This window comes from Corythoichthys intestinalis, chromosome 2 (assembly GCF_030265065.1).
Source record: "Corythoichthys intestinalis isolate RoL2023-P3 chromosome 2, ASM3026506v1, whole genome shotgun sequence".
Taxonomy (NCBI): domain Eukaryota; kingdom Metazoa; phylum Chordata; class Actinopteri; order Syngnathiformes; family Syngnathidae; genus Corythoichthys; species Corythoichthys intestinalis.
This window is the reverse complement of record NC_080396.1, coordinates 57,684,587-57,828,765: the sequence shown is the minus strand read 5'-3', so window position 1 is coordinate 57,828,765 and position 144,179 is coordinate 57,684,587. Positions and strand designations below refer to the sequence as shown.

Sequence of the window (144,179 nt, the reverse complement as noted above, 5' to 3'; positions counted from 1 at the left end):
CATCGGATTTTGGAGTTGGATAACATCAGGATATCGGTTGTCGGTTAAAAAGTCATTATCAGACAACTCCATTTACGATCATAGCAATGTGCACTTTGAAACACCATTCTTTTAGTTAGACTAGGGGTGGCCAACCCTGGTCCTCGAGAGCCGCAATCCAGCTTGTTTTCCATGTCTCCCTCCTTTAACACACAGGGAGACAGGGAAAACAAGCTGGATTGCGGCTCTCGAGGACCAGGGGTGTGTTACAGGAGGGAGACATGGAAAACAAGCTGAATTGCGGCTCTCGAGGACCAGGGTTGGCCACCCCTGAGTTAGACTGAAGGTGTTGAATGTTCCTAACCTTTTAAACAAAGTCCGAGGGCAAATAAGACAAGCCTACCTTTGATCCATTTTGAAAATCCAGCTCAAAATATATTTTTTTAATTGCTTGGTTTCTAACACATCTAAATATTTTGCTGTTATTCAAAAGTATATTTTAATCATTAAAACTTTGCTGATCCTGAATTATGTTATGTTGAATTATTCTTTTACATTATAATTGCCCCACCATTGGAATGTTTATACATTGTATCATGTAACCACCAGAGGTGGTTAGATTAGTCAAAAGATGTACTTAACTAAGAGAAGCGTTACTTCAAAATAATACTACTCATGTTAAACGTAGTCATCCAAAAAATGTACTCAAGTACAAGTAAAAAAGCATTCGTTGAAAAGAATACTCAAGTAATGAGTAACATTGTGAGTGGCTGCTTACACTGTTTGATTTGTTTTTTTGTTTTTTTTTTAAAAATGATTTTTCTTACTTCATCATAAAAATAGCTGAATAATATTGCCTGCTCAAATGCATGTGAAGCACAGCTACAAAAGTCACGTTGAGTCTCTACCATGATGCTTCAACAGTCAACGCACACATCCATTTAGGCAGGCTACCGATAATATAAATTTTATCACAGACACAGTATGAAAGCAACTAAAAGTGCATTGTGGAGTCTGGTTTGTATGGTGCCAACACGAATATTCTCTTTGTTTTGTTAAACAGTGTGAAATTGAGGCAACTGGAAGGTTTGAAAGCAGGGCATTGTTTCAAATAAGGTCAAAATTGAAATATAGGCTTATCTTCTTTTTTACGTTAATATTTTTTATATCTGGTGAGGCACTGACTACGGAGTCAATCATAAATCTTACTGCACGTCATTGGAAATTTGATTTGTACACAGCACCTTGTTTCAGCTACAGTTCTTAAAGTGCAATATGAAGTTGACTTGAATGTGAGGAGAGAATCATCACACCAGTGGGCCTAGTCCATTTGTATAATATGCTTTTATCATAAACAGATTCACTGTAAATATTGCTGGTACTCCTCCAAGAATGAACCAAAAACCCTTGATTTTTATTAAGGTAACTTCAAATTTGATACAAGTCCATTCATCCATTATCAACATCGCTTATCCATGTCAGGGTCGCAACGTGCTGGACCCAAAGACAACTGACCTCAGGCAAAAGGTGGACTACACCCTTAAACCGATCGCCAGTCAGTTGTAGAGGGCACACAAACAGATAATCATTCGCAACCACAATCACACCGCGACTGAGTGGGAATTGATCATATGTCAGGCGAATGCACCACTACACTGTCAGTGACTCAGTTCAACACAAGTAATAACAACAACAACAAAAAATGACTGAAAATTATTCATTGAAAATCATCCATTGTTCTTTTGTGGTCTACCCTATTTATTTTGGAGGAAAAAAACAAAGTTCCTCAGTGGCAACGCCTTGGGGGTGGATGAGATCCGCCCGGAGTTCCTAAAGGCTCTGGATGTTGTGGTCTGTCGTGGCTGACATGTCTCTACAACATCGCATGGACATCGGGGACAGTGCCTCTGGATTGGCAGACTGGAGTGGTGGTCCCCCTTTTTAACAAGGGTGATTGGAGGGTGTGTTCCAATTATAGAGGGATCACACTCCTCACCCTCCCCGGTAAAGTCTATTCTGGGGTGCTGGAGAGGAGGGCCCGTCGGGAAGTCCAATCTCGGATTCAGGAGGAGCAGTGTGGTTATTGTCCTTGCCGTGGAACAGTGGACCAGCTCTGCACACTCGGCAAGGTCCTCGAGGGTGCATGGGAGTTCGCCCAACCAGTCTACATGTGTTTTGTTAGATTTGGAGAAGGCGTTTGATCGTGTGCCTCAGGGACACCTGTGGGGGGTTGCTCTGGGAGTACGAGGTACCAATCACCTTGGTAAGGGCTGTTCGGCCCCTGTACGACAAGTGTCAAGAGTTTGGTCCGCATTGCCTGCAGTAAGTTGAATTCGTTCCCAGTAAGGGATGGACTCACCGATTTTCTTTATAATTTTTATGGACATAATTTCTTGGTGCAGCCAATGCGTTGAGGGAGTCCGGTTTGGTGGCCTCAGCATTGCATGTCTGCTTTTTGCAGATGATGTGGTGCTGTTGGCGTCATCAAGCTGTGTCGTCCAACTCTCACTGGAGAGGTTCTCAGCCGAGTGTGAAGCGGTTGGGATGAAGATCAGCACCTCCAAATCCGAGTATCATTGTCTTCAGCCAGAAAAGGGTGGCATGCCTTCTCCGGGTTGTGGATGGGATCCTGCCCCAAGTGGAGGAGTTCAAGTATCTTGGTGTCTTGTTCATGAGTGAGGGTAGGAGGGAGCGGGAGATAGGCGACAGCCGGATTGCTGTAGCGTCTGCAGTGATGCGGACTCTGCAACGGTCCGTAGTGGTGAAGAAGGAGCTAAATCAAAAGGCTATGTTCCTACCCTCACCTACGGTCACGAGCTATGGGTCGTGACCGAAAGAACACGATCCCGGATACAAGAGGCCGAAATGAGTTTCCTCGGCAGGGTGTCCGGGCTCTCCCTTAGAAATAGGGTGAGAAGCTCGGTCATCCGGGAGGGACTCGGTGTCGAGCCGCTACTCCTCCGCGTTGGGAAGAGCCAGTTGAGGTGGCTTGGGCATCTGATTCGGATGTCTCCTGGACGCCTCCCTGGAGAGGTGTTCCAGGCATGTCCCACCAGCGGGAGGCTCCAGGGACAACCCAGGACATGCTTGAGAGACTATGTCTTGGCCTGGGAACACCTTGGGATCCCGCCGGAGGAGCTAATTGAAGTGGCTGGGGAAAGGGAAGTCTGGGCTTCCCTGCTAAAGCTGCTGCCTCCGCGACCCAACCCGGGACTAAGCGGTAGATGATGAATGAAAATGACCAACATTTTATTGCGCAAAATCACTACAATTAAATGATTTCTGTCACATAAAGTCTGAACATAATAAAAATAATTCACTTAATAATGGTAGGGTCAATTCTATCCTTACAACATATGGGAAGGCAATCTACAGTAAATTACCTAAATAGTAACTGAAGTCATTATACTGTATACAGTAATGCAAATAAGGTTGCCTAAAAGTTGATGGGGACAATCTGAGCATCCTAAAAAGTTGGTAGTGTTATCACTCAACTGTCCCTATGCAAACCTACGCCCTTAACCACAACGTATTTGCCATGAAGTCGACAACATCAACCAGTTCTTTTAAGGCCACGAAATTGAAATGTCATCCCTCTCTGAACCTGTTGCGACATTGCTGCTGTCCCTGTTTTTCCCATCTAAACATCATCTCAATCAAGAGCCCAAATTTGACTTGACCTCTGACTTTTAACATCTAATTTCTGCTATTTCATCAGTGGAAAAGCCTGGTTTTATAAGATATTGACAAGAAAGAACAGATTTTTTTTCAGATATGGGTAATTGCAAAAAGTCATCATAAAAAATTGTAGCCTCAGCTATAATGACCTCATATGTAACATGTTGCAAGATTCCCATTTTCAACACAGCATGACACAAAGCTCATACTCAGACACCACAGTAAAGAAAAGGCTTTGTTTGTGCTGCTGAATGAATCTGAGGTTGTCTCATTGATGTTTGTGAACACCTATTGTCCAATGTTCAAACTTGTTCATAAGAGAGTTGCGATGGATTTTGTGTTTTTGCTATTGTCGATGAGCCTTAAATGGTAAATGAATGGGCTTTCACTTGTGTAGCGCTTTTCTACCTTCAAGGTGCTCAAATGCTTTGAGACGGTCTTCTCATTCACCTAGTGATGACGCAGGAGCAAAGGGGATTTCAGTTTCGTGCTGAAGAATAATTGGGTGTAGTCCCAAGGGCGGACGATCAAATCCACAACCTCAGCTGTGCCGCTCCCTAAATTTCATAACTGCATGATCATCAGTGTGCACTATTTGAACCAAACAACAGAGGGAATGCTTGTTGCTTTGCAAGGGGATAATAATGGCAGATTTCCCGCCAAGTTGCCTCTCTCCTTCTTCTGTTACACACATACAACTAAAGCAGCCCAATGCTGTCCACGTCTGAGTGATTAATGGTTGTTCTCTGCGCCTCCCACTCACCTGCACTCAGCTGTTTGATTGATAGGCCTGGGGGATTTACAGATGGACAGATGTGGCATGGTGGAAAACCCAGGCAGGGAGCAGAATGTCAGTCCCGCCGGCATCAACATCCTATTCCTACACAGTGGGGATTGGGGTATTTTATTCCCGCATTTTAATTGCATGGAAATGAAAATGTGGAAAGGAACGTCTTAAAAGTTGAGGCACACGTTACACTGGTATAATGCGAATCACAAGATAACATCATCTGACATTTTGCACGAGGTAAAAGATAATAATGATGATTCCATAATTGCTTTTGGTGAAATTCTGATTTTGTCTTATAATGACCCTGCTGTCTATCATTTATCAGGATTAATTGGGGTCGAGTAAAATGATTAAACTAATTAACGGCTTCAAACTAAATCACAATCGCAATATATTATACTGTGTGCAAACCTGCATAAGTTGTAGGTTTTTTTTTCCCATAATAAATTCACATTGATACTAGCCAAGTATGAGGGAGATTTCGTCAGAGAAATAAATTTGTGATATATACCAATACGGACTGTCTTTATCTCCATCCATCATTTAGTCTATTTATAACATCGTGACTTTGTGGTTTTGACAGGGTTCTTCGTTTTCTGTGGGTGGTGCTCACAGGGCAATTTTTGAGTAACAAGATAGAGGGAGCAAGATAGAGGGTAGCTCTCTTTCCCACATCTTTCTTCTAAAGTAAAGTAAGAACTGCAGTTTGTGGCGTAGCTGCAGACAGAGCCATAAATCATACGTCTTACTAATGGCAGTTCCAAATGAGGCCTCTCATCAGACAAGACAAGTGCCGCTCTGTACGCTACTTCGAGCTCCGCTACAACATCTGTGCGCTCCCAAGCAACTTTGTCTGTTATGTGTGTGTCACCCTTGAATTTATTAGGAACACTCGACTGAGCCAGTTCAATTTGGTGTCATCTGCCTTTCATCTGAAAAGTTACAACTCCTGTTGTTTTTACTGGGTTCTTGCACTGTTTTAAACGTCAAATTTAATGCTTTTAAAGACATTTTTAGGATCTTACAAATATAATTTCAGACCAAAACGTCACAATAATTTCTGATAAAAAAAAAAAAAAACATATACATATAAAGCGGAAAACACAGACAAGACTGAAAAAGCAGTTTCTGCTCTTGCACCCCTCTTTAAAATAAACTGCTGTATTTTAAGCCAAAACAACTGTTGTGTTTGATAGAACAATATGTCTATATGCTGCAATAACAGATTCATGGCGAAATAAGCCCCCAAACTATTTTTAATTTGTCTCTTTTACCCTGGAAACCCCTGTTTACAGACGTCGCGGAACCGCTTTTGTTTCAACCTAGCCATTAAAAGAAGGTAAATAATCGTATTTATCATTCGAAATGTCTGTCATTTTTAGCTTAGAATCATTAATTGATGTCTACTATATAGTTAAAAAAAAAAAAAAAAAAAAAAACGACTTTAAAAACTTATTCACCCGCATATTTTAACCTTTAACAAATTACACCAAAATGAAAAAATTGGCATCTGTAAAAATGTCACGGATATCTACCTCATAACTATCGCTTAATTGTATTTTTTTCGTTCCTGTCCCATTTTCCCCAATATTTTAGATGATAAATATTCGATGCAAACAAAGAAAAATTGAAAAACAAAAAAAAACGTTTTAAAGGGTAAATATATAAAAAAGAAAATCTCGACCACTCCTTGCTGTCTGCGATTTCTGCATCGCGACCCTTATTATATCACCATGTTACACCCATAAAATCCCCCAAAAATCCGGCTATGGCCATTCACAACTGTGTCTTGACACTCGGTGATACATGCTACATGGAGTTTTTGGAACGAAGCAAGGTAAGTACGCGATAATATCTCGTTGAAATCGTGCCGTCTTTAATTCTGCTGTCGCGTGCTTTAGCCTCCAGTTAGGGTTTTGCTGTTTTGTTTTGTTTTTTTTAAATGCCCTCCTGTTCAAAATGTTTCTTCCTCCGGAAAATTGAGATTTTAAGCTTCCCAATGACGTATACCACATGCATATCGGACAATTTTGAAAGTTGGCCAAATTGGGGCTCTCAGAGCGGAACTTCAAGTCACCCGAGTGCTTTCCGTCATATTTATTTCACTGCAACTGGTGTTTTTCTTCTTTTATGTGCAATTATTGATACATGGTTCAGGTCAGGAAATCGTTCTACAAAATGACTAATAAACAGAAAAAACAAACTTTTTTAATCCTTCTTATGTGAATTGGAATGAGTTTATAACTAGAAAATGTCCAATCCAGTTGAAGTGGGTGGTTGGCCATCCCTCCCACTTCAAATGGATTGGACATCCATGGTCGTCAGCTGCAGCCAATGCCAGGCAACTAGCTCATTCTTAGGGCATTTGTCGTCATTTCCTGTTGATTTTCAGTCAATTCCTTTTCTTGATGAGACACTTAAGGGTCACTTGCTGTTGATTTTGGGGCTTTTACGTACAAGTCACTTCCTGTTGATTTTGGGTTACTGAACAGGAAGTGACTCGAGAATGTCCCCAGTTGAATAGGAAGTGACTTAAAATCAACAGGAAGTAAATGCCCCAAAATGAACAGGAGGTGACCTGTAAATGCACACAAAAAGACTGCCTCTGAATGCTGTTGTTTCAGTGTCTTTGCAGCGCTAGATGTCCAGTCCAGTCAAAATGAATTGGATCTCTAATGCTGTCCAGTGTTGTTAATAACGGTGTTGGTGTACAATGGCGTTATTTTTTTCAGTAATGAGTAATCTAATTAATTACTTCTCTCATCTTCGCAATGCCGGTACTGTTACTGAGGCCGTAAAGGCGTGCGTTACTATGCATTACTACCTTGGTTGAATGACGCGAGAAAAGAGACACGGACTCACGGAGACGAGAGAGCAGAGGGGGAGTGGGGAGGAGGGAAGGGAGTTGTGACGCCGTTGCTAGGTGGTTCCAATAATACCTGACTATAGCCGATAACACACAAGAATATAGAACTAGATGCAAAATGACAGACACAGCGGTGTTAGCACATGTATAGAGAACTAGATGCGAAAAGATAGACTCGCCGGCATTAGTAAACAGATACCATCTTATAGCAGTAGACTTTTCAGGAAGGCGCTGTTGTAGAGAACATTCCTAGCAAACGTAACTCTTTGTCTAAAATACTCCTAAATCAGCAAACGCTCAACTTGAATATTTCTTTAAATGATAAAACAGTTTTAAAACTTTCACAGGTCGAAAGTAGACCTGAACTAATGCAATAACGGAAGCAGTTTCAACAACTTTAACGGTTGATTCACAAAATTAAATGACTTCCAAACATAGCAAAGGTTATCGCGATATCCGCAATACCCCTGTGTCTAGTTAAGTTTAGGGGAAAGAATTGGGCTAGGGCCAATTGTCCCAAAAAGCCTTTGAACTTCATATAGTGTGACTTATGTTGTATTTTTTGTTGTGTTTTTTTAAAACAAAAACAAACAAAAAAACGCAAGTTACTTTGCCAAGTAACTAATTACTCTTACATTCAGGTAACTGAGTTACTAACTGAATTACTTTTTGAGAGAAGTAATTTGTAACTATAGTTAAAGGGCAACTGAAGACCTGTCCGGATTTTGGTGTAATTTTACGAATATAAACTTTGGACGAGTTTGTCAAAACAACCATGACATTATCAACACGTAATTGCAAGGATAATTTGCGTTTTTTTAGTTTTTTTGCACTCCGTTAATGGTCCCTTCGCAAACCCGGAAGTGTGACGTAGGCAACAGAAGACTACCCACAGCTAGCATAGCAGCAACAACGATGTCAGTGATATTTCCGCCAAAGGTAACCATTCAGGATTGCTCTTTCGTGACGCTACCGATGGCAAAGGCTCCCAGGAAAGATGAACTACAATTAATCCCTACATGTTTTAAGCTGAGGCGTCAGATGACAGCGATTTAGTTGACACAGCAAATGGCGTCATGATGCCAATTGACAGCTCGACACTTCACGAAGGGGAGAGTGAGTGGTAAGCCTAAGTCCAGCATCGTGATTTTTTTTATTAGAGAGAATGCGATTACATGGTTGTATATTTTTCCATGCTCTCCACATAGCTAAAACTGGATATTAGGTAATGGGACAGCTCCTACCGATCTAAATATGATAAAGCTAGCCCAAATGTGGCTAAATGAATGATATATTATTGATTTTTCAAAATAAATGACAAAACGATTTTATTTTCCAGGTGTTGCTGTAAACCGTCAAGTAATTACCCAGATCCCAGACGTGAGAGCCAAACTTGAGGAGGCTGAAGCACTGACAGGGGCATGAATTACATTAAAAAAATAAAACCATAAATTGTAAACAACATTGACACATTTTGTTGACTGTTTAAAGTATTCTATTGGTATATAATATATTATAATTATATTACATTCTGAAAAAATATTCAATAGGCCACAATAATAAATTATACCAGATTGATGTTGAATCAGCATGTCGCTGTCAGATTGTGACACAACCTATAGGCTAAGTTATACCAAGCACACAGTGGCACACATCAAAGAACATAAATTTAGTAAGCAACACAAAGTTAGGATAGCAACGAACTAGCGCAACATTGAAAAATGATAATGGCAGTGGGAAATATGTATTTACTCTTTTCTGTAGCATTAAGTGTTCTCTATACAAAGACAAATCATTATCATTAAAATATGAAGGTAACTAGATTTTTCTTTTAAAAAATGTGTACTGTATATATTATTTTTTTTAGATTATTCTTTGCTGCTTCGCTACTGTGCAGACATCTCTCTGCTTTGCTCCTGCTTCTCAAGCTTCAATCATCTTTTTAATCATTTTTAATCACCTCTAAATTACTCAGTAAGTCTTGGAATTTTCTTTTAATCTTGTTTATATTCAAGCAAAGGCTTTTTGAGCATTTTTGAGCCTTTTAAAGTGCTTTTTTTGTCGTTACTGGAACACAAGTCTGCCTTATCGGAGCTGAGGAATTCGGCTAACGAAAGCTAAGTAGCAGCAACATGCCTCCCCTGTCAATGGATGATTACCACAAACTGCTCCAGAAGATAGCAGCACTGGAAACAAAAATCTACCGGCTTGAAGTGAATATGGAGGTAAATGGACAGCTCGGGAATGAAACCACTCTGCCGATCTCCCAAAACAGCGAGTGGGAGCGGACCCACAGAATGCAAACAAACACCATCGAGACTCAACGGGACCCTGGCAGAACCCAGCACTGGCAGATTTACGATGAAAAGGAATGGCCACCTCTGCAGAAGACAGCGTCATCTACTCCGGCACCAGAAAGAAAATAATCACAGATCAAGGCAACAACAAAGGCTCAAAGCAAAGTGTCTCAAGCTGCTGGAATTCTACTGGAAAATAGATTTACGCCACTCTCCGAGACTCCTGACCCAGGGAAAGTTGGAACACCCAGCTCGAAAGAGAGGTACGATGCTAATGCATGTGCTAGCAGGCTACAGAGAAATCGACCCAATGGGCCCCGCACTCTGATAGTGGGCGACTTTGCTGTGAATGGGATGAAACACTTTTGTAGCAACAATACCAGAGTATGTTGTTTTAACAAAGCTACGGTGTCTGTTATCTCTGAAAATATCCTGAGCATTGCTGCTCAGCATCCAACAGCCACTACTCTGATAATACACACAGGAGCCCTCGATATTGCGAAGCAAAAATCAGAGCTTTTAAAGCAAGACTTCACTGAACTGATAAACAAAGTCGGAACTTTGAATACTGAGGTGTTTTTCAGTGGACCCATACCCGCGCCCAGGCTGGGGGATGAAAGTTTCAGCAGAGCGATGATGCTCAACAAATGGCTCAAAGCAACATGCGCTGGACAATCGATGTACTTCATTGACAATTTCAACATATTTTCAGGGCGCAGGCATCTCTTTAAGAACGATGGCCTTCACCTAAATAAGTCAGGAGTGCGGTTACTAAGTAGCAGCATGTTTTATCTCTTGAGGCACAGACAGTCTGCTTATCTCGAGGAAAGGAGGCAAGCTGTCCCAAAACATCGGATAAACATGGTGGCTGGGATGAGTGCTGAATCAGACAGTGTGCATGCAGGATCAATTTCCCCTCCAAAAATGGAGCCGATAGTCGCTGAAGTGGAAGTGACTAAGCCAGCCCTGCCAGGCTGTGACCAACCCTCCTCTGCTGAGGCTCCACTGCCTCAACGGGAGGAGACCCTGGTAGCAGGTGATCGACCCCCTTCAGACGAGACTCAAGAAGTGGCTCCATCAGCTCAACAGGAGGAGAACGACCCGACCGCGCAATCCTCTGCTGTCGAGGCCCCATCCAGCCCCAAATACTCGCACTCCAAGTGATGGGATAAATATACCCGGAATATATGCCCCGGATTGAATTAGCATTATTGCATTGTTTCTCTTAGTTCCCTTAGTGACCGTACCGTATTAGAGCTTTGCCACTTTGGCGCCTCTGTGATATGTGACTTTGCTTCCTCGCCACTTTGACGTATCTGTGATGCGTGAGTACAAAGACATGTGTAACAAGGGGCAAGTAGCGCGTCCTCTTTTGAGATAGGGGACGGACATCTCTTGTAACAAGGGGCGAGTGGCTCGTCATAACGGAATGACATCTGTGACCTCATTCCTGACGTCATGCATCCCTATATAAGCCGAGGACATTTTCCTCTCAGGTAGGAGTTTTTGTAGCTGCAAGACGCTGAACACTGTTTTAGCATTTCTGGAGACCCAAGAGTCAACTACGCCTGTATTCCTCTGCAACTCTACTGAGCGTAGGCTTTCTGCCCGATTATCAATCGGTAAGAGTTTTGACTGTTCTTGTGTGCTTTAACAGTAGCGCGGGGATTTTAGAAGCAAACTAGCGCTGGCGTCATTGTTCTTGTTTTCTTCCTTTTTCTATATTAAACATTGTATTATTTGCAAAAGTGTGCCTGTTACTGACTCGCTGCGAACCCGGAAATTTCGTAAAACATTTTGGCGTTGTCGGCAGGATAGTATTACTAGGATAGTATTACTAGGACAGTATTACTAGGATAGTATTACTGGGATTTTGTTAATACTAAGTGAGCCGTAACAGAATAACGATGTTTAAGAAACTGCGAAGAACGATGTTTAAGAAGCTGCGAAAATTTATTGTGGAAGAATCCGAGGAGTGTATCGATGGAACGGTAGTAACTCCTGGTTGGGAAAAAGAACCGTGGAACGGAATCGCGTCGTGTTTGCGCGAATGCGGTGGTCGTCTCGAATCATGGAAGGATTCGCTAGGGGACGGTACTGCGCACGATGTTAAAAAGGTATTGTCGTCCGTAGGGATCCCGGCTAAAGCGTTGTTGGGTGGGGTCCAACGACGCATGTGGGTCTGTGCTATGGCGTGGAGGATTCAAACGGAGAAATTAGAGGACGCTGAACGAGAGGCGTCACAACTAAAAGTACAATTGGATAACTGTCAAAGTGAAAAAGGCATTTTAGAGGAAAAAATTAAATTGCTAGAATGCCAACGAGATCGGTTACACCGTATGTGTGAACAAGCGGTTGAGTGCGTGGGGCGTTTACCAGCTCGAGAGCGCAAACTCTCTCGAAGGCGCGCTGATCCCGTTAAAGTACGGGCATTTGTGGCGTCCTCGTTAGAGAAAACCAGTTCGTGGGATCCCGAAACGTGGGATGGGGATATTTGGAATGCGCAAAGCCATGGGAATTATCAGGAACGTCCCATATCCCGACGACGACAGGTGGAACATATTCTCCCACCGATTCGCGAGCAAATGGTTGATCAGGATGGCGTTCCGCTGCTAGACAGGGATGGTCAACCTATTTATCAGGAAAGACAACGTGAACAGCCTGCTCCTGAGGTATATAAGTCTATAGAAGATTATACTTCTGAAGAGGTGATTCATCTGAGTTCCAAATTTCGTCAAAAACCTGACGAACCTTTGGACTTGTGGATTGTTAGATTATTGGAAGAAGGAGCATGGCAGGCTGAGATTGACACGCAAGACGGACATCGATTTTCTGGAATGTCCCGCGATCCCGTGGTGAATTCCGAATTTCGGTTGTATGTTCGTGCACTGGGAGACGAGGTTCGTACTGTGGGAAACGTGTATGCTCAAGCCGTGTCGACGCGCTATCCCTCTCCGTCGGATTGGCCCCCTCTTGACCGGGAGTGGCAGACCATAAGGGAAGGGAAACAGCGCATGTTGCGCATGTGCATTCGCGAGGCTTTGAGGAATGGGGAGGTGGAGATAGTTCAAGATATCCCGGTCCCGAAGTCGGTGCGTGATGCTATGATCAAAACTGCGCCACCGGCTTATAAGTCACTGGTTTTAACCCTGATGGTAGGAAATCCGAATCAAACGCTTGGTGAAGTGTCAAGTATGATGTCCGAATTAGGGAGTTTAGGGAACTGGGAGGTCATCCGGAAGGAGGCTCCTCGCCAGTCAACTAGTCCTCCTCCTCCTCCCAGGCGAGACTATCGAGGCTCTTCAGCGGCCGGAGGGCCGTCTAGGAGAGACTTGTGGAACGCTCTTTTGAAGGCGGGAGTGCCGTTTAGAGAGATAGACGATCTCCCCACTCCGGAACTGAGAAAACGGTGCAAGAAAAAGGGGATTAAGGTCAGTTGTTTAGAAGCATCCTTCGGAACATCACTGAAGAAAATGGAGGAGGTGCTGCGGTCGGTTTTAAGAGAGGAGGGGCGAGCAGTTCCGACAGCGCCACCCCCTCCACCCCTAGAGTCAGAAGACTCCTCCTCTACTTCTGAGGAGGACGAATCAACAAGGGTGTGGTCAGTGAAAAAGAGCAAGCGAACCAAGGACAAACAACATCGACAGAAGAGGAAGGAACAAAGGGGGGAGAAGGCTTCTTCCCTCTATCCTAGCCTCTTGGATTTGGAATAGGAGGCCAAGCCCCACCTTTTTCCATCAGAGCTCATCATTCTAATTGGTCCAAGCTCTGGTGGACACAGGGGCGGAGGCCACACTAACCGCCGAATTTCCTGTTCGAGCTACTCCAGGTTCGGCTGGTCTTGATTTACGAGCCCTTGAAACGAGCACTTTAATTCCCGCGATACCTAAAGTAGTTTCAACTGGACTAGGAGATTTTACCTAGGTCTGGATTGTCACGTAAAGGGGTAACCATACTTGCGGGAGTCATCGATGCCGATTATCAGGGAGAATTGGGGGTTTTAATATACAACTTAACCCCTGAACAGTTCATTGTGAAATCCAGTGATAAAATCGCACAACCTTTAGCAAGGGAATGTGAATTGGGTGTAGGTTCAACTCCCACTTTCAATTGGACAATTGCTAAAAGCTATCTATTTGGTGGAATGGATCATTGGAATGGACAAACTTTAGAGTACCCAATCTTTGTCCATTCCGAAGCATTTTATTCTGTTTTCTTTTTCAGCATGGTGATTGATGTGTGATGTGGAGGCGGTTGATGGGAACGTCTGCGGGAAGATCGCAGAAGATCGCACCGCATCGATGGTGTCGGATCATGGGCTACCATCCATTGCGTCCTTTCTGCATGGTGGATGATGTGCGCTGACTCCATCGCAGTTCCTGGCGCAACCGTTCCTTGCTTTATCATGGACGTGCCCTACCAGGAGGAAGCTACAGGGTTGCCTCACTTCCAACATCACTTGATATCTAACACGTGACGGAGAAGTCACTAGAACGATGTTGTCCAACACCGGAAGAGACGTGGCTCATTGTCTCTCGACTGTGGGACTATGGTTGCCCGCATCTGTCGTGCCCCATGAAGAAGCAACATCCTTCCCAACCGTCGTGGGACAAGACAATGTGGGGGGAGACCGAAGAAGTTTTAACCAATATTTCTTATGCACTGAATATGAACAAGTGTAACTTGCTGGTCTTAGACATGAAACTACAACAAGAAAGATTTCTAAGGGTGGTAACATCGCCATCGGTAGATCAGTGGCGTAAAGTGTGGAATATTTCTACTGAGTCCTGGGTAAAGAAATATCCTGAGAAAACCATATGTAATGAATCTGCATGTCAAGGAATGTGGTTACAGATGGATGTAGCTAAACCCCTTGTAGTTTGTAGATATCATGTGTTTCCTGTGATTACGACCTATGCATATTATTTCGTTAGACCTCAAGGAGAATGGTTTGGCCCACAAACCAATCTTATGACTTAAAAGCGGCTGCGACACATCGGACGAAGTTATTGCATGTATGAAAGAAGTAATGTATCATGAAGCATGTTTTAACACGACACAGGCATTATGCAATTGGCATGTGGAAAACCACTATGAAACCACATCCACAGTTGCCTAAAACACCATTTTCGGGTTGTACACTTTTCACTTGGAATAATCAGACCTACAAGTTGATTGACTACGGCTCAGTGGGAAGCCTTAAAACTCTTTGGGCAGTAAAGCTGGAGCGCTTTAGAGGCGCCCTAAACCGTTCCACGTTGCTGCAAAAGATGATTGAGGAACACAGGTCTACCATTTCCAAGCTTAAAGTGTCCACATTTATATCCCGAAATGAGGTGGTATATCGCCAGCAGATTGTATAATTAAGGGAATGATGGATTCAATCCGGGTCAAGGGGTGGAATGATGGGATAAATATACCCGGAATATATGCCCCGGATTGAATTAGCATTATTGCATTGTTTCTCTTAGTTCCCTTAGTGACCGTACCGTATTAGAGCTTTGCCACTTTGGCGCCTCTGTGATGTATGACTTTGCTTCCTCGCCACTTTGACGTATCTGTGATGCGTGAGTACAAAGACATGTGTAACAAGGGGCAAGTAGCGCGTCCTCTTTTGAGATAGGGGACGGACATCTCTTGTAACAAGGGGCGAGTGGCTCGTCATAAGGGAATGACATCTGTGACCTCATTCCTGACGTCATGCATCCCTATATAAGCCGAGGACATTTTCCTCTCAGGAGTTTTTGTAGCTGCAAGACGCTGAACACTGTTTTAGCATTTCTGGAGACCCAAGAGTCAACTACGCCTGTATTCCTCTGCAACTCTACTGAGCGTAGGCTTTCTGCCCGATTATCAATCGGTAAGAGTTTTGACTGTTCTTGTGTGCTTTAACAGTAGCGCGGGGATTTTAGAAGCAATCTAGCGCTGGCGTCATTGTTCTTGTTTTCTTCCTTTTTCTATATTAAACATTGTATTATTTGCAAAAGTGTGCCTGTTACTGACTCGCTGCGAACCCGGAAATTTCGTAAAACAAGACGCCACCACGCCGCCGACTCCAGGCTAAGCGCCCATCCAGCCCCAAATCCTCGCACTCCAAGACACCACCACGCCGCCGACTCCAGGATAAGGCCCCATCCAGCCCCAAATCCTCACACTCCAAGATGCCACCACGCCGCCGACTCCAGGATAAGGCCCCATCCAGCACCAAATCCTCACACTCCAAGACGCCACCACTCCGCCGACTCAGTCAGGCTAAGGCCTCATCAAGGCCTAAATCCCCACAGTCCCGGAAGCCACCCCGCCGACGACTTAGTTTGGATGGAATAATGAGTCAACCTGATTGGGACTCCATGGATCTAGATAGCAAGGTTAACCAGTCTCTTGATCTCCTCAAGTTCATGTCTTCGCTTCCACCCTGTACCTGTCACACCCGACAGGTGCCAGGGGAAGATGGCAACAAACCAACCAGCCTCCCCTGGAATTCTCTCGGGGCAAAGCCAAAGCACTACAACTCTGGAACTACACGGTATTATCCTTCTATGGAGGAAGCCATGTTTGCGACACCAATATGATGTGCACCGGGTCCAGGCTGTGACAACATTACAAAGACTGTTCTGTCCCAGCAAAAGCCGGGGCCTTATGGAGTACAGTATGTATGCTCAACAATCCCAGTGGTGATAAACAACAAAAGAAGGGCTAGGCTGGTGAGAAATAAAAAACGTTCAATCAACTCTGCCAACCTGTTAAGCATAGTATGTCATTCCCAAAACTCACCAGTGAATCCAGTCTGGCATCTCCAATTGGGTCTGCTAAATATTAGATCTTTATTTTATTAAATCTTTCTTAATTAATGATTTTATCAGCAAACATAACCTTGACATGTTGTTCCTAACAGAAACTTGGTTAGATCAAGATAAGAGTTCGACAGTTCTGATTGAGGCAACCCCCACAAACTTCAATTTCTTTAGTGCGCCAAGAACCCATAAGAAAGGAGGTGGGGTTGCCAGTCTGATCAGGGACAGTTTTCAATGCACGAATATTTCATGTGGTCAGTTTGATTCCTTTGAATATATTGTCATTCAGCTAAAAAGCCCTTGCAGAGCTGCCTTGGTAACAATTTACAGACCACCGAAGTATAACACAATGTTTTTTGATGAGCTTACCAAAATACTGTCTTCCGTCTGCATGGACTTTGATTGTGTTGTTTTAGTGGGTGACTTTAACATTCATGTTGATAATCCTGAAGAAGGATGTGCTAGAGAGCTTTTAAATATTTTGGATACATTTGGTTTATCTCAGCATGTCACAGTTCCAACACATAACAGAGGGCACATACTGGACTTAATAATATCCAAAGGTCTTAACATCTCTGAGGTCACAGTGAATGATGTTGCTCTGTCTGATCACTACTGCATTATGTTTAAAATGACCACCCCTGTCCATCCTCTGAAAAGGGAAACAGAGGTGATTAGGAAGCGTTACATAAGTGATAACACATGTGCGTTATTCACACAGGCCTATGCCTCATCATTAACCCCTACAATAGCTCCAGTGGAAGAACTTGTAAATAGTTTCAGTTCCAGTGTGATGACTGTAATGGACACTATTGCCCCGATTAAGACAAAAACTTTGTCAAGAAAGAAGAGGTCACCCTGGAGAAATGCCATACTAGCTATAAAACAAAAGCAAGTTTGTAGATGAGCAGAACGCAGATGGCGAAAAAACAAACTCCTAGTTTTTTATGATATCTACAAAGAGAGTCTTCGCAAATACAACCAGGAACTGAAAAATGCTAGACAATCATATTTTTCAGAGATCATTAGTAGAAACACCAACAATACTCGCACACTATTTTCTGTTGTTGACAAACTGACAAACCCACAAGCATCAATACCTCAGGAATTGGCATCTGAGGTGTCCTGTAATAATTTCGCAGCATTCTTTACACACAAAGTACTAAAGATTAGACAGACTGTGTGCAACTCCGGATTAACAAATGTTACACTAAACGCCTCCCAAAATGTCCCCCACGTCAGTCTTAGACAGTTTTGCCTCCTGGACTATGCCACTTTAACAGAAATTGTGTCGAAATTAAAGCCCACAACATGCTGCCTTGACATCCTTCCTTCAAACTTTTTCAAAACTGTTTTTCATTGCATAGCCCCAGACATACTTCAGATTATAAATACTTCCCTCCAAACAGGAGAGTTTCCTCAGACTTTAAAAACTGCAGTAATAAAACCTCCTAAAAAAAACGAATATGGATGCCTCAACCATTAGTAATTACAGGCCAATATCAAATCTGACATTCCTGGGGAAAATTATCGAAAGGGTTGTGTTTGAACAGATCCAGACTTTTATAATGCAAAACAATCTTTTTAACTCATTTCAGTCTGGATTTCGGCCACAACACAGCACCGAGACCGTGCTTATCAAAGTCCTAAATGATATTCGTCGGAATACTGATGCAGGCAAATCATCTGTTCTGCTACTATTGGATCTCAGCGCCGCATTTGACACGGTTGATCACAACATACTACTCAGCAGATTGGAACAGTGGGTAGGACTTACTGACACTATTCTTCAGTGGTTCACATCCTATTTACATGATAGAGATTTCTTTGTGTCAATTGGAAACTATCAGTCAGAACGAACCAAATTCACGTGTGGAGTCCCTCAAGGGTCAATTCTTGGACCACTCTTATTTAACATCTATATGCTTCCGTTAGCTCAGATAATGGAACAGTATGACATCTCCTATCACGCCTATGCAGATGACACACAACTGTACATTTCTGTGTCCCCACATGATTATAGTCCCTTAGTCTCCCTGAGTAAATGCATTCGTCAAATCAATGAATGGATGTGCCAGAATTTTCTCCAGTTAAATGTGGAGAAGACAGAGGTGATCATTTTTGGGCCAAAAAAGGAAAGGTCAAACATAAGCAGCCAACTTAGCACAATGTCACTTACAGCTACAAATCAAGTCAGAAACCTTGGCGTAATTATTGACTCTGACCTAAAATTTGATAGCCATCTAAAGTCCGTCACTAAATCCGCTTATTACCACCTAAAAAATATAACCAGAATTAAGGGGCTTCTGACTCAACAAGACATGGAAAAACTTATGCATGCATTCATTTTCAGCAGATTGGACTACTGCAACGGTATATTTACAGGTCTTGATAAAAAATCAGTCAGGAAGCTGCAGCTAGTACAGAATGCTGCAGCCAGAGTCCTCACAAATACAAGGAAGCTGGACCACATTACACCGGTTTTGAAATCGCTACACTGGCTTCCAGTGAGTCAAAGGATAGACTATAAAATACTACTGCTCGTCTACAAAACACTTAATGGCCTTGGACCAAAATACATGCTTGACTTGTTAGATTCCTATGAGACATCTAGACCCCTAAGGTCATCTGGAACAGGTCTTCTGCATGTTCCAAGAACAAGAACCAAGCAGGGTGAGGCAGCATTTAGTTATTATGCTCCTCACCTCTGGAACAAGTTACCCGAACGTCTGAAGTATGCTCAAACTGTTAGCTCCTTTAAATCAGGGCTAAAAACACTTTTGTTTGGCACTGCATATCCATAACTGTCTATATATTTCAACCTACCTGCCTTCTATTCCTCTTGTGCTTATCTCCATTGCTGATTTCAATGATTATTATTAGTAGTAGTTTTTGCTTTATTTTTATTTTTGTTTTATTTGTATTTATTTATTTTTATTCTGTGATTAAATGCGATCATTTGTCTTGGTTTTTACGTTGTGTTGATTTAAATGTGATTTTTATGGTCTTCATGTGATGTAAAGCACTTTGAATTGCCTTGTGTTGAATTGTGCTATATAAATAAATTTGCCTTGCCTTGCCTTGCCTATATGACTAGTTTATGATTTCATGTCATCAAAATTTGCTACATTTATTTCTCCTAAGTCATCGTCATCTGATGTCGCAGACGGAAGAAATTCAGCATCTGGCAGGCCTCATAGGATCTCTTCAGTCGTCATCCCTGGACGCCGCATCACATGGGTCATCATATGACTCGACCCACTCTCTCTTGATTTTGGGAAACTGGGTGGCGACTGACATGCAACGCTTTTTTCATCGTGTTGAGGGTTTCCGCCGCTTAATTTTTTATGTTTGGCTTCCTGGAGAAAAAAAAAAACACAGCAGCATGAAAATATTGGATGAATCCTAATTTTAATTTAATAATTTCTTGGTGATCAAATAATAACGCCCCAGTCAAAGCAGCATCTATTTGATGCTATTGTTCTCTCTTCAGATAGGCAGACCTTGATGTTGATGTGTAGTACAATAGTTATTGTTTTATTGAGATGTATTTGATACATTAGGGCCTGGCAGGTGGATTGTTATATAAATAGGCTTTATATTTACCCTGTGACAGGCCAAAAACAACAAGCCAAGGACCTATTTGGTGCTGGGGACATTTGAATTTACATAATATCAATTGATATAGTTATAAAATCACGAGTAGACCTGTCAGCAAACCTATCTACTTATGACAGGGCAACAGCAAAAAAAAAAAAAAATGTCGAGCTTCAACAAACAGGCAGTAGGAGTCCCCCTCGTTTATCAACGAGTGCATCAAATTTTAGAATCATAGAGGCCATTAAGGGTCTCTACTGACGTCTTTGTAGAACCAAGGTTGCATTGTTGTAGGTTTTCAAAGCTGTCGTGGCTGAAATGATGAAAACAATGAGCCGATTGGGGACCTGTATGCATGCTCACAAAAACGGTCCAAACCTTTGCAGGAGAAGTTTTTTGGGACCACTCCGAGAGTATCGAGTCTTCCTGTGAGCAATTCATCGCTACACATCGAGATGGCATGATGAATCCCGCGAGTAAAACCCAGAAAATTTTTGCAATTTAAGGCGAGGATAGCGTGGTGCTATATTTCCGTGTTCAAAGTGGTGGCGAGGCTTCCTGGAAGTTACGTCATGAAGTAGCGGTCGGCAGGACGGCACGTCCCTCGTTGCTATGGTGTTGCTATGGCCATAACTCAAAAACTACGCGGTCAATTATTTATTTATTTTTTTATGTGACTTTTTGAGACAGCAAATGATGCATTTAATACAATTCAACTGAGTAAAACACTCAAGAGCGAAATCCGAAAAGCTCTTCAGTTGCCCTTTAATTAGTTTTTTAAAGTAAGATTAACAACAATGGTGCTGTCTGTGGCATCCAGTGAGCTAACACTATTCTCACGGAAGATTTTGGTCGCAACCCTGGCATTAAACACGTCTTCTAGTAATGTAATACCTACTGCAATTTTACATTCAATTTAATACAATTTAAGACCTTAATCATCCAGATTTAAAATTTAAGAAATTTTAAGACTTTTAAGGACCCATGGGAACACTGATTTGTGGAGTGTTGAAGTTATTGTACTGGTAATACTTAGCTTTGACTTCAGAGCAAAAAAAAGAAATCATATGAGTGCTATACAGTAGTGTTTGAAGCTTAACTCACTTCACAACAAGTTTCAAATATGCGGTATGTAGATTTGAGTGTCTTTTAAATGCTGGAAGTGTTATTGTTCCACGTGTGAGTTAAAAATACTCCCTCTGTGGATTTCTACACTGAAGTGTTTACTGAAATATGCAGCTGGACAGAAAATAATTTGAGGAGCGGGGTCTAAAGCGCAAATATGGAGAATAGGAAATAAATTGCATATACACGCTACTTGGTTGTAAGTAGCGTTACAAATCATGACAGTTTTATTTACCGAGAAGACATACTTTGAGGAAGGGCTACACCATCTACCCAATAGGATTGACTTGGTGCCCAAATATGGCAACTGCTGAAGTGTTGGCGCCAGTGCTTCTGGTCTAAAACACCTGTATTTGACAGATAGATAACATTTTGAAGAACGAGTCTTTTGAGCATGGGAATGGTATACATGGAAAATGAATTAATGAATGGTATACATGCACTTCTTTGTTGTAACAATGATTACTTATGTCCTCGTGGCCTAAAAGGAATAGCGTCTGTTTTTAATGTTTAAAAGACCCTTTTAGACTGGAAGCATTGGCGCCAACACTTGTGAGCGGTTGCCATATTTGAACACCTAGACACCCTGATGTACCTGCCCAAATACAACCTATGTGGGCTTTTTCAATGAGGGCAAGAAACACGGTGGCTTTTTTGTGTGGAGGTCGGGGCAGGGTGAGGGGTGACAAATACACATGTTTAGATTTAAATACAGCACTATTTATATACTATATGCTTGATGCTCAGTTAAGAACCAGGAAGGGGCCAACTTGAGTCGAGACGAGCTTACCCGGCTAATCAGTGCTCCCAATATTAGTGGGCGTGGAGAAAGAATGCATACGGTGTGACATCGCACTAGTATCAATTTCAAAACCGTTAGCAGAATGAATTGACTTGCAAACACCATTGAAATCAAATTTTTAAAACTACACAGATAACACACTTCAACCAGAGCACACTCACATTTGGACTTATGCATGAAAGAGTAAAAAAGGAAAATAACTTTAGTGCCTCTTTTAAGAGAATGAAAAGGCTTTGTGTCACTGGTACAACTGTTATACCTGACAATGTTTGTCTTTTTCACTTGCCGAATGATGCAATGTTGCAAGAAACTATGTAATTTGTGCTGAGCTACGAAGTGGTTGCTGTTATGCCCAGCAAACTTCATGGCTGACTGTTGTGAGAAAATCTACAGTGTAGCAAGAAAGACTTGATACAACGAAAGACTAAAGGCCTTAGGGGTACCGAAGATGAAACAAACAAACAAAAAAAAAAAACAAACAAACAAAAACCACAAAACATCTAAAGCAAGAAAATCTTCCTAACATGGCCAGAAGACCTTACTGACTGATGTCATTGTGTTGCATTCCAGTCAGAATGCAGTTGGAAAGTGCAATGGATTGAGTGTGTGTTTTGCAAGGTTTTTAACTCTCACACACGTCAGGCCATTCTCATACCCTACATCCTACCTTACATTTTTTTATGCAAAAAAGTCTACGGTAATCACTGTCTTAAAGTGAACCTCAGACTTTAAGACTTGTAGGCTCTAATTAGCTAAACATTTTCTCTTTCACTAAAATATATTTATTAGAAAAACTTAAAATATTGCTTTGATTGCTTTGATGCATTGATGCATTGATTTAAAAATCTATAATATTCAGTACATATTTTGACCTACGGAGGGGGCCATGTTTTGCAATGGACGCTCGAGGTGATGACGTAGTTTGTCACTGTCACTACACGAACAATACTGGTGTTCTGTGATTCCTTCCAATTTGGCGAGACGTCCAACACATGCGCACATCAGTTAAAAGCGACGAGTACTTACTATTTGTGTTTTAATTGAGTCTTTTATTACCTTTTCATTGCCTCAAAATACTTTTAAGCATTGTGTTTTCTTGTGGTAGCTTTAAAGCAGATTGTTGATCTGTTGACCACATTAGTCACATAGTGTATTTAAACCACCCTTATTTGATATCACTAAGTTTAAGTATTTTCTTAAGGCATCTTTAGTATGTTCTGTCTGTATGCATCCAAACAAAACAAACTGAAAGCACTCGGTAGTACTTTGGGTGTCAAACTCGCCTGTAAGACATTTTGCCATTGTAGCACATTCCCGTCTTGTCTCATCCAGTGTTTCCTGTTCATTTTGCTTTTGCTGCTCGATAGTGCTGTCATGCACAACAATGTTCCTCTCTGGTTCAGATTGAAAGTGCTGAACAGATGACGTTTATGTCGCTAGAGTCATACTCTGGAAGCCCGGCAGCGTAACCCAGTGACATCACCACCCTGCAACGTCAACAACAATGGTGACCTACTAGTTAAACTAATTTTACAAATTTTATAAAAAGGAAAACATCAAGGGGGGCTTAATATCAAATTATTTTAACTCATAAGAAAATGTATCTTTTAAGAACTACAAGTTGTTCTATCTGTGGTTCCCATTAATAATAAAAAAATGTTTTAAGTCATCTTAAAACCATTCCTTTTAATTTTTCCCACAGCCATCTCATAATTGATCAGAATAAGGCACCCTTTAGGTCTATGGCAGCCACACACAGAGACATGTATACGTAGACACCTCGTTGAATAGGACTGCCTATTGAAGCCAACTTACCAGACAGTCACAATCTTGGGTGGGGCTCTGATTCGGTTGCATTTATTTGTCCACTTTATCAGGCATACCCGTGCAATTGTTTGATAACGCAAATTTCTAATCAGCAAATCAAATACCAGAAAACACAGTGCATTTAGGCATGTAGACATGTTGAAGACAGTCTGCTGCTGTTCAACATGAGCATCAGAATGGGGAAGAAAAGTGTTTTAAGTGCCTTTGAACGTGGTATGGCTGTTGGTGCCGGATGAGCTGGTCTAATAAATTAAGAAATGTTATGAACGGCAAGCCGTTAATGTGGATCCAAAACACAGACCAGGAGATCAGTAGAGTAAATGTTTGTATTTAATAAGTACAACAAAGGGAGCACGCTAACAAACGCGAGTTTAACAAGAACAACTAAGAGAGCACGCTAACAAACGCGAGTTTAACAAGAACAACTAAGAGAGCACGCTAACAAACGCGAGTTTAACAAGAACAACTAAGAGAGCACGTTAACAAACGCGAGTTTAACAAGTGCAACCAAGAGAGCACGCTAGAATGCATGAATATAACAGAGTACAAGAATCTAACTACAATGCCCAAAAGAGCACTAACGTAAAGATGACCAAACCAAAATACAACCGTAGAACGTCGGGAAACTCGAAGGCTGACGATGAACACACAGGCGGTAAGCAAGGCAAGTAGCAAGCAATAATCCGACACTTGCAGATGGTGACAGGCTTCCTTAAATATTGAGCCTTCCTAATGCAGCACAGGTGTGTCACGTTACCCCGCCCAGCTGGCTCAATCAGGTGCTGAATACAGGAAAATGAACTGAGAATACAAACAATCATGACAGAACCCCCCCCTCAACGGACGCCCCCTGGCGGACCACCTGGTTTCGTGGGGTGAAGGGAGTGGAAATCCCGCAGCAGCGACGGATCGAGGATCCAGGAGCGGGGGACCCATTGGCGTTCCTCTGGGCCATAACCTTCCCAATCGACCAGGTACTGCACCCCTCTACCCCGCCTCCTAGAATCAAGAATTGTACGCACCGTATACACCGGCCCACCGTCGACAACACGAGGAGCAGGAGGAGGCACTGGCGGAGGGTTCAAGGGACAGGTGGAGACCGGTTTCAGCAGGGAGACATGGAAAACAGGGTGGATCTTCATGGAGCATGGAAGTTTCAGTCTGACAGAGACCGGATTCACCACAGCGTCCACAGCGAACGGACCGACGTATCTAGGGCTCAGCTTCCTAGAAGTTCCAGCAAGGTGTAAATCCCGCGCTGATAGCCAGACCATCTGGCCCGGACGATAGACCGGAGCAGGCCTTCGGCGGCGGTCAGCAATCCGACGGTTGCGGGCTGCTGTGCGGACCAGTGCTGCCCTTGCGTCCCTCCAGACTTTATGGGCCCTCCGCAAGTGGACCTGGACAGACGGCACAACCACCTCGGCTTCCTGCGACGGGAACAACGGAGGCTGGAACCCGTATGCGGTCATGAATGGTGACCTCCCAGTTGCCGAGCAAACCAGGGTGTTGTGGGCATACTCCACCCAAGGTAGGTGTGATGACCAGGAGGCCGGATGCAGTTGGCACACACAGCGAAGGGCCGCCTCCAGTTCTTGATTGACGCGTTCCGTCTGCCCATTTGACTGCGGGTGGTAACCAGAAGACCGGCTGGATGTGGCCCCCAAGGCCTTGCAGAATGCCCCCCAAACACGTGAGATGAATTGTGGCCCTCTATCTGACACAAGGTCACTTGGAATGCCGTGAGTCCGAAATACATGAGTCACTAACAGGTCAGCAGTCTCTAGAGCTGAGGGCAATTTGGGGAGCGCGACAAAGTGCGCCATCTTGGAGAACCGATCCACCACAGTCAAGATGACAGAATGGCCCCTGGATCGTGGGAGACCAGTGATGAAGTCCAGCGCAACATGGGACCAGGGGCGAGACGGAACAGGCAGTGGGTGCAGCAATCCCGCAGGTGGACGATGAACTGCCTTGCCTCGAGCGCAGACGTTGCAAGCAGAGACATAGTCCGTGACGTCCTTGCGCATGCCCGGCCACCAAAACCTCTGTGAAACTAGAAAAAACGTGCGGGACACGCCCGGGTGGCAGGCAAACTTTGAAGCGTGGCCCCACTTTAGCACTCCTGCGCGCTGTGCATCTGGGACAAACAATTTGCCAGCGGGGCAGCCTCCCGGCACCCTTACACCCCGCAAAGCCTCCTCCACAAGACGTTCGACCTCCCACCGCAGTGCACCAACAATCAGGTTGTCTGGTACCACCGGCTCCTCCGAAGGTCCCTCCTCCAATGGTTCATAGAGTCTCGACAGGGCGTCGGGCTTCCCGTTCTTCGACCCTGGACGGTAAGTAATCACAAAATTAAAGCGGGTCAGGAACAACGCCCAACGGGCCTGGCGGGAGTTGAGGCGCTTGGCAGCTCGAAGGTACTCTAAGTTTTTGTGGTCAGTGAGAATCTGGAACGGCTCTTCAGTTCCCTCCAACCAGTGCCTCCATTCTTGCAATGCCTGCACGATAGCGAGCAGCTCCCGGTTGCCGACATCATAATTCGCTTCCGCCGGACTGAGGCGGCGGGAGTAGTATGCGCACGGGTGCAGTCTCTGGTCGACCGTAGACCTCTGGGACAGGATGGCCCCCACTCCGGAACTCGATGCGTCAACCTCGACCACAAAAGGAAGAGCAGAATCAGCGTGGACTAGGACAGGCGAACTTGTAAATGCCCGTTTTAAGCCTAAAAATGCAGCCTCTGCCGTCGGAGACCATGCAAAGGGCCGTTTGTTAGAAGTCAATCTAGTGAGTGGCTCGGCTCTCATACTGTAATTGCGAATAAAACGTCTGTAAAAGTTGGCGAACCCGAGAAACCTTTGTAAATGCTTACGTGACGTGGGAGTCGGCCACTCTGCCACCGCCTGGATCTTAGCAGGATCAGGCCTGAGCTTTCCTTTTTCCACAATAAAACCCAGGAACTGTATCGACCCACGGTGAAACTCGCACTTCTCGGCCTTGACAAATAATCTGTTCTCGAGAAGTCTTTGTAGAACCATGCGGACATGTTGGCGATGTTCCTGCTCGTTTCTTGAGAAAATTAAAATGTCATCCAAATATACAAAACAAAAAATGTTTAACATGTCACGCAATACATCATTTATGAGAGACTGGAATACGGCAGGTGCGTTTGTGAGACCGAAAGGCATGACAAGATACTCAAAATGCCCGAGCTGGGTTTTAAAGGCGGTTTTCCACTCATCACCCTCACGAATCCTGACCAAGTGGTAAGCACTGCGCAAATCTAATTTTGTGAATATGGTGGCTGATTTTAATGGAGCGAAAGCCGAATCCAACAACGGCAGCGGGTATTTATTTTTAATAGTAATCTCGTTGAGACCCTGGTAGTCGATGCACGGCCTAAGACCCCCATCTTTTTTGCCGACGAAGAAAAACCCCGCCCCCAAAGGGGAAGATGAAGGACGAATGAGGCCAGCAGCCAAGGAAGAGGAGATGTATTCCCTCATTGCCTCCTGCTCCGGTTTAGAGATTTTGTACAGTCTAGAGCTGGGTAGCGGGGCGTTAGGCAACAATTCAATTGCACAGTCGTAAGGACGGTGTGGTGGTAGAGTCTTAGCACGCTCTTCGCTAAAAACTTGTTGGAGGTCATGATATTCAACAGGAACGTTCACCAAATTAACCGGCTCGGTGGCCGTCTGCGCTTGAGTGGGAAGTAAACATGCAGAATGTAAGCAGTGCGCATAACAAAACGTACTCCATGTTACTATTTGTGTTTTGGTCCAGTCAATATTAGGGTTATGCACCTTTAACCAGGAAAGCCCCAGCACAACTGGGGCCGATTTACATGGCATAACCAGAAAACTGCGGACCTCAAAATGATTCCCTGACAGCTTAGTTTTAAGTGGCGGCGTAATAAACGTCACGTCCGCCAGGGGTCGTCCATCGAGATCTAAAACCCTTTTGGGCCTAGCGAGCTTTATTAATGGACATTTAAGTGCTTCGACAACACTCCGATCCATAAAACAATCGTCCGCCCCTGAATCAATCAGAGCAGTAATCCCAATATTTACCCCACCATGCGACATTTCCCCCCGTAACTGCAATCTCGTAATACCCCGGGGGGTTATTCGTTCTTTTAACTCCTCGCGAGGCGACTCACTTGATGGAACATTGTCATGCCCGAACTCCGTACCCCCTCGGGGAAGGGGAACCACAGGAAGAGCAGAACCAGGTCGGCGCGAGGGGATCGCGTCACAAGCGGCGAGACGGTGTCCCGGCAAGCCACAGTACAGACACACACCTGCTCTCATCCGTCTCCGTCGCTCCGCCGCAGAGAGACGCCCACCGCCGATTCGCATGGACTCCTCCCTCATCGAGCCTGGACTCCGTGACGGCGCCCGGACGACCGGCGAGCCAACGAAGCCGTCTGCACCGATGGCAGTCGGGCAGCTTCTCGGCGACGGCCACGGACATCCCTGGCGCTCCACGGCCCGTTCCCTCTCGCGTTCTTTCAGCCGACCATCCAGAGAGACGGACAAGGAAATCAGCTCCTCCAGACTCGAAGGCGTGTCCCGGGAAGCCAGCTCATCCTTGATCTCAGAAGACAGCCCGCGTCGAAAAATTCCACACAGCGCTGCGTCACCAAAACCACACTCCGCCGCCAAAATGCGGAACTGAATGGAATAGTCAGCCGCGGTCAGATCACCCTGAAAAAAATCCAGCAGGCGGCTGGCTGCCTCCTTGCCCCTAACCGGATGATCAAAAACTCTCACGAATTCCGTCTCGAAAGTTTCAAATGACTCACGAATCGCTGACCTTGTGTTGCTTACCGCCATGGCCCATGTAGCAGCTTTACCGGTGAGTAGACTCATTACGTATGCTACACGGGATCTGTCATTAGCAAACGTGTATGGCTGCTGATCAAAGATGAGGGAGCACTGGTGTAAAAATTGTCGGCATGCGCCAGGTTCGCCTTCGTAACGATGAGGGTGTGGCAACATAGGCTCCCGAAAAGATGCCGGCGGGTTGGATTGTTCCGACGCCGCGACCACATTAACGGTACCACCAGCTTGTACAGGGGATGTCATGTCTTCGATCCTTGTAGTTAAAGAACTGATCATCTCCACTAATTCGCGTAGCGATTGCTCATGTTGACTGATCATGCGACCGTGACCAGCCAGAGCATAGCAAAACCCCTCCAAGTCTGTGGGATCCATGTGGTCGGATTATTCTGTTATGAACGGCAAGCCGTTAATGTGGATCCAAAACACAGACCAGGAGATCAGTAGAGTAAATGTTTGTATTTAATAAGTACAACAAAGGGAGCACGCTAACAAACGCGAGTTTAACAAGAACAACTAAGAGAGCACGCTAACAAACGCGAGTTTAACAAGAACAACTAAGAGAGCACGCTAACAAACGCGAGTTTAACAAGAACAACTAAGAGAGCACGTTAACAAACGCGAGTTTAACAAGTGCAACCAAGAGAGCACGCTAGAATGCATGAATATAACAGAGTACAAGAATCTAACTACAATGCCCAAAAGAGCACTAACGTAAAGATGACCAAACCAAAATACAACCGTAGAACGTCGGGAAACTCGAAGGCTGACGATGAACACACAGGCGGTAAGCAAGGCAAGTAGCAAGCAATAATCCGACACTTGCAGATGGTGACAGGCTTCCTTAAATATTGAGCCTTCCTAATGCAGCACAGGTGTGTCACGTTACCCCGCCCAGCTGGCTCAATCAGGTGCTGAATACAGGAAAATGAACTGAGAATACAAACAATCATGACAAGAAACTGCTGATCTACTAGGATTCTTATGCGCAATCATCTATAGGATTTAGATAGAATGGTCTGAAAAACAAAAAACATGCAGTGATTGGCAGTTCTATGGGCGAAAATGCCGAAGATGCCAGAGGTCAGAGGAGAATGGCAGACTGGTTCAAGCTGACAGGAGGGGCCCCTGATTTAGTCTTCTGCTAATGTGCCCATCTCCCTCAAGGTCCCTCAAGTATTGTGTGTTCAGAGATGCTGTACTACTTACCTCGGTTGTTACTGTTACTTACTGTTCCCTTTCAATTGAGTGACATTTTCAGGAAATATACATTTTTATTAAAAAATTACTGCTTATTGTGAAGCGAGTTGAATTGAGTTTATTATCACTGTAAAGCTCTTGTATCTCAAGGTAGCACAAACTTGTCAAAAAAACAGCTGGATGATGGTTTGTATATCTCTTGAATTGCATTGCACACAGCACAAAGTTGTTCATCATTGAAGAAGAAAAAGTTCAATTTTCTCTTTAAATGAACAGGAGATGACAACACACAATTTATAATAAATTAAAATAAGAATTATGAATACAACATGTAACAAAGTATCAAATTAAATGAGAACAAAAAAACTGGAAAGAATCTTTTTAAAAGGTCCAATCAGAGGCGTAGCGTTCCATTAGGCATACACAGGCAATTGCCTAGGGCCCCCAGCCAGCAGGGGCCCCCAGAGGGCTAACAGATTTGGCACACAAAGATTTGGCGCACTCAGCTTCACCCCACTGTCGTAGCTACAAGCGTTAGGAAAGATTCAAATCTATGGAATCATTTAGCAGAAATTCTAACTACTTTGGTATCAATTTTGATTGACACACATGTTTAAGTAAATCCAGATAGTTCTATCACTGCATGCGTGTGCGAAGAGTGACTCTATACCTTGGTATCATTTAACAGAGTATTTACATTTTACTATCATTTCCTGTTAACATGCCAATATATGCTAACTCTGAAAAAGATGTCACTGCAAGCATGTACTACAATAGTTTTGTCCGTATGTTTGTACGAGACCCTACCACCGTACCCTGTACAGATTTTCACAGGCCACCTAATTATTCATGTGACTACTTAAAGAAATGGGGATTTTTCCAAGAAAGTCTACTAATGGGTCTATCGTAGTCCTCGTTGAATACTCTATAAGAAAAATATAACATATATGCATTTAAAATAATCCTAAACGATTTTATTAGCAATTTTAATACTCCTTTTAGCAAGGTTACTTGGGTATGGGGTATGCCGCTGCGTACGTTCCCATAGCAACCAGTCCTGTTATTGTCCTACGTCAAAAGCGCTGCATATTCTGAGAACGAGAATAGGCGTAAGCGTAAAGTGCGCATTTTGAGCAGAGGACGGCCACCCCACCTGTTCGGATTAATCTGAGCGTCCATGAACGAATGTAAGTATTTCCTCTTCATGCCATAAAGTTCTTATGATAAGTTAGAGCCGTTATCAGCGCGACCGTTTCGTGTTTTTCCTGTTACGTCGGCTGGTTGATCCCACTCGTTCTCGCTGCGTCGAGGAGCGCGTTCTTTACTTTATATTCGCATTGCACATTTGCTTTAAGAGGGAAGGTGTTAGTTTAGCATCTTAAAATGATGTTGTACATCCATATGAGTTTAAAGTGCTTAGTTTTCGCCACTTTTATGGCCAAGATGACCGCACGCAGCGCGCACTCGAACCCCCCGCCCCCACCTTCGTGTTCATTTTACTGCACAAATATGTATGTGTGTCACGTGACTCAGAGTGAGTGGGCAGCGATCGGGCCCTTTTTTAATTGGCAAAATGAAAAGTTATCCGTCTGGAAATAAAACAAGAAAGAAAAAAAGGCAGAAGAGGAGAAAAGGAAGCAAGACAGCGGTGAGTGTTCTATGTTACTGTAGTTTTATGTCCTAATGTAGTCGAAGCACTGCAGACTAGTAATAGTAGTAGTATTTTTATGTCCTAAACCAATTAACTGATTTAACCTGTTGTAACTAGCTTGTTAGCGTTTGCTAACAGCATTGCAGCATGCTAGCGTTTCTTCATACATAAAGATGTTACCTAGAACATTAAATCAGTGTTTAGAATCACCATACACACTGATCAGCCAGACTGATAAGATGTTACATGATTCACTTCTGTGCCAGAATGTTATCCTTATTAAGTAAAAGCAATATAACTTACCAGCTAGTCGGTAGAATATGGTATGTGTAAAGGTATGTGTACTAAGCACAATAATAATAATAATAATCTGAAGTACATTTTGTTTATTAAGGCAAATGTGTGTAAATAATTAAGGATAGTGTGAAGTGAATGAATAATGCAATTGGGGGGGGGGGGGGGGGGGGGGCACTTTGAGTGTCCAAAAAAGCGCTCTATGAGAGCGAGGCGTTATTAGACTTTTATTAAATATGCTATTGCTACAAGTCCAACTGTCCCCCTTACTTGCACATGCTCAAAGGGCCCCATGTTGCCTGGGGCCCCTGGGGACCCTTGCTACGCGTCTGGGTCCAATAGTAAAGCAGCTTCGGCCTCCCCCCCCCATCTGAGGGAAAATAAAAATATTTTTAAAATACAAGCAAAAAAGCTTCTTCTCTGGGGAGCGGCCTCGAACACCAAGCGAGGCAGAATTTTACATTGTTCCAATGAAAATGAGAGATTCATCCAAAACCTCCAGGGCTGGTACATGGAATCGCACATGATGGAAAAGTAGAGTGCAAACGATAAATACCTAAGTATCCCTTATAATGATTAGGAGGAAGAGAGTTCAACTCAAGGAATACTCCAGGAAGTGGGTAAGAGCCAGGATCTTTTTTAGTGTTTCCAATCCAAAAACAGCCGTTTCAGTCCAGATTTGTCATGCTCGCGCATTTTCTCCATACAAGGCGTGCACAGTACAGGAAGTACACACACATGCTGGATAGTTTACGTACTACAGTGGTACCTCCCCATACGATCGCTTCGGCACACGATCTTTTCGACATCCGATGTGAAATTGTGTCGCCATTTGTTTCTACATCCGACGATACGCTCGAAATACAACGATTTACGACAGCGCCGCAGTTTCTTTGTTTTGCCGCAAGATAGACGCACAGCCGATTTTCCTGTTAGAGAAATCAACAGGGGTTCCAAGAAAGTTAATGCAGGTGGTGAACAAAAGAAAAAGGTGAAGCTTACCATTGAAATGAAGATGGAAATGATAGCAAAATATGAACGTGGTGTGCGCATCCTTGAACTGGCTCGACAATACTCCTCCTCCGACCTCCGTTCGCCAGTTTTTATACTAGTAAGTTAGGGTGACAATTAATATTATGGTACTATTGTCAAAGAGATCACCAGCTTCGCCATGCTTTTAATAATTTATTTCAGAACTTGTGCAACACAACACACCTACTGTCCACCGCAGTATATCTAAGCTGTACCTTTCTCACTCTATGACGTCAGCAACGCAGCACGTTCTGGTACAGACCGCAAAACACGTCCACCACATTAGAACCAGATTCATTACATTATTACAGTAATTATTAGAGATGCCGATCAATCGGGTCCGATTTTCAAAGTATCGGAATCGGCAAAAAAATATCGGCCATGCCTTTTTTTTAATATATATATATTTTAATTAAATCCTTTTCTATTCGTATTTAACGTTACAGACATAATATGTTACACTCATCCAGAGTGTTTAATTTAGGCTTAAGGTAGGGTTATCAAAAATATCCCGATAACGGCGGCAATTATGTTATTAAAAAATGTGTCACGTTTAAATATTTAACGCTATTAACATATGCGCTGCACGACCCTCTCACTCATTGTCGCGCTCAATCTGTAATGACGCCGTTTTACCTATATAGAGAGATAAAAGGCAGCGCAAAATGAGTAGAGTGAATTTTGGCAGGCTTTGGAGCCTTTCTTCAAATGGCTGAAACCTCGCAATCCCTCTCACTATGATTAGAAATATCATTGGAAGCAATGTGGGGAAGCAAGGTGGCATTTGATCTTGTCTTAACACCTTAAGTTATTTCCCAAAGCAGAGAAGATATATCCGTTGGTAGCACGACGCACAGTCATGGTTTTACCTCCCATCATGGTTCTGCTTCCCATCATGCTTTGGGGCATGGCTGCAGTATCATTTAAACATCAAACTAAAACGATCGGGATCGGATCGGGAGCAAAAAAACATGATCGGAACAACCCTAGTAATTATCATTATTATTATTATTATTATATTATTCCGATTTTTATTTAAAATTTACACGTTTTGCTATGTGTAATTGCTATTTGTAATAACAGCAGTATTTATTAAGGAGTTAGTGTAGGTTTTTGGGCTGTGGAACGAATTAATGGAATTATAATGTATTCTTGTGGAAATCCTACTCGACAAACGACCATTTCGACTTACAAACAAGGTCCTGAAACAAATTAACTTCATATGTAGAGGTACCACTGCACTACTAGGCTACTAGAAAGACAGCATTTGACCTACAGTGTGTGTTGGGGTTTTTGTCTTGGAAATAAAGGCGCTTGTATATTATAATGCAAACCAGTGGTGCTAGATGGTGCAATGACACACAAACACATTTGAAAACTAAAAGGTCCAATAAGCCTTAGTTTAATACCGCCTTTTCACAACACTAAAATAAATTGCACACGAATATCCGACAGTGCTCTGCATGGCGGCAGCCCAACAGCAACAGCAAACAATAATATGGCTACAATGCAAGCATGTCTTACCTATTTGAAGACACCGAAGGTAGATAGAACCATCATTATAATCGTCATCATTTTCGGCTTTAAATTGAATTTTAGAAAATGTCGCCGTTTTTGTAAAGAAACTAGGGCTGTCAAACGATTAAAATTTTTAATCGAGTTAATTACAGCTTAAAAATTAATTAATTGTAATTAATCGCAATTAATCACAATTCAAACCATCTATAAAATATGCCATATTTTTCTGTAAATTATATATATATTCTGTAAAATAAATTGTTGGAATGGAAAGATAAAACACAAGATGGATATATACATTCAATATACGGTACATAAGGACTGTAGTGGGCATTTCACTCTACTGTCATTTAAATCTGTCTATGCTGGCCTCACTCCGAAGTGTCTTTTTCCAAAGCTAGACAGCTAGTGAACGACGCCTTAATAATTAGACTTCTTCCTTTTTCATCTGATTTATTAATAAAATGGCCTCAAACCATTGTCCTCTTTAGACCGTTGTAAAACTACAAAATAAAAGTACACAAGCATTGCATTAGCAACAACATTAGCTTAGCACGCTATACAGGTTCACTAAACATAAACAAAAAGCGTCTCATACAAAAAATATAACATTTCGCTTACTAACATAATATATCTTTACAACAGCCATACTTACGGACAAATCTTGTCCAAGGATCATATAAGCACAACATTATCAGCCCGAGACGTCGTGCAGCCATAATGAACTGGCAAGAAAATAATAAACCATGTCGCAAAGCGACCACAAGAGTTCGCTGTTGGACAGCAAAAAAAGCCTTGCTGTAAAACTTAACAAAAGGCAGAATACTTTCTGAACGGGATCATGTGCGTTAATTGCGTCAAATATTTTAACGTGATTAATTAAAGAAAAATAATTACCGCGCGTTAACGCGATAATTTTGACAGCCCTAAAAGAAACATATCACTAATTTGTTTTTAAACCACTTTTCCAATAGTGCCTCATAGAGTCAGGTGGTGACCATGTCATTGATTAAAAAAATTTTTTTTTTAACTATTTCAACATATCTATTTAATCCCTAAAGTTAAATCTTCTTTTCCTTTCGGGTTTTTACTTCAGGGGTCGTCAAAGCGAATCAGTTGTCTACTCTACTGTTTCAATTATTTATTTATTCATTTATCTATTTATTTTTAACAACAACAACAACAACAAAATATTTCCCAAAATGTTTTTCACACAAAAATACACACGGTCCCAGGCTTCAACTGGGACCGTGTGTATTTTTGTGTGCTTTGGTCAGATGAGACAAAGATTGAGCTTTTTGGCAACAAACACTCTAAGTGGGTCTGGCGTGCCACGAAAGATGCGCATGCTGAAAAGCACCTCATACCCACTGTGAAGTATGGGGTGGGTCAGTGATGCTGTGGGGCTGTTTTGCTTCCAAAGGCCCTGGGAACCTTGTTAGGGTGCATGGCATCATGAATGCTTTGAAATACCAGGACATTTTAAATCAAAATCTGTTGCCCTCTGCCCGAAAGCTGAAGATGGGTCGTCACTGGGTCTTTCAGCGAGACAATGACCCTAAACATATGGCCAAATATACACAGAAATGGTTCACCAGACACAAAATCAAGCTCCTCCCATGGCCATCTCAGTCCCCAGGCCTTGTTTTGTTGGCAAAAGGGGGTTGTACAAAGTATTAACGTGCTAATAATTATGACACACATTATTTGATGTCAAATAATTTTTTCTTTATGTGGGATTTTTTTCACCACTGAATGAATGCACTTGTATTGAAGGTTGGATTTTTCTCCTTTTTTCCATTAAGGTCCCATATTATTTGAATTTAAAAAAAATATTAGAAGCTAAAAAACACATCTTTTTTCAAGGGTGCCAATAATTATGGAAGGCACTGTAACTAGTTTTAGCTAAAGACTATTTTTCAATAATCAATAATATCAATAATTTAATGTTCTAATAATAAATTTATCTCACTACAGTCAATGTGCAGTTGTCTCAATTATTATTAATCACTGTACAGTGAGCCCTGTATATGTGTGTCCTCAGAGTGAGGGCATCTCATTGCAGGCTAAACCAGCAGTGCCATGACACATTTTGATGGCTGACCGCGTGTAGAGCTGGCCAATGTCTCTGTGTGTGTCAGTCTTTTGTTCTATTTGGTAAGCCGATGATGACGGTTGAAGGGGTAAGCTGGTGTTGAGCAACGATAGGAACTGAAAGAAAGAAAATGCAATTACTATACATGTCTAAACAACAATGGCCGAGCAGCCACGTCGCTACTCAATCCACTTAAAGAAGCCTGACAAGTGGTGTGGAATTGTAGAAGTATAAAAGCCACCCTTGCTGTTGCTCCGAAAGATAAAAGAGTATGTGATAGATTTTTTTTTTTAAGAAAGGAAAACAGAGATGGATGTTCTAGTAGGAAGTATACAATATTTTAGCAGTCCACGTTAATTCAGCCATAGCATAAGGTCAAGATATTAGGAAGCAGAAGTAAATATAGATTTTTGTCTTTTACTGCCATGAAGTAACCATTATCCCAAATACCGTGGGGGGAGATTAAATCACAGGTTGAAATTGGTGCCACTTTGTAATGTTGTTATTTATTTTTATTTTTTTTGTTCAGATGTTTCTCCCTTAAGCTTAATTTAAAATTAAAAATAATAATGATAATATAAAACCCTCTCTGTTAGCCTATGCCTTTTTTTTTTTTTTTTTTTTTGTAATTGCTCAAGGACACTTTGGCAGCCGAGAAACTGAGATAGATTGAGACAACAATCTGTTTACCTGCTGGGCGACTCTGCCACTCAACTGGGCTTTGCCTTTATTGTAACTTGACAAGCGTCACAGATTGCCTGTCATGTTCTGGCCTGCCTTCCTTTTTTGGCGACAGCTGCTGAGTCAGCACATGTGCAGCACTGACTGTGCAAAGGAGGCTCAGTGGGCCATTTGTGATGGGCAAAGAGATATCAAGTGGAAGGACCAATGCAAAAGCAATTTTCAGAAGCTGCAGGGGAATATATTGAGGTCAAGTGAACTTAGTTCTTCCTCTACATTCACTTTTCATTGAATCTATTCTTCATAACATTCAACACTCAAAGGTTTCTGGTACCAAGGCAAATGCTGACTTACCTGGCTACCTATTGTCAGTGGTGGTTCCTGGTTATGTGCAATATGTGTCTGCACGAGAAGGCATTTGGGTGGTAAAGGGTGTGCCTGGCCCCCACCAACATTTGCTAAATAAAAATTTTTATCAGTATCATGATATGTAAGTTCACTTCCTCTGTGGGGTTGTTAAACAGCGAGACAGTCGCTGATCACCTACAAATAAGATGCCGCATGCTACCTCAGCAAGCCATCATTTTTTGAATAATTTATATTGAAGCCATTTCTTTCTGTAGCGATCGCTTATCAAAAATATAAGGTCAATCTTTCAATTAATGTGGACAGGTTGGTTCCTGTGACAATGTTGGCTTCTGGTAGTCGAGACAGGAAAAATTCATTGGGTCTGGTTTATACCATATTTTCAATGATTTTGAGCCCGTTTGCTGACCAATGGCTAAAAAAATATAAATTCGTGATTCCTGCACTCTCCCAGCCTGTTTGATGACCATCTAATTCATTCTCCGAATAAAGACCTGTGAATTACAGTACAACAGTGATATCGTTAGGCATATTTTAGGGCGCTATAGCCCCCCTAAAATATTCTTAAGCCACCCCTAAATAATTTGGTGGTGTTCTATTTAAATAAATAAATAAATATATATTTTTTTTAAAACGGTACAAAACATGCTGTCATATTCACTGTGAAGTTGCCAGAAAACAATAATCATATAACCTGTCATTATTAACTTAAATATGATCATAAATTAGTTTTCCCTCACTTCATAAAGTAATGTAGAGAGCCCCTTCAGTGCATCGCGATCCAATCCATTCCGCTTGTTCATATAGAAAACACCCACATCTCTAAAAACCCAGTCCACATTTACCCTGTGACCTTGCTCGCAGTCGTTACTACCTCATTTTTTTCTTCTCTCTTCTTTTCTTTTCCACAGTCAATACTACCAGCAGAATGTGTGTGTATACGTCTGATGCATGCAGACCGTGAATAGATTAATGAAGGATAGACATAAGATTTTCCAAGAAAGTGAGTATTTATCCCTGCTGATAGTAACAGTTAGCTCCAGCCCCCAGCTAACAACAGAAAGTCCCATGTAATTAATAAATAAACCGCTCAGTGTTTGACAAATAAAAACCAGGCTAGCATACTACAGTCTCTGTGCACGTTTTACCTTTGTTGTTTTGCAGTCAAAAGTTACATCCCAGTTCTAAAATAACACTGCTGCTTAGCTGCTGCTAGCTAGTTAGTCTGAAATGCATTGTGAAGGTCTTAGTAGAGTTAAATGTGCACTCTTTTTACCACTCTCTCTGGGGTGACTTTCTTCTGGAGCATCAGCTGGGTTTCTCACTTTATGCACGTATGATTATCACCAGTGGATTGTCATAATAAAACACTCCTAATAATCACTCCACCACCTTTATTGACCCGTTGGAGTCAGAGCAGAGGAGCAAAGAGGGTTACAGGGGAGAGACCTCTACTTAAAAGGTGAGTCGGAGAATAACGATTAGAAAGTGGAGAAAGCCAAAAAGATGATTACAGTGGGGCAAATAAGTATTTAGTCAACCACCAATTGTGCAAGTTCTCCAATTTTTTTGAGATTCGAGATTGTCTTACCGATCAGCTAACATGGAATAGGATGACAACATACCCAAACTTCCAGGTGATTAACATAAATACTGGGTTCCTGACCTCACATTGCCAGAATTGTGTACGCTCCACCCCACCAATCACGTCTCGTTTCTACTTACTTTCCCTCCTCTGTCTCCCCGGTTATCAGGTGTAGTTAGACACACTCCGGTAGAGAGATTGTCGGTGCAAGGATTACTGATCAGCTAACATAGAATAGGATGACAACATACCCAAACTTCCAGGTGATTAACATAATACTGGGTTCCCAACCTCACATTGCCAGAATTGTGTACGCTCCACCCCGCCAATCAGGTCCAGTTTCTACTTACCTTTCCGCCTCGCTCTCCTCGGTTATCAGGTCCTCCATATGGTGTCCACGAGTAATTATAATTAGACAACGATAGCGCCACTATGTTCTATGTAAGAAAAAGTTGGGAAATATTTAGAAAATGGTGGTATTGTGTATTCGTCTACCAACAGTGTGAGTCTATAAAAGGTTATGTCAGTAAAAGAACTGTCAATAGTTAATAAAATACATGGCCAACCATCTTTTTTTGGGAATGTACAGGATGTGTCAGATGACTCGTCAACACATTCACAAAGTAAAGTAGCCTTCAAATATTTCAAAAGAAATTTAAAAAACGTGGGGCTTCTGTGAGTGTTTCGCTAACTTTAAGAGCCTCCTCTGCGTGAGCGCAAATAGTCAAGGATGTATGCTTGTACAGATGCCACTTTAATGTGTGAATATGATTCTGTAGACAGATCTCGTCTCAAAGTTTATGGACCATTCTTTCCCAGCATTGCTTGCAACGACCATCATTTCAGACATCCGTTTCTTTACAGCTTATGGGCTCCACAGGTTGTCTTGCCAAGGGAGAGCATAAGATGGAAAGTGGGGATAGTGAGACAAAACCTCTTCCATCAATCAGCTTGACTCCAAATGATGGGGTAATGACACAGCAGCATTAGAATTGAGAGTACTGTATATGGACAGGCAGCTCGGTGGTGAATAACTCAAACAAAATGAGCCAATAGATACATAGGATTTTGTCACAATGTGGCACTGGTAATACTACCACTTCATTACATAGACTGCTAAGAGTGATTTTATAAATGTGGAGGGTATTTCAGGCACTAAACTTCCCACGCCTCAATATGGTGGCACACATCAATACACTGTACATGCACATCTATTGTTTTTTAATGCAACAATTGTGATTCCACTTGGAAAAGCCAAATTTGTTGCTTTTTTCCACTAGCCACTTTGGTCCTTCAGCACTGTGCAGTCTTACAATTAGAATCCTCTGATCAAATAGTTTTGGCTGAATTTTCCATAAAGAGGTTTTTAGTTGCTTTCTGATAAGTATGAATTTAATACAAAGATTTTTGTGTACTGTTAAAGGTCAGTTGGTTTTAATTGAGTGTTATACTCGCATAAATCCAAAATCTATGTATTGTAAATCAGATCATGTCCAACTATGAACAAAAAAAATCAGAAAACACCTGTCTATTGTTTTTTTTTTTTGTTTGTTTGTTTTTTTTTTTTTTTACTGCGATGATGTTACATTTACATCCTAAATATTTATCTAATGGCCTGTCATCTTGCTGGTCACAGCACCCTATCACGCACCTTTTTCCACTCCTTGCTCCACTTTGCCTGCCAGGCTCGGCTCACCTGCCGACACACCCAAAATGCATTATTATCAGTCCAGTATACACTGTAAGCCCTTCAAGACTCTCCAGCATTTACCTGCAGTGTCAAACAAAGCCATGTCAAGCCAAGCCGTGTCAAGTCAAGCCATGTCAGCTAATCATACCCGCCTGATTTTTTTTTTCCCCATAATCATCATCTTAACTCAAAACCTGTATCTATCTCTAAACACGTGTTTTCCTTGTTGAAATGAAGGGAAACTATTGATTCATTGGCTACCAGTGACAGCAATAGACATCCAATCCATCTGAACTGCCAGCTATGGTTGTGAATGATCACTGCCAGCCCACCAAATCAAAATGGACTGAATGTCTATCGCTGCCAATAGCAACCAATCAAATATTGTGATGTGTTTTAAATGAGAAAAATAGCTCTATAAAACTGTAGAAAAACACAGGCAGAGGTGGGTAGAGTAGCGGAAAAATATGTACTCAAGAGTCGTGTTTTACTTCAAATAATATTACTGAAGTAAAAGTAGTCATCCAAAAAATATACTCAAGTACAAGTAAAAGGGTATTTGGTGAAAAGAATACTCAAGTAATGAGTAACATTGTGAGTACCTGCTTACAAATTTGTTTGATTTTTTTTTTTTTTTTCTCAGCACAAAGTTATCTACATGAACTGTTGTTACAATGATACTGTACAATAACCCATTACATAACCACATTAAGCAAAAGAAAAACATTTTTTGAATTTCAGCAACAACAAAAAATGCAAAAAATGAAGAATTATTCGTCCAAAGAGCACAAGTGTCTCTAGTGGAGAAAATAGTTCTTAGTTTGAATGGTAAATAGTTCCTTCAAACTTATTATTATGAAAGTAAAAAGATCTGATCTCTGGTTTTCCAGTGGTGGTCAATCTGTGCCAAATAAAGACTTGGAGAGAGGTTAAAATCTGAACAGGCTGGCGTGATCATAGAACTTCAAGCTTGTGCCTGATTGGTATAATGGAGTCATGTGATTATTGTTGCAACGTCTCATTGATGAAATTGGTAGAGCTACTCTTGGCATCGCTGGCAAAAAAAAATCTTATATAAACAACAAAAAGGAAAAATGTAACGACTCGTGTGTAGCCCAAAGTAGCGGAGTAAGAGTAGCATTTTTTCTTCACAAATCTACTCAAGTAAAAAGTATGGCTTCGTAAAACTACTCTTAGAAGCACATTTTTCCCAAAAGGTACTCAAGTAAATGTAACGGAGTACATGTAACGCGTTACTACCCACCTCTGAACACAGACATATAATATGCACAATTTAATGAACTCCATGAACCGGAAACAGTGTACATGCAGATCTAAATTTTATGGTGCATAGCAACTAAAGTCCACTTGTTCCACTATTTGCCTGTTTTTTTCTGACACAATCAATAGACAGACCCTGCTACTGTTTTTCTGCCGTTGTACACACCAAGCCTGCCTCCAATAAACAACATACATGCACCTGGAGTCGCGAGTGCGCACTCCCCAGCCATTGTGTTTACATGAACACTCATGCTCATCCCGCTAACATTTTACACTATCGAATAACACTGTGAAATCGTGATGAGGGAGGTGTGTACCAGAACATTTTATTGTACCTTCTCTACAAAAGCACATACAAAAAAAACAACCTCTGTTGACAAAGCAGTACGGTCATACAGTACATGGAAAAGGGCTGACATGATTGCAGTGGTAACCATCACCTGAGCTGTATTATTAGTGCTGAGTGGCAGCAGAAATAAAGGGTCACTCCCAAAGTGTACAGACTTACTCTATAAAACATATCTACTCTGGGCCTAATAGCTCTCCCCTCAGTGTCTGATTCATCCCTTGGGGAGCAATCACTCTTCGGTATCTTTCCTACACTTCTAGACGGTCATTTTCCTCAGCTCATCAACATCAGAAGGATTCTTTTCTCCATGTGCCAATAATTCTGAGCTTTCATCAACCAGAGTATCAAGTGATCACTGCCCACATGCACGCCATTGATTTCCCATCACTGCTCAGATTTACAGTTCTATTTTTGTTGTCAGTAAGTCTGAAATGTGATGTGCATGTTTTTTTTTTTTTTTTTTTTTTTTTTGCTACGCTTCCAATGCTCCTGCCAAATTTAGACTTGTAGGGGCATGCAGGATTGTGGGAATTGATGTAAAGCTGCACCAAACTTAATTGATGGAGTCAGAAGTAAAAATGGAAATAATTGCAGACGTATTCATAGCCCTTTACAATTGGAGTTGTAGCTGTAATTAGTGCTAATAATGTTGGTAAAACAAATAATAAAACACACATAGCTAAAACTGAGATATTCCTCCTAGCAACAAGCCAAAGAACTCAGCACAAGAATACCATAGAGGAAAAAAGGGTGAGGCGCGTCAAGCCAAGCTTTTTTAAGTGGCCTAAAGTTAATAGCTTTTCACTCCCTCTCGCTTCCTTCCTGTTACTTTATCTCATGTGCTAATCAGTGTAGCACAACTGCCCCAATAACAGCAGAGACCAGTGTCTTTTTCCCTGAAAGCAAGTACTTTAATTACATCCAAATGGATGAGAGGAGTGAGTCACTGACGATGAAGCACATCACTTCACTGATTTCTGTGAAGGGAGCATGGGTTCAATTCCCACTTAGTGATGGTACAATTGTTAGTGCAAAAGGTTTGTTACCAGATGTACTAATGTGCCCAAGGTTGAAGTCTGCCTTTCACTAAAAGTCGCCTGGGAGAGACTCCAGCTTTTTGCTATCCTGAACAGGATAAGTCACATAGAAAGTGGATGGATGATGGGAATGTGTATGTACTGCATGTACACTATGGTTCAGAAGTTTAGGTTCGTTTAGACCCCCAAACTTTTGAACGGAACTGTATGTATGTACAAAGTCAAGTTAACTTCTCGCTCCAATGTAATAAGTCCTTTCTGAATACGTTATTCCAGTATCCAACAACTCACCCAATTAGCAATCTATAATATCGCAGCCCAGGAGTCATGTACCCCAAATTAGTTGCCTGAGTCTTTTAGTGGGGACTGACCCAACTTAACCCACCTTTTGATACCAACATAATCGTAACATAATTATAGAAATCATCATTAGAAGAATAAATTGAAACATACCATTACTGTACATAAATATATAACCTATACGTTATCCGGAGCAGTTTACAATCAATATGTATCTTATAACATGACAAAATCATAACAAATATATATTTCGTACTTATCAGGAATGCTACTTAGTAAATGTTGAGGTAATTATCGAGGGTTGATTGATTGAATATTTGCTTGATTGATTGAATATTTGCTTGTGCTCATATATACCATACATAATACATATTGCCATATTTTTTTTTCTTATTGATATAACCAGTAAATGATTATTGCTTGCTATACTAGGTTGTAGTATAATGCTTAAGTGTTACAAAGAGTAAAGAGGGTCGGGATGACAACTGCCTTGCTTCATGGCCGCATCATTGCGTAACTAGACCTTCCGGGACATCTTCAGCACCTGGCGTCTGGACTTTTGTTTAGACCTTCGAGGACAATTTTCCATTCGAGGACATCTTCCATGGCCGCAGCGTTGCATAACTGAAGTGTCTGGGTCATTCTGACCATTTTTTACCTGTGCCTTTGCTTACACACGTGTATTTAGTTAGTTCCACCTACATGCTCATACATAGCCAACCAAAATCACATGGGTGTCTCCAGCTTGCTTTCCCCCTCCCTTCAGGGCGGCACCCTTCTGTGTTAGGACAAACACCTAATAAAAAGAGCAAAGAGGGTTTTTTCCTTAGATCAATTTTGGTGACTATACAGCGTAATCTAGCATTCCTCTGTCTAGTCCCTCTTTGCTCTCCTTAGCCAAGAAAACTGAGTGTCTTCTCTCCTTATTTTTGGGTAATTTTACAAATGTCTACCTAAGGGTCTATTTTGAACTTGACAGTAAATTTTATATAAAACATTTGTACAAATGGCTATTGATGTATTTTGCTACTTGATCTTTGTGGTAACCTACCAATCAGATAGAAAAGGAAACAACATTAGACAGCCTAGGACAGGGGTGTCCAAACTTTTTGCAAAGGGGGCCAGATTTGGTGTGGTAAAAATGTGGGGGGCCGACCTTGGCTGACGTACTTTACGTAGAACAATATATATATAAGCATATAATAACATAATAACATATAAGCAAATTTTATCAAGCCATTCTGCGTGTCACATTTGCTCAATTTTTTTTTTTTTAATTAATAATTTCAACAATCTCGCAACTAGCCTTTGTGGCGTTCTCTTTCAATTCTCGGGATCTTGCGAAATACTGCTGCTGTGAAATTAAACTAGCTTCAAGTTTCTTCAATTTCTCGCTGTGTATCTTCCCTGTAATCTTGTCGTACATATCAGTGTGTCTTGTTTGGTAATATTGCCTCACATTAAACTCTAAAAACAGTCCTTAAACACATTAAACTGTTTCTTTGCAAATGAGGCAGACAGAGTTGTTGCGTATTTTAATGAAGAAATAGTCCAATTTCCACCTATCCTTGAAGCGTCGGCCGTCGCAGTCAACTTTTTTGTTGTTGTTGTTGATTGTTGCCATTTTAGAAAATTGGAAGTCAAGGGTCACACGGGGTAATGTTGCTTGGATGGCTGCTGCCTTTTAGTGGGTAAATGAGGATCAGCATTTAAAGTGTAAGCTACTTCATATGCTGGTAGCAGTACTGCTGACCAATTTTATTAAGTCTGTGTGAGGGTCAGACGTTATTGATCTTATGACCGAGGCTGGGGGCCGGATGAAATTTGACCACGGGCCGCATTTGGCCCCCGGGCCGCACTTTGGACATGTCTGGCCTAGGACAATTAGATTTACTTAGCACCAAAGAGAGGCTGGAATACATAGGACAGAAAAATACCCATCCATCAATTTTCTCACCCCCTCCTTCCACTTTTGCTGAGTAAAGTCCTGACACTGTAATGTTCCTCCCTTACTTTTTAACCTTTATCTCATGTCTCTTCCCCAGATTTCACCACCTTTTTTCTCCTTACGCTGTTCCTTCGAAACACCTTATTATGCCTTATCTGCATTCCTAATTCTCTCACCTATCTCTCATTACCTTTCCACCCTAATCTCACTCTTTGTCCTGCTTTCTGCATTTCCTGTCATTCAGTAGCGGCCACTTTATTTTTAACAGATAGGTCTACTGTCCACATTATTGCATTGGTGCCACCAAACAGTCACGCGGGGTACAGTGAACTTGCTGATTCATTTAGTTGAGAATTTCCTTTACAGCATTATCAAATATTCAAATACGTAGAAGTACACTGATTCATAGCAATCAGTATACTTGTGTTCTTTCGGTTATCCACACAATGTGAAAAAGGTGTGAATTGCTTTAGGTAGTGATGAGGAACTGATCCGCTGCTATTGGCCAGACCCTTAAAATATGGGAAATTTAGTTGTGAAAGACCCATTTGCAATATACCAAACGTAGTTTAAAAATGAAATTGTGTACTGTATCATGGGGTCAAAAATGTAGTAATATGCTTAAAGGTAAAGTACTAATATGTATACAATGACACTATTCTCTGAAAATACAAATAATAAAAAGAAAACACCTAGGAACTGCACATGTACAGATGATTCAAATGAAAGAAAATAATTTAAGCATCAAGCTTGAATGTCACCATGATGTAACTCAAATGCCTATACCGGTATGAAAATGTTTGGGAAGTGGGAACCCCAGACAGTTTCCATTATTTTCATTCATATCCATTGGGTGTTTGGATCAGCAACTTTATTTTGGTAAATCAAAAAACTGATGGAAAGAGTAATGTTTCAGTAGTAAAATGAGGTTTATTGGACAAATGTAAGATGTGCAATATATATCAAAACATGATTACACATGTGCGAATATTTGGGAACCCTTGCCATTTTTGTTGTCATGAATACCTATAACTTTATAGCACTGGTTACTCGGAATCCACAATTGGCATGTGAGCTTATCAAGCCTTGGAACTTAATGAAAGATGCATGCAATCATGAGAAAATGCATTCAAGGTGGCCGACAGCTCTCAAATGACCATAAAAAAAAAAAAAAAAAAAGATTGTTCAACATCATGATTTAGGGGAAGGTTAAAAAAAAATCTCTGAGATTTCAGCTGTCAGTTTCCACTGTTAGGAACATAGTGAAGAAATGGAAGACCACAAAGGCAATTCTTTTTAAGGCCAGAAGTGGCCGGCCAAGAAAATATCAAAGATGCCCATCGAGAAGGACGCTCCAAATGGTCTATGGACAGGTCTACACGTAGCAGGGTATTTGGCAAAAATAACTTTTTTCTACAGTTTGGCCTATCATTCACACACACACGCATTTTTAAATGAGGGTTCTTAAAAACGCCGTCCAAAGAGAAGATGTGCGAATTCTGCATTTGTGGCGCCATCACGTTGACACTGATAACCGAAGATTTAAATGTAGAAATGTCACTGACTGTAACAAATTTTGTCCCTACGTCACACATGAGACCAATGTTTATATTTGGAGTAAATTACACTAGTGCTTTTTTTTGCTTCAATTTATCTACAATTATTATTGAATAACACATGCGAAGGACGGGGGTATTATGGACAATTTATTTTTCGCACCTTGTTATGAATGTACTTAAAAATAAACGAATGATTGAATAAACTGAATTTTTTAAAAAATATGTGTAAAAACGTGAATCGATGAACTTACTACAACCTGGTAGGACAGAACAACAAACAAGTAAACTCAATGAGACAAAAACACAGGTAGGGAAGGAACAGCTCGAGGCGATTAATCCAACAACAACAACTGATGATGTCCGGCATCTTTAAAGGTCGTGCTCCTAACTGGGCCACAGGTGCATTGCAAGGCCAGAAAATCCAGCTCACTCAGAAGCTGGAAGGAGAAAAAAGCAAATTGAGAAAAAAGACATGACACCCCAGGCTGTTGAAAATCTATGGGATGATCTGGAACGGGCTGTCCACGATAAAGCAATGATCAAACTCAGGATGTTTTGTAGGGAGGAATTGTCCAAAATGCCTCTTTCAGGGGATAGAGAAACTCATAGGAAAATGTCTAGAAGCTGTAATTTTGGCAAAAGGAATATCTACTGAATATTGATTTTTTTGTGTGTGTGTTGAGTACACAATTTTTTTCACCTGTGTAATTTTGTTTTGATGCATAATGCACATCTCACGTTAGTCCAATAAAATTCAATTCTGAAATATTACTCTGTAGTTAATTTTTTGATATCAATATAAAGTTGCTGATCCAAACACTCAATGATTTATTAATGAAAATGATGGGAATTGTCAGGGGTATTTGAATTTTTTTTTACACCACTATACTGAATACTCTTCAGGGAACAAAGCGAACGTCAGAAACGCAGGTCTTGGGTGCCAAGGTATCAGGTCAGTTCAATAAGTGTCTAAAAGATAAACTAGGAATGACTTCAACTCAATGCTCATGAGCAGTCACACAAAAATCTGCTCGGATTAAATTCCTAGGAATGGGTTGCCCTCTATAGGCAAAAAGAAATAACTGCAACAAGTAATGATTAAAAAACAAAACAAAAAACTCCTCAGTAGCTGTTGAGAATAGACTTCTCTTGTGTCCTATCCCATTTTTGTTTGTGTTTTGGGGAAAAAAATGAATCAGACAAAAGAAAAAGTTGAATCGCTTGTTTTAACATATTTATGTATTATAGTCACTCCATTTGCATATTTATCAATCAAATTTTGGATCAAATGAGCATATATTTAGTGCAGTAAATTTATATTTGACCATTATGATTATTTAGAACTACATGTAATAAAACACACACCACAAACACATAGTACAGTCTTTGTTGTATTTGTTCATGATGATCCCTGCGCTCCAAGTCTTCCCTTCTTTTGCCAGTGGTTGTAACACAACACACTCCCCGGTGCAGCTTTAAAAGCTGCAATCAATACATTCAGTCATATGCTTTGCTCATATCATGGATGACCTTTTCATTCAGTTCAAAAATAAATAGCAAAGCTTCTTTCTTTGTGGCTTTTCTACACTTGGGAAACTCTGTAAACATCCTGCGGGTATTTGTGCTATCTATGCTGGAACATGTTCAGGAAACCAAACGTCAATGATCTGAATGATTTCCTGACAGACAATTCAATTTCAGCCGACGGTAGGAATCAGGCTTAAATGTGACTATGTCCACCATCCAGGCTCAGATCGATACTCACCCAACAGGCAACACTTAAAACGTTAACAACAATCAAATGTCTTGGTTTAAGGTAAACTAAAGATACCATTAATATCAAAGGATGGATAACACGCTGAATCTATGATGTAATGACACATTGCCCATTTAACAATGTCGCATGAGATGACAATCAGGGTTTTTTTTGTGTTGTGTTCAGACTGCTCGGAATTTGAGCTCCATATTGTATTGTATTTTACATAAAATATTGAATCTTTTCTTTTAAGAGACGTTACTGGTATCTTTTTCTATAATAAACTAAAATAATAAACCTTATCTAAGGAGAGCTTGTGGAATGTGAAAGTACAGTGAGGCTAAAGCTAACCCTAATGCAGTACTTCTCAAATAGTGGGGCGCGCCCCCCTGGGGGGGCGCAGAGCAATGCCAGGGGGGGCGCATGTGACCTCGGGGAACATGTTTTATGTAGGTTTTTTTTTTTTTTTTGCCGTACTGGAATAAAGTGTACTTGCACATCCACTCAGTAGGTGGCAGTGGCGCTCTCATTTTCAGAATGCGCGCAGTATTTTTGAACTAAGGAAGAGCACTCAGCACACACAGACAACAGATATGAAGAGTAGTGTGCCACCGCAGTTTTCGAAAGCCGTTTTCCGACTGGACTCACTCACGCAGCGACCCACTGTCTTGTCCGGTTCTCACGTCGCCGCCCGAGAAGTGCCATTTTCGGCTTGGGATCGTCACGACGACTGCCCTCACCTACGGTTCTACCTCGGCCGCCGTGAATGCGCTTTTTTCGTGCCGTTTGCCTTTTAGCTTTGACTTTTAATACAGTGGGTGATGATGAAATACCACTGTTTACTGTGTCTAAAAATAATTATAGCAGACAGCAAGAAGCCAAATCAATTAAGACGCCACTTAAAGACATTAGACCCCAATCTCATTGTTAAGCCGCTTGATTTTTTCAGTGAAAACGTGCCGAATATTGCCAACAATCGTCCTGCTTTGTCAGTGTTATATCAGTAAGCCAGTGAGCATTGTTAGCATGTTAATTGAAAAATAACTCCACATCATTGCAAAGGAGGTAAATACTGTGAGCAGCAAAAATAAAAACTGTCCTGTCCAAGGACACTTTCCCCCCCCTTTTATTCAGATTTGTTTTTTCGGTCAAATTTTTTGGCACATTGTCCTCATGAGTGAATGTTTCTAATCAATTTTAATTTGGTATTATTTACTGATTTTATTACATTTTATTTTTCTGTATCAAATGGTCAAAAATGTACCTTGAGTGTATTTTTTAGTTTGGATGTGAATTTTTTTTTTTTTAATTCAGGCAAATTGATGCACATCAAGTCTTCTCTGTTACAAACAAAACAATGTTTATAATAAAGTTATACTTTATTATAAGTTGATCTATGTTACTTTTTTTCTTTATTAGAAAAAAAGGACACAATGTTAGGCAGATGCGTATTTATAATAGTAATTTTATAGACAAATGATACTATTTACAGTGGCGGCAGAGAGTTTGGGGGGGGGCGCGAAACATTTACGTCTTCCTTGGGGGGGCGTGACAGAAAATAATTGAGAAGCACTGCCCTAATGCAATATGACAACGGCAACGTTAAAGTGAATTAGCAGTCAATAAGTGTGTTTTGAGTTTGGATTTAGAGTTAATAAATCCTGTGTTTCCTAGAGCAGAAAGCATAGGCGGAGTTTGACTTTTGGGGCAGGGGGGCACAACATGTTGATGACCCTAAAACTTAACTAAAAATTAACTCACAAGAATATTTATAATAATGTTAACAATGAGCGTTTTTTTGTTTCCCATCATTCTTGAGGGGAATTCTAAACCAGGTTGCTCAGGCAATACTTTTCGCCAAGATCGTCATCCATTGAATTTGGTACGCCCGCCGGTGTCGTGCCAATGTAGTTACCCCAGTCAAAAATTGTATCCCCTGGAGGTAGATTTGGAGGTAGAATAGTCTTTATCATTCGATCAAAAAAAGTTGCTTCAATATATCAGAAAAAAAGCTTCAATCAAAATATATTTTTCAACCAAAAAAAGTCTCTTCAATCAAAACAAAGAAAAGTTTTTGAATGGAAAACTAAATTTGAAACTTATAAAACAAACAAAAAAAAAATGTATGTGAAAGCTATTTTTCTTTGATTAATTTTTAATTTTGGGGGGGGTTTGAAGTCAAGTTTCTTTTGATTGAAGCAACTTTTTGATTGAAGTAATGTTGATTTGTGTTTGGGCCACATTTTGGCTAGGACGTTTTTCTCTTTGTTATTCAATCAAAAAATAAGTTGCTTAAAAAATATATACATTTTCAAAAAGAAAAATCACATCAATCAAAAAAAGAAAATTTTCAATCGTAGAAAAAAGTTTTTGAATGGGAAAACATTTTTGAGAAAAACTTGAAAAGTTTTCTTTGATTGAAGCAATCCTTTTTCGTGTTTGGGCAATATTATGATGAGGACATTTGTGTCTAAATCATTCAATCCCCAAAAAAGTTGCTTCAATGAAAAAAATATTTTCAATCAAAGGAAAAAAATAATTGTTTTTTTCTCTAATATTTATAATATTTATAATATGTATGTATGTATATATATATATATATATATATATATATATATATATATATATATATATATATATATATATATACGGCGCAAAACACTCAGGTGACTTAAGTTCCGCGCTGAGAACCCCAATTTGGCCAAATTTCTAAATTGTCCTATATGCATGTTTGATACATCATTGGAAAGCTTAAAATCTCAATTTTCTGGGTGAAGATAAATTTTGAACAGGAGGACATTATTAAAAAAAAAGTTTTTTCAAACAGTAAAACCCTAACTGGAGGCGAGAGCACGCGAGAGCAGAATTAAAGACGCCACGATTGTAACGAGATATTATCACGTACTTACCTTGTTTCGGTCCAAAAACTCCATGTAGCATGGATCACCAAGAGTCAAGACACAGCTGTGAATGGCCAACACCAGATTTGGGGGGGATTTTATGGGTGAAACATGGCAATATAACAAGGGTCGCGATGCAGAAATCGCAGACATCAAGGAGTAGTCGAGATTTTCATTTTCATATACTTATATTTATTAAACTTTTTTTTTCAAATCTTCTTTGTTTTGATCGATTATTTATCATCTAAAATATTGGGGGAAATGCGACAGTTAGGGAAAAAAAATACAATTAAGCGATAGTTATGAGGTAGATATCAGTGACTTTTTTACAGATGCCAATTTTTTCATTCTGACGTAATTTGTTTAAAAGTTTAAAATATGCGAGTGAATAATTCTTTAAAGTCGTTTTCTTTTTTTAAACTAAATATTAGACATCAATTAATGATTCTAAGCTAAAAATGACAGACATTTCGAGTAATAAATATAATTACTTACCTTCTTTTTATGGCTAGGTTGAAACAAAAGCGGTTGCGCGACATCTGTAAACGGGGGTTTTCATGGTAAAACAGACAAATTAAAAATAGTTCGGGGGCTTCATGCACCATGAATCTGCTATGGCAGCATATACTGTAGACATATTGTTCTATCAAGCACAACAGTTGTTTTGGCTTAAATATATATATACACATATATTTATGGCGGAAAACACTGAGGTGACCTGAAGTTCCGCTCTGAGACCCCCAATTTGGCCAAATTTCAAAATTGTCAGATATGCATGTGTGATACATCACTGGAAAGCTTAACATCTCTATTTTCTGGGGGAAGAAAATTTTTGAACAGGAGGGCTTTTTTTGTTTGTTTTTTAAACAGCAAAACCCGACCTGGAGGTGAGAGCACGCGAGAGCAGAATTACAGACGACATGGCTTTAACGAGATATTACCACGTACTTACCTTATTTTGATCCAAAAACTCAGTGTCGCATGTATCACTGAGTGTCAACGCACAGCTGTGAGTGGCCACGGCTGGATTTTGGGGGGATTTTATGGGTGAAACATGGTAATATAATAAGGGTCGCGATGCTGAAATCGCAGACATCAAGGAGTGGTTGAGATTTTCTTTTTCATATAGTTACCCTTTTAAATGTTATTTTTGTGACATTTTTGCAGACGCCAAATTTTTCATTGTGATGTAATTTGTTTAAAAGTTTAAAATATGCGAGATAATAATCTTTTAAAGTCGTTTTATTTTTTTTTAAACTAAATATTAGACATCAATTAATGATTCAAAGCTAAAAATGACAGACATTTTTAATAATAAATATAATTACTTACCTTCTTTTTATGGCTAGGTTGAAACAAAAGCGGTTGCGCGACATCTGTAAACGGGGGTTTTCATGGTAAAACAGACAAATTAAAAATAGTTCGGGGGCTTCATGCACCATGAATCTGCTATGGCAGCATATACTGTAGACATATTGTTCTATCAAGCACAACAGTTGTTTTGGCTTAAAATACTGCAGTTAAAGAGGAGTGCAAGAGCAGAAACTGCTTTTTCAGTCTTGTCTGTGTTTTCCGTCACATATACATATATTTATTGTATGCAAAGCAAATGACTGTCAAAAAATAATTTCGACCCATTATAAAAATGTTTTTTTTTTTTCCATTTCATTCAATTTTGTTGCAGTTTTATTGCTTTACAACTTATATATATATATATATATATATATATATATATAGGAAAGTCAATTACATGCAACGACCAGGGGAGCGGGCTGGGGCTGCCCCCCCCCCCCCTAAAAAATCTGCTTATGGCAGAAAGTACTGTATTGCGTACCAAAGATGAGGAGCAGAGCGGATAAACATGCTCTGCCCCCCCCCCCCCCCCCCCCCCCCACAGTGGACAGCTGGGCAGGCGGGACAGTGAGAAGGACGTAAGAATGAAAACCTGAGAAAGCAGGAGGGGATAGCAATATATAGAAAGTCTGAAAGGTAAGGTGGAGTGAGGTTATTGATGGCCTTAAAAGTGCAAATCAATATTTTGTATTGAATACAGTATTGGACAGGGAGCCAGTGGAGTTCTCGCAGGACTAGAGTGATTTGGTAGATGGAAGGTGTCCTTGTCAAAATATGGGCAGCAGAGTTCTGAGGAGGTTGTAGTTTTAGTAGTGATGTAAGGGGGAGAACATGCAGAAGTGTTGCAGAAATATACTGTAGGTGTTAAATAACAAAGCAAGGAGTGCAGCAATGTTGGCTGAAGGATGGATGTAAATGGAAATATACGGACCAAGTAATGTTGTTCACAGGATGACGCCCAAACCTGGAAGACACAGAAGCATTGAAGGAGTATGCGAGTGACACCAACGCTTTGGTGTCTCTTCAGAAAGATGGTGTGTCAAAAGCTAGTGTGTCGAAAGCTGCTGTCAGATCAAGGAGGAGGATGGAGAATACACCGGGTCAGCTGCCAGGACGGGGTCATTGGTGATCTTGATGAGTACCGTTTCAGTACAACGGCGGGGGCGAAAACAAGACAGGAACTGTTCATCGAGAATTTTGGAGGTCAGGTTGGAGTACAGCTGCGAGGCAAGTCTTCGCCAAGATTTTTGAAAGAAATGAGATGCTGGAGATAGTAGGATATGAACCTTTTTTCTTTTTTTTTTTAAATATCACATTTATGGATTTTGTTTTGCATACTGTGGGAACAATGCCAGTGGGGGGAAAATGATTGGATGATGTTATGGGAACAAGAGGCAGGGTGGCAGGCTTCAGCCAGAACAGCATGACGAGGTCAAGCTAGTAAGTGGAGGGCTGACAGATGGTTTTGGAAATGTCCATATGTAGGGTGAATAAAATTTGAAAATGAGCGAACAGGCAGAAAGGTTGGGAAGCAGTTAGGATGGAATAGCAGAAAACATGTTGCTGGTGGATCTGTTTGCTTTTTGAAAACAAAAATGATAACAGGATCACAAAAAAACAGATGAGGGCCAGCAAAGAGATTCTGGCAGGTAAGAAACAATTATGATTTATTGTGTAGTAGATGGATTGTAGAAATAAACCCTTTAAAGAATTTGTTTAGTCCAGCAGTCTAAGATCCTTGATGGAAAACTTATCACCTTCTAAAAACTGTTGTGATGGCAAATTTGACACCTTTGTAAATTATTTTGCCACTTGTATAAATATTATATAATAATATAAAAACTCCGCTGTCATTTATTACACAAATTTAGAATTTGACATTGACAAGGGGTACATTATGTTTATTTATGATAGTTCATTTTTGTAATAAAGAAAGTTGACCCACTGCCATTGGCTTGGATTTGTAGAAAATGTGGACTCGAAACTCTGCTGATCTTTCTCTTGGCTGACTTTCTCTTTTTTTTCCAACACTGAAGGACTGAGAAATTATTAGATTCAGGAGAAATGGGAATGCTTTTAATAATGTTGTCATACTCATTTTTAGTCCAGACTGAAACCTGGAAATGATATTGTATTAACATCATTATTAAGGAACAGTATACACATAATTATTTTAGATTCACATCATTTAGTAACATTACAAGCTGTATTACTACTTGGTGCCATTAAATGGAAGAGGACAGCACACTATCAGAAAGGCAGGATGCTACCCACAACTCATTCCAAACCCTTGGATGGTCGCACTCAAATTTGGAAATGGCTGTCGATAGCCGACCCACCTAGGTAATTGACCAATAAAGGTCACTGCCAAGGAGAGCATAACAAATATTAATCTAGGGGTTCAAACAAGAATCAAAATTACTTGAATTAAATCTATAAGAGCCATGAGACAACTTAAAGATGATTTAATAGTATTAACGGAGTGAACTATCTCCCTAACTACAAACATACTCAACAGTCTAATCAGCCATTACTCAATTCCAAGCAAGTCAGCAAGTATCATACACCTATTTAAGAATGAATGGATATTGACATTATTGTACTGATTTTCCATCAACAACTCTGAAGGCTGTTGGACAGACATGAAATGCGCTTGAACCCATTCGACATGATGCATCTCAGGAACTGAACCCTCAGAAGGCAACGAACGTGCTGCATCAGCAGGTTTTGAAGGTGAATTTTGTATCAATGCATGAGTGCTTGACAGGAAGTTTCATAACCCTGAGCAGCCATGAAATGTCAAGACTGGAAAGATGCTTTTCAATTTATGGGAGGGAAAATCTTGTCTGGTGCAAAGGGCACTGCAGGTGTCAATGCAAGCCTCTGACCAGAAGTGTCACTTCCCCACCGAGCTGTCTCAATATTTTGACACACTGATAATCTAAGGATGAGGTAGTGGGAACAGATACAGCACCTATATTCTTCTTATTTATTATAACTCACTGGCTGCCAATCACTGCGTTTCCGTCCCCCCCCCCCCAAAAAAAAGTAATAATAACATTTTTTTGAAAAGCACTGGTTAAGAATGTTTCCATTAAAGATTGTTTTTCCAAAGCTTTGTAAATCTCGTGAAATCACATCACATTTTGGCGTATGAATTTTTTAAATGGCAAATAATAAAGTGTTTCCATTGCACTCTTGAAATATTACTGTATTTTGATATCAAAAACAATTTCAACTGGGATGGCTGGCATTGAATTATCATGTTTCAGTACTATTGGTTTATTCATTTATCCTCTTGTCTTAGGGTATCTTTTCATGATGTGTGTATTAGCGGCAAATTTACCATGAAACTCAAAGACATTGTAAAAATTCCATAGAGCTGACATGTTTCTTTGAATCAGGAGCTGCCGTTCTAACAGTAACGCATTCTTGGAGTAGACTGTAGGATCAGTGGCTGCAGTTTGTGCCAGCTTAATATCCTTAAACAACAACGTGCAGGCTTACCCAAAAGAAGGCTGTTATTGGTAATTTGATCGTCAATAAAGGCATGGATCAGTGACCGCCATTCACACAGAAATTGGCCGATAATAATCAGCAGGCAAACAAACAGCATCCCGAGTAGTTCTGTGGCTCTTGGAGTTACAGAAATTATTTGGCTGCAACAATAGCTACATCATGTTGCAGAATAAAATAATAAAGCACCTACTTTTTTCCCTGTCAAACCCGATTTTCTAGTTTTTAGAAAATAATGTCACCTTTGGCAGTTTCATGTCAAATGTTTCTTTAAAAAGAAAAAAAAAAGATACAATTACGGCTGTGTTCATTTGTTTAATAACAACATAAAGTAAAAACATGGTAAAAACATTTGTATAGTAAACGTGTGTTTTTTTGTGGTCTGTGAAACCACAGTTGTATGGCGGCTTAATAGAGAATCCTTCTCCGTGATGCTCCTTTGTCTTTTATGTTGCACTTCCATGCTCGCAGGCTGTCCTTTCCCAGACGTGATCCAGAGTGCTGTTTAAACTCCGCTTGCTTTGGACAGAAAGCAAAAGGGGAGAGCCATGATTGAGGAGGCTCAATCAGTAAATTAAGTTAAAAAACCACATCATGGGTATCACTGTTAGGTTGTGGCTTGTTTGCAACAGGTGGGAGTGGCTTCCTGTGAAACTCTGTGGAGCGGAAGAGAGGGTTTTGCTAAATTACTACGCAGCCAGTTCATTCTGAAGTAAATCCATGCAAACTGAGAATGGAAACTGAGAATGGGATAAGAACATGCGGTATGGAGATGGACGGATGGTTGTTAAGACCAACAAGTTGTTAGAGATGATCAAACTCAACGCTGTCGATGATTAAGAGTTAAAGCACGGCTTCAGTGTTTCCTCTGCAGTGCCAAACTGAAATGTTGCCTAAAATGACAACAACAGCCCTCCAATTATTATTCTGAAGAGAAAACACTTCTCAGCATTAGTGAATGAGGAAGAATGAAAATGAAATCATTCAAAGTTTGCAAGCATGAGATTAGATGGAAGTTGTATTACATAGAAGCAATGAATTTGAGTCTAAGCACGGCTGTTTTTACCAGAGGGCTTTGAGTCCCAAAGAGGCTCTAGTTTAGGCAGCCTAGAAACTTTTGGTGAGGCCCATCCAACTAAAATAGAAAAAAGCCAGGAGAACATTAGCGGCACATTAGTGTGTGTGTGTTGTGCGATTGTCACGCAGTTCCCAATTGCATCCTAACCTACATAAAAATGTACATTCATACAACTATTGTATAATAATTTGTGTTCCACTCTTCATGATGGCAGTGACAAGTGACAGGTCCTCTATTACTGTAGATGACAGAAGCTACAATTAATTGGCATTTAACCATTCTGCCATTCATTCAACAGCGTAAGCCCGCAATTCACACTGGGGGGGTTACATTTCTCATTTTAACAAAGGTACTGTGTGCTGTGTGCTATTTATGCTAATAAAGGAAACAATTGTTGTTTTTATTCTTGGAAAGGATTAATGACATTTCATTTCAGTAGTGAAAAACTATTTGCCACATGGCTGTTTTGTTTGTGTTTCGAGCGTACAGACAAATCAAAGCTTCGCTAAAGGCACCATTGTATAATGTACAGTGAAGAAAAAGGGAATTTGAACACCCTATTTTGCAAGTTCTCCCACTTAGAAATCAAGGAGTCTAAAATTTTAAATGTAGGTGTATGTCCACTGTGAGAGAGATAATCTAAAAAGAAAAATCCAGAAATCACAAAGCATGATTTTTTAACAAATTATTTGTATGATACAGCTGCAAATAAGTTGGTCAATGACCTCAAAAGAGCTGGGGCCACCGTTTCCAAGGTTACTGTTGGTAATACACTTGACATCATGGTTTGAAATCATGCATGGCACAGAAGGTTCCCCTGCTTAAACCAGCACATGTCCTAAGTTTGCCTATGACCATTTGGCTGATGCAGAGGAGTCATGGGAGCATGTTTTGTTGTCATATGACAGTAAAATAGAACGTTTTGGTCATAATTCCACTAACTGTGTTTAGAGGAAGAAGAATGATGAGTACTATCTGAAGAACACCATCCCTACTGTGAAGCATGGGGGTGGTAGCATCATGCTTTGGGTGTGTTTTTCTGCGCATGGGACAAGACGATTGCACTGTATTAAAGAGAAGATGACTGGAGCCATGTATAGACCCTACCCACGTGACGTCACAACTCCGCCCTCCTGACTGGTGCCGCCCAATTGTCCGTCAACACATCGTGTTTACCCGTTACGGCTACGTACATTCCTCCTATTTACGGCGTGTTTTTCTGCTCGTTAACATTAATAATCAAAATGGTGAAGGCGTGTGTGGCGGTCGGTTGCAATAACAGAGAAGATAGACGGAGAGACTTGAAGTTCTACCGGATTCCGAGAGACCCGGAGAGGAGAGAGCGAGATGGGCTGCTGCAATTCGACGAGAAAACTGGGCTCCAAACGATTACCACAGATTATGTAGTAGTCATTTTATATCTGGTAAGATGCATTTAATATATATTTAGAGGGTTTTGGGCTGACAACCACAATTAAGATCATTGCTAGGCTAATCGCTGACAACATACACGTATGTATGTAGTGAGAGTGCTATCGCTAAACCATATAAACATTAAAAGCCCTAGCTCCATTGACAAATGACATGAAATACATTAGACTTGACAGTGGATGTTAGCAAGAACAAAAGATTTTGAATTGAAAATTTCGTAACTCACCTTTCCAAGCACAAGAATTTTCGTGGATGAGGACCTGTTTCACCCAACCAGCAACGAAGTATTTATAAGCCTCCAAGCTCTTAAAGTTTTTCAAACTTTCGTGAGAATAGGCTGATTTTGTGTGGACAAGATAGTTTTAAATATTAGGGTAGCTAGCAGATGTCTGGCAAATACGGCGCAGACAGCGGGTCGAAAAACATCGATTTAGGCATCAAATATGGACCTGGCGAATGGATAAACTGAAGCTTTTCCACATAACGCCTTTTATGCAACGCATCAAGTGAGTTTACGGCATCCGAAAGCACCGGGTCTTCCATGAAATGCATTATAAATTGCTCGATCAATTGAGACCATTGATAATACAGACACAAAATGACGGACAAGGGGGCGGAACAATACAGCGATCACGTGATTTTGTGACGTCGGTGGGTAGGGTCTATTGTGAGATTTTGGGGAACAACCTATTTACTTCAGTCAGTGCATTGAAGATGTGTCATGCCTGGGCCTTCCTACATGACAATGACCCAAAGCACACAGCCAGGAAAACCAAGGAGTAGCTCCATATGAAGCATAACAAGGTTCTAGCATGGCCTCTCCAGACCTAAACCCGATAGAAAACCTTTCGATGGAGCTCAAAGTCCGTGTTTCTCAGTGACAGCCCAGAAACCTGACTAATGGGTGGGCCAAGATACCTCCTGCAGTAAGCCTGAACGATATATCGTTTAAACATCGCCATCGCGATGTGCGTGTGCGCAATAGTCCAATCGCAAGCACGTGCGATAGGTGTTCTTTTTTTTTTATCCACATACGCCTCACTTTCTGGTCTGCGCACAGCCTCCTACCCTCCCTCTCCCAGCCTTTTGATCCTCTCAGTCACTGCGGCACAACGATGGCTTTGATCTGGCCAAAGAAGCAGACTTCACACGGGCATCTGTCAATCATCGTTTAACTTGTTAAACAGTTGTAAGGAAGCCGCGCTGGAATGAATGTGTGTACTGTGGGGACGTTGGAGACATTTAAATGCCAGAAGTGATCATGAGGAGTTTGAAATTTCTACATGTCACTTCAACGGTCACAGCTAAAGTAGATAAACAGAAGCATTTAATAAAGCCAAGCATTTATCTGCTACAGTACTTTATTCTTGTTCAAAAATGATTTGGTTGGACAGTTATGTTTAAAACTTATCATAATTATGACATTTGAAGTGCTTAAAAACCATTTATTTATATACATTTTTTAAATCACTTTGGGGGGAAAAGTGAGAAAAAAACATGTCTTATATTTATCTCTTTCCAATGCTAAATCTGAATAAATACATTTGGCACAAAAAACACACACACAAAAAAAAAAAAAAAAATGGGGGAGGTGGGCTACTTCGCGGTTTTTCACTTATCGCGGCGGGTTCTGGTCCCCATTAACCGCGAAAAACAAGGGATGACTGTACACTGTGGTGATGGTGAGTCATCTAAAGTCTTTCCAAACAGCTATTTAAGTCATCTTGTGAAAATTTCTTGAAAAAAAAATCTATAAATTTTTTTTAATATCGCAATATAATATCTCAATATATCGCAAACCCCAAAAAAATCGCAGCAATAGTTTTTTCCAATATCGTTCAGGCCTATCCTGCAGTGTGTGCAAACCTGGTGAAAAACTACAGGAAATGTTTGACCTCTGTAAATGCAAACAAAGGTTACTGTACCAAATAATAACATTTGTTTTTTTAGATGTTCAAATACTTATTTGCAGCTGTATCACACAAATAAATCGTTTTAAAAAATCATTCATTGTGATTTCTGGATTTTTCTTTTTAGATTATCTCTCACACAGTGGACATGCACCTACGGTGAAAATTTCAGACCCGTCCATGATTTCTAAGTGGGAGAACATGCAAAACAGCAGAGTGTTCAAATACTATTTTCTTCACTGTATATACAAAAGATCTTTAACAATTGATAATACTTGACGGTATAAAATGTGACATTTTATATGGCGGAAAACACAGACAAGACTGAAAAAGCAGTTTCTGCTCTTGCACTCCTCTTTAAAATAAACTGCTGTATTTTAAGCCAAAAGAACAGTTGTGTTCGATAGAACAAAATGTCTATATGCTGCTATAGCAGATTCATGGAGCATTAAGCCTGAACTATTTTTAATTTGTCCGTTTTACCCTGGAAACCCCTGTTTACAGACGTCGCGCAACCGCTTTTGTTTCAACCCAGCAATAAAAAAAAGTAATTATATTTAATATTCAAAATATCTGTCATTTTTAGCATAGAATCATTAATTGATGTCTAATACTTTGTTAAAAAAAAAAAAAAAAAAGACTTTAAAAAATTATTCACTCGCATATTTTAAACTTTTAAACAAATTACATGACAATGAAAAAAATGGTGTCTCTAAATAAGTCACAGTAACTACCTCATAACTATCGCTTAGTTGTATTTTTTTTTTGTTACTGTCGCATTCGCCCTGAAATGTTAGATGATAAATAATCGATCCAAACAAAGAAAAATTGGGGGGGAAAAAACATTTTAAAGGGTAAATATATAAAACAGAAAATCTCAACCACTCCTTGATGTCTGCGATTTCTGCATAGTGACCCTTGTTATATTACCATGTTTCACCCATAAAATCCCCCCAAAATCCGGCTGTGGCCATTCACAGCTGTGTTGACACTCGGTGATACATGCTACTAGAGGTGTGCAAAGTTTCCGATTCTTAGATTATTCGCGATTCGGCCGTGGAAGATTCGAGAACAATTCACAAATATCCAAATTCTGATTATTGAAATATGCCAAGTAAAGCGGAAGTACAACACACTCAGCGCACCGCGCAGACTTCGGGACAATGAGGAACAGAGCGAGAGTAGCTAAACATCATGCTTCTCATTACCCGGCCCCTCGGGTAATGCCAATGCTCAACTCACGGCTCTAGCTCAACTCATGCCAAGAGATAAAAAAAAACACAACAACATACCTGACTGCTGCCGAAAAGCTGCTACAAAGTACATCCACATAATGTTACGATAGATATCATTTATATAGGACTAGATGCAATGTAGCTTCGGTACCGTTAGCAGCACAGCTACAAAAAGCTAGATGCAAGCGTTAGTAAACGGCCGCCATCTTAAAGCAGTACACTTCCCTGCAAGGCTGTTGTAGCGAACCTTCCAAGCAAATCTAATTAACTTTTTATCTAAAATACTCCTAAATCGGTAAAATATTGACGTGAATCTATCTTTAAAATAGTTTTAAAACTTTCACATGTCGAAAGTAAACAAAAGGGAAATTATGGAAACGGGAGCAATTTTAACAACTTTAACGGTTTATTCACAACATTAAATTAATTGAATGTAGTTTAAAGCTGCTGATACAGAATGGGGACTGGAGTTTTTTTATTTACTGTTATTTTTGTATATTTTTTTACTGCTATATATTAACTTGATACTGAAATAGTAGTTTGGTTTAGCCTGAGAGTATTTTTGAACAATTTTGAACTAATGTACAAAACATTAAAAAAATAAAATAAATAAATAAAAAATAAAAAAGGAGGGGGGGGTGCATCAATGATCGTTTTATAATCGAATCGGAGCCTCTGAATCGTAATCGTAATCGAATCGTTAGGTGCCCAAAGATTCCCAGCTCTACATGCTACATGGAGTTTTTGGATCGAAACAAGGTAAGTCCGCAATAATATCTCGTTAAAATCATGGCGTCTTTAATTCTGCTCTCTCATGCGCTCCAACTCCAGTTAGGGTTTTGCTGTTTAATTTTTATTTATTTTCTAAATGCCCTCCTGTTTAAATTTTATCTTCCCCCAGAAAATTGAGATTTAAAGCTTTCCAATGATGTATCACACGTGCATATCGGACAATTTTGAAATTTGGCCAAATTGGGGGTCTCAGAGCAGAACTTCAGGTCACCTAAGTGTTTTCCGCCATATGTTTGTTCACTTTTTTTTCCTAGCAACAAAAGTCTGGTTTTTCTAGCACCAAAAAAAAAAATCCAACATCATTGATGTAAAGTAATTAGAGAACAGGACAGGCAAACTGAAAATGACAAACCTGGAAGGGGTGGAGGGGTTGGTCTCTCTCCTTGCCCTTCCTCAGTATTTAGTGGGTCGACACGGTGTTTCCTCTTCAGGTACAATTTTCTCACCTTTTTCTTGCTTTGCTGAGTGGCCATGCCTTTGAAAAATTGTAGCACAATAAATTTGAAATAATGGAAAATCTCTCTGCAGCATTTAAAAGATGTTTCAAATTCTTTTTCAACTTTTCATCCCATGTGTAAGCATCTATTGTTTTTTATTTCAATGTTTTTTTCCATTTATTAATTTATTTTTTATAATATAGCACTACCATATTTTTTAATCCTTTTTATTGTTATATTTGTGTTGACATATCCCACGCGAAAACAGCTATACTTGAAGTGTTAATAACGATTTAAAACTTGAGGCATTCATGGTAAAGCCAATCCTTATTGACAAAATAAATACTGGCTGTCCACTAAAATACACTTCTTGCATAGCAATACAGACAGCAGTGCATCATTGTAATGACAAACAGGTTCATACATATTGTGTGAGTTGAATTTATATTTGTTGTCCTTCGATAAAAGTGCATAAATTATTTTAACTACTTACTCAAACCATTACACTTTGTGTCTATAAAATCGTAGAAACAGTAAAGACATCCAATTGTTAGGCGTGACTGTTTAATCCTTTCTTAAAGAGTGAAACATGTCCACCATTCTCAAGTGGCTCAGATATGCAGTTTTGGAAAATGTCCATTAAAGTTGCCCGCTGCCTTCATCTTAACCCTTTAATAAATACCGATATCATATTTGAAGCCTCATCACGCTGTAATTACATCACCCACTTGTCGCTGGTTAGTCTCATTTGAAAGTGCATAAATTGAGGTCCACGCTCGTTTTTATTTTAAGTCAATCGACCAAGTAAAACGAGATATAATGTCATTTGAGTTTTATAGTTTTATTTCTCTCATAAATAAGCATTAAAACGTTGCATGGGCAATGTGTTTATGTCCGTATTTCAATCATTTCTTGTCCTTTTTCAAAACAGAAAGCACCAGGAAAGACTACATATCCCAGGTGCCATTGTGAGCTAAGGAAGGACGGATGTAATGTGAGCATTTAAACAAAAAAAATTTGCCGAGCAAGGCGCCACCTAAGGAGAGGAAGGCGCGGTAGTGAGCGACGACCGGTTGGATTGAGCGAGCGACTTTGAAACGTGTGGAATGGATCGAAAACTAAATTTAGCTCAAGCTAATGCATTATTTTATCAACTCGAGGAAGAGGATGGACCAGATTTGTCGTTGTTTTCTTCGGATGAGTCGGCGGGGCTGACAGCTCAAATGGCTGAGGAGTGGGCTGTGTGACGTAGTGTATGACGTAGCCCTTTGTCTTGTTCAAGGGGGAACTGAGTGGCATGCCTGAAAAAACTGAACTAGTTTATTGTCAATATTTTGGAAAATACTTTTTTTTTTTTTTTTATGTAATATTTGATTTTTTTTTCACTATCAATCTTCTTAATTTGTATATGGATGAGTTTGTTCGAGAAGCTTGATTGTATGTAAATACTTTTGATAATGTGATGGGTACAATACCAAACCTTACAAAGAGCTCCACTAAACCTTTTTTTGTGTTAGATGATACATACTTTTTTCACTATTTTGCACTGTTGGTCTACTGTATGTAACTTGTTCTGACCATAATATGTGTAAAGGCCAAAAATGCCTTTGACCATACCTGCTGTTTGTGTTGAATTGTCAAATATAAAACTATCCAGTCTTATTTTTTTTTTGTTGAAAGTTTATCCGAAATAAGTTGAATAAATATTGACAAGCTTCAAAACGGTTCGTCGAGCATGTTTGGTTGTCAATGGGACATCAATGCTGCAAATTTTCACAAAAGATTTTGGGATTTGTTTTTGTTGTCTTTTTGGGTCCAAAATGTTGATTATAATTGGTCAGTGAAGAAAACATCAGTTTGAACATGAAGGTTATGGTGTCCTGAAAAAAGCGACCCAACCAGGCCATTGTAAACATTTTTTTCAGTCAAATTTCAAGGCAACATCAAAGACATGCAAATTCGGAGAAAATAGGCTCAGGTGTTAAAGGGTTAATCCCGTATTATTTCATCATTCAACTACAAGGTGCTCATGTTGCGACATTTACCATTCTACAATAAATGGCACCGTGGTGTCCGAATGCACTTACTTGAGTTGTCCGGTGTTTGTCTGGCCTCATCTGTCTCTTGATAATTCTCCTCATACTCGCTGTCTGCCTTTAGACTGTTGATTGTGTACTCCTGCAGCTCATGTTGCTTTCCAACATTTTCGTGATCCCCACTCTGAATTAAATTTATGACAGAAGAAAGGTTTCACTGGCAATTACATTGCGGCTTGTTTTATGTTCGGTGGTCGAATCACACCTCATTGATGACATTTTCTATCGGCTGGAAGGGGTTGGCCATGTTTTCTTCATCAGGTTCCTCTTCGCAGTGCTGCTTGCCCTCACGTTCTGCCTCCTCCCGCTCTTGCCGTTCTCTAGGAAAAAAATTATTAACCTTTTGGCATTTTCTTACAAACATCCTAGGGTAGGATGTTAGTTACACAAAGTAATACGCCAGGGTCAAATGAGTTCAAGTGTTTACCCTAAAGTGATGAAAAAAAAAAAAGATTTCATTACACTTTGGTTGTCGAAAACAAGGACAGATAGTCTTCTATTCTTGGCCGGGTTAAGAGTCCATGATACATAATTTATCTTGGCCAGCTCACCTCTCTTCTCTTATTCGCCGGACTCTTTCTGCCCTTTCTTTCTTATCCTGCTCTTCTTGAGCACGTTGCTCTGCTGTGTCTTTCTGCACGCGCTCAGTAATGGCCTCATAATCTTTGGCAATATTGTTGAGCAGCCAGCTCAAACCCCTTTTGATGGATTTGTCAACCTTTTTGCCGTAACCCAGGACCGCAGAGCACGGCTCCTGGAAAATAAAAAGAACGCAGTTCAAAAGCGCTGCCAAGTTAAAGTATGCGAGGTGGGTAAACAAAGGTAGTTGTTATTTTCAAGAAAAAGCAAAGCTCGCACTAAAATGCAACACTCTTATTATCTTTCACCGAACAGATACAAAAACACTTACAATCTGACAGAGACACTTGTTCTCATTAACAAGCTTCTCTAATGACAGGTTCTCAATGATGTCTGCTTCAGCCAGTGCTCCTTCCTGATCCTGTTTGTTGGCGAGTCTGGAAGCAGAGACAAAAATTACAAACTGGCAATATGCCACTAATTGTATTAAAAATGGAGGCCACCTTTGACTACTTCTGGCCACCTCTAACTTCTCTGATATCATGAAACTGTTATTTGCCCAGTCTCAAACAAAACGTTTTTTTAAAACTGCAATTGCAGTATTATATCAGTCACTTGGTGGCAGCAAACAAAAGTTTGCTTCTCAAATACCATTAACGACCATCGTTTCCTGACAATAATACACTTAAATGTATAGAACATCTACACACTAAAATATGCCTTCATGAACACAAAATTCCTATTTTCATGTATTAGGATACATTCAACTCGACGCTTCGAAGCTTATTAGGTCCCTGATTGTGTTTCCATCCACTGCCATGAAACCAATAAAATACAAAACTATTTTAGTTGTGGCGACTCTTAGCCATTTCTTCATGTTGTCCTCCCATGTCGGGATCATGGAAGATGGATGCGGCATTTCAAAATTGTCTTTTTTGAGGGATTTTGATGTGCAATTCAAAACGGAAGTAGCGAGCAGAAATGCGGAAGTAAAGCAGAAGTACCTCGGAAACTTGTCTACCGTATTTTTCGGACTATAAGTCGTAGTTTTTTTTCATAGTTTGGCTGGGGGTGCGACTTATACTCTGGAGCGACTTGTGTGTGAAATTATTGACACATTTTTATATCATTTCACATGTTATTTTGGTGTTTGGAGTGACACTGATGGTTTGGTAAACTTGTTAGCATGTTCTTTACGCTATAGTTATTTGAATAACTCTTAATAGATTTGTTACATTAACTTACTGGTCACCAGGGGTCGCGTTAACCGAATATTTTCCGTCGTTGACCGGTTTTTTAAAACGGTGACGGAAAAAACTGAAGTCCATCCGTCATTTTGACAGGTTGCAATTCACACCCCAGACCACAGGGTGGCGAATCAGCATATTAATTAGCTATTGTCTCTCTTGATGCGTGACGTCGTTGGCCTTACTCGGAAAAATGTCAAGGCAACTGAGTGTCCGAAGTTTCTTCAAAAAGCCCCAAAACGACGATGGTGTGATTAAAGAGGTGAAAAAAGAGGGACTGATGCACTGGAGGATGAAGGATGACAACGAATCAAGTGAATCGCCGGTGCACTCCTCACTGCGGCGAGCAGTTAAAACACCGCCAATTACCAAGAAGGGCAGAATTGGTAACATGGTGAAAGCGGCATAAAGCCAAAAAAGCGGACCAGACTAGCCAGAGCCTGAAATTATTTCAAGGAAAATATGGCGGGTGCCACCACTGTGTGTACTCTTTTTGCTAAGCTAAGCTCGCATACCACGATAGCACGTCGGCTATGGACGAACACTTGACGCGCCGTCACCCAGATGTATTTCGGAAGACAACAGGAAACAACAAGCTAGCGGATTGTAAGTCCATACAGCTTTCTAACGATTTTAAAAAAAAAAAAAAAAAAAAAAAAAAAGATGCCTTCATGTGTCGTATCAACGTGCAGTTTTATTTAATAATAATAATAATAATAATTAAAAATATATATATATATAATGGAATTATATAATATTTTTATTATTATTATTAAATGTATTAGGATCATGGACCCACTTGGGGGGGATATATATATATATATATCCTGTATATACATAATAAAAATATATATGGAAACACAGCACTGGCCTGCTTACTGTAATCCATGACTGCACTAATGTTAGGTACTTTATATTATAAAATATTATTGTATTATTGTGCATATACATAAAGTGACTGCATCAAGATATAGTCATTTTAAAAATTTAAGTGACTGGTAAAAATAGATTATGACTGGATTTTTATGACCCTGTCAGTCAAAATGACAGACAACGAAAAAGTCTAGCGCAACCTCTGCTGGTCACGTTCGCATTTCGTTGTTCATGCATCATGTAACCGTACACTTATTCAGCATGTTTTTTTCTCTATTGTATTTTTATTTTAAATAATATTTATTTTAAATAATATCTGTTCTATGTGTTGGATTTTATCAAGTAAATTTCCCCCCAAAATGCGACTTATACTCCGGTGCGACTTATATGTTTTTTACCTCTTCGTTGGGCATTTTATGACTGGTGCGACTTATACTCAGGTGCGACTTATAGTCTGAAAAATACGGTATATAATTTTTTTTTTTTAATTACCGGTATTATTAACAGAAACTTGTCTATAAATTAATAGCAGAGGTGTGCAAAATTTCCGATTCTTAGATTATTCGCGATTCGGCCGTGGAAGATTCGAGAACGATTCACAAACATCCAAATTCCGATTATTGAAATATGCGAAGTAAAGCGGAAGTACACAACACTCAGCGCGCCGCGCGGTCTTCGGGACGGAATGGAGCGAGAGTAGCTAAACATCATGCTTCCCATTACCCGGCCCCTCGGGTAATGCCAATGCTCAACTCACGGCTCTGGCTCAACTCATGCAACGAGATAAAAAAACACAACAACATACCTGACTGCTGCCGAAAAGCTGCTACAAGTACATCCATATAATGTTACGGTGGATATCATTTATATAGGACTAGATGCAATATAGATTTGGTAGTGTTAGCAGCACATCTACAAAAAGCTAGATGCGGGCGTTATAAACGGCCGCCATCTTAAAGCAGTACACTTCCCTGCAAGGCTGTTGTAGCGAACCTTCCAAGCAAACCTAATTAACTTTTTATCTAAAATACTCCTAAATCGGTAAAATATTGACTTGAACCTATCTTTAAAATAATTTAAAAACTTTCACATGTCGAAAGTAGACAAAAGGGAAATTATGGAATAACGGGAGCAATTTTAACAAATTTAACGGTTGATTCACAACATTAAATTAATTGAATGTAGTTTAAAGCTGCTGATACAGAATGGGGACTGGAGTTTTTTTATTTAATGTTATTTTTGTATATTTGTTTACTGCTATATGTTAACTTGATACTGAAATAGTAGTGTGGTTTAGCCTGAGAGTATTTTTGAACAATTTTGGAACTAATGCGCAAAACATTAAAAAAAAAAAAAAAAAAAAAAAAAAAAGGAGGAGGGTGCATCAATAATCGTTTTATAATCGAATCGGAGCCTCTGAATCGTAATCGTAATCGGATCGTTAGGTGCCCAGAGATGCCCAGCTCTAATTAATAGTATTATCTGCAGTTAGATTTGTAAATGGTAAATGGTGTTATACTTATATAGCGCTTTTCCACCTTTCAAGTATTTAGGTTTTTAAAAGAAATACTATCCTTATATGCTTTAATCAGATAATAATAATAGTAATAATAATGAATTTTATTTATAAACACACTTTACATTAAACAGGCATGAAAATGGGTCAGGGGTTAAAAAGGTGAGAAGGGTTTGGAGGAAATATGTTCCAGTACACTGTACAACCCAACAAAATATTGAGCTCTTAAAAAAAAAAATTCTATCATAGAAAAAGTTTGCACATGTGTCCATCATCGTTTAACAAAGTGAGCTGCCTCAGAGGGTTTGAGTAGACTCACTATGAAGCATTTAATAAAGCCAAGCATTTTCTTACTATTTTATTGTTCTTTAAAAATAATTCAGTGGGGCAGTAACATGTTTAAAACATGTAATTCTTACATTTCTAAGTGCTTAAAAAACATTTATAAATGATACTTTGGGGGGAAAAAGTGAAAAAACATGTCTTATATATGTATCTTCTCCCAATGTAAAATCTGAATAAATGCATTTAACACGCGCAAAAAAATTATGGGGGGGCACTACTTCGCGGTTTTCACTTATTGCGGCGGGTTCTGGTCCCCATTAACCGCGAAAAACGAGGGATCATTGTATTTCTGAAAAGCTTTAAGAAGCAAGAATCATTCCCGCCACTCGTCGGGCCGGCGTTGTGCCGACACCGGCCGTCATCTCAATCAATCAAAAATAACACGTCTCAGGCGGACGACGGGAGCGATGCGAGGCGCCCTCCATCCGAGAGCAGGCCGATTAATTTGGCTCAACAGTGCGTTTTTTCATTTATATTACCGCTAAATACACAAGCTTGACGCCAATTTAACGGGAGCTATTTTTTCACGGGAGATTTGCCTAGCTCTAGCAGTGTCCAACGCAAGCTGCAACGAATAGCAGTAACTTTATTATATCGCAAAATATGAAAACGATTGAAACCCTTACTCACCAAACTCAATCTGCTGGCAAATACAGGCAAGTGTGTGTGGATAAGGCCTGCTTTTTGTTTTAGCAGCTTTGCAATGCAACCAAAGGCTCTCCTAGCACTCCCTGTACACGTAAATAGTGCGCGCGATTGGAATAATGGAACGCAGTTTGGGCCGATGATTGGTTCTCGTCAGTGAAGCATCTGGAAGGATTTGCTGACTGTCCAAGTGTCACCGTTTTAAAGGACCGATTTCTGAGTTGCTCAGTTTCCGTACTAAGTTAATCACATGATGATAATAATAATAATAGTAATAATTAAATTAAATCTCCTGACCCCCGCCCCCCAAAAAAGAATTTCTCCTCGGATCTACGCAATTCACGTAGGTCGCCCTTTTTTACTTCAAAACGGCGAATTTCGCCGAAAGGTGAGAGATTTTCATGCCTGATTAAAAAAAAAAAAAAAAAAAGATCTCAAAGTGCTACAATTTATAAAAACAACACGTAAATACACACACACAGAAAAAGTTCATTAAAATCCAGTTTAGTAGGCTGCTAAAACACCTTGCTGAAGAGGTGTGTTTTAAGTCCGCTCTTGAAAGACTCAATTGACTGTGGTGCTCTCAAGGTTATGGGGAGTGCATTCCACAGTTTGGGGGCGACAGAGCAAAAGGTCTCCCATTAAGTGGAGGTTCATTTTGGTGGGTTTGAGGAGGTTGGTATTTGTGGAGCGGAGGCTACGGGTAGAGTGCTGAAGTTTGACCAGTTCCTTGAGGTAGGGGGGTGCATTTCCCTGGGTACATCAGAAGGTTAGCAGGGAGATTTTGTATTCGATCCAGGAGTAGATGGGGAGACAGTGCAATGAGTGGAGGATGGGTGTGATGTGGTCATATTTGCGCACTCTCATCATGATCCTAACAGCAGTGTTTTGTATGTATTGGCACTTTCGAATGCTCTTTCTAGGGATCCCGATGATAAGGGCATTGCAGGAGTTGAGCCTGGAGGAGAAAAGGCATGGACCAACTTTTCGGCATCTGGCAGAGACAGGGTGGGGGAGAGTTTGCAATGTTTCTGAGATGAAGGGATGTTTTACAGATATGTTTGATGTGGGCCTCTTCATTGAGGTAGGAGTCCATTCTAACACCTACGTTGGTGACAACAGGTGACAATGGGATGTCCTGGCCAAAAAAGGTGATGCTTGTTATGGAGAATAATTTGACCTGGTGTGGGGTGTCGATGAGGATATCTTCTATTTTGGAGCCGTTTAGTTGGAGGACATTTTTTTTCATCCATGCCTTTATCTCCTAGATGCAGACGGCAAGTGTGGATAAAGTGGGATGTGGTGGTGATGAGCCAGCAGAGCAGGGAGGGATTGAGTCCAGTTTTATATAAACTTGCGACACAGTGATGGACTCTTTAAAGTCCATGAAAAATCCTAAATCTTTAACAATTATTGTGATATTAGCTGAGGTTTGAATGGAGTAGTGACAATAGACAACCATTTTCTGACATTAGACTCTTTTCCACAATGACGATTGCCTAAAAGAAAATGTTTATGTCCATTAAAATCTGAAAATTTTTGAGTGATATTTTCAGAGCTTGAAGTGGTTACACGCACACTTACATTTTATTGATAATAGAGTTTTAGAGCCAACTTTTTCACTTTCTTTTCTTATGAAGAACACCTATTAGAAAAGGTTTACATCCATATTTAAATTTAGTGATGATTGATCACCGTTTTTAAACATTGGATAAAGAGCTTTTCCGGAATGATAAGCACCTGTAAGAAAATACAATCCAAAATATTTGGGTGATTGTTATTGGTGTAACAATGATCAAATGATCACAATTGTACCACAGCTACCCTAATTTTAAGCATGAAAATCCCTGCAAGAATGAGATTTTTATATACAACCGAAAAACATCTTAAATTCCATTGTACTCACACAAGCACTGGTTTCCCAGCGATGCGTGGGTGCTGCAGAACCTCTGCCATTGTCTCCCGTGTCTCTTGAATCCGCTGCACATCGCTGGAGTCTACCACAAATACCACACCGTGTGACTCTGAGTAGTAATTTTTCCAAATACCGCGGATCCTCTTCCCACCACCCAGATCAAAGATTGTGACCTCAAATTTTCCCTGATTCAAGTCAACCTTTGAAAAACCCACAGTTGGGGCAACATCCTGGGGATTGTCTGCAAAACAAAGTCAGAGGTCAATAATGACAAATTTTAGCAAAGACTGAAATGCAGAGGAAACAATGTCCAAACCTCCTTGGATTCCTCGTACTGTGGCAGTCTTTCCTGCGTTATCCAGTCCAACCATTACCAAAGTTACTTTTCTGCAGGATAGGAAAATGAATATGAATATTTCGAGTCTTAACACACTCACATATACAGTATATTTCAACTCGTCAGCAAGACACTCAGAGAAGTTCATTCCAGCACTTAAATATCATGTCGTAAGGTAGATAAGCCAGTGATATAAACATTGAAATGGGTTGTTTGGACTGAATGACCTAATAAGTTTCATACAATTATCCATTCAAAATTTTAAATTGAATACACCATTAGTGATAACAATTATTATTATTATTTATTTATTTATAGCTCTGTAATGCTAATGTAATGTGCTCGTGAAGTGGCAAAGATGAACAGGACACATTCATAGTCAACAGAAGACAGTCGGGATGTACCCAAGCTGATGGTAATCACATACGACCTACATGCATGAGTTTCCTTTCTACATACTTAACTTTGACACTTGGGATGAACAGACATCAAGCGCTTAATCCATCTAATAATCCATCTAACAGTCCACTACAGCCAGATGACTTTCAGCAGAGCAGCCTCAAGATGGGAACACAAGGAAAACCAATATAATGAGTACTCAATACCTACGACCATATAACCCTTTACTTTCTGTGTTACAAACACCTTGCCCTGAGGTGTCAAAGGGGAGAGACTTGCTCAACAGACCCAAGTGTAGGATTAGATAAGGATTTCTGACTAAATCCACAGGCTCAGAAGCTTCACATTTACCACGTGGGTTGTGCGCAAATGTTTACCCATTACATTATTATGCTTCCCCATTGCTGGATACACCACAAAATCAATGTATCATAGAGAAGAGCACTCCAAGAAGAGAAGCCCAAGATTTTTTTCCACACCCTGTCACAATATTAAAAAAAAAAAAAAAAAAAAAAAAAAAAAAAAAAAAAAAAAAAAAAAAAAAAAAATTACATGCTTATTTTTGTCAGTGTAGGGACTCAACCATCTGGGTCATGGTATTCCAGAAAAATTGACTCTTCTAATTCGCAGAATTTGCTGTGTTTTTTCTTATTTTCCGAGAGGAAAAAAAAACATTGGAAAAAAGACTTGGCTGATGAAGTGCTGTTCCACACCACTCTGAACTACGAGCACAATTGTAAACCAGTGAAGATTAAAAAAAAATAATAATAAATAATAATAATAATAAAATTCAATTAAAATTCTCAAACCTTAGCATATATCTAATGGCAGACTATAGTACCATAACATGAATGAATGAATGAATGAATGAACTGAAATATGATTTTCTCAAGTGGCCCAAACCGTCAAAGAATTTCAGTTAAATACAAGAGATTTAAATGGATGAGTAGAAGTAATGGACCCTTGTTACCAACTGGTGTTGGTGAAAATTTAAATGCGGAAATGTGAACGCTTTTCTTGGTCATATTAGACATGCTAAGGAATTTGTTATATTTGTATGACACTTTTTTTTTCTTTTTTTATAAAAAAGTTCCTTATTGTGTATAAACTTTGACAGAAAAAATACTGTCCTGTACTTAAATCAAAACGTGAACAGGGAGGGAAATTTTAAAACTGGAAAGAAATTGTGTTTTTTATTTTTTTTAATATAGCTATACACATTATATTTGTATTGACTCATTATAAAAAAATTATGCAAATGTTAAGATGTAATCAACCTGATTCTTGATGCATATTAAAGCCAAAATGTGTTGCAATCTGTTATTTGAATCTGTTAGAAATCTGTAAATCTGTACGAAACTGATTTGGAGTGGAAAATGCATTTTTTTCTTCACGTTAACCGTTCCATTATAACTAGGCTATCTGCAGTTAGTTCAGTTGTACAGTAATTTTGTATATTAATTAGAGCTGAAACGAATACTCGAGCAACTCGAGTTAAAAAACTGATCCGAGTAATTTAATTTACCTCAAGGAATGGTTTAATTTTGCCAGCTCTAAGCATCACTTTTTGCCCGGACTACTTTTAATGTGGGCCAACGCGCTGACGTCACGTGCGTAGAGGGAGAAGCAATAAAAAAAATAAAAAATAAAAAAAAAACTTTACTGAAGCAGACAGCCGCTACAAACTATGCCGACGTTGCTAAAAACTACGCCCGCGTGATGCTAGTGTGGTAGCAGGTAGTGTCCGATGCGTCTCATAGATATCCATAGACATGCATTTAGAACTACATGCGAAATGACATACTCGGCCGCATCTGAACGGCGTTAGTAAACAGCTGCCATCTTTAAGCAGTAGACTTCTAAGGGCTAATAAATATAACGTTACAGTCACTCGCTCACGTAACGTTAGCCCTTTGGAGGGCTAGGTTTCTATTGATTATGACCACTGTCGATACGTGGCTAATGTGTCTTTCCATACAAGCTTTATTTAATCTGTAAAAACATAGCGCTGTAGAGTGATGAGGGTGTAAAGTTAAAACATAATAAATCAAACTGTCAGTTTTAGCTCAGTAGTCATTGCTGAATAAAACACCAAGTAGCACTGGTCCCTAATGTGCTCCAATACAGTCAGCAGGTATCATACATTTATTTTGAACACTGCAAAAACTTAAAATCCTATCAGTACTTAGAGTTTAGACTAACTTAAAACTTAACTAGAACTTAAAAATAGCTTGACACAAATGAAAATTCAATTGAAACACGTGGGGAAAAACACCTAGCTTTTAAGTGATGTTTGTTATCAAGCGTAATTACATTTTTAGGCAAGAAATATGTTGTTGTTGTTTTTTTTTTTATATAAGATCTATAAGTTTTTTGAGTGAAAGCAGTGATTTTTTTTTCTAGTCACATTCGAGATGCAATTGTTGGCTGTTTTCAACAATGTACATCGAAAATAAAGACAGTGATTGACTGAAAATTGTTCAATATTGGATGAAATGTGTTTTTTTCTCATGTATATTTATAATTGCTCTTTACCTAAAAAAAATAAAAATTAAAAATAAAAATATTCGATTAATCGATAGAATTTTCAGTCAATTACTAAAATATTCAATAGCTGCAGCCCTAATATTAATATTGTATATTTAAAGCAGTGAATTTGTTTACCAGTTTTCATTTAATATGTAATTCGGTTTTTAAATACACTATATATATGAGGACAAAGTGTATATTGTACTGCAATACTATGGAGGTTGATGACATCGGCTATCTATAAGGCCCTTACCATCGCTGGGGAAACCGCCCCCCCAAAACAAATTTTCGTTGTTTTTAAACACTGCTAGCCCTGCTGTAGACAATTCCAAGGAAAAAATGACTTACCTGGCCGGCTGTCGCCAGCGTTTCAGCCAGTTGCAGCAATTCGCCATCAGGCTAAACATGTCAGGCCAAGTGTGGGGGTCTGTAGTCAAGTGGTCATCGAGCCTCAGGAGTCCCACCACTTCTCAGCCCCGTAGTGTGGCGACCGTTACCCTAACTACATCATGAGCCAACTCCAGATGACATAAGCAGCTATTTCAATATTGAGCATCTCTTTCACTTATAACCTTGTACACCAAACGTAGTATACATATCCCAAAATACCGACAATCGTAAAGTGCAGCTAATGCTTACGCTTGGAGCAAGCGAGGAACCGCAGCTAGAATTCGTTTTAAGTCTCGACACGCGTGGGTCACTTTTTCCTTAATAGTTGTATTCGCCCTGGAACAAGAGAAAGGTTTTTAAGAGCGTGATATCAAAGCGAGTGTCATGTTTACATTACGAGTGAAGCACTTAGCAATTAGCTTCCTTTTGCTTTTCTGCGCCCTCTTTTCGGTTGCTAGGATGCAGACGTGATGACGCCATATCCCCTCGTCAGAAAAATGGGTATGTTTTTGAACAGCGCCTCCTATGCGCAATCTTGACCACACCCTATGGAATCACAGGAAACACAAAATTCACAAATATATAAAAAATAAATAAATGAAAATATAAATATAAGTTTGTTTTTTGTCATTTAATTTTACTTTTTGTCATTGAAAACCACAAACAGAATAAAGACATTTTTTCTCTGACATTTTTTTTCCCTTTCATTGAAAAACAAACTAAAAAAACAATGGCGATTTTTGTCCTTGACTTTTTGTCATTGAAAAACACCAACGGAAAAACACAATTCGCTTTTCGTTGTCTTTGCCTTACTCTTTTGCCTTTGCTTTTACCGAAAGGAATGGCCTGTTTATCACAGGGGTTGCCAGCCTGTGTTTTCAAAGCCGTATTTGGGTCTTTAGCGCTGCCCTAGTGGCTCCCTGGAGCATTTTAAAACTGTTTGAAAATGGAAAAAGATGGGGGATGTAAATATATTTTTTGTTTTGATACAGGTTCTGTAGGTGTAGGAGGACAAAAATGACACAAACATTCTTAACGTTTTATAATGCTATAAAAATGCGTACAATAAATATTTCAGCATTTCTGTCAACCAAGATTTGCGTCATAGCCTGCGACAAACGTTTCTATCAGCAGGGCGGGATGCCAGGCAGGTGGCTATTGTAAACAAACCGGCAGCTGTGGGATGGGCCATGGATCCGAAAGGGAAAAAGACAAAAATAACTGAGAACAGACGATTCAAATTTCAATGGGCCGAATCATTTGCATTCCTTGCCAATGTGGAAGGATTGTCTTAATGTTTACTCTGTGGCGAGAAGCTGTCAAATAATAAAAAGAGTAATGTGGAAAGACATTTCCAGGGAAGGCAAGCTACATTTGAAGCCGAGTACCCGTTTGGTAGTGAGAGAAAAAGTTTGATTGCATTAGTTCTGAAGAACTTAGAGGAGCGCAAAAATAGATTGAAGAAGTGGGTTGCCTCACCAAACTCTACTACTTTGGGGTGGCGTGGCTCAGTGGTTAGAGTAGTTGTCCCCCAACCCAGAGGTTGTGGGTTCAATTCTCCGCCCTGATGAACTCTCCTAAGTACCCTTGAGCAAGATACTGAACCCTACATTACTCCTGGTGCTGCGTCACCAGTAGGTGGATGGCGAGATAGTGTAACGCGCTTTGAGCGCCTTGAAAGGTGGAAAAGCGCTATATAAGTATAACACCATACTACTGCTGCGAGTGTTACTGCAACCTGGGAGAAACTGAAGCGTGGAAAACTGTTCAGATGGTGCGTGCATGAACGAGACATTCATCAACATATCAGAACACCTTTTTGCAGACTTCAAAAACAAAACCGAGATAATAAAGAAAATCAAAGACATGCCCAGATAAGGGGCATGTTACGCACGTTCCATTTGGTTTCAAAACCTCAAAATAAAACTAAAATCAAAAATTGGATTTCTTTCATTTCATAAAAGCAATGAAACAATTTATTGATATTGTAATGAAGTTAAACTTGAGGTGGCATCATACAACAGAGTAGTCACGTGGTTCGTTGGATCCATTGCAGTGAAAATAAAAATTAAATCATGAAGGCTCATTATGTATTTTAAGCCAACAGTCATTTCTGATAGTAGGCTAATATAGCTAATACAGATACATACAGCATGCGTTGCCTTCATTATCAGGCTTATTTAAGGCTTTTATTTTATTTTTTTAATTTTTTTTGCGGCTCCAGACATATTTGTTTTTTGGTCCAATATGGCTCTTTCAAAATTTTGGGTTGCCGATCCCTGGTCTTTCAAATGGCGCTGGGAGGGTTTTCCAAACAGTGATAGTAGTCGATAGCCGATTACTCATAGTTTAACTGAAGGAAAGTGACGACGCGGAGTGAGGGGGAAAAATCTGTATTAAGTGCGATTTTTGATTCATCATTTATTTGGAGAGATAGAGAAAAAATAATTTTCACAACTGCTTAGAGAAGCAGCTGACAGCCTGGATCGGTCGCTTCAGCCAACTAACCCGTCACCAAGACAATCAAATTTCATGCTGTCGATAACTAACCTAACCCTTTCCTGTTTGGAAACATTCTTTTCGGTAAAAGCAAAGGCAAAAGGCAATTGAAAAACAGAAAGGCAAAGGCAATGAATAGCGAAATAGAAAATGCAAAGAAAAAAAATTGCCGTTGTTTTTTTCCCCATTTGTTTCTCAAAGACAAAAGGTAAAAGTCAGTCACAATAATTGCCTGTTTTTTTCCCGGTGTTTTTCAATGGAAAAAAGGTAAATGACAAAAACTGTCAGTTTTTTCAGTTTGGGGTTGTCATTGACAAAAAGTAAATGTCATTGACAAAATGTACTTTTATACTTTCATTCATCTATCTTCATATTTTCTTTTTTATTTTGTAATTTTGGCACTCCTGTCACCTGTGATTCCATAACACACAACCATTAAGGGCCACAATGACAAAATGACAGTCGACGCTGACAGCATTATCTTTATTGAATCATATACGATTGCAGTAAAATGATTAAAATGCCCCCCAACAACTCAAAACCTGTGCTATTGTGTTGAGAATGAAAAGACTTCATATAGGATATTTAAAAAATAAGTGTTGCAAACAGGCGCAAGCAGCAAACATGCACAGTAACTGAAAATTGTATTCCAACATTAATCGTCAACCTGGCTAAGCTGGAATTACAACCATTTGCAACTCTGTTCTTGTGCTGTTATCGCCGTTTTCAATCATGAAAAAAAAAAAAAAAAAGCCTTCACCTTTTACAATAATATGAAACAAAAGCTTTTTACTGGAACAAGCAGCATTCTTTATGCACAGCAAGCACATTTACATTGTAACAATTGATTTCCTCAAACAAAAAAAGGACCCATTCTCATTACATTATTGGTGTAACAAACTATAAAATAATCTGCTTCATTACCAAGACTCAAGTTTACATGAAAATAAGAATAAATCCCGATCACATATTTTCCCATAAGAGACCAAATTAACTGAACATGTCTACTGTGTTTACTGTAAGAATTGCCGAGCACTGCATCTTTCAGATTCACAGCTCGTCTGTCGACTCTGAGAAAGAGCACTCTGAAAGAGAGCGCTCCCTCCGCTCACGGCCTGTGACGAAGTTCAGCAGGTCGACGGCGGTTACCACTCCAAAGACCATCTGCCTTAAACTGGGAGTGCCATCTGTCATATCTAAAAAAAAAAATGGGAGTGAGTTAAAAAAAAAAAAAAAAAAAAAAAAAAAAGAGGTACATGACTACAAACAGCGTGGGTTTCCTCCGGGATCTCCGGTTTCCTCCCACATCCCAAAAACATGCATGGTAGGCTGATTGAACACTCTAAATTGTCCGTAGGTATGAGTGTGTGCGTGAATGGTTGTATGTCTCCTTGTGCCCTGCGACTGGCTGGCAACCAGTTCAGGGTGTCCCCTGCCTACTGCCCGTAGTTAGCTGGGATAGGCTCCAGCACCTCCGCGACCCTCGTGAGGAAAAGCGGCATGGAAAATGAATGAATGAATGATTACAAACAGGAAATTTAACGATGCATTTTAAAAAAAAGGTAATACTATTGTTACATACCTACAGTATGTACCTAATTACCGTATAATAACCTCATAGGTTCTTTTTGTCCCGCTCCTTTTCAGGCATTTAGGTTTTTTTCCCCGTTTTGTTTGCTTTGTTAATCGTTATGTAAACCAGTTGAAAACCGATGAACTGTGCATACATGTCTAAATGAATATAACTGCCTGAAATGAATATGAACTCCTACAGTGCTTTATGTACATTTATTAAATGTAAATTCAGGTAGCAATAGGTTTAAACAGGACTGTCCCCTCAAAATAGTACTGAAAGGCTTAAACATGGTGTCTTCATTGTGTACCAGAGAGCATGTGTGTGTGTGTTGGATCATTTTGTAACTGATTGTTTTTGTTGCTTTAGTTTTTTTTTTTAAATAAATGTTTTTTTTCCCTCTCAGAACAAATGTATCTATATGAACTGTTGTTATAAGTGTACTGTACAATAACCCATTACGTAACCACATTAAGCCAGAGGCATAAAAAATAAATTAAAAAAAAAAAAAAAACCTGAATTTCGGCGATAGGAAAAAAAAGAAACGAAGCATTATTCGTCCAAAGAGCATACAGTTGCGGTCAAAAGTTTACATACACTTGTGAAGAACATGTCATGGCTCTCTTGAGTTTCCAGTTATTTCTACAACTCTGATTTTTCTCTGATAGAGTGATTGGAACAGATACTTCTTTGTCACAAAAAACATTTATGAAGTTTGGTTCTTTTATGACTTTATTATGGGTGAACAGAAAAAAGTGATCAAATCTGCTGGGTCAAAAATATACATACAGCAGCGCTAATATTTGGTAACATGTCCCTTGGCCATTTTCACTTCAATTAGGCGCTTTTGGTAGCCATCCACAAGCTTCTGGTTGAATCTTTGACCACTCCTCTTGACAGAATTGGTGCAGTTCAGTTAAATTTGATGGCTTTCTGACATGGACTTGTTTCTTCAGCATTGTCCACAAGTTCTCATTGTTTTAAGTCAGGACTTTGGGAAGGCCATTCGAAAACCTTAATTGTAGCCCGATTTAGCCATTCCATTACCACTTTTGATGTGTGTTTGGGGTCATTGTCCTGTTGGAACACCCAACTGCGCCCAAGACCCAATCTTCGGGCTGATGACGTTAGGTTATCTTGAAGAATTTGAAGGTAATCCTCCTTCTTCATTATCCCATTTACTCTCTGTAAAGCACCAGTTCCATTGGCAGCAAAACAGCCCCACAGCATAATACTACCACCACCGTGCTTGACGGTAGGCGTGGTGTACTTGGGGTTAAAGGCCTCACCTTTTCTCCTCCAAACATATTGCTGGGCATTGTGGCCAAAAAGCTCGATTTTTGTTTCGTCTGACCACAGAACTTTCCTCCAGAAGGTCTTATCTTTGTCCATGTGATAAGCAGCAAACTTCAGTCGAGCCTTAAGGTGCCGCTTTTGGAGCAAGGGCTTCCTTCTTGCACGGCAGCCTCTCAGTCCATGGAGATGCAAAACACGCTTGACTGTGGGCACTGACACCTGTGTTCCAGCAGCTTCTAATTCTTGGCAGATCTGCTTTTTGGTGATTCTCAGTTGAATCTTCACCCTCCTGACCTTTTTCTCTCAGCAGCAGGTGATAGCTTGCGTTTTCTTCCTGATCGTGGCAGTGACAAAACAGTGCCATGCACTTTATACTTACAAACAATTGTTTGCACTGTTGCTCTTGGGACCTGCAGCTGCTTTGAAATGGCTCCAAGTGGCCAAATGGCCGAGTTGTTCAAGTCAATGATTCGCTTTTTCAGATCCATGTATGGATATTTTTGACCCAGCAGATTTGATCACATTTTCTGTTAACCCATAATAAAGTCATAAAAGAACCAAACTTCATGAATGTTTTTTGTGACAAAGAAGTATCTGTTCCAATCACTCTATTAGAGAAAAATCAGAGTTGTAGAAATAACTGGAAACTCAAGAGAGCCATGACATTATGTTCTTCACAAGTGTATGTAAACTTTTGACCACAACTGTAAGTGCCCTCTAGCGGAGAAAATAGTTCCTAGTTTGAAAGGTGAAGAGTTCCTTCTTTCCTTCCTTAGTTATTATTATGAAATTAAAAGGATCATATATCCGGTTTTCTGTGGTCAATTGGTGTCAAATAACAACTGGAGAGAGGTTTAAATCTGTGCTTTCGAGTCATGTTGAGAGCAGCGCTCTATGTCAAATACTTCATTTTTTACGGGGCTTTAAAGATGCCACATGATTGGACGGCAAGCTTCCGTCAGATTGGTGTAAAGGAGTCATGTGATTATTGCTGCGACACTCATTGGTGAAATTGGTAGAGCAACTCTTGGCATTGCTGGCAAAAAAAAAAAAAAAAAATCTAATATGTAGAATAAAGATGACAAATGTAACGACTCTTGTGTAGCTCAATGTAACAGACTAAGAGTAGCGTTTCTTCTTCACAAATCTACTCAAGTAAAAAAGTATGGTTTAGTTAAATTACTCTTAGAAGTACATTTTTCTCAAGTAAATGTAACGGGAGTACATGTAACGCGTTACTACCCACCTCTGGTTAAATATTAACTACGAGTTAGTAATTGTTTAAATAAAATACTTTTCACATTTAAAAAATGTTTTGTGTATCAAGTTGTGGTTCAAGAATCGTGAAAAAATCAAAATTGTAAACTATTTTATCCTTCCAGACCTAGGGATCACACCTGTGAATTGCAGCCCATTGATTTTCATTCTAACCCCTGGTTCACTGCAAGAGACAGATCTGCTTTGTAAACAGGAAAATCCTTTGTAGAAAGAAACAATATAATTCTTGATCCTTGTGATATTATGACAAATGAATGCCACTGACTCGTTTTAAAACAACTGGGAACTTCTTAGATTGCAGAAAAAGTCAAATATTTCTCCTTTGAGTAAGTTCTAAAATGCAATGTTGCAATGAGTATGTAACAATGAGTTCATCTGGCACCACAATGTTTAGGTGACTTACATTGGATCTGCTCATGAACCACAAGGGCAAAGTGATCTATTTCCAGAATTCGGGACAACTTTCCCAAGTTATCCAACAGTCGTATCTGAATTTATGAGACAAGAGTGACAATGTTTAATGTACAAAGGAAGAAATCACAAATATTACAGCGTTGATCAAAGCTATGAAAATAATATCTACTGCTAAAGATGATAAATAAGGATTCTTAAGGCTTTCAGTTAAACACTAGAAGTTAGTCTAACCTGTTTAAACTGCTTGTAGATCACTTTGCTGACGGGGTCTGACAGCTTGATCTTCCCTGCAAGGATAGAGGCCAGCATATTCCCCAGGGTGACCATACCTAGGATTACCCTACACAAACAGAAACATGACGTAACCTTTCAACATCGCAAATATTGGCTATTATGTGCTCCACGACACTCACCCCGACTCATCCACTACAGGTGCCTGGTCAAAGCCCTTTTCTTTGAGGATCTTGATCGTTCGTTGGCAGCTAACGGTCGGCAAGACAGTCAGCGGTGCTGACAGGTTCAAACTTTGCACATTCAGGTTCCACCACCTGACCAACGAGAGTGCAATGTCATTGCACATCCCTGAATTAAATTTCCATTTATACAGTATATGAAAGGATTACACTTCATGAAAATGTAACTTTCAACATACCAGGGCTTTTTCACCATGAGATCCTCCTCGCTTAGGAAACCCTTCTGCACCATCCATTTGTCACTCAGGAATTTGGACCTTGTAGAAGACATTTGTTTTAATTTATTTACTCTAATCAAATCTAGCCTTTTGTGCTTCAGTCCAAACCACACAGACCACAGTACTGGTCTGCTTTATATATTGATGTTTCCCTACATCAGTGTTTTTCAACTGGTGTGCGTGAGAGATCGTCAGGTGTGCAGCGAGAAATTATCCAATTTCACATTTATATATATATATACACCAGGGGTGTAACGGTACATGTATTTGCACTGAACCGTTTCGGTACGGGGTGCTCGGTTCGGAACGGAGGCATACCGAACGAGTTTCTGACGTAATGTAAAGTGCTGTCAAATTTAGTGCGTTAACGGGCGGTAATTAATTTTTTGAATCAATCACGTTAAAATATTTGACGCATTTAACGCAAGCGCGGAATGCTACTAATGCCACTGTAAGGTCCCACGGACGGCTTGCTAAAGGCGTAACATGAAACGAGCCACACACACAAGTTGCAAGTGGACACAAATTTATTCACACAAGTCGAACTCGCAATGAACAAAATGCGGAAGAAGCTGGCTTCAGCGTAAGCCCAGGCCAAAACAACAAACAAAATGAAACTACACTTAAACCCCACCCGCTAAGTAAACCCCGATCGTAAAAAGGAAATAACAAAGACAGCCACTACCTTGGCTTCCTTCACTGAACAAAACAGGTGAAAACGAGTTCAACGAAAACGGCAGTTTACGCCTACTGCTGCGGTGCTCTTATTTACAGTGGTGAACAAAAACGATCCAATAATGAATGAACACAAAAGACCTCACCGAAAAAGCAGGAGTGTAACAAAGCGATCAAATGCTCAGGTGAATGAATGGCGAGCAAACGGCTGGAGAGGAGGTACGCGGCACGTATGCTGTCAAATGCGACTCTCAGAATGTTGACAGCGGCTAGTTTTTGATGTTGGCATCCTTCCTCGGGTGACCCATCAGGGGCGGCGACGTCGTCTGCCCGTCCAGCGTCAATCAGAGCACGTCACGTAGGGAGGGGAGGGAGCCAGCTGGCGGACGTGACGATCAGCTGACTGACAGTCTCAAAAAAGATGACTATTAAACGGCCAGGGCCGTCGCACCACTCAGAAGTGCAGTGAGCAGCGTGGGTAACGGTTAAATGTAAACATGGAAGAAAAGCAGGTTGGCCCTCTGGTTGGGCAATTCAAATTAAAAAAGAATATAGATGGAACAACTCTCAGAAAATTTAAATAGGTTGCTTTGCGTCAGCGACTGGCTAGAGGATGAACAGAGAAGACGGCCACATTTATGTGTACACTACACACACTTTGCACACATTCTAAATAATACTGTTTTTGTTACTGTTCTAAGGCTCTGTTGTGTGTTTGTTTTTGCAGAGAAAAAGAAAATGCCTTCAACAGAAAGAATGCTAATGTTAATGCCATCTTGTGGATTTATTGTTATAATCAACAAATACAGTACTTATGTACAGTATGTTGAATGTATATATCTGTCTTGTGTCTTATCTTTCCATTCCAAAAATAATTTACAGAAAAATATGGCAAATTTATTTAACCCTAATTACGATTAATTAATTTTTAAGCTGTGATTAACTCAATTAAAAATTTTAATCGTTTGACAGCCCTAATAACCCTTACTTTTCAAGGCTGTAGTCATAAAGTTCATATAAAACTTGAAACTGTTCAGTGTTGCAACTGTTCAATTTTGCACATCAGATATTTTTTTAAAGAAAAAGTTTGAGCCAATGTTATTTTTATTTTGTTTTTCAAAATATCTACATTTCAGAATATTGTATTTTCTATTTTTGAGCAGAATTCTAGCTTTGTATAGGCTAATGTTCCTATTGTTGAAAGCACAAAAGTGTGTAATAAACAACCAGCACATTTATATTTTGCATTTTGTTTTCTTACTGTACCGAAAATGAACTGAACCGTGACCTCAAAATCGAGGTACATGCTGAACCGAGATTTTTGTGTACCGTTACACCCCTAAAATATATATATATATATATATATATATATATATATATATATATATATGTATATACAGTTATTTTTTTAAATTTTTTTTACGAAGTCGGGCGGAGTTGCAGTAAGAAGGAAGGAGTAGGTAGAAAGCTCTCGGTTGTGTGCTGATGCGCGAGGTATTGCTTGTGTCGCGTTCAAGAACTGCTCGTATTTCTAGCCATCAGCGACCTTGCTGTCCGTGACAATTTGGACCCCAGCACGTCTATTGCACATCATTTGGTTAGACTAGTCATGTGTCGATATACTCGAAAGTGTCATTTCTATTTTATTCATATGTGACAACCGTCAATCCCCCCCTGTTTTATTCCAACACATTGTTGAGGACAGCAAGGTGGCTAATAGCTAGAAATCGAGCAGTTCTTGAACGCGACACGAGCAGCTATCCAGAGGCGCCATGGTGCCAAGCAAGTTCAAATGTCATCTTCAAACGAAACACCCGTCGCTTCAAAACAAGTCCATGGACTGTTTTGTTCGCCTTTGTGAAAATACAGAGAAACAGGCAACTTTTTTGAGAAAAACTACAAAGGTAAATCAAAAAGCCCTCAGAGCCAATCACCTTGTTGCCCACACTGTGACAGTGACATTAATACTACCTGCCTGCAAAGCCATTGTCTGCGAGATGCTCGGCCCTGATGTGGTTAAAGACATTGCTCAAGTCCCCGTCTAATAATTCTGAGCTTTTTCAAGCCTAACTGCCATCTAAAATAAAAACAGAAAAACTGAGAGCTGTTAAAGATGAGGGTATCGGCTTTGTATTCATCTAAACAGGCTCAAGTTTCACACTGAGTAAGTATACATACTGTAAAATTATTTTATAATTAAATATATTGTACAGATAATAATTTTGGAACATTTTTGGTTTGTGGTGTGCAGAGATTTTTTTTCAATGTAAAAACGTGCCGTGACTCAAAAAAGGTTGAAAAACACTGCCCTACATGTAATTTCTGACGGAATCTGGAAGGATAACCACACAGCGCTGTCCCTCTTTCAACTCTTTGGCAACATTGACAGCAGCTGCCATAGCGGTGCCAGAGCTCCCCCCTGTTTAACACACAAATACGATCACTGCCAAGATAAGATAACATGGTTACAATATAAACTGTTACTTTAAGTATGTATCATGTTGGCAAGCGCAGGGCTTACCGCACAGCAGACCCTCATCCCTGATCAGCATACGAGACATATTGAAGGACTCTTCATCATTGGACTTATACCAGGTGTCAATGACCTGAAAACACCAAATGAAGACTTCAGCCACTATCACAAATACAGAAGCGCACAGGAAGAAGAGGCTGGAGCAACTTACAGATCTGTCAAGTACTGTGGGAATGAAGTCGTAGCCGATACCCTCTACCTCATACTGGGTCTTATCTGTCTTGTTAAGCTCTTCTGGCTCTGCGAGGCAAGAGCCTTCTGGGTCCACGCCAACAATCTACAGACACAACTTCCAGTTAGTCCCAGTTGACCACTGGATTGTTCGTCTTGGTCTGAAACCAAAGTTTTATTGACTGTTTGTTCTGTTTTTAAACCAACCAATGTTTTACTGAGGCATTTCTTTTCCGTAGGTTGAGAGCAAAAGTGTCACAGAACACAATAATTAGCCGGTCTTGAAGGATCGTTAAAATGCCCTATAATTGTTGGTAATATGGGAAACGGTTGGCATTTGGCCTAGTTAATACAGGCAAAATTTCTCACAGCAGAGGTCTATCAATCCGAGTTGGAAAATGTTAATCTTTAGTGGCAGTTAGGTTGCTGTGTGAAATTTAACACCTGTAAACTGTTCAGGAAAAAATTGACATGTATGCTGATATTTATGTCAGCCAATCAATGCTTGCACCCGTTCCAGTTTTAATCTGTGCCAATTATATTAGCAACTGAACTGATTTGTTTTGGGTTTTTTTGTAAATCATAATTTCAATTTCTAGTAAAAACCTACCTTGATGTTGGGGCAATGTTCCTTTAGTTTGCGGGCAATGCCTGTTATGGTACCTCCAGTCCCGGCTCCTGCCACCAACATGTCTAGTTTGCCTGATGAGAGTGAGAAAATTTGTCAAGCATGGAATCCCAACATGCTGTAAGACTGACACATATTAACATGGCATGGGTAGGGATGGGAATTGATACAATTTGTACAATTCCGATTCCATTATCGATATTGCTTAACGATTCGATTATCTTATCGATTCTAATTTGGGGGGAAAGAAGAACATTTTGATTGGCATCGACTTTGTTTAATCACAAGTCAAAACCTTACAAACTCACAACGAGGTCAAAAGAGCCCCAAAGCCTCAATGTTAACTGTGGCAATAAGTGGCAAATGCACAAGAAAGTGTAACATTTTACTGAAACATTTTTCAAATAGAAATAAAAAATATTGGTATATATTGGTATATAGGTCGTTGTTCTGCCTTTGGCAATATGTGTTTAAGTGTATTATTTACCATTATATTGAAATGCATGCCTTTTAGTTTTTATGGTACTTTCACGCTCATGTGCGGGTGCCCTTGCGCTTCCTCACGCGAAGAACGCGCTCACGTGAAGAAGAGCGCGCTTACGCACGAAGAAGAAGTGCCGCATCCAAGCGAGTGAGCGAGTTAGTGAGAGAGGGAAACACTGCTACGAGCCTATGTTCTTTGTCAATGTTTGTAAAATATCTACAGAGGCAACGCCTGTATGTATCATCTTTTGTGTTGTTATTGTTTCCATTCGCGATCAGACACTGAAATCCAGTTGTGTATTGGTTTGAACGATGTGCTAATGCTAGCGAACGCATGCTAACAGCTTGTGTTATTACTGTATTAGCAGCTAATCATCTCTAATTTACGTTGATGTGAACCTGTTTGTTATTGGGGACCAAATTGATGTTTCATTTCTATTTTTAGTTTCACTCTTCAAGTGATGGTTGAATAAAGTCAGCAAATTATACCAACGTCTTCTGCATCGTCATTTGAAAGTTTAGCTAGCTGTATAACCAGGACTAAGCTTTAGCGTCTCGGTGAGGACAGTGCAGTCGTATTCCCTCCTGATGCAGTTATCTCCACCTTGCAATGACTGCAAGTCGCTTTGTTGTAATTTTTCCTCGTGGAGTGAAGACACACTTTCGAGCGGTTGAACCTACGAGCTGTCATTGTTATGTTTACGGCTGCAATGTTCGTACTAAACCATTGTAATCTTTCATTTTCACCCTCTTTCATGGTGAAGTTTAGCCAAACTTTGGAGCGAGTTGTTCTTGGCGCCATAGTAGTTTGATGCGTCTGGACAAGACACGTCACGATGCAATACGCGTCTTTAGGAAGCGTTAAAGGGATCGTTAAGGCTTTTTCATTGTGATGTCGAGGCCTCGAAACACTAGGAACCAGTTCGGAATTGGAATTGGATTTCGATTCCCATCCCTAGGCAAGGGTGTCCTGTACCCTCGCACTGTTCCAGTATCTCTTCAGCTGTGGTGTCATAGTGAGCAAGAGGATTGCTCGGATTGCGGTATTGGTCTAAGATGTGTGAGTCGGGGATCTCATTCTTCAGGCGCCACGCAACTCCCACGTGGGATTCTGGGGAATCGAAGCGAGCACTGGTAGGTGTGCGAACTATCTCAGCTCCGAGAGCTCTCAGGACATCCACCTGCATAAGGGATGGGTTATTTTTCAAAATGCAACAAGTGTGCAGAGGAAATGAACTCAGAGGAAAGACAACCCCACCTTCTCCATACTCATTTTTTCTGGCATGACAATGATGCAACGGTAGCCTTTCACAGCTGCAGCCAAAGCCAATCCAATACCTCAAGACAAACAAACACAACATTTACAAGGCATCAGCTTTCAGCTAATTAAAATACCTTTCGTCTTAGCAACGCACACGGTTGTAAACACATGTGTACTTAGTTACCAGTGTTGCCAGAGGTGGGCTCAATAATGGTGTCTCCTGGTTTGAGGACCCCTGCTCTCTCTGCGTCCTCCACCATTCGGAGACTGATCCTGTCTTTGACACTGCCGCCGGCGTTGAAAAACTCACACTTGGCCACTACACATACATTATGGAGAAAGCACATACTGTATAACTTCAGGTAGTACGTTATGCCTATGTAACTAACTCCACTTATGATTTCTTAAAGAAATGAGCATTTGTTCAGTTGTCTTGTTTTGAATTGAGAGAACAATTTTAGAGCTTTGTTGTGGCAGTGAACTCAATTCACTTCACAACAAACAGCAGTTTGGCAGAGACTAAAAAATATTTCAAAAACATTTTAGTTTTCAATGCCCTTACAATTATTCTTTGAAGGGCTGGATTGGAATGATTTAATGGCTTTTCTATTTTTTTAGCATATGAAATGCAAAAACACTCCTCTGGTTCAACGTAGGAGCAAAAGTGACATTTTCCTTGTGCTAATTCTTTGCGCGTGTAAGCCCCACGAATGTACTGTTCTGTTTATCACTAAATATTTTGCCTACTTGTCTTCAGTTCTCATCTTTGCATGATCTGAAACAAATGTGAAACTGAAATTATCATTCCTAACAGTAAATTAACGGTTTACAAAGACTTTGTAATTGGAATAATAATCTATTTAAAACCCCTCAATAAGTTCGTTGTGAGGTTGAGCCCAACGTCTGAAAACATAGCAAACATAGACTTCAAAAATATATTTGATAACGAGTGCCAAACACCTTGTGATTCTAAGATAACGCTTGGCTTGTGTTCGGGGGGACTTACATATTTCACATTTGACTCCAAATTTTTTAGGGATTTTGTTGATCCGCACAAGGGGAGTGTGACCGATCCTGTGCAAAATGTTCGGGAGAATGGTAGGCACAGCCGTTCTGTGAACAGAAGAATAATTAACAACGGTGTGTCAGCAAACAATCATTATGGTAATGGACAATAATGATGTCTGTATTGGATACTGTCACGCGACAAACATAAACCAAATGATAATTTTTCAGCCAGAAAATCGTAACGGTACATGTCCACTGAGAAGCAAGGGTTTAAACACCGGACTAACTTGGGGACTTGAGGATGAGGGGAATCTGCCTGTGAGGCTCCCAGGCTCCACGTGCAGCGGCTGGGGAGGTCGGGACGGATCCATTTCCTAGTAATGCTACTGTTTTGGTCTGCATTGTCCTCCACTACAGGCGCAGCGTCTACCCCATTAAGCGGGACCAAAGCCTCACGCTGTTTGACTTCACCGTTGGTGTGGTGAAGTAACTTTGCAGCGTGGGGGCAGATAGGGCTTTTGACAGGGCTCTCTTTGGACATTGGAACTGACGGCATGGCTTGCTTTGGAAGAACCAGAAAAAAACTTTAGTCACATTAAAATGCAATATCAAAGAAAGTGTGCTTTCATTAAACATGGAGCAAAACATTAACAAAAAAGGATTCTAGCAAATATTTAAAATTCCTTTTAAGAAAATACACAGACCGTTTATTTCTCACTTGAGAGTATTGTGCAATAGTCAAACGAAAAAAGACTGCTCAATAAACAAGCACACTGAAACGATTTGTAACCATCGATGGCGACTCACGCAAACAATGATTAATCCCAGGCATTAAAGTGAAGTTGTTTTTTCCCCCCACAACTGGCTGCACGCAAAGTTGTTGTTGTTTCTTTTGCCGGCACTCATGAGCTTTTTAACAGATTCATTCAATTAGAGGGGTCATACTTAGACCTGTCGCGATAACAAATTTTAGTAAGCGATAATTTATCTCATAAATTATTGCGATAGGCAATATTGTTGCCCCCCTTCCCAAAAGTTTTTTTTAACCAATTTAACAATAACACAGTGAGAATACAGTATATATTAATAGATCAAGTACACCCATTTAAACCCAATAAATGTTTACTCTTAAATTCAATAATACTTTTTAAGAAATCAAAACTAAAAACAATAGACCAAGCCTCTTTTAAGTAAAAGACAACAATATTGGTATAATATTGGTACCGCACCGAAACACAGCATAAATAAAATGTCGTTTTCAAGAAAAAATAAATAAAAACTTAAGCATTTTGGCAAATGAAAACTTTTCCCCTCATAGCTTCTGCTATGGCGTTCCATGTGTAATATTCTGGTTGGATGTTTTACAAGGCACCCTGAAGCACACGCAACAATGATGTTGTTTTGTTCATGTGGCGCGGCAGTGAGAGACACAGACAGAGTCTGCCGAGAGCCACAGGTTGAGGAAGTGTTGTTAGCGCCGTGTCTTGATAAAAAACAAAGTTGTCAGCATGAAGATGCATCTTCCTTCTGGGTCCAGCACGGCTCTATGTTGACTGGGTGCCCCGCAGTACGTCAATAATAGGCAAAACATACCGGCTGCGCACGGCTGCGGGGCGAACTCCGTCCCGTCATAATGTGGTATTCAAAACAAAGACAAACACACGGAGTCTGTACTCATCAGAGAAGCAGAGAGAGAGAGGTGGACTTGATTTGACAGAACATTTCCCCCCAATTTTTTTCTGCTTTAACCATGAGTTTGCGACATTATTTTGTATTCGAGCCTTGAGTCCTTGTCGCAGCATATGGCATAGTTGGTAACAAGGAAGCCCAACTTTTAATAGGCTACAGCACGTCTGCCACACGAGCGCAAGCACGTGCATGCGAGGCGATAAATCGCAGTGGGAAAATTACCGCCTTCATTTTTATTTACCATGCGATAATTATTGCACATTGCGACAGGCTTAGTCACACTATAGAACACAGTCTTTTTACTTAAGTGCATTGTTGTTTCGTCCACCATGACAAGAACGAAAGTATTTCGTCAAGGAACAATTTTTTCATGACTATGACGAGCTAAAAACGTGTCTTGGGAGAATAAAACATAACGAGGCGGGTGCCAGTTTTTGTCTGACGAGATGATAATTGGCCATAGTTTTCATCATGTCAGGTGCTGTTTGGGAAGTTTTGACATGGCTAGATATGCCATGTTGCTTTAGCCCAGTGGTGTCAAACCGATTCCACAAAGGGCCACAGTGGGTCCTGGTCTTTGTTCCAACAGATCCAGCATAAACAGTTCAACCGATGAGGTTTCTGCTAAAATAAGCAGCACCTGACAAGAATCAACTGATTATACTTGTAAGACACCAGATTGGTGAAAAGGTATTCATCTCGTTTGGTTGGAATGAAATCCAGTACCCACTGCGGCCCTTTGAGGACCTGTTTGACACCTGTGCTTTAGCCTTTAAAGGTCTGTGCTGAGTGCTCATCACATACCAAATGTAACTTGTAGAGTTAGCATAAGCATTTAGCATGATGAGTGTAATCTTGGAAAACTTTTACACACAGTGTGTGGCATCCAGGTGATTTTAATTGAAAATAATGTGATGTACTGCTTTCCTGCTGAGTGTGGATTATCATCACAAAGATTGTGATGTAGACTCTACCATTATGTGCTCGTCTGTCAATGCCTACTCAAAATAGTTGGAAACCTTTTCTTTATTTATTTATTCATGCAATATAACTTTTTAAATTTACAGATGAAAACATTTTGAGTAATTGTCGACTAAAACTAGGCGAAATTTGAGTTTTCGTTGACTAAAACTAGACATATATTTTCAAATGACTACAATATGACCAAGACTAATAGGTATTTTCATCCAAAAGACAAAGACGAAAATTAAACGGGCTACCAAAAACAACACTGGCTCAGGTGTATCTGAAACACTGGTGGACCATATCCACCAAGTCTTGTGCAATATAACGATATATGAGCTCCACAACCATCTGAATGGAATGCTCTCGCTCTGATGCACAGCACTCGCAAACATCACTTTGGGAACGCCCACTTACTGCAGGTAAACAATCACAACAGCAAACATGGGGAAACATCAGCTTTAATTTTTTTTTTTTAAATAATGTTTTGTAGTGCTGCAACGATTAATCAATTAACTCGAGTATTCGATTAGAAAAAAATATTCGAATTAAATTTTGCTGCTTTGAGTATTCGAATTAAAGTGGAGTTGTAATGGTTTGTTTTGAAAGTGTTTGTATTTAGTTTTATTGATTTGGGTGAATACACTGCCCTGTAGTCTGCCTCATTTCATGTGGCTGAATCCAGCTGCTCCCTGTTAAGACCAATGTAAGCTAAATTTTTGTTTGAGCTAATGTTTTTTTAATGCATTCGTAAAGTATATTTAGCTGTTTTTTGTGGGAATATGTGTCTGAGCCATTTGTTAAGAGCATTGTAAAAAAAAAAAAAAAATTTTTTTTTTGCATTTTATAGCATTTAAGCTAGCAGACTTTTGCTATGTAAGTTAGCCAATTGTTTTTTTGTTGTACATAGATCGTCATTATTTTTTCATACCGTTTGAGGCTAAGCTCAGGTATTTTAATTTTTTATGTTCCTTATCAGATTACTCGATTATTCGGACTAACTAGTTCATCAATTAATCGACTACTAATAAAATCGATAACTGCAGCCCTAATGTTTTGATTCAAATATATTTCATTTTCGCGTTTTTGTGCCTTTTGATGCAAAAGAAAAACCACGTGGACGCCATTGCTCCGAGTGGGTGGGTATGTTGTTGTCTGGGCTGAGGAGGTTGTTCTAAAGGGAGTGCATAACTGGTTGTCGCCTTGTAAAACTGTACTGTTCCCTAGGGCCTGGCATGAATACTACATCGTTTTCACGCGGAATTGCAATATTGTTCGAATGGCGACGGAACCAAGACGGAACCGTGTAATTGCAAACATGAAATTTGTTGTATTCTAGGAGCGTCACCATGTACAGTGAGGAGAACAAGTATTTGATACACTGCCAATGGGTTTTCCCATTGACTGTGTATTTGATACACTGCCAATGGGTTTTCCCATTGACTGTGTATCAAATACTTGTTCTCCCCACTGTAAATGGCTCCATAGTTTCCAGTTTAGTAGCACATACTGGACTGTCTCAGGAAATTAGAATACACAATATTCTAATTTTTTGAGACAGTCCTGTGTATATATACAGGACTGTCTCAGGAAATTAGAATACACAATATTCTAATTTCCTGAGACAGTCAGGAAATTAGAATATTGTGTATTCTAATTTCCTGAGACAGTCCTGTATATTGTCTGTCTGTCTCAAAAAATTAGAATATTGTGTATTCTAATTTTCTGAGACAGTCCAGTACATTGCTTGGTGCGCTAAATTCAGCAAGAGATAACAAGTCAAGGAAAAGATGCTGTAATTCTTGCTCCTTGAGGTATTTTGCTAACGGCTAGTCAGAAACGTGGGAATTGGTTTAAACATTGTAGAATTATATGCCTCGGTGACTGGCCATTCTATTTTATCAGTTACGCACTCATTTGGTTTCTACACAAAAATTAATATCTACAGACGACTGTTTTTGTTGTTACTCAAATTTGAAATAACTTTATCCTTGACAATCCTACACCAATATTAGTAATGTTTCAAAATTAAAAGATGAAAGAAACAACATATATTGTCAAAAAGCAAATATTTCAAAATAGAATACAGCTACTCTGGATTGTGCAAATGCAGCACACAATGTTCTGCTCCCTGTGTTTATAAACTGGAATATTTTATTCTTTTGCTAACGATGTTTATCTGCAGGCCAAGGCCAAGCAGCTCATTTCAGTGGCATTAGCTACGTGTGGGAACTTGATCTGCCGTAGGGACAACTGCATATAGAACTCAGTTTGGCAGTTTGGACACACGTGTAAGTTTAACCAGGGAAAATATGTCTTATATCTTTAAAATTTGTGCTTTAATGAACCAAAGAGGCCCGATCAAATGTAAATATGCATTCTTCTGAACCGTAAACTTATTATGAAAATGAAATTTAATTTAAAAACAATTTTTTTTAAACCTTATGTCCAATCCATCTGAACTCACTGACTGCAACTGACGTACGAGACGTCCAATCCATTTTCACTGGGAGGCACGAATGAACCAATGAACCACTCCGAAAAAATATCAACTTTGGAGTGTTACTTGACACTTTAGCCAATGTGTATTTCTTTTTATTCATTTTAATTTCATGAATAAAGTTTTTATTAATATTGTACCATTCATAAATGTATAATATAAACCAAGGGCGTAGGTTTGGTCTCAACATTGGTAGGGACCATATCACAGCATAACCTGCTTGTACACTTTATGCTGGGCAGAGGACATTAATAAAACCAAACAGATTGGGTGAAAGGGAGTCAGGGCTACATTTCTCAAGAAAATATGAACCTAATGATTTAATAGGCTAAATGATCAATGCAAAAAAAATGTGTACACATATATATATACAAATACTAACTTTCATATGTTTTGGTTCAGGCGATATACCGTTCGATTCAAACCTTCGTTTCAAAAACTACAAATTAAACATTTTGAAAACTCTAGTTTTGCAGGTTAGCAAGTTTACACATTTTAATGTTATGCTAACTGTGATGCAGGTCAAACTTTCAGTAGCAAAATTAGTGGTGTGTTTCTAATATCGCTCCTCTTAGAAAAGAGCGGAGGAGGAGACATGACATTAATATGTTGTAACTGTACATGTGTGTATGGGGTGGGTTTGGGGGGACCAAGTCATCAGCCAATCAAACATGCATTTGGACCGGCACATTTACCAAGTGAAAAGGGGGAAATGTTAGTCTGTAATGAAAATAATTCACTTAATAATGGTAGGGTCCATTGTATCCTTACAGCAAACAGTCTGTGAAGACAATCTAAATGACCTATTTAACCAAACTCGTTACATAAAATGGTAAATGGAATGTACTTATATAGCGCTTTATCTATGCAAATAAGGTTGCTTAAAAGTTGGTGGGGACAACTTGAGCACCCTGAAAAGTTGGTATTGTTATGTCCCTACCGTCCTTATGCAAACCTACGCCCTTGATATAAACAGTCTACAAAAATGGGTCATAATTTAAAAAAACAAATCACACAATTGCTAATATGTAAGCCAATATATATTTTAATAACCAAAGAACAGTCACTTGTCACTTGGGTTGAAAGTCTAAAATAGCTCTTTAACTGTAATGACCCCTGTCCCTGAAAGGGTTAATAATAGTTGTATGCAGACTTTCTGTGGTTAACTAGCTTTCCACATACCTAGAATACGTGAGAAAATAAAAATAAAATGAAACAGACTGGGAAAACGCCAGTCTACAGCGTCAGCAGAAAAAAAACACCACAACCCAGACACTCACTGGGGCATGACAAAGGGGATAACGGTGAATAGGAGGAATGCAAACATATGAAACACAATGCAACACATGAAAACACGGAAGTCGAGAGTAGAAAGCCGACAGGACAGTGTTGTTAATAAATGGTTACCTTAACACTTCGATGCTAATGATGCACTCTTGCATCATTTCAAACGTGTCCAAACAATGACCTCGCAAATCTTTTTTTCCAAACACGGTTGTTCCGTTGTCCATGGAAAATAACGGCCAATCATACATATTATGTTAAAATGTCACCTACATGCTCAATTCTGACCAATAATCAGCTCAAACGATTAAAAAGGCAAACTACGCAGGTAGTGTTGCATCAGCTTCCACAAAGGTAGCGTACGAGTTTAAAGGAGCTTTTAATTAAAATGGTTACCTTTCAATTTACGACATCACAAATATTTTTATTTTACTTACCGATTTGGTTAAACGTGCCTCCCGAAAACGTCTGGGAACTACCCAGGCTAGCGCAGCATCTACACTGCGTTGTGAGCAACTTCCGATATGCAGCTTCCGTGACCAAGCGTGCGAGAATTGTGGGGTATGCGCCAGGGCACTCGCTGATTGGCTGCAGCGAGGGCGTCTGCTTGATCCTCTCCACGAATCAGGACCTGAAATTTCTCCTTCTGCATGAGAGCACGTAGGCCCCGCCCCCAGTTGACAATTTATCGACATAGCAAAAGCATGGCTTGGACACTCGTCTGACGTACGGGAAAATCCAATAACATGATTACAGATGCAAAGTTGCAAACTACTAAAGAATACGAGGTTCAACTTGGTGAGATGCACTTCCATTTGAGCTGAATGTATTTAGGTCCTGAATAAATTTTATTGTAATGTCTTGGTGTCATGACCAAGAGTTCTGTTTAACCTTTTATGGAGCAAGTGACTATTTTTGGAAATTAATCAAATTTAACCATAAATATTTGAATGCCAGGTCACAGTGTATATTTTGAAATCCTCAATCATTAATGGGTTTTTTTCATATTATTGATATTTTTACAAATGAATAAAATAATACATGAATGTTAATAAAAACATATTTCATTTGATTAACAATGAATTAATGCAACTAACAAGAACAAAAAAGGAATACACTCTATTTATAATATATAATAATATATATACTGTAGTTCAGTGGTTCTTAACCTGGGTTCGATCGAACCCCAGGGGTTCGGTGAAGAAACGTAGAGCCCTATTTTTGTATGCTGATTAAATCTAGGCAAAGTGACCTTTTATACCAGATTTTTGACTGGTTTGCTCCTAATTTACAGGCTTAATCCGTTTCTTTAAATGCTAGTCCTCGATCTGATGGGAGAGGAACTGGTTTGCTCAGTGGAAGTTTGACTCGCACTTGGTACGAGGGAATACACCAGACCCATGGGCAGCGTGGTCTCAAATTTGGACCTGTTCATAAAACATTCCGTCAAAATGAGAAGAATTTTAATGGGAATTTGCTAAATTATTAGCTGGCTAGCTAAGCTTAGGTATATTTATTTTGAATTTGAAAAAAAAAAATGCTTTATTTATCCAACTCCAAAGGGTTCGGTGAATCCATATGTGAAACTTGTGGGGTTCGGTACCGTTAGCAAGGTTAAGAACCACTGCTGCAGTTATATCTTTTTTACTTCCATAGTATTTAATTCATTGACATTGACAATAGAACGTCCAAATCATTTAAACAAGGAGGACTGGCTGTGAATGCTCATCGTTCTGTGTCATTGACGGCGCTAGAATGAACGAACGTTCATTCACTCATCGGGCGGATTGGACGTCAAGTGCCATCATTGGCAGCCAATGAGTGCAATGAGGGTCAAAAATCATTCTCAGTCCAAATTTATTGGACGTATAGTGCCATCAGTGGCAGCCAATGAGACACTTCAAAAATGAGTCTAAAATATCTAAAAACAAGATTTTTGCTCATTAAAAAATACCATATATACCGTATATTTTAACTGATTATATCTAAGGGATTTTTTATTTTAATTGGTACTTTGTACTAGAAGCTAGCTACAAATTCTTTATAAGACATTTTTTGCTGCGGTGTCGTAAATTTTATTCTTCAGCTCTGTGTACTCAAAGGTTTAGTCAAATTAAGTTCTCATGAATGTTTCAGTGAGCTTAAAGTTCAGCCCATGGCCTAATTGTGTGTTCTCTTTATCTGTAGTGGACACGTTAAATATTTTCAATTTACAATCTTAAAAGCACTCTGAAATGCGTACATGAAATGCATGATGCTTGAAAGTAACTCCCTAATTTTAAAATGCTCATACTTTATTCATACCTTGTATTTTTATTACATTTCTTGTTATGATGTATAGGAATTAAATGTATGCTCTTGATTTCTTTTCAGATGAATTATTTTAACATTCCAAAGTTCTATCTCCCATTTCACAAGAGATCCTTGTGAAATCAAACCATGCGGCTCGCAGGCGACTTGAAACACTGGTGGCTAATACTAGCACCCATATCTAATTTTCAATAAGTCCATGCAATACACTTTGTTCTCCTGCATGTCTTGTAAAAAATAATAGTAAAGTTCTAAAATTCTGTGCTTACAAACACCTGAAGCTGTTTTTGTGTGTGTGTGTGTAAATTAGATATTGTACAATACTGCAATGTGATTGAGCAAATAACGACCTCAAGTCAAGTAAAATGCTAATATTACAGCCTTATTTCCTCACTTCTCCACACACATGAACACAGAATCTACAATATCTGTTTTTAATAAGTTCTCATAAGTTGGAATCTAGCAAAAACAAGTTCATCTCCTCAAAGGCTTTTAAGAGGAATGATTATAATATTTTCTGAAGTAAACAATGCAGAATAACAAATCTGTTTTTATTGAGAAAGTGACCATCTGTTTATAAAAAGGGGACAAAAGAAAAACACTTGAATAAATCACCCAAAGTCTAAATAAAGTTTTGTTTCCACTGTCAGGGTTTTGGAGACGGGTTTTGGTATCGCACAAGGTTGTCCGCCTTCAGAATCTTCCTGACCGTTCTCGGTCTCTGGATCTGCGTCCTCCACGGTCCCGTCGCCGATCCTTTGAACGTGAGCGCCTTTCCCGGGAACGCGAGCGAGAACGTGGTCTTTTGAAAGAAATGGGCAAATCATGTAAGAATAAAAAATGGGTCGTATATCTTATTAACTTCATTGTACAGAATAAATTAGGTTTCCAAACCTTTTCCGTCGCCGTCCATACAATTCTCTTCTAAGTTCCCTCGATATAGGTTTAAGATGCATGAAGTTGCAAAAGCCACCCCGGGTGCATTCTCTGAAAGACAGTTTATAGATGTGATCAAAGAGCATTATATTTATTACGATAATGCGTTGAATTCTAGTGAGGTTCCAGACCGTGTCAAGTAATCCCAGAATATTTAGTAAAGCTCCTATGAGGCCGTTCTGGTAGACTGATATTACTGAGAACAAAGTCTCATTCTGGCCAGTTTTGTGTAGTTCTTCAACATTTGGTGGATCACTTAAGCTATTAAAGAGGCTGGAATGTGCCATCTTAATTAGCAATATACCATGAACTGTTATTGAATGTGACTTGGAAATTTAAATTGACAATTACAGTGTACAACCACAATAGTGAAAATTGGGGTAATTCACAGGGTACATCCATTACCTCAACTACTACAGTGTGCAGGCGAATTATGTCAGTCACTTCCTCCTCTTTCTGATTATGCAAGGACTTGCAGATTTAAGATTTCACGTACAAGTACTGTCTTTTCCAATGCACGGTTTATTCCCCTGGTCAAAAGCACCTCCTTTCACAGGGATGTGCTTCCTTGATACAAGAACAATTAGTCAAAATGTCAACTTTATGACTCCACAATGACTGTTTGAAATTAAAAGTTGATTAATTACCAATCACATGTATTGGCAATAATCAGCAGGTGGGTGTGTAGGTGCAGTAAAATTGCACCAGGCCCTACAGCGTGTGGAAATATTTTACTAGTAATAGCACCAGTAGAAGAGTCACTTGTTAAATTTGCAAATCTATCCTGAAATATAAGAACACACAGGTGCTACCAATGCAAATGCAAAATGCTTGACAAGCAGCCTAAATCAAACAGCAGAATGTCGCAGAGACAAATACACTTTACTGTACCATCTGCTTGGATAATGAAGCAACGACAAGCGCTGTTCATTTCCCAACTTTTGTCAAATGAGACGGAATAGTTCAAATGATTAAAAAGGTACAGTGCTGGCCAAAAGTATTGGCACCCCTGCAATTTTGTTAGATAATGCTCAGTTACTCCCAGAAAATGATTGCAATTACAAATGATTGGGTAGTAATATCTTTATTTATTTTGCTTGCAATGAAAACCACAAAAGGGAATGAAAAAAATTAAATAACTTGTTATAGTTTTACGTAAAAGTCCAAAAATTGGCCGGACAAAAGTCTTGGCACGCTCAGCCTAATAATTGGTAGCACAACCTTTAGAAAAAATAACTGTGAACAACTGCTTCCGGTATCCATCATTGGGTTTCTTACAATTCTCTGCTGGAATTTTAGACCATTCTTTTTTGGCCAACTGCTCCAGGTGTCTGAGATTTGGAGGGTGCCTTCTCCAAACTGCCATTTTCAGATCTCTCCACAGGTGTTCTATGGGATTCAGGTCTGGACTCATTGCTGGCCACATTAGAAGTCTCCAGTGCTTTCTCTCAAACCATTTTCTAGTGCTTTTTGAAGTGTGTTGTGGGTCATTGTCCTGCTTGAAGATCCATGACCCCGGAGGGAGACCCAGCTTTCTCACACTGGGCCCTACATTAGGAAGCAAAGCAACCCCAAAATATCAGGGAACCTCTGCCATGTTTGACTGTGGGGACCGTGTTTTTTTCTTTAAAGGCCTTGTTTTTTTCCTGTAAACTCTATGTTGATGCCTTTTCCCAAAAAGCTCTACTTTTGTCTCATCTGACCAGAGAACATTCTTCCAAAACGTTTTGGCTTTCTCAGGTAAGTTTTGGCAAACTCCAGCCTGGCATTTTTATGTCTCTGGGTCAGAAGTGGGGTCTTCCTGCGTATCCTACCATAGAGTCCCTTTTCATTCAGACGCCGACGGATAGTACGGGTTGAGACTTGTACCCTCGGACTGCAGGGCAGCTTGAAGTTGTTTGGATGTTAGTTGAGGTTCTTTATCCACAATCCGCACAATCTTTAGTTGAAATCTTTCATCAATTTTTCTTTTCCATCCACATCTAGGGAGGTTAGCCACAATGCCATGGGCTTTACACTTATTGATGAAACTGCACACGGTAGACACAGGAACATTCAGGTCTTTGGACTTGTAGCCTTGAGATTGCCCACACTTCCTCACAATTTTGCTCCTCAAGTCCTCAGACAGTTCTTTGGTCTTCTTTCATTTCTCCAAGTTCAATGTGGTACACCCAAGGACACAGGTTGAGTCAACTTTAATCCATTTTAACTGGCTGTAAGCGTGATTTAGTTATTGCCACCTGTTATGTGCTACAGGTAAGTAACAGGCGCTGTTAATTACACAAATTAGAGAGGCAACACATGATTTTTCCAAAGGGTGATAATACTTTTGTCCGGCCCAGTTTTGGAGTTTTGTGTAAAATGATTTTTTTTTTTTTCCATTTTCTTTTGTAATTTTTCATTGCAAGCAATATAAATGAAGATATTACTACTAAAGCATTTGTGATTGCAATCATTTTCTGGGAAAAATTGAGCATTATCTGACAGAACTGAAGGGGTGCCAGTTCTTTTGGCCAGCACTGTATATACTGTATATACTTTTTTAACAGGTTTCTCAGTGACAGTAACAAAGTACTGCACATGGTTTGAATTGAAAATTACTCATATCGTGCCATTGTTTACCTTTCACAAATATGCTATTAGAAGTGCTTTCAAAAATCCACAGAAAACGCAGCTCTCAAGTTAAATTGGCAATGTGTGAGCTAGGGAATGCAGGCTCCAGCACATTTAAATTTTGCGTGAGGAACTGTGAATTAGCAGCAGACCACATAGGCCATGAAGGGCTCCTAGAGTGACCGTTTGACTTTAGTTTTTAATTCTAAAACGGACACTAAGCCAATGCAAGATGACAAAAACTAAACACGTCACTACCATGCTATTCAAAAGCACTGTATTAAATTTGCAAACCTGTTACTATGACTTTTTCTTGCTAAAATTTCAAGATGGCAATTATTCGAAAGCTGTAAAGTGCAGGTTTTGAAACTGTTAATTTAAGTCAGAGCAAAACTGGTCGCTGAGAGGATTAATTGACAGAAGGTTTGCACAGTATGTATTTATTAAAGATACACGATAATATCGGCTGCCGATAATTATCGGCCGATAATGGCAATTATGACGTCACACAGATAATACAGATAATAAAAAAATCAACCGATAATGCAATCCGATAATTATATACTTGATTTAGCCTCCAAATGTGCGCAACCAAGCAGTTTTCTCCACTTCTTCACTGCCGCCTGCTCAACCCCTCCCCTCTCTGAAGCCCCTGTGGGAGGAGGGGTTTAGGAGTACGGCGTCATAGAGGAGGCGGTGTTACACATCAGTGTTGAGGCGCTCTCACTAGCGTGCGTTGCTTTTCCCGTGTGTGAAATGAAATAAACGACGCTCTCGCCATCTACAAAACAGTTCCTCAAGGCCTAAAGAAAGCGTCCTCATTGAACACCACTAGCACTAACCCAGCAGCCATTTAAAACTGCATCACAATGATTTTTGGAACGAATATGCTGCTACTAGCACGAATGCTAAAGCTATTGTTAACAAATAAACTATAAAGGAAGCTACGGGGCTTGTGACGATACAGAGACGCTGCGGTCCTCCCGGAGTCGGGGTGTTTGGGAATGCAGCCCAAAGCGAGTGGTAAACTCCCATCTATGGCTAAACACCTCACGAGATCGATAGTTGACAAGTAGCTGTCTTCCGACGGAGCCCGCCGGTCCGGCAGGCCGCCGCCTCGCCCTAGGCGGGTAGAGCATGAGAGCAGAGCCATGCACCGAATGCGCCGCAGCGAGCCGGCCGGGGCGGGCGGATATACGGTACGAACTTTGCTGCCGCCGCCACTCCGGTTCAAGACAGAGGCCTGGCGCGGGTGCTAATTTGGCAGCCGGGCGGACTGAAGGGCACAGGCGGGAGGAAATTCCCGAAATGACCCGATAGCCAAACCCCTGGATGAAAAAATAATGCAGTTTATACGACCACGATTCTTCATGAAAGACATGTCGATCACATCAGTTTTACCATGGACATTTACACAGGTGATGTCAACAAACCATGTTTATCATGACGGCACAGTGGTTAGTTGATAATTGTAACATGCACCAAACGACACAAAGAAGTCATCCAGTCAGTAATGCATTCAGTACGCTTTAAATTTATGACGTCTTAATCAGATCATTCTTCTTAAATCTAGTCAAATAATTTTCCCCATCTTGTTTAAGTGTTGAAGACTAGTTGAATGCGCCAGATTATTCCACTTACTTGAACTAAATATTGCAATTTGTTCTTATAAGCCCAAACATCTAAAAAAAAATAAGGTCATTTTTCACCTAAATCAAGAAAAAAATGCTTTCAAATAATGTTTTGAACCATACATATTTTTGAATAAAGAACATTTCTGACAAGTTTTTTTTTTTTTTTTTTAGGATTATGTATAATAATTTATTGCTTAAAATAAGGCTGTTAATCTTATTTTCAGCTGGCCATTTTTCTTCAAGAAATCTGAGTGAAATATACTTGAAGTGCTGGCAGTTAATTTAACTTATTTCCAATAGAGTTACACTGAAAACAAGGGACTTTAACTAGTCTTAAGGAGCTGTGTTTTTGCTGTGTAGTAATGTTATACTTTAGGAATGGCATACTTTTAAAGCCATTTTTGTGCAACTTATGTATTTACTCTGTAAGTAATTGTTGCCAAAGGTTTACCATTACACAATGTCAGACAATCTGTCTTTATTTAGATGTTGGAATTTACTATTACTACTACTACTTGTTCACATTTGATGTTGAAAAAAAAAGAGCAATATTATTTTTGCACAGCAATATTTTCTCTTGTGTATACTTTAAAATTTTACATAAATCTTTAATAAAATTATCGGCGCCACATTATCGGTTATCGGTTGGAACGAGGAGGAAATTATCGGTTATCGGTATCGGCTGAAAAATGCATTATCGTGCATCACTAGTATTTATTATTAAATTATTACATATTCATGATTTTTACTGTTGTTATTTTTTTACCTCTACTTCTATTTTACAAGATCTTAAAAATGTATCAATTGTGCTTTTAGACGTTTCATCTGGCCATCATTCAGCAATAACAAGTGAATACACCCAAACGCAGGGGTGCTCACAATTTTTTTTTTTGTTTTGCTCCTAGAGCAATTTTTTTTTTTTTTTTGCTGAAAAGAAAAAAAAAAGCGGGAGCTAGCCGCACTAGCGTTGTGATCGACTGGCGGATTGCGATCGACGTAATGAGCATCCCCTGCCCAAAAGCATACGAAGCCTTGGTTTAATACCTTTGTCTGTTTTATATGTAATGTCCACTTGATGGCACAGGAGAGCTTGAGAAAAACAATTGGATGTGGAGTTTAAACGCTTTACTCTACAATCTCCAATCCACATGAAGCCATTACTAATTTGCTGAACACAGTTTAGAGTGTAAATAGAAATATCGGATGGTCTGTCACATTTGAATAGGCGCAAAAAATAATGCTTGATTTGAAAATGATCTTATTAATTAAAATATACCCTTATCTAAATAATATTTATATTTCAAGTGCAGCCAAACCTTTTTTTATGGATTATTGTCCAACGGTCATCTTGAAATAGGTGACTCACCCCATTTCGTACTGGCGGCAGCAAGCTTCCCTGAAGTCAGTGACTGGCGAGAGCTCGGCGTGGACGGGCTGGGCGTTAAACCAGCGGTTGTTTAAGTCCATGACAGCTTTTTCAGCATCCTCTTCTCGACGGAACTGCACACAGAATTTTGAAATAAAGGAGTTGTTCATGACATCCTCCATGGAAAACTACACAACTGTGAAAGTCACAAAGTACCTTGACGTAAACGTTACCAACCAGATGATCACCCAGATTGTCACATACGTTCATTTCTTCCACTTCCCCGTACTTCTCCTCCATCTCTGTGAAGACCTCCTGCATGCATGCAAATTGAGTTTATTCGGGGCTGAAGCATCTTTTCCAAGTTCAGATTCCACCAATTTGCTTTGGAATTTTGAAATGATTAGGAATTCTATTCTATTTACTGCATGGCTTCATCGTGCAAAGAACATTGCGCTAATGCACCGGTACAAGCAGGTGCATTGCATGACGTGGAAACCTCCGTCCCGATGCCTTCAAGAGAGCACCCTAGCAGCTGGAGCTGCTATCCTGGACTTTTAGCCTTGTGGCTATCAGGCTCTCCTGCCAGCTTGCCGCTGGCGGTGTGAGTTTCAGTTCTAACCTGGTTGAGGAGGACGGATGTGTAGCCAGCGCGGTTCAGACCCGTTACGCTCGGTTTACAAAGGACTTACTTATGAAGGGGCCTATTAAGGTCATGGCTGATTAGCTTTCACATCCCAAAATTCACATCCCAAAACAAAATAAAATGAATGAATTAACAATTTAGAGTTTCTGTAAAGAAAAATCCTGCGCTTTGTGCAAATATCACAATGTTGCTATTGTAGATGTGCAGTTGTGTAACCAATTTCTGCTTTACAGTAGACTAGACATATTGCAGTTTATCTTATTTTCTAAGTGTAAAATGTTTACAAAACTAACATTGTCTTTTAAGTACATCCTGGCTCGGTGCCATTGCAACTTATTTCTACACCAAGTGGTGCATGAATTTTCAGAAACATAAGCCCGTGTGGAAAAATGGCCAATGCAAAGCTTCGAGGCAGAATTTTTGCTTTAATTTTTTTGAGTAATCCAGTTATTTCAATATTCACGGTAGCCCTAAGAGCTATCGACGCAGATAACCATGGAGTGTGATATAATGTAGGTCATATTGCCAGGTAAGAAAACCTGTGAGGCAGATGCTAAAACAGCATTCGTGGAATAAACATACAAGGTATACACACGACACTGGACAGGAATGATACAAAAGGTCACTCACTTCAAAAAACTCATCGTAGTGCTCCTGCATTTCCACATCACTTACTGCACCTGCATTGAGAAGACAGCACTTGAAAGAACCTCAACTAAGAACATTTCACTCTACCCATAAAGTTTTAATTCCACGACGTGATATTAAATAACAGCAGTGTTTGTGTGTGTTTGCACACCATGTTGGACACAAAAAAAAAAAAAAAACTAGACCATGGCCTAGTTGGCTTCCTCCTGGCGGGACAATGTTTCATTACGTGCTGAACGTCACGGTCAAGTTCTTGATGTACTCATTACAAACATAACCTGGGGTCAGCAACCCGCTTGTGTGGCTCAGACTTTGTGTGCCCACTGGCAGATGAGTGTAAAGCCAACAGGCTTAGACTGATAAAGTAGGCCTTACTTAATGTGTAGTTTGGTTATATTTCTGGTCATGGTTTCCGTACTCCAAGGAAAATTGAATGACGGGAGTGATGGGCTGTTTAACCCAGGGAATCAACCGTCTTTCGATGGCAAATCACTTTAACGTTAGCAAAATGAAACTTTTAAGATGCTCGGTGTACCACACACTGCAACGGCAGACTGGCACAACTAGTTTACTAGCTGTAAAGTCACAGCTCATGTTGTTGTTGTTGGTGTGTAAGCTTTTTTTTTTTTTTTTAATGTATTTGTCCTTTATTTGTAGGACGGATCACAATGTAATTTGGTAGGAATATTCAAGAGTTGTATACGCATCGATCCTCGGAGCATGATTTTTCAATCTTGTCGTTTCAGGGCTGATTAATTAATTGTGAATATATATTGGTCTTTAAAGAGTTAACCAGTAAAGTGAATGCTCACTTTTCATCATAGTATTCAGCCTGCATAGCACACTAGTGCTTGTTCCACAGGAAACTGCACGTGGCTCTTATACAAAAACTGTCCAGTATGGGAAAATACGTAAAGTCAGTGCCAGAGGGTCCTGATATAAAGAAGAACTTACAGTGCAAACCATCAGCAGACTTGGGCACAGTTTTCAAGGTTATGAAGGTAAATGATCAAGAGGGAAATGGTCTGAAATACAAAACGTAAACTTCTGTGATATACAACAACGTAAAATGTGAAGCTGGTGAGGGAAAACAAGTTATTAGAATGCTCAAGAATTACATCTTCTAATTGCCATATTTGGGAGCTTGAAAAAAATGCATGGTTAAAAGTAGCAAGTTTCCCTGTACTGATACAAGCTTGTAGATCTCAAGCCAAAGTTTTTAAAGACTGAACTCAAAGATGCCTGACCTTGGCGCAAGAATATAAACTGGGCTTCTAATCAAAATGCTGATAAAGATAAAATTTTAACCAACTGCACTCTATGTCTTGAGCGCTTAAAAAGAATTGCTGAATGAACAAAGTGCTGACACACACACACAGACACCCAAATCTGTAAAGTGCAACAAAATTCTCATTTGAGTAAAATACAGTAACTTGTAAAATCAATGCACATTGCTAAGCATTGTTACTACATGAGTCCAAGTGCCAGTTGTGCAGACAGTGTATTTTTAATAGAGGACATGAAGTGCAACGGTATAAATGTCTAGCAGATCTAGACTCACGTGTGCAGTTTACTATTTAACAACCTCAGTTGTTGGTCGTGTACTTTTCCCCACCAAATATTTGTTCTAGGCGTTGGTCCACCAAACTTACACACAAGATCAAACGTGTTGATGTTTATACCCTCATGGGTTGTGCACCAGGCACCTGTTCGCAAAGTGCGACACGTTTGAGTTGCAAGCGACACCTCACGTGTGGCTGCCACATTGATAAAACGCAGGAAGGGGAGGAAGAGAGGGGGCGACACTTACAGCGTGACGCGTCGGCCGTCTGTGCACTATTCTGTGGGTTACGGTAGATGTTTTGTATCAAAATGGTCTGCAGAAAAAACGGGCAATTAAAATGGAAAATCAGATCCAAATGAGGTGACAACATTTGTAGCAATTGAAAAACCAACAACATCCTCACCTGGCTGAAGGTTGGCTTGTTGTGCAGTCTTGAACAGCGGTCTCCATGTCTACAAGCTCCAATTTTGAAATAAAAAGAACAATTGACCCTGGAAGGAATAAATGACTATAATGAACAAAATCACATTTATTTAATTTAATGGAATAAAAATGTACTTTTCCTTTGGTCCCTTACTGTCCAACAGATGTAAGGTATTGCAAGTCCCTTTACACTTTTTGAAAATTTCAATTCAGGTATTATTTAGGTGGAGAGGAGGACATTCACATATATTATCATCATCCCATATCATCCTTGCCCGGCAAATAGCGTGCTGACTTTGGAGCAGTGTTGCTAAATTGCTAGCTGGAAATAACTTTTTCTGTCCATAATGCATTGCGAGTTTGTAATGATTTCGTGATGACACACTAACACGTAGTAAGCTTTACCAAATTATCCACGACACGTTTCTAGAAAGAGATGATAAGATGATAAGAAGGCCAAATTTGAGCCGTGGGTTCTGAAGGAACACTTCCTACTTACAATGTAAGTTGCGCATTGTGTTGGGAGGGTAGTACGGCCATGAAGCTTTTCAAATGTGAGTTGAAATGCTGTCAGGACAGTAAAACTACTTGCCCAGATGCAATTTTGCAGTGCTGCTCCAACCTTATTTGGTCAGTCATAGGAAAAGGGAATGTATGAGTATATCTAAGCAGTCAAACAGTGATTCGTTGTCATTGTCAAATATGACCGTCTAAAAGATACATGGAAATATGAAAAAGGCCAGATATTTTTAGGGCACCAAGTAGTTTTATCTGATACCAGATGGTTTATATTAAAGATGTTTTTTCCCATCTACTTTTTTCACTTCCATATCTAATTTAATGTATCTTGCCATCTGTGTTTGGCCATCCCTTACGTTTCCAATCACATCACTTCCATTCCTACATAATCCGTATGTTGCATGACTTACTTGGGCTTCTTTCACATTATTTGCATCTTGAGTCAGTCGACATCAATTTCCACATTTTTTATTCCTGTAACAAATTGCTTTTTCATCCTGAGTGATACTGCCTTCATTATAAACCACTGGCTGGTTTAACCTATTTCCACAATGTATTCCTCATTATTAAAAGAGGAGACTTCTGCTACATCATAAAGATGATTTTACATAAATATATCTATACAACAGCAGTATGAATATCGTAAACAATGACTCAAGACAACACTGCATTGTTTAGACTAGAAGATTTGGGGCAGCGTTACAAGTTTGAAAGGTTGATAAAATAATGCTTATGTAGTTCTAACTTCATAATAGGATGGTTGAAACAAAAATGCTAACTTCTACAATCGCGTGTGCGAACGCCCGTATATATAATTGTCCAAGTGTGATGAACTGTTTTCACTACGTTTTTGCTGGGATGGGCTCGAACGAAACAATCACGTCAACGATGGCAACAACTTTATTACCCATCTAAAAACAAAGGAAGACGTAAACATTACACCAACCACAACAACACGTGGCCTCACTAGCTATTTAAAAGTGATTCAAGTTCAGTGCTTTGCAGCTGCAGATTTAAGGAGTTCTTGTTTCATTCATTGCCTTAGCTCGGATTATTAGCTCTTGCTAATGTCTGCATTAATATCCGTTTCATTTCTACAAAATCAATTGTGTTCTTATGCCGGCGGGCAGTAGTGATTTTTTTAGTAAATCGTTTTTCTCGTTATATCATGCAAGACAGTCAGGGAAACTTACTTGTCTTTCTCTGTGCCGAAAATGGACGCTAAGTACTCCGCCATTTTCGTCCGGTAGGAGACGTAGGGACGACGTCATTACGCCAACAACGACGTCATTACGTCCACAAAAAGAACTTTTTTTTTCTGTAATTCTCGACTTTTTTTCATGTTTTTCAAGATTTGTTGAATTATTATTTTTCTAAACTCTATTTTAAATGATTATAAAATAACGAAACTTTAGTGTTGAATTCTTGGACCGTGAGGTCGCCATCGTAACACGGAAGTGGGTCATTATAGACACGTTCTCGCATACAATCCATGTTATTTCTGCTTGTTTTCTCGGGTAATCTTTCAAAAAAGAACATGCAGATCAAACACTACTGCTATGGAACTTGTAGAAATGACTCTATACATTACGAAATATCAAGGATGTTTTCTTCATACGTTTGCCGAAACCAAAATCTCTAAGGAAAAAATGTGAGGAGTGGATCGACTTGGCGGACGTCCAAAAGACCAGTTTAACGCCAGCAAGGTGAAGCCATTCACATTTCATATGCAGTAAACATTTTGTGTCTCCTTGTGCCCTGCGATTGGCTGGCCTACTGCCCGTAGTCAGCTGGGATAGGCTCCGGCACCTCCGCGACCCTCGTGAGGAAAAAGCAGCATGGAAAATGAATGAATGAATGAATAAACATTTTGTTGGGGGCCATGGTCCTACAGAGGACGAAGAAGTAAGCCATTTTGATATTTTTACTTATTTTGTAGCGTTCCGTTTTGTCGTGCTGCTTCTGTCTGACAATGAATGACCTGAAAATATTAAAATGGTATCTGACTGCCACTGTTACATTTTCTGTTGTAAAAAAAAAAAAAAACTTTAATAAGGGGGAAGTGTAAATGAATTATAGAATTAAGATTTGTTATTGATGAAAAAATTAAAAATGTTCATTTGCTGTCACTGAGTAGCACTTGTGATCGCTACACAAAAACAGCAATGTAAATTGCCCCCAAGAACAGCCAGAGACATAAGGCAACTAGAGGATATAATATATAAGAAAGACAGGGCATATGGTGGTAAAGGATATATTGTTGAAACAGGAGAATGTCATTGTCAGTGGTGTAAGGCAATGCAAACAAGAAACGTGTCGATAAAAAAGCTAACTCTGGATCAGGTTAGCTCTTTTTTCCGTCTTTTTCAGCCCTCGACACTCAAGCCATCTCTTTAACTGAACATTTGTACGTTCTTCCACATCTTTACCAGTGAATTTGGCACCAGGGACATCATTTTCTGACATAATTGGTAGGTTTAGCACAGTAAACATCTCGTTCGTACACTATTTCCATGCATTTACTATTAGTGGCAAACGGGAGGTTGACCCACTTAGCAACAATTGCTAGCGTCATGAATATTAATGAGCAAAAGTGCCTTGTTGCTTGTGGTAAGCCATTAGCCGTCATACAATTAGTCATACAAGTAAAAGTATCCTATTATCACATACATTTAAATAAAAGGATACAGAAATCAACACGGTTGTTATTTTTATTCCTAGGAAAATGTCCACAACGCAGTTTCTTCAATGATTTTTAAAAGAGAGGAAAATACATTTATTTTAAAATATACCATAAATATTCATTTGTAATATACCATAAATATTCATTTGAAGCCTTTCAATACATTAGTTTGAATGATGTTGGTTATAATTTTGTTCATTATGATACAAACTGGACAGTGATTTTTTTCATGTACTTTTTTGTTGTAATTTGTATCTTAAATAAATGTTCAATTACATTTTTTTTCTCAATTGCTTTGGTACATTTCTCAGATCAGATTTGAAATTCTCAAAACTACTTGTTCAATCCTCACAACATGTCGCACAAGTAGCAAAACAATACGGATTACCTGCAAAAGCCAGTTTTCTGTGTAAAATACTTCGTCTATCGCTCAAAATTTAATTTCTGTGTCACTGAACATGTCAGTGCTGTCAGAATGACAAGTCCATGTTTCATTGTGTACAGACAAGAGAGTCAAATTGCTTAGTCATGCTCTCAATTGAACAGTTACTCTGATGGAAGGCTCTGATGCTGAATATGGTGTACGTACGTTTTGATGAAAATTGTAAGTTACCCCTGTGTGTGTGGGAGATTGATTGCAAGAGACTGGACAAGATTCAGTTTACACTTTTACTGTTTTTTACAATGTCTTGACAGACCATGTCATTGCAATACAGAAAGCAAAAGACAGCACTGAGTATCACAAAGAAATATAACATAAAAGCAAAATTAGAAATGTGAACGTAAGACAATCGGCACAACTAAACTTGAAATGCTGTCAGGATTATTCACCTATTCTTTCTACACATCTTGACGTTACTCTCTGTTTGGCCACAAATTTTCATCCACGTCACAACGAATGTCCTCCCTTGGTATACAGCATGGAGAGAATCTTCATGAAGGCCTTATCCAGCCTCTGCAGGCATCTGCTGAGATGTCACTGCATGCTGCATTCATGGCATCAAGGAGAGTCATCTGATTGTGAGGCCGCCGATCATACGCTTGCCATCTCCATGTGGAGAAAAAAAATCTTCTATGGGATGGAGGAATGGGGAGTATAGTGGTAGGAACTTCATTACCATTCTGTTGTGGGTTGCAAACTATTCCCTGATTATGCTGGCGTGGTGGAAACTCACATTGTCCTAAACTATTACAAATTTTGGCAGGTTAAAATAAGTTACGTGAAATAAGTAATGAAAATGCTCGCAAAAAAGCACACACATGTTGACATATTCTGACAACATGTTCATGTAAAGGCATATGCAATGAAGTAATGACTAGAAGTTGTGGATGGTGAGACTATTCAATAGAGACCCATGATAATCCATTTTGACTATCATGGCAGATGCCACTGTTAATGTAGGAAACATCAGAGAATTGTACAAAATCATTTGCATGGATGAACAAAAACATCTGCAACTTGCTGAAAGGAATGAAGAACTGTTTTTTTTTTTTATGTACACTAGTGATGCGATGTTGATGAACGCGTAGAGACGCTGTTGTTCAATATTGATTTGGTTTTGAGAAGCAAGAGAGCATCTCATCAAATGTTTCGGGACTGCACCTTTTGCAGAAGCACACAAACTTTCACGTGTCCTTCCACTTTAAATTTCAAAGCCAGTTCAGACAGAGGAAGTTGCACTTCTCTTTGTGAAACCAAATTACATTGCACACGCTGCGAGACTGTCTCATTTTAATTGGTCGCAAAGAGAAGATGTGGTGGTTTATTGTTTTAGATCATGAACCACTCCAACAGTGTCGCATTTGTGTTCCTCTGTGCAGTTCTTCATCTCACTTTATGTTTCAGCTGTAAGTTGCCTTTTCTGTGATTAGTTTGGTGTTTTATTGTGTTATCCTTAGAAAACATGTAGAATTCCTTGTCTTAGTTCTGCAAATACATTAAGAGGTTTGCAAGATTTCTTTATTGGGTCTGAAAATGAAGATAAGGTAGACTATGTTACAAGGAAAATGTTGCTGTTATATATACTGTATCTATATCTGCTGAATGCTAGAAGTAATTAATTGTTCATTATTTCAAATCTTTCTCCAGATGGAGACGACTGCTTGGAAACTATCATAGGGGACACAAACGCTTACAAAGCTCCAATTGGGGGAAACCTACAGATTAATTGTACCTACAAGTATGCTACCCGCTCTTATCAAAATTGCAGTGTCTCCTGGTTTAAATTGGAGAATGCCACTTTTGTGCCAGTGACCACGGACTCTCTTACTGACTTTAAATTGATACATTTAAGCCATTTGGAAAAAATTTTGTTATTGTGCTTCACAAATATACAAAAAAGCAATGCAGGGTTATATCGCTGTAAAAGTGGACTCACCGTAGGCCACAACATCGAAGTTACTGTGTATGGTATGTTTCACTAATATTGTCATGAGTCGTGAAAAGTTTTGGAGGCCATTCTAAGACTAAAAACCATATTTGTTTCCATAGACCAAGAGACGACCAACATCTTACACAGAAATGAAACCAGTAAGTTAAAAAAAATAATAATAATTTTACAGTCAATTCCACATGTGCAGGTACAGCAATCCATACAAAACATACTGTTATCTATTTCAGAAACCGGAGTTCTTGTGTTTTATAGAATCATTGGAATGATTGAAATATTTTAAACTTTTTATTCAGACAGAGATTTAGGTTTGCATTATCTACAATCCATACATAATCATCAACATTAAAAGAAACGTTTTTTTTTTTTTTTTAATTTTATATATTTAAATATTTTTTCTATTTTATGGATTAAATGTACCTTTACGATTTAAATTCAAGAGACTTTTTATTTAGATATTGTTGTACACTACACTCACATGATATTTAATTAACTACACTTTGGTGAAAGTATTCCCTCTTTGAAATGAAGTTTATCTTATATCTACAGGTATAACCGAAAGAGGCTGGTGGATGTATGCGTACTCTGTTGCAGGCACAATTGCCTTTGTCATCGTAGTTATATTTATTTCTGTCATTTCAATGCTGTGGTGTAAAGGTGAGGTGTTCTACAACAAACTTTTCTGCCAATACATACACTGCTCACAAAAAGCCTCAAATAATGTTCTACAACAAGGGACTAAACTGCTAAATTTACAACCGGTTGCTTGATCCATGACCATGAATGACCGTAACATATCCAGGCTCGATTTGAAATGTGAACGCCTGTGGATGTGCTCAAGAAGGATGCGTGTTTACTGTTCTAGCCAAGCAGAAATAATCTTGTTTGATTAATTGAAAGAACACAATTTAATTATTTTGATGTAATAAGAAAAAAATATAAATATAAGCCAGCATTTCCAGGATGCAGCCACCCAACATTGGGAAGAGACATTTCATCTATGGCGATACTATTTTAGCCAATTAAATGTTTGTATCCTAATTTTCCCGCCATTAATAACAATCATCAAATGCTTATGTGCTTGAGTCTTAGTGTGTATATGCGTGGATATAACTGACATTACAAATTAGCCGTGCCCATAAACTGTCATCCTGAGTGGCATGGGTACAATAATTTGGGCTATTCTTCCATTATTCATGGGTGTATCACAATTAAATTTAGTATATTCTCGACATAAGTACATGCATCAATCCTCAGAGCTTGATTTTTGATTTTTTGGTAAAAACTAATGCATCAGAGCACCGCCTCCAGCTTCAAAGCCCTGACGTCTACTACAACACATTACATTATATTGTATTTTATGTCCATCTTCAATGATAATTATCATTCAGTTCAGTCTAACCTTGTTTAATTGACACCAAAGATGTTGAGAATTGTACAAATACTGTAAATGTGTCTACATATTACAAATATTAAACTAGTGACTGTTTCATTTCATAACAATATATATCTCTCATGCAGGCGACTCAGAGAGAGAAACACAAACTGGAAATCAGGTGAACCATCCAGAATCTTCTATGCAACAAAGCATATGTAAATTTTATAAGCTGTGCTTATAAAGGCTGTATATTGTTGTTTGCAGAACCTGAATTTGGTAAACCAGCCACCAAGTGCCAAATCAGAAGTCACACAAACCTCGTCCTCCAGCTACATTTACAGTAAAGTGAGTTTAGATGATGACAACCATACAAACTCAAGGACTGCGGAAGGAGACATCGTCGCATATGCCGCTCTTGATCACAAGCGGTTTCCCGCTGCTTCTACACGACCAAGGAGGCCAAAAGAGGAGTGTTCAGTGTATGCAGACATACGAGTATGACTTTTGGTGGAAGTTCAGCTTTCTCCCACGTTCAAGCCAGGGAACTGACTATATGTTTCATATGAAACTGAGACTAGCTTCCATTTCCCTATGTAGTTATCAGATGGGACTTTTGTGTTCAATGTATTAAAAAAAAGTGCTACGTATCAAACAAGTTCAAAATGAACAACAGTACAACCCCTGGGCTCACTCCCTAATTGTCTCATCGACCCAGAGACATGAACAGCACAACCTATGTATGCATGGCCTATACTGGCTAACTCGGAAACTACAGGCGACAATAAAAGTCTGCCATTAATTCATGCAATTAATCAGTTCTGAAAAATTAAAATCGGGCTCCGAGAATAGATGCGTAAACAACGCCCCTAAACACCCAGACCCACAAAACTGGGTCCCATGATTCATATTCATCCCTTGAATACACCTACCAAATTTCATTCTAATCTGCCACAAACAACAGAAGAGCAGCAATTTTACTTGGTGTCCTCTCTAAGAAAAGAGTGAGTGAAAACTTGAAACTTTCTTAAAAGTGATGTGTATTATGAGTGGAAGAAGGTTGCATGAATAAGGTGGGCGTGCATTGAAGGTGTGATGTTTGCAGTTTATGAAAGTTTGACAACCGTCGCACCTGCACAATCTGGTACGTAGCAAGGGACACTCAAAAATCCCAACAAACATTTTTTCTCATTCATTAAAACAAGTAAAATACTGACAACCAGTTGAACCATCTCTTACTTAAAAGGCACAATGAAATGGTGACCATGTCAAAAAATGAAAATGACTTCACCAATGTAATTTAACATGTAGAAAACGAATTTGGCACTTAAATCTGGCTTTTTTTTTTTTTTTTTTTTTTTTAACCATTTCATCTACCGGTAGCTATTCCACCCAGAACAATGCATCAGGGAACGCCCAATTTATTTTTTTGTTCTTCCAGAGTTGGGTTAAGTTATTTAGATTTTTTTTTTTTTTTTCTGTTTAGCAGAATGACAATAAGGCACTAAGTGAGTTTTCGGGGTAGGAGTCTATTTCTACAAAATGCTAATACATATTTGGAGTCTATCAATAGTTTTTATCAGGATGGAATATTTAACTAAATGGACTTTACATTTCATGCCAGAAAGATGCCATTTCAGAACTATACTGAAATGTAGTTCTAGTCTTCACAGACAGCTATACACTCTGATCTTTGCTGTAATCTTTATAATAAAATCTCTGTATACTTCAGTATATAAAGAAAGGGTCCTTTAGTCTCACGTGCACGGACACTTGCAAAGTCAAACATGCCCCAAAATGATTGGATGTTAACCTCATTTGTTCACACAAGTCTTCCTTTCCTTAACCACCAGCCAAGCATTCATCAAAAAGACACATTTCAGTGGTCTTTCCTATATTTCTCATCAGCACAAACACATTGCTTACAGTTTTAGAGTGCAAGTTATGGCAGCAGAATCAGGCCCGACCCACAAGGAAGGAGCAGAGAACAGGAAGGAAGTGTGCAGTCTCAACATTAATTTACAATGAATTTTAAAAAATGTCATCAAAGTTAAAAAAAATTTTTTTTAAAAATAGAATAAAGATAGTTAAGCATAAAAGAGTTTCTGTTCATTTTATGTTGGCGTGTATACTGTACAACACCACACATCATGCTGGCATGCTTGCCACCAATCTTTAAAGGTTTTTTTGGAGTGTGTGCTTAAATAAGATGACCCGATTTCCAAAAAGCAGTCAGTTGGATGGTGGATGGATGGGTTTCCAACGCATTCTTAAGTTCTGCCCATAATGACTAGCTGCATTTTCTGGGCAGGATGTGGTCCATCACAACAGCACATCATGCTGGCTTCAGAGTTGCCATTAAAAACATTCACTGATTCATGTGGTCCATTTTGTTATTTCAGCCTTGAGTCACTGGTAAAATTCCAAACAGGTAAAAGAAGGTTAAAACCTCATGTTTTTATAGTTTTGCTGTTAGTTTGGGTGTGTGCATTGTTCCATGTGAAGGAGCAGGCCATTTTTTGGACTCCTGTCTTCCTCCGCCCCAGAGGAAGCATGTTCTTTTGTTCAGGCTCTAAACAATCACCACTTGTTATTCTATTCAGCAGTACCAAAGAACAACAAGCCGACAAGAAAAGACAAAAAGGCAATGGCACTGATTTTTCTAGTGCAATAGAGCATAGAAAATATGCAGCTGATCTTATTTCAATTATCAATCAGTTCAATGGGGTGATGGGGCCCCATAACGTTACAAAGTATTACAAGTAAGTGGGGCCTTTAAAGGTGGAGCAATATCTGTTCTAGTTTGATTTTAGACATTTGTATTCCTCTATAGGAACATATAGGAAAATCTGGAAAATATTTTTGACACCGTCACTATAACTACAGGCAAGTTGAAAGGAGGCATCCTGTTTTTCCAAATTTGACGGTTGCCAGTTTTTTAAATTAATTTTTAAAGGTTTGTAACCTACTATCCCTGCAATCAAGTATTATTAATGTACATTTACACCATAATATTTGCCATTGTGAAATTGACTCATTTTATGGCTTGCTAAATCTCATGCTTTGTACCACATTTGTCTGACTAATTGACTTGTGGTCAGTGAGTTTTGTCAGAATCACAACAAGCTTCTTATGGGAAAGAACAGCCCAGATTGTGCAAAACAAGTGGGAGCCAAAACAGTGAAACCATTTGTGTGACACCTGGACACTGCTGCACCAACATCTTTGTATAATGTGTGCCACATTTCTGAAACGAATAGCATAGTCTCATAGTAATGCTTGAACCCCAGCAAACTCAAAAGAAATCGTTATACAATGTGTGAATTCACGCCCCCACGCACACTTAAAATGAGTGACAACAGAGACCACATTGCATTACTTGCGTAGGTGGCATTTCATTACCAGTCCACAAAAATACACTTGTAAATTTAATGTAGCACTGGGGTTGATGCCATGTTATGGCCAAACACAAACTCCCATCACCCCCACATCTACAACTAAGACAAACTTTATTATAACACTAAGGTAACACTTAGTAATGCTAGTCGGTTGGGACATAGAGTAATGGTGCCTTGGCCTCATGTAAATGTTGTGTTGCTCTAGCTTTGGATAGCCCGGTAAGTTACTCATATCAAAACGCAATGTGTGACCACTGATCATGTATGAAAAAGTGCTGAACGGCTTGTTGTCAGACATATTGTTAGAAATAGATGTACTTGGTTGTGTTATTTTATATTTGATTTGTGTGTGTCTAGGCACTCCAAAATGATAACTTCTACACAAAAACCAAACAGTCAGTTTTCTATATGTAATACCTTCATTAAAGTAATATTAATTAAATACATTTTTGTCAAATCTCAAACTGTACTAATTTCTAGTAGTAGTACTAGTATCTGTATTTAAGACTCTTTATAGCCAGTTTTTCTGCCAAGTTAGGGTGGGGGGCAAGGAATATAAGCATTTAAAAGTTAGCTACTCTCAATATGGACAAGTCAAACCACTTAATTCACTTAGCCCTGTCAGCTTAGCAAAATAAACAAACAAATAAAAATCTTACGAAATAATCAAATGTATTAAATATAAAGTTGGTTGTACAGCAATATGATGAAATTCTAGTTAAAAAGACACCAAAGTCAAATAATACAGTAAAAGTTAAATAACATAAATGTTCATGTCAGTTGCGTTTGTATGCTGTCATGGTACATTTCTGCTTTTGTGGGCAGAAGATTTCAGATGAAGGGGAACTGGGCTGTGTCACATTTTCCAGAGAAAAAAAGGTGTAAACAGGAATGAGGGTGAAGACAAGGTTACGTGCCCACGGCAACACCTCTGTGTGAAAAATAGCTGTGAAACCTGGGAGATGACCTTTTCCAACATTGTCTTAGTCAAAAGGGATTTTCCATTATATGTTCCTCTCCTGCAAGAAGCTGCAGCCACTTTCTAAGTGCAGAACTTGCCGCGCAGATAGACACACAAGCAGAGGCCGACCAGGAATGCCACCACAGTGCACAGCAAGATGATGATGACCGTGGCTGGGCTCACTGCAGCACATAAACACCCATGTTTACTCCCCAAAAATGAGAACGGTATGTTGCCAAATGTGGTAGGAGAGGAATAGAATAAAATAGTCATCAAAAGAGCCGGAGTTACCATTAAAAGCACATTTAGGACTTTAGTCATTGTGACTCAAGTTGATCCCAGTCTAGTGCTGCAACAATTGATCGATTAACTCGAGTACAGTAATTCGATTAGAAAAATCTTTGAATCAAATTTTGCTGCTACGAGGATTCGTTTAATTAGGGCCGTTGTAATGATTTGTTTCTAAAGTGTTGCTTTTAGTTTCATTAATTTGGGTGGATACACTGCCCTCTAGTGGCAACAGTGAATATGACATAACATCTAACATGGCAGGATTCGGCTGCTCCCTGTTAAGACCAACATTAGGTTTTTAGGGTTTTTTTTTCAGCTAATATGATTGTTTATGCATTTGAAATTTACATTAGAGGTATATTTATCAGTTTTTTAGTGGGAATAAGTGTTTGGATGATTTGTTAAGAGCATTATCTAAAAAAAAGTTAGCATTTTTTAGCATTTAAACTAGCAGACTTTTGCTGTGCAAATTAGCCAATTGTTCTTTTGTTTTACTTTGATCCCCATTTATTATTTTTTGAGCTCAGCTATTTAAATTTATTGTTAAATGCATTTATTGCTCTTGTGAAATGAAAGTGCAGTTCTGCATGGTTAGGAAAATTATTTTGTATACGTACTTAATGCTCTTTTAAAAGTGCAATCTTAGCAAAGCTTTCTTTTACATCTCCTAAAATCTATTCTGGAACGCATTCAATGTTCCTAATCAGATTACTCATTTATTTGAACTAACTAATTGATGGATTAATCGATACCTTAAATAATCGATAGCTGTAGCCCTCTTCGAGTCTTTCTTTAGATGACAAGTCACTTAAGACACGATCACTTAACAGACTTGATTGTTGTTTTGTATGTTCAAAGTAACAGGATAATAGTTTTTGGAGGGGTCATAAAATAGGTTTTAATTGAACCTCAAATTGGTAAACTACAGTAGATCGTGATGACAAAGTTATGCCGATTTGGAGCACATTACCTTAAAAGTTGTTACAGGTTGGACAAATTTGGCATTCAAGTTGTGAGAATTTTATTTATGCTTAAAACACAACCATTATACATCATATTTTGTATGCTTTTGTTACGCTTGCATGAGAACATTGTAGCATAGAGCATCATTATTTTATTAATCTGAGTGTGCCTTCTCATGGCCTTGACTACTGTAGACTGTATGACAATATGCCCAAATATTACTGTTATGTTCCTGTTTTCCAATATGCCCTGAATGAATACAATGAGTGACTGTGGCTTATCAGACTAAGCTTATCTTTGTTCTATCAGGGACTCGTGCTCAAGGTCTCAGCTCAAAGATGTTTTTGTATGGAAAAATATCCAGGTTTGTGAGATGAGGAGTTTTGTTTCTTAGTAAGTTTCGTTTCACGGTGGGCTTCGGCACCACCCTTTCAACAGTAGAAATGTCCAGCCTCTATTGTTTTCTTCGTACTCTGGGTGATCACAGCTCCTGGCTGAATCACATCATTTTATACCCGACAGCTCTTATTCATAGAGCCTTCGAAGCAAAGCAATCCATGGTTGGGGTCGTATTCATTTCTCTAATCGAGATATCGAGGTAACACTTGTCTTGGAGTTCAAACTTGAGCTTCCCTGACACATATTATCATTTGACCTCTTTGGTCTCATACAGTATTGAGAAACTCCAGGTAAGACTGCATTATTAAAACGACCAGTGTTGTTAATCTTACTGAAAAAAAGTAATTAATTATAGTTACAAATTACTTCTACCAAAAAGTAATTGGGTTAGTAACTCAATTACCTGAATGTAAGAGTAATTAGTTACTTGGCAAAGTAATTGGTGATAATTACTTTTTTTTTTTCCCTCAAAAAAAAAAAAAAAAAAAAAAAAAAAAAAGCCCAATTCTTTACCCTAATTTACCCTTTACCCTGAATCAACTGTTAAAAGTTGTTAAAATTGCTCCCATTATTGCATTAGTTCCCTTCTCTCTACTTTCGACATATAAAAGTTTTAAAACTGTTTCATCATTTAAAGATAGATTCAAGTCAAGATTTTGCCGATTTAGAAGTATTTTAGATAAAAAGTTACTTAGGTTCGCTAGGAAGGTTCTCTACAACAGAGCCGTCCTAAAAAGCCTACTGCTTTAAGATGGCGGCTGTCTACTAACGCATTTAGTGCCATGTCTGTCATTTTGCATCTAGTCATATCTATATACAGTACATGTCATATCTACCATGTCTACCATATCTACCATAACATGCGGGCGTAGTTTGTCGGCTATCGGCTACAACATGTATTATTGGAGCTACCTAGCATCGCGTTTGCTCGGCGTCACAACTTTCTTGCCTCCTCCCCGCTCCTGCTCTGCTCTGTCGTCTCGGTGAGTCCGTCTCCCTCAGACTTTTCGACCAATATAGTAACGCATAGTAACGCATGCCTTTCCGTCCTCAGTAACGGTAACGGCGTTGCCAGGATGAGAAAAGTAATTAATTAGATTACCCACTACTGAAAAAAATAACGCCGTTAGTAACGCCGTTATATTGTAACGCCGTTATTAACAACACTGAAAACGACCTCAATTTAGAATTCACAAGAATTGTTCAGGAAATAGTTAGACACGTGAATGTTAAAACAATGCCAAGACCTTTTTCTAAACATGTCTTGCACATTGAGTGATAATTGATGAAAACATGGGAAAAGGCTGCGAACTATACTGCACCCCTGTAGAGTAGTGTAAGGATTTTTGTTTTTGTGGGTAGTGATTTTATGATTTTTTTTTTTTTTTTTTTTATCGTTAATTCAAATTTGGCCGGGTTGACAACAGTAATGTTGGTCAAGCTCTAGGGTGGGCCAAAATTTCGACACATTTATTTTCACTTTACAGGGATTTTTTAGATTTACGATTTATTAGCACATGTAACCTGATCCTAATTCCCATACAAGTGAATGTTTTAATTTGTAAAGAAAAAACTCTACTCTTGCTCCGCTACTTTGGGCTACACAACCGTCGTTACATTTTTCTTTATTCTACATATTCGATTTTTTTTTTTCTGCCAGCAATGCCAAGAGTAGAGGCGTGCCTGGTGCATTACTGGGGTAGCTCTACCGATTTCACCAATGACACGTCGCGATAATCATCACATGACTCCATTATACCAATCAGACACAAGCTTGCCGTTCTATCTTCACACCAGCCTGTTCAGTCATGTGGTGTCTTTAAAGCACTATAAAAAAATGAAGTTTTTTATATAGAGCACTGCCCTCAACATGACTCGAAAGCGTGGATTTTAACCTCTCTCCCAGTTTTTATTTGGCACCGATTGACCTCGGAAAACCAAAGATATGATCTTTTTTTCTAAATAGTAATTATGAAAGAACTCTTCACTATTCAAACTCGGAACTATTTCCCCCACCAGAGGGCAGTCATGCTCTTTGAACGAATAATGCTTCATTTATGTATTTTTTTCCCCTCTCATCTGAATTCAATTTTTTTTTTTTTTTTTTTTGTATTTCTTTGGCTTGATGTGGTTACGCAATGGGTTATTGTACAGTATCATTATAACAATAGTCCATATAGATAACTGTGCTCAGAAAAAAATACCATTGTTTAAAAAATAAATATCCTACAGAAATATAAGCAGTTACTCACAATGTTACCCATTACTTAAGTATTATTTTCACCAAATACTTTTTTAGTTGTACTTGAGCACATGTTTTGGACGACTACTTTTACTTAGTTTTATTCCTTTAGGTGGTAATTCGCAAAGTGTATCTGGACGTCATTTATTTTGTTCGATTTTAAACTTTTGTTTTATGCACCTTGGTTTTAAATAAACATCTGAATGGCTCAAAACAGTTATGTAACTAACTATTAGGTGGGCTAATCTCATCTCACCGAGTGTGCTGTCGAGAGACACGGAAAGGGGTTCTTCCAGTCCCTGGTGGTGTACAATGCACTGGACCGACTGCTTGCCGAGCAGCCCCGACGGGAGCAATAGCGTGTTTGTCACCGTTGTTATCCCGTCATCTTCAGAGTGAAGGGTAGCAAGTGATGTGTTGAGAGTTTGGTTGTTGCCGCCGATGCTCCATGTGATCTCTGCTGCGGGTCGCGATTGGCTGGTGCAGTTGGCTTCGGTAACACCTGACGATGAGGTCACGTGGGTCACCTTTACATCGGGTAAAACTAGAAGATAAAATTGGGAACTGCTTAAAAACAGGCATGTTTGTATCCAATTTATACCACATAGTCTGTGACATATCACAGTGGTAGCTGATACGCAGTCGTGTTACCATGATGCCAGGTATGGGTGGGCATTAGTCTTACTTGGGGGGCAAAAAAAGAAAAAACAGTGCTACAATGCTCAAGTAGTTCGAAATCCAGCGTAGGGCTACTACACCTTAAAACATGTTTTGTTTTCTCCTTGAGATAACTTGTTGTGATTTGGTCTAAACAAATAAAAGTTGATTTGATTTTATTTGACTTAGAACACATCCATAACTGAACAGTATGGACATGCAGGTGACAATGTTTTTTTAGGTAACTTATTGTGGTTCCTCGATTTTATTATTAGGGCCCGAGCACTAAGCGTGCGAAGGCCCTATTGTTTTGCAAAGGATTATACATAAACATATATATATATATATATATACGTATATAGAATGTATATACTGTTTTGTTTTTTTTTTAAGGGCAAAATGAAAACGGCGAATTTGGAGGCCTGAACATGCACGAAAAGTCACCAAAATTTGCACATACGTGCGGGAAAAGGTAAATTTCGATAATTTTGCAACATTGCAAAAAAATGTAACAAAATGGCTCAGTGGCGCCCCCTTGAAATTTTAAAATTGGCCTATAACATTAGGGTCTGTCAGCCTAGAGCAATGAAATTTGGGGAGTCTATACCTTGTCCAAAACCGCTCCAAAAAAGCATTGGCACCCATATTCCAAACCCAACAGGAAATCGGTTATTTTGGATTGAATATGAATTTTTTATCGATTTACAGGGTGCACATTTGAGACCTTTTCGCCGAGGGAGTTAGTTGGATCATCTTCAAAATTGGTGAGACTGTTCAGGAGACATATGATATCTTAAGTTTTTAAAATGGTGTGTTTTCATTCACGGGTCTGAGGGAGGTTTCATTGAAGCGGAGGGGTCCAAACAGGAAAGTGAAAATGACCGTCAACAATTTGTCTCGCAAAAAACTTTGAACAGTCATAACTCGGCAGCTATGCAACATATCTGCGCCAAACTTCCGGTGCTTGTTGAGAGTCATACCCTGAAGGGCCTTGTAGGGGTCATTTGCATCAACTCTACAGTGCCAACTAGTGGCGACAGAAAGGAGTTTTAAAAAAGGCCTTTCCTATTGGGTTTTTTCAACATAGAGCAATGAAATTTGGGGAGTCCATACCTTTTGCAAAACTGTTCCAATAAGTCTCTTGCACCCATTTTCCAAATCCAACAGAAAATATGGTATTTTGGATCGAATGTGAAATTTTTATCCATTTGTAGTATAGTTTACATTTGGAGGCCTGAACATGCACGAAAACTTTTGCACATACATGCGGCTTTGCTTGAATTTCGATAATCTTGCGACGTTACAAAAAAAATGTAACAAAATGGCACAGTGGCGCCCCCTTGAATTTTTCAAAAAGGTGTTTCTTATTAGTTTTTTTAACGTAGAGCAATGAAATTTGGGGAGTCAATACCTTGTGCAAAACTGCTCCAAAAAGTCTCTTGAACCCATATTCCAAACCCAACAGGAAATCGGGTATTTTGGATCGAATGTGAAATTTTTTATCAATCAACAGGGTGCACATTTGAGACCTTGTCACAGAAGGAGTTGGTTGGATCATCTTCAAAATTGGTGAGCCTATTCAGGAGACATAGGAGATCTAAATTTTTAAAATGGTGCATTTTCATTAATGGGTCTGACCTGGGCGTGGTACCAAAGTCGGCCATTTTTTCGGCAAAATGACAAATTCAGTAAATGACTAATAGCTCCTTGACACAACGTTCAATCTTTTTCATATCTGGCATGTACGTGCGGGATCCCACCCTTAACACGAGTGTAGGCCTAGCGCCCCCTAGTGGGAACAGGAAATGCACCAAAATCAGCAGGCAGGTCAAGACAGGTGCAATCTTTGATACCGTGTAAAAAAAAAAAATCCAAATGCACTATGTAGTGCCCCCTAGCAGTCATTCTTTGTCCCGCCGACGCTTTGAGCCCTACTTTGCCCCCCTCAGAATGCTTCAAAACTCACCAAACTCAACAGCCAGGTGAACACTGGATAAAACTTTGATAAAATGTAAAAAAAACTAAATAAATCAAAATATGCGTAAATGTGTAGGAACAAAACCAACATTTCATTTCATTCCATTTTATTTATTTATTTATATTTTTTGCCCTGCAATTGGCTGGCAACCGGTTCAGGGTGTCCCCTGCCTACTGCCCCGAGTTAGCTGGGATAGGCTCCAGCACCTCCGCGACCCTCGTGAGGAAAAGCGGCATGGAAAATGAATGAATGAATATTTTTATTTTTATTCTTTTTAAGGTGTAAGAGGAGGCAACAACTTAAAGGTTAAAACTTAGAACACATCAGTACTATATGAATGGGATACCATACACGGGCCCAGACTGCCGTTAGTTCTACATCCAGTTTTCTTTGGGTAGGCAGAGCGTGTCCGTGGGTGGGCACTGCCCACCCTCTGCCGCCCCCTGGTAAGGCCCCTGCTTATATGTATCCTATCTTATCACCCACATTGACATTTGGCTGGAAAAAACAGAATAGCATTGAAACTGAGCCACAGTTCAGTGTAGACTAAGATTTATTTATATACTTGCTTCCCTTTCCTGACAGATAAAAATGGGAGTTCCCTTCCAAACACAAGGCCCATCTAGATCTCATTTACAGCACATCACAGGCCAAAAGTGTTTATACACCTCCAGTAGGAGGTACATTGCCTGTATATGTGTTCATAAATCTTTTGGTGCAACTGTGAAGTCACTTGCGTTAGCCTGTCTCAAGTTCCTTACACCAAATATTTGCTTTATGGACCTCATTTCCTGGAAATAGAAATGGGACAACTCCAAAGTGTTCCCACACCGGTGGAAAACAGTACCCAAAACAACTCGTTAAGACGGCGCAAACATTGTATAATTTTAGAACCTTGAGTTGTTCCCAAATATGAACTCCCACTCTAACTGGAACAATGACTCAGCTCAAGATTTAAGTGCTGTCACTGTAATGTTTTGATGCTTCTAAATTATTTTTGTGTTTCATGTTTAATGTTGTAATTGACTGAAAAATCTACGCCCAGTTTTACTGTGACAGAGTAATTTTATTGATCAGGGATTTGATTAAGCGCCTTGGCTGAAGCTCACCATAAACAGAGAGGCAATTGGTTGCACTCTTTCTCCCATCTGGGAAAGTGTGGAACTCGCAGGTGTAGCACGCCTCGTCTTGTATCGTCACCACCTGGAAAGACAGCTGTGTGTCGCCAAGGCTTTTGCTCAGGCTCAGACGCCCCCGCAACGTCTCGTCTACATTGTAGTGACTTCGGGAATAGGAAGCTACGGTGATGCTGCCATCCTGTCCAGCTGTCTTCTTCCACAGAACCTGAAGCACACGCTCAGGCAGGCTGTACCAGCAGGACAGGCTAGTAGGCTTGCCCCTCACAGCCTTCTTGTTGCCTTCTTGATGCACACTGGCTGAAACAAAGCAAAGTTAGGTGTATTATCACACTTTCTTCTCACAGCTGGTGGGACCAAAATATGCAGTAAAATGTTTACACTACAGTGATGTTGCCTCAGGAGCCAGTTTAACAAGGAGGAGGCTGGGGACCAATCTAACTGTGCATGCTGCCTACAGTAGTAGCATGGCTGCTGAGTGGGTGGGCTTTCCCCGCTGCTGTTCTTCATACAAATCTTTTCATGTCAGGGGAATTTGGGAGTACCAAGTGGAACAAACACTTCCTTGTCCAGATCACACAGAGTGCCATTAACACCAACTTGAATTATATTATTCAAGAATGGTGACCAATGGCCAGAGGTGGTAAAAGTATTCAGGTTCTGCACTTTAATAGAAGTACTGATGCTGAATGATGAAGAAAAAACATAGATAGGCAATATCTTACTTTTCTAATCTATAGCTGTGGTTGTTAAATCCTCCTGGTTCAACTTTCTCCATGTCGCTCCTCTCCTTGTTTTTACATTCTTACAAAACTGCTAAAGACTGAACTCACTGGTCACGCTGATACATGTGCTGCCTTCTTGCGAGCCCGTTGGAAAGATGTCAAATACGCAGCGGTAGCAGCCCTCGTCCTCAGGCTGCACCCTGGTTATGTTGATATAGCTGGAGCCCTTTTGCCAAGAGACGAGCTGTACGTTGGGCGCTTTATGGCTGACATGGATTGTTCCGCGGTGCTGGTACGCTAGCAGAAGCTTGTTATGTCTGTCGAGCCACCGCACTTGATGGACGCTATCTCCCATCGCCATTGAAACATTGCAGCTCAAGATGAGAGGTTGTCCCGCCTCGCCATTTACGGTGGTAGATGATATGACCTTTCCTAAGAGGACACATCAATGACATTGTCATTCCTCGTGAAATAACTCTTGTGATCAATCAAAACCAGTGTCTGAAAATCCATTTTGAGAGTATCAGGTTTCTGTTAGAAATACAGTAAAGTTTTTTTTAGGATCAACGTACATTGGTTTCAACCCCAGGAAATCTCCTTACTGTCACAACTGTGGACCAGTACCAGTTTATAAAGGAAATGGCCAACGGAAGCATTTTTGCAACACTTACTTATTTAAAACCAGTCTCAACAATGTGTGTAAAACTAGTCAAAACATATGACCCACTGGAAATTTTAGAAAAGGTAAGCAGACCAGTAGTGACCCATCCCCCCCCCCCCCCCGCCAATGCTTTTGCCATTTTTCATTTGACTGTTTGGATTGTACGGTTTTAACATGAACTGTGGGTATGCTATTATTAAATTTGTGTTGCCGAGAAGATGTAATGTTGCAATTAAAATAATAAAAATAAAAATAACAGTTAAGTGTAATGATGGGAAGTCCACAATGGATAAGAGCATCAATCTTTTTTTTGTGTGTGTGTGCTTCACTGTATTTTCCCAAACAAATCATGGGTACGAATTGTTCTCTCATCTCAGAGCCAAGTAAGTACATGAGCGTAGATACCAATATCAACGCATCTCGGCATTCGCGTTTAATATCACATGTGCACTAACCTCGCGTGCTGGGTGTTCTTCCAAGCCAGAGGAGGAGAGTCAGACGCAGTGGAAGTCCAAACATGTCAAACTGCAGCAAGATCACCAACACGTGCGCTCAAAAATTATTCCCATTGATCTGAACATTTAAAACTAATAGTATAAAAAGGATACAGACTCTGAACTCTCCGAACCAACACCTGACTAACATCTTGCTGAAGTCATTCTAGAGTAGAGGCGGTAGTCTCAAACAAAAAACAAAGTACGACCAGGAGACAACCGTTAGAGGGCAATGTCGGCCATGATATGTGGTTTGAGGGTTGTACCCAAAAAAAGAGAAGAGCACTTCTCCACATAGATATCACATATACAAGGCTAGATGTAGATGAACGGCTATTAACCATAGTTAGGTGGGCATTTATTAACGGAAAAAGATTTAATAAATACATTTTAGGTGTAGCGACACCTAAAATGAAAATGTTTTCCAAAGCAGGGAAATTGACATAATTCAGACTGAATTTGGTCAAATACCTTTATTGTTTATCTGTAATTTTGCAAGTGATGTGACTTGGAGCAGAAATCTGTCAAACGCAGTAAATGATCCCATGTTTTGGCCTCGTTCAAGGTATGGCACTTGTAAAAACTGGCTTCTTGATACCGAGCCGATGCCGAAAAAGTTTTATATATATTTTTTGTTTTAATATTATTTATTTTTTTAAACAAAAGTTAAAGACATGTTACAGTACTGTACTTTTTACGGTACTTGCTCTTTCGCTTTTTCCAGTAGTGTTGCGGTGTATAAAACATATTTTTGTATCTTTTGGCAATGCCATTGTAGTTCTGTATTTTGTTACTTTTTAGCACAAAAAGTAAGATACATATACATATAAATTAAGCCTAAACGATATTGGGAAAAAATAACATCGGGATATACAGTGGGGTAAATAAGTATTTAGTCAACCACTAATTGTGCAAGTTCTCCCACTTGAAAATATTAGAGAGGCCTGTAATTGTCAACATGGTTAAACTTCAACCATGAGAGACAGAATGTGGAGAAAAAAAGAAAAAAAAACAGAAAATCTCATTGTTTGATTTTTAAAGAATTTATTTGCAAATCATGGTGGAAAATAAATATTTGGTCAATACCAAAAGTTCATCTCAATAGTTTGTCATGTAACCTTGGTTGCCAATAACGGAGGCCAAACGTTTTCAGTAACTCTTTACAAGCTTTTCACACACTGTTGCTGGTATTTAGGCCTGTTCCTCCATGCAGATCTCCTCTAGAGCAGTGATGTTTTGGGGCGGTCGTTGGGCAACATAGACTTTCAACTCCCTCCATAGATTTTCTATGGAGTTGAGATCTGGAAACTGGCTAGGCCACTCCAGGACCTTGAAATGCTTCTTACGAAGCCACTCCTTTTTTTGCCCTAGCTGCTGTGTGTGTTTGGGATCATTGTCATGCTGAAAGACCCAGTCACGTCTCATCTTCAATGCCCTTGCTGATGGAAGGAGATTTTCACTCAAAATCTCTCGATACATGGCCCCATTTATCCTTTCCTTTACAACGATCAGTTGTCCTGGTCCCTTTGCAGAAAAACAGCCCCAAAGCATGATGTTTCCACCCCCATGCTTCACAGTGGGGATGGTGTTCTTCGGATACAATTCAGTATTCTTTCTCGGCCAAACACAAGAAACTGTGTTCTATTTGTTGTGTTCTATAACTAAAAAGTTTTATTTCGGTTTCATCCATAACACATTCTTCCAGTCCTCTTCTGGATCATCCAAATGCTCTCTAGCGAACCGCAGACGGGCCTGGACGTGTACTTTCTTCAGCGGGGGACTCGTCTGGCAGTGCAGGATTTGAGTCTCTGGCGCCGCATTGTGTTGCGGATAGTAGCCTTTGTTACTATGGTCCCAGCTCTCTGTAGGTCATTCACTAGGTCCCTCTGTGTGGTTCTGGGATTTTTGCTCACCTTTCTTGTTATCATTTTGATGGCACGGGGTGAAATCTTGCATGGAGCCCCAGATCGAGGGAGATTATCAGTGGTCTTGTATGTCTTCCATTTTCCAATAATTGCTCCCACAGTTGATTTATTTACAACAAGCGTTTTACGTATTGCAGATTCAGTCTTCCCAGCCTGGTGCAGGTCTACAATTTTGTCTCTGGTGTCCTTCGACAGCTCTTTGGTGTTGGCCATAGTGGAGTTTGGCGTGTGACTGACTGAGTTTGTGGACAGGTGTCTTTTATACCAATAATGAGTTAAAACAGGTGCCATTAATACAGGCAACAAGTGGAGCCTCGTTAAACCTTGTTAGAAGAAGTTAGACCTCTTTGACAGCCAGAAATCTTGCTTGTTTGTAGGTGACCAAATACTTATTTTCCACCATGATTTGCAAATAAATTCTTCAACAATGTGATTTTCTGTTTTTTCCCCACATTCTGTCTCTCATGGTTGAGGTTTACCCATGTTGACAATTACAGGCCTCTCTAATCTTTTCAAGTAGGAGGTGCCCCCGTACCCCCCTAGAGGGTCTGTGTTTCCCTTCGTACAGCGATTCTTGTGGGCTGGGCTGAGTCAAAGTCCAGGGCTGCTTTTTAGTCCCAGTCTGCCCCTGAAGCACACCCACATTTTTCGTTGCATCACTTTTAACCAGTGTTGGGAGTAACGTAACAGCGTTATTTTTTCAGTAACGGGGTAATCTAACTAATTATTTTTTCCGCCGTTACAACGCCGTTACCGTTACTGGCGGTCAAAAGCGGTGCGTTACTTACTCTGAATAAATTGAAGAAACTACCAGCCGTGCCGAGTCGACTCTGCTCTGTTGATTTGTCATCCAAGACTTGGGGTGCGTTCAGGTTCAAGAATAGCGCACGTACTTCTGACTCCAAGCTGTCTGTCACTGCTCATTAAATTAAACAATGCTTTCCAAAGTTTGGTAACGTTTCTGTGTTTGCTACACCTGATGCTAGCCTCGTTCCCATCTCCCACTGTCAGCCAGCAATAATTCTGCTTCTATCTTAAGGACGGCAGACGCTTTGAAGGTGACGTGAATTGTCGGGAAACGAGCCTACCTGAATGCATCCCCTCGAGAGATGTGATGGAAGTGATTGTGATTGGCTGAGGGTTAGAGTCATGTGTCGTGGTAAGCCAATCAGAGCCGGTGATTTCACAAGCAAACCGGAACAGCGCGTGCGGCAAACACACACACGCAAAACAGATGCACAGGGTCAGGAAGAAAAATTGACCTTTAAGAGGTGGAGATATAGACACTATTTCAAGTTTGTCGAAATTAATGGAAAGAACCTGCATGTAATGTGTTATTTATGTCCCGTGGCAAAGCTTTTGTCAACATCTGTGGTAAGCAATTTAAATCCGCTGAAGCACCTAACAAGTTAACTACCTGTGTGTTCTTCTCTATTCCACTGACTCGAATACTGCTCAGAAAATTTCAAATTCTTTGACATACAACAAGTTCTTTTTAAAGTAACGGAAATAGTTACTTTCCCTGGTAACTAGTTACTTTTACTATAGAGTAATTCAGTTACTAACTCAGTTACTTTTTGGAAGAAGTAGTGAGTAATGTAACTAATTACTTTTTTAAAGTAACGTGCCCAACACTGCTTTTAACGCATACTTTTAATATCGCTCCATACCATTCATATGATTCATATGAGTAAGTCCACTAAAACTCAATCTTTGACGCTCACGCTGCCGAGAACAGCCTCTAGACAACAGATTGACTAAACGATGAATGACACATTTGTGCCTTTGATCGTAGAGTTACACAGAGCTTTCACTCGCCAGATCACAGCTGCTTTTTTTTTGTGAATTATAGTTGTTATGGCTACAGAATGAGTACGTATTTACAAGGAAAAATGTGTAAAAAGCACAGTTAGATTGTCTGCTGAACAAATCAGGCAGCCAGTACCAGTGATATTTGAACTTATTTTATTAACTTTCATGTTAGTGACGATAATTCAACACATGAAAACATACTGAAATTTTGGAAAATATATAATAAAAGAAATTGACAGATATAGCTTAAAACATTCAAAATCCACTATCACTCCTTATTTGAATCACAAAGAGTAATGGGCTTCGTGTCCATTGTGTCAATTAGCCTATTATTAGCGTCTTTAACTTTCCATTTTGAATGAAATAGAAAGCAAGCAGAAATTTGAGAAAAAAATTTCTTGTAAATTATTCTCCAAGCGCCTATCCAAGGGATAATTCAAAACGGTGAAAGTCCTACGTCCAGTGGCAACTTTCTGCTCCTTGTAGGAATTCAAACTTTTTAACCCAATGAGTAATTTATTCAAATAGAAGTCTGATGCATGAACATATAGGTTTGCAGCAGTTATTATCAGTGTTATGATTAAAGCATTGCTTTGAATTTACTGGACAAGTATAGTCATCAACCACAAGATGAAACTCAAGGTGCCTTTAACAAAAAAAGCAATAATTTAAAGATAAAGTATGATATAAATAATATTGATAACCATCACAAACACAACAAAAAGATGTTCTAAAGTGCAAAAAGAAATTTCCTTCTTAAGATATATTCATTAAATAATAATATAATGACTGCGCTTTTCAACTTTCTGATTAACATTTACATAAAGTGCCACGGAGTGGCACTAAAACGCCACTGTCGAGTTCAGCCCCGAGGGTTGGAACTTCTTCTAGTAACAGCATGCAAAACAAATTAAGGTACTGTACTTTCCTGTTCTTCTAAGAACCTTTGGACAAATGGAACCTTTCAAACCTAACAGACATTTCCTTGTGAAGCAATATTCTCTGACAGTCACTTTTTTTTTTCAGTTTAAACCTTCGGGCAAGTGTGGGGGAAAAAGTGCCAGTATACAGTCTAATATAAAGTTGATATGCATACAAAGGGGGTGAATTCAGATTTCCTTGTGAAGACGCGCGTCCTTTTGCAGATGATTGGAGCCATGCAAAATAACTGGTAAAATGACAGGCTGAACATGTTGGAATCTTTTGTGCCTGTGAGGAAGAGAACCAAAACCAACAAGTTTGTAAATTGTAACATTATCCAAACAAAGGACATAGTAATTTAGTAAGCATGCTAGTCTTGACGTCCTTGTTTTTAATGGCACGAAAAGTCCCTGCAAAGTATATAAAATGTGGCTTGAAAATCGTGAAAAATCAAGTTCTTTCCACCGAATGTAAAATATATCATACAAATTTTTCTTATGCAGGCACATTTTTACATGCATGTTGGAGCAGCAAAAATGTCCATTATATGCTCAAGGGCAGGGGTCCCCAACCTTTTTTGCACCACGGACCGGTGTGATTTGGGTCTTTTTTTCACGGACCGGTGTCCTGTCAAATTTTGCACTCTTATAAAATTTTACTCCCAAAGCTTTTGTGGCGATGAAAAAAGCCCTCTTTTATATTCAGTTGGACTCTCAATTGTCACGTATTTATGTTTCTGCCATTAATGTCTCATCTTCATACGTTTCTGCCATTAATGTCTCATCTTCTTGCGTGTGTAATATTTCAGCTAGTAATGTTCACGTATTAATGTTTCTGCCATTAATGTCTCATCTTCTTGCATGTGTAATATTTCAGCTAGTAATGTTTCATCATATTGCTTCACACTCATACATCACAAAACCCTTTATTATGTCGCTTCACACTCATGCATCACAAAGTCCTTTATTATGTCATAAAGAATAACTGAGAACACTATATAAGCCTCGAACAGACAACATCCAGTGTCAGGTCGCCAGCGACTAAACATAGGTCTGCATGTCAACTTGCCATTATCGCTTGACCTGATAGTTTTCCCTTGCCTGTCAACATCAATAAGACCCTGTGTCTGCGATACGCAACTGGGTCCTCCGTCTCGTACATGACAGTACGACCTGACCAGAATGGAACCAGCGTATCAACCCTCTGTTCTGGACCGTCATCACCAAACGGAAAAGAAGGTCTCCCGGATGTCTGGTGACCTCGCATCGTTAATCCAGATCGGCCACGAACACCATCAGCAACTCCAGCAACATCAAGAACAACTGACTCAGGTGATCCAAACTCTCACCAAACTTGCAACTCCATCGTCGCCACAATCCAATGGTCTGGTTCCAGAGGCCCCAGTTCCGGTAAACCCAGTCTTGGCTATTGACGCTCCCGAGCCCAATATTGGAAACCCCGAACGCTTTAACGGCGATCCAACTCAGGTACGAGCCTTTCTGACAAGTTGCAAAGTCCAATTTTCCCTGCAACCCCGGACCTTTTCAACCGAAGGGGCTAAGGTTGGATACGTCATCACCCACTTGACTGGTCGAGCTCGGCTTTGGGGAACAGCGGAGTTTGAGAGACAAACACCAGCTTGTAACAACTTTAATGCCTTTGCCGATGAAATGATCAAAGTGTTCGACCCGGGCTTTGCTAACACTGAGACATCCCGCGCCCTTATGACCATCCGTCAAGGCAGTCAGTCAGTGTCGGAGTATTCGATTGAATTCCGAACTCTGGTGAGGCAAAGCGAGTGGAACATGGAAGCTGTGATCGACGCATTCTATCACAGCCTGGAGGACTACATCAAGGATGAGCTCGTCTCCTATGATTTACCCAGAACCCTTGATGAAACCATTGCCCTTGTAAACCGCATTGACCGTCGGATTCAGACTCGACGGCGAGAGAGGGGAGGTCGGAACGCACCCGCTGCCTCTCAGTCTGTTCCAGTAGCTGCATCTCAGCCTGTTCCAGTTGCTACTCCCACTCATTTAAACCAGCCTGTGCCCATGGAGATCGGCCGCGTTGCCCTAACTCCTGAAGAGCGCCAGCGACGTTTCACCTCTAACCTGTGTCTGTACTGCGGAGGTGAGGGTCATCGAATCGCAACCTGCCCAGCAAAAGCCAGAGCTCACCAGAACCTGTGGCTGTACTGCGGAGGTGAGGGTCATCGAATCGCAACCTGCCCAGCAAAAGCCAGAGCTCACCAGAACCTGTGTCTGTACTGCGGAGGTGAGGGTCATCGAATCGCAGCCTGCCCAGCAAAAGCCAGAGCTCACCAGTCATCGAATCGCAACCTGCCCAGCAAAGGCCAAAGCTCACCGGACGTCGGGGAGATTCGGGTGAGCTCAACGTGTCTTCTGTCTCCCCCCATTCGTAAACCCCTTCTCCAAATTCGCCTCCTGCTGACTGACACCACCCATCACTTGACCGCGCTCATCGACTCTGGAGCGGAGGCCAACATCATGGATGTGGATCTGGCCCAGCAGCTCGGCCTTCGGCGTCACCAACTTTCCCCATCCATTCCTGCACGAGCTCTGGATGGACATCTACTCGGCACAGTGACCCACATCTCAGCCCCGGTGACCATGCTTCTGTCCGGAAACCACCACGAGTCCATTCAGTTCCATCTGCTCCCTTCACCAGGTCAGCCTCTCGTCCTTGGGTATCCGTGGCTGCGCCAACACAACCCTAACATAGATTGGGAAACTGGAGTGGTACGAGAATGGGGCAGTAGATGCCACCAGACCTGCCTGAGGAAGGCGATCATACCCACCAACCCTGTATCTGTCAGTCCTGTTAACCCGGAATCCTGCCTAGTTTCCACGCTTACCTGGGACATTGAGGAGCAGGTTAAAGAAGCCATCCGGGATCAGCCTGGTCCCAGCGCCTGCCCCACTGATCGACTCTTTGTTCCTGATAATCTGAGGTCCCAGGTGATCCAGTGGGGCCACAACTCCCACCTGTCTTGCCACCCTGGGGTCACACACACCATCCACCTGCTCTCCCAGCGATTCTGGTGGCCATCGTTGAGAAAAGATGTCCAAGACTTCGTGAAGGCCTCCCCCACCTGTAGCCAGAACGAGATCACCAGCCGTTCCCCAGCCGGCTTGCTCCAACCCTTGCCATTCCCCAAAAGCCCCTTGGTCCCCAATGCGGCACCACCTCCCCCTCCTCGCCTGGTGGAAGGCGGTCCTGTCTACAAAGTTCGCCGCCTGCTCAAGTCACGCCGTCGGGGCAGGGGCCTCCAATATCTGGTGGACTGGGAAGGATATGGCCCTGGGGAGAGGATGTGGGTTCCAGCTGGGCGGATTGTAGATCGGACACTCATATCAGACTTCCACCACCTCCATCTGGACCAACCGCCCGTCCGGCGGGGTCGACCTAGAGCGACTTGCTCTCAGCCCATGCCTGCATCTGACTCTGACTCTGAACCCGAACCTGTGCCATCGGTAGTTGATTCCTCCACTGGCGAAGAGGAGATTGAGCCAATGCCCTCAGAGGATGAGGCCATGGACTTTGATTAGTAGCCCTCGGTGGGCTCAATTCTTGGGACTTCTGGAGCCGTCCCTTGAGAGGGGGGTTCTGTCACGTATGAATGTTTCTGCCATTAATGTCTCATCTTCATACGTTTCTGCCATTAATGTCTCATCTTCTTGCATGTGTAATATTTCAGCTAGTAATGTTCACGTATTAATGTTTCTGCCATTAATGTCTCATCTTCTTGCATGTGTAATATTTCAACTAGTAATGTTTCATCATATTGCTTCACACTCATACATCACAAAACCCTTTATTATGTCGCTTCACACTCATGCATCACAAAGTCCTTTATTATGTCATAAAGAATAACTGAGAACACTATATAAGCCTCGAACAGAAAACATCCAGTGTCAGGTCGTCAGTGACTAAACATAGGTCTGCATGTCAACTTGCCATTATCGCTTGACCTGATAGTTTTCCCTTGCCTGTCAACATCAATAAGACCCTGTGTCTGCGATACACAACTGGGTCCTCCGTCTCGTACATGACATCAATGTTATCCAACGGTGCTAAAAACTACATCACAAACATACATGTGCAATACGGAAATGGCGTAAATTAATGCTTAACGAAACGGCGAAGTCGTTAAGTGAGAGGGCTACGTGCAGTTGTTGCGCTTGTTTGTAGTGTGTACTTCGCTTGAATCGCTGCATTCACGGTCCTTTTTAACGTTACGCGCATGCCAACTTTGTCAGAACACCGGCAATGCGCAGCAGAAAAATACAGCAAATATAAAATAGCATTTGTTTTTAGCCCCGTCGTGTTAAGTGCAGGGAAAAAATACAACTCACCCGCTGAATCAGTGGGAGGCCTGAGTTTGTTTCGTTGAGACGAGATGGTCCCGAGATGGGAGAGTGAGAGAAGCTAGCATCACAAATACACGATGTTGGAAATTGTAGCACAGTTTTCAGCGCGCTCCTAGCGATGTCAGGATATTCCGAAATGACTTTAATCCAAAACTTCGGTAGAGTTGTTGTCTCAAATGTACGTTTAAGTCGCCGTGATTTGCGATCTCTACAAGCTGATATTCCTGTTCCACACACATGCTCGAAACACTCGATTTATTCACATACGGGTCACGAATTCACTCACTCGCAGTTCGTGGGTCTTTAGTTATTGGGAAGTAGCATAAATTTTGTTTTCTTTGAGGTTGTAGGCACATCTTCTGGCTCGTCAGGTTCCCTTTTCCCCGTAAAAAGTATGTCCAAAGACGTCTGTTATTCAGTCATTCTAGTGTGGGGACTAATTATTTCCGGGAAGAAATGTGATTGGCGACGACCTACGTCATACGTTATTATCGAGTCCAAGCGCACATAGATATACAAAACGAGATTTAGTGCTAACAGCCCAATCAATGCATTTCTATGAAGACCTCCTATCCTGTACTAGTATATCTAGAGCAGACAGGGATATTGGTGTGTTAAGCGGCACAGGCCAAAGTCAATTGGCCAGAATGCAGTCGTTAATAAATTATTTATTATTTCTGCGCGGCCAGGTACCAAATGCGCCACGGACCGGTCGTTGAGGACCCCTGCTCAAGGGACTGAAATACTTTAACTGTACTGTCCCACTGGGACAGTGCAGGACTTTACCAACTGGAAATAATAAGGCTCTGAAGCAGCATGACATGAAATTCATGCCAAAGGGGAAAAAAAAAAATCATAAACATTTGTGCTTGCGAGTTAAAATATTTTTTGCGCTTGCGAAACTTATTACAATTTGCACTTGCCAAGGCTAAAAATATGGTGTTACATTAATGCCAAAATTACATGTGCATAATCTGAAAAACATCCTACGTAAAACATGTTTGAAGCGCACAAGTACGTGTTCTGTGCGCACAAGAATGTGTTCTGTGTAGGGTTGGGCATCGAGCATCGATTCTAACACTCCGATGCTCCCGGAATCGTTCAAATTTTTAAATTTCGATTCCTTGTTTCGATGCCCTGACCGCCGAGCGAAAAAAATTTGCTTGAGTTTAAAGACTGATATTTGTATACAAGTTACAATTATCCCTGTGAGAAGTTCATTTCATTTAAAAAATGGTCGAGAAGTTCAGACTTTAATATAAACTATGCATTTTTTTTCGACCCTGCATTTGTTTTTTGCCCTGCCTCTTAACAGAATCGAAATCGGGAATCGTTCGGAATCGAAATGTGGAATCTGAATCGGAACCGGAATCGTTCAATTTCAAACGATGCCCAACCCTAGTTCTATGAGCACGAAAGCATATTCTTGGTAAAAATTAACAATAATCTTTTGTGAAAAACTATTTTCTGCGCTTGACTTTACCACAAAGATTAGGTCTTTTTTTGCCTCGCTTTGAAAACATTTCATAACCATCAGTGTACAATGGCTAGTTTACACTGTTAGTACAGGAGAGAGGATGTTTACCAATCAAACCCGTCCTGCAACAGTCTCTGAAACTGCTCCGGTTCTGCAGAAAAAAACACTCTCCCGTTCAGACACAGGATCGTAAGCATAGCCCTGGAAAATATCTTCCTTTGCCATGTTAAATGTTAAAAATTCACATTCAGAAAATAATTTTACAAGCATATTACAAGTTTCAAGACAAAAAAAAATTCATAAAATAATTTTTGCAAGGGCAACAAATTTTAACACAGAAAAATATTTATCTGAACACCAGATATTTTTTCAAGCACATATTTTTATGAACTTTTTTTTTCATATACACTTTTTGCAGATCTTTGACTTTCTCTTTTACATGCACGAACTCATGTCGTAATTCTTGCAGAAGTTTTTATATTGATTACATTTAGTGCAATATTTTAATGTGATAAGATCACATGTGAGATTTGACAGAAAAGAAACAGTGTTTAAGGACAGTGGTATTAATATTTAAGCATTACAAACATCATACAACATTAACATAACATTTTGGAGAGAATTGAAAGACACTCACCCTTTCTGTGTCCTCACAACTCTGAATAAGAATCCTGCAACAACAGTAGTGGCCAGAGCAAACACGCAGACACAAACCACTACAATGTGTCCTTTAGCCAGCCTTCTCCCTTCAAGAGGGAAAAAACAAACCATTAAGTTAGAAATTGTATTGCAAATCAAACGTGAAGAAAAATATCAGATGTGGTGAATAATAGCCTTTAAAAAATACTACTGTCAAAGCACGTCTTCACAAACCAAACATTTACAGCAGGGGTCTCCAAACCAGTCCTCAAGGGCAGCTGTGGGTCCTGGTTTTTGTTCCAACAGATTGAGTAAATGAAGTTTCTGCTAAAACAAGCACACGCTGACTGCAATCAACTGATTACACTTGTAAGACACCAGATTGGTGCATAGGTGTTGTCTTGTTTTGTTGGAATGAAATCCTGCGCCCACTGCGGCCCTATGTTGAATAGTTCGGAGACCACTGATTTACAGTATAAAATCAAATGTGCGGCCCTATGTGGAATAGTTTGGAGACCACTGATTTACAGTATAAAATCAAATATGCTTGCTTTACTCTGAATCCCTTCAGTCCTTTAGTTGCATTTTGTCTCTTGGTGGAAATTGGAATGGAAAGAACAGACTCTGGCCATAAGACATACAATGCTGGCCAAAAGTATTGGCACCTCTGCAGTTCTGTCAGATAATGGTCAATTTCTCCCAGAAAATGATTGCAACTACAAATGCTTTGGTATTAATATCTTCATTTATTTTGCTTGCAATGAAAAAACACTAACAGAATGAAAAAAATAATCATTTTACACAAAACACCAAAAAAGGGCCGGACAAAAGTATTGGCATCCTCAGCCTAATACTTGGTAGCACAACCTTTAGAAAAAATAACTGCGAACAACCGCTTCTGGTAACCATCAATGAGTTTCTTACAATTCTCTGCTGGAATTGTAGAGCATTCTCCTTTGGCCAACTGCTCCAGGTCTCTGAGATCTCAAGGGTGCCTTCTCCAAACTGCCATTTTCAGATCTCTCCCCAGGTGTTCTATGGCAGGGGTCCCCAACCTTTTTTGCACCACGGACCGGTGTGATTTGAGTCTTTTTTTTCACGGACCGTTGTTCTGTCAAAGTTTGCACCCATATAAATTTTTGCTCCCAAAGCTTTTGTGGCGGTGAAAAAAGCCCTCTTTTATAATCAGTTGGACTCTCAATGTTATCAAACAGTGCTAAAAAACTATTTACATCATAAACGTACATGTGCAACACGAAAATTGCGTAAATTAATGCTTAACGACACGGCGAAGTCGTTAAGTAAGAAAGCTGCAAGCAGTTGTATGCAGTTAACATGGCAAACGTAAGTTAATATTCCTGTCTTTAAAAGAAAGTTTGTAGTGTGTACTTTGGAATCGCTGCATTCGTGGTCATTTTTACCGTTACGCGCATGCCAAATTTTTCAGAACACCGGCAATATGCGGTAGAAAAATACAGCAAATAGAAAATAACATTTCTTTCTAGCCCTGTCGTGTTAAGTGCAGGGAAAATACAACTCACCCGCTGAATCAGTGGGAGGCCTGAGTTTGTTTTGTTGTCACAAGATGGTCCCGAGATGGGAGAGTGAGAGAAGCTAGCTTCACGAAGATACGATGTTGGAAATTGTAGCACAGTTTTTAGTGCGCTCCTAGCGAATTCATGATATTCCAAAATGACTAATCCAGAACCTCGGTAGATTCGTTGTCTCAAATGTACGTTTAAGGTCGCCGTGATTTGCGATCTCTTGCGATTTTGTTTTCTTCGAGGTTGTAGGCTCATCTTCTGGCTAGTCGGGTGCCCTTTTCCCCATCAAAAATCTGTCCAAAGATGTCTTTTTTCAGTCATTCTAGTGTAGGGGCTAATTATTTCCGGGAACAAATGTGATTGGCGACAACCTACGTCATACGTTATTATCGAGGCCAAGCTCACATAGATATACAAAACAAGATGTACTGCTAACAGTCCGATCAATGCATTTCTATGACGACCTCCTTTCCTGTAGTTGTATATCTAGAGAAGACAGGGATATTGGTGTGTTAAGCGGCACTGGCCAAAGTCAATCGGCCAGAATGCAGTCGTTAATAATTTTTTTATTATTTCTGCACGGCCCGGTCGTTGGGGACCCCTGTTCTATGAGATTCAGGTCTGGACTTATTGCTTGCCACTTTAGAAGTTTCCAGTGCTTTCTCTCAAACCATTTTCTAGTACTTTTTGAAGTGTATTTTGGGTCATTGTCCTGCTGGAAGACCCATGACCCCTGAGGGAGACCCAGCTTTCTCACACTGGGCCCTACATTATGCTGCATAATTTGTTGGTGGTCTTCAGATTTCATAATCCCATGCACATGGTCAAGCAGTCCAGTGCCAGAGGCAGCAAAGCAACTCCAAAACATCAGGGAACCTCCGACATGTTTGACTGTGGGGACCGTGTTCCTTTCTTTGAAGGCCTCGGTTTTTTCCCCTGTAAACTCTATGTTGATGCCTTTTCCCATAAAGCTCTACTTTTGTCTCATCTGACCCGAGAATATTCTTCCAAAAGTTTTTTGCTTTCTAGGTTAAGTTTTGGCAAA

General features: G+C 39.9%; 6 protein-coding genes across 20 annotated transcripts in view; 1 reads left to right on the top strand and 5 right to left on the bottom strand.

Annotated features, from left to right (window-relative positions):
• Positions 1 to 56,881: 56,881 nt before the first annotated feature.
• Positions 56,882 to 76,943, bottom strand: arl13b (ADP-ribosylation factor-like 13b). 7 transcript variants are annotated; one of them, XM_057830316.1, is made up of 11 exons: positions 76,423 to 76,943; positions 73,612 to 73,704; positions 73,126 to 73,198; positions 72,801 to 73,050; positions 66,600 to 66,705; positions 66,241 to 66,443; positions 65,895 to 66,009; positions 65,681 to 65,813; positions 63,509 to 63,631; positions 57,777 to 57,845; positions 56,903 to 57,366 (listed from the first exon to the last, which is right to left on the bottom strand). In XM_057830316.1, exons 2-11 carry the CDS (start codon positions 73,633 to 73,635, stop codon positions 57,290 to 57,292), a joined length of 1,173 nt encoding a protein of 390 aa, XP_057686299.1. In that variant the 5' UTR covers positions 73,636 to 73,704; positions 76,423 to 76,943; the 3' UTR covers positions 56,903 to 57,289. The 7 variants fall into 7 exon arrangements, 6 of the variants coding, with proteins under 6 accessions (XP_057686298.1, XP_057686299.1, XP_057686297.1 ...); XM_057830314.1 differs by lacking the exon at positions 73,612 to 73,704 and having other exon boundaries at positions 56,906 to 57,366; positions 73,126 to 73,196; positions 76,423 to 76,592; positions 76,714 to 76,943; XR_009062596.1 differs by lacking the exon at positions 73,612 to 73,704 and adding an exon at positions 57,470 to 57,603 and having other exon boundaries at positions 57,335 to 57,366; positions 73,126 to 73,196.
• A 2,484-nt stretch (positions 76,944 to 79,427) lies between these two features.
• LOC130912153 (cystathionine beta-synthase-like) lies at positions 79,428 to 97,990 on the bottom strand. Its single transcript, XM_057830022.1, has 15 exons — positions 97,848 to 97,990; positions 91,262 to 91,536; positions 90,973 to 91,079; positions 90,151 to 90,285; positions 89,964 to 90,043; positions 89,682 to 89,886; positions 88,205 to 88,296; positions 87,575 to 87,700; positions 87,412 to 87,496; positions 87,204 to 87,309; positions 84,177 to 84,254; positions 83,938 to 84,072; positions 83,756 to 83,864; positions 83,514 to 83,598; positions 79,428 to 80,159 (listed from the first exon to the last, which is right to left on the bottom strand). The coding sequence occupies exons 2-15, from the start codon at positions 91,528 to 91,530 to the stop codon at positions 80,014 to 80,016; spliced, it is 1,758 nt and encodes a 585-aa protein (XP_057686005.1). The 5' UTR covers positions 91,531 to 91,536; positions 97,848 to 97,990; the 3' UTR covers positions 79,428 to 80,013.
• A 1,551-nt stretch (positions 97,991 to 99,541) lies between these two features.
• LOC130909517 (splicing factor U2AF 35 kDa subunit-like) lies at positions 99,542 to 113,452 on the bottom strand. Of its 3 annotated transcripts, XM_057826097.1 has the most exons (9): positions 111,263 to 111,342; positions 109,531 to 109,586; positions 109,374 to 109,440; positions 108,518 to 108,588; positions 107,546 to 107,595; positions 106,486 to 106,584; positions 106,270 to 106,403; positions 100,615 to 100,707; positions 99,542 to 100,522 (listed from the first exon to the last, which is right to left on the bottom strand). In XM_057826097.1, the coding sequence occupies exons 5-9, from the start codon at positions 107,573 to 107,575 to the stop codon at positions 100,414 to 100,416; spliced, it is 465 nt and encodes a 154-aa protein (XP_057682080.1). In that variant the 5' UTR covers positions 107,576 to 107,595; positions 108,518 to 108,588; positions 109,374 to 109,440; positions 109,531 to 109,586; positions 111,263 to 111,342; the 3' UTR covers positions 99,542 to 100,413. The 3 variants fall into 3 exon arrangements, with proteins under 3 accessions (XP_057682080.1, XP_057682090.1, XP_057682072.1); XM_057826107.1 differs by lacking the exon at positions 111,263 to 111,342 and having other exon boundaries at positions 109,531 to 109,613; XM_057826089.1 differs by lacking the exon at positions 108,518 to 108,588 and having other exon boundaries at positions 99,551 to 100,522; positions 109,531 to 109,618; positions 111,263 to 113,452.
• LOC130909507 (uncharacterized) lies at positions 100,350 to 118,806 on the top strand. Of its 2 annotated transcripts, XM_057826065.1 has the most exons (6): positions 114,240 to 114,600; positions 114,842 to 115,162; positions 115,244 to 115,282; positions 115,692 to 115,799; positions 116,664 to 116,698; positions 116,785 to 118,806. In XM_057826065.1, the coding sequence occupies exons 1-6, from the start codon at positions 114,531 to 114,533 to the stop codon at positions 117,019 to 117,021; spliced, it is 810 nt and encodes a 269-aa protein (XP_057682048.1). In that variant the 5' UTR covers positions 114,240 to 114,530; the 3' UTR covers positions 117,022 to 118,806. The 2 variants fall into 2 exon arrangements, with proteins under 2 accessions (XP_057682057.1, XP_057682048.1); XM_057826074.1 differs by lacking the exons at positions 114,240 to 114,600; positions 114,842 to 115,162 and adding an exon at positions 100,350 to 100,547.
• A 4,203-nt stretch (positions 118,807 to 123,009) lies between these two features.
• LOC130909490 (OX-2 membrane glycoprotein-like) lies at positions 123,010 to 130,625 on the bottom strand. 2 transcript variants are annotated; one of them, XM_057826054.1, is made up of 6 exons: positions 130,541 to 130,625; positions 130,384 to 130,453; positions 129,376 to 129,699; positions 128,679 to 128,842; positions 128,516 to 128,609; positions 123,010 to 125,315 (listed from the first exon to the last, which is right to left on the bottom strand). In XM_057826054.1, the coding sequence occupies exons 1-6, from the start codon at positions 130,571 to 130,573 to the stop codon at positions 124,912 to 124,914; spliced, it is 1,089 nt and encodes a 362-aa protein (XP_057682037.1). In that variant the 5' UTR covers positions 130,574 to 130,625; the 3' UTR covers positions 123,010 to 124,911. The 2 variants fall into 2 exon arrangements, with proteins under 2 accessions (XP_057682037.1, XP_057682029.1); XM_057826046.1 differs by having other exon boundaries at positions 123,011 to 125,315; positions 128,516 to 128,842.
• Positions 130,626 to 134,309: 3,684 nt separating this feature from the next.
• The window catches only part of LOC130912481 (OX-2 membrane glycoprotein-like), a 19,769-nt gene continuing 9,899 nt past the window's right edge, over positions 134,310 to 144,179 (bottom strand). For 3 of the 5 annotated variants that reach the window (XM_057830596.1, XM_057830599.1, XM_057830600.1), the window contains 2 exons: positions 141,589 to 141,697; positions 134,310 to 135,368 (listed from right to left, as the gene is read on the bottom strand). In XM_057830596.1, coding sequence (XP_057686579.1) covers positions 135,269 to 135,368; positions 141,589 to 141,697 — 209 coding nt within the window. In that variant the 3' untranslated portion in view covers positions 134,310 to 135,268. Of the gene's footprint in view, positions 135,369 to 141,059; positions 141,164 to 141,588; positions 141,698 to 144,179 lie in introns of those variants that run through there. The other 2 variants (XM_057830597.1, XM_057830598.1) reach the window with 2 other exon arrangements.

Excerpts from the sequence above, each read along its gene's own strand:
- arl13b (XM_057830314.1), bottom strand. The coding sequence starts at position 76,481 with ATGTTTAGCCTGATGGCGAATTGCTGCAACTGGCTGAAACGCTGGCGA. Across the intron at positions 66,706-72,800 it reads GCTGGGAAACCAGTGCTTGT|ACTCGCCAACAAACAGGATC; the intron begins GTGAGTACAATG and ends CTCTGCTTCCAG. Across the intron at positions 57,367-57,776 it reads TTGGGACTCAAAGCCCTCTG|AGTTTCACAGGAAGCCACTC; the intron begins GTAAAAACAGCC and ends TCCGCTCCACAG.
- LOC130912153 (XM_057830022.1), bottom strand. The coding sequence starts at position 91,530 with ATGCCGTCAGTTCCAATGTCCAAAGAGAGCCCTGTCAAAAGCCCTATC. Across the intron at positions 91,080-91,261 it reads CCTCATCCTCAAGTCCCCAA|AACGGCTGTGCCTACCATTC; the intron begins GTTAGTCCGGTG and ends TTCTGTTCACAG. Across the intron at positions 84,255-87,203 it reads GATTCCGTCAGAAATTACAT|GTCCAAATTCCTGAGTGACA; the intron begins GTAGGGCAGTGT and ends GTCTTCTACAAG.
- LOC130909517 (XM_057826089.1), bottom strand. The coding sequence starts at position 111,306 with ATGGCGGAGTACTTAGCGTCCATTTTCGGCACAGAGAAAGACAA. Across the intron at positions 109,441-109,530 it reads ACAAGCCAACCTTCAGCCAG|ACCATTTTGATACAAAACAT; the intron begins GTGAGGATGTTG and ends TTTTTTCTGCAG. Across the intron at positions 100,523-100,614 it reads TATGGACGGCGACGGAAAAG|ACCACGTTCTCGCTCGCGTT; the intron begins GTTTGGAAACCT and ends TTCTTTCAAAAG.
- LOC130909507 (XM_057826065.1), top strand. The coding sequence starts at position 114,531 with ATGAACCACTCCAACAGTGTCGCATTTGTGTTCCTCTGTGCAGTTCTT. Across the intron at positions 114,601-114,841 it reads TCTCACTTTATGTTTCAGCT|ATGGAGACGACTGCTTGGAA; the intron begins GTAAGTTGCCTT and ends ATCTTTCTCCAG. Across the intron at positions 115,283-115,691 it reads CTTACACAGAAATGAAACCA|GTATAACCGAAAGAGGCTGG; the intron begins GTAAGTTAAAAA and ends TTATATCTACAG.
- LOC130909490 (XM_057826046.1), bottom strand. The coding sequence starts at position 130,573 with ATGTTAGTCAGGTGTTGGTTCGGAGAGTTCAGA. Across the intron at positions 128,843-129,375 it reads CACATGTATCAGCGTGACCA|CCAGTGTGCATCAAGAAGGC; the intron begins GTGAGTTCAGTC and ends GCTTTGTTTCAG. Across the intron at positions 125,316-128,515 it reads CAATTGCCTCTCTGTTTATG|TTTTACCCGATGTAAAGGTG; the intron begins GTGAGCTTCAGC and ends TTTATCTTCTAG.